This window comes from Amblyomma americanum, chromosome 5 (genome assembly GCF_052857255.1).
Source record: "Amblyomma americanum isolate KBUSLIRL-KWMA chromosome 5, ASM5285725v1, whole genome shotgun sequence".
NCBI classification, from domain to species: Eukaryota; Metazoa; Arthropoda; class Arachnida; order Ixodida; family Ixodidae; genus Amblyomma; species Amblyomma americanum.
This window is the reverse complement of record NC_135501.1, coordinates 47,315,724-47,459,902: the sequence shown is the minus strand read 5'-3', so window position 1 is coordinate 47,459,902 and position 144,179 is coordinate 47,315,724. Positions and strand designations below refer to the sequence as shown.

The following is a 144,179-nucleotide window of genomic DNA, read 5'->3' as shown; positions in this document are numbered from 1 at the left end:
TCCAAAAATGACTCAAATGAGACTACTTTGTGCTTCTGCATTGCCATTTTGCACAACGGAGTTGATTTAGTCATGGAGTGCAGCGCACTTGCGCGCAGGTATGCACATGTGGCAGGGGAGTGAGGCATGATGAGGCGATGGTTCGATCACGTATCTGTCTTGCGTCTGTCAGCTTGACGCTAGTTCGTACTGCCCCTATATGGTGCGGCATGTGAATGCACGGTACATTCATACACACTACTACTCTGGACTATTCAGATGATCAAAATATTGCATTCCTTTAAGTTTTTACGGCTCCTTCTGCCTTTTGAGCCATGCGAATACAAAAAACTGCTTCATTATAACGAATATAATGTCAGATTTTTCACTCTTCATTTCACTACACTGTTAAATCGCTGTATCCATGTTCGTTATATCGTGATTAAACTATAGTGAAAGTGGGAATCGAATAGCGAAGGCTGTCTGAAATTTAGTCAGAATTTTGAATATGAATTTTCATACCTCTAATATTTGTTGCTTCAGTCTTGCTTGCTTGCCTAAAATAACAGTGGCAGGAAAGTTATATGCTGATTATATAATGAATTTGGCAATATATCACTGAATGGATTTTTCATATTGACGAGAAATGGACACCCCATGCTCGCAACATGAGTGGGCTACATTCAATTTTGTATAGTGCTGTTTCATTTCCAGACAACTGTCAAGATTGTCACGACTGATGTGAATGGCAGTGCGAGATAGCCTGTCGTTTCTCATGACATCACCCTTAGTCGTGGCATTGCAGTTCAAAAGAAGTTTCATAAACTATGGATATGGGGGCGATTTGTCGGTCTAAGAAATTCAAAAGTTATGGTATTTAAAAACAACTTATTGGCACATCTGCTGCTAGGAGCAGGAGCATAAGGCTATTACATGTAATGCTGTCATCACAGTGAGCACATTAACTGCTGTCCAGACCCCACATTATTTCTGAATTTTAATGCGACAGTGTTACCGACCTTTTGTCACAGAAAAATCTGCAGTGGCGTTGGCCGGGGGTGAAAATTCCTAATGGAACAGAGAAATAAAAAATTCAGGAACAGCTCAGCAATGTTCAGATACACCAAAATTCTCTCATAGGTGGTGGTGGGAATTAAATCTTGTGAGACAGCACGCTATCCACAGGCCACGAAGCTTTCTCTTTTTCTCTTTCTCTGTTGCCTATTTTGACAGTTTACTACAGGTCACAAACAGATTATGTAGTGCAGTGCGCTCTCAAAATCGGGAGTGGACATGCTTTTCGCTCATATCAGAAATCTCGAACCTTTTCAGAAGGCAGAGCTGCTCTATCAAGCTGAGAAGCTTGATGGGTTCAAGCAGAATAAAGGTAGACCTAATGAATGCGTGATGTGAATGGGACCCAGTAATGCAGTCGTATTCTACTATTTTTCTCTCAAAACACCCGACAACTTGTACTTTGTAGTGCAGCAACTAGTGCGTTCATCTCGGGGGTACGGACCAATTTCAAATGGCACCGAATTTAAAAAAAAAATTATTTCTGTGCTATGCGATCAGTGTTTGGTGTAAACCAAATTGTGATATCTTTAGCCGTACTAAAGCACTCAGAGGGATACGTGCAGTCTTTCTGTAATTAATCATAGATTTTTAACATTTCAGGCTTCAACAGTCGGACAGTGCAGCTCCTGATGGAGATCACAGCTGTCATCAAAGAGCTCAAAGCAGATCGCGCAGCTGCTCTGCAGCATTATCTTGGAGAAGAGCTGGTCCCATTGAGTTCCGTGGGAAATATTGAGGAGCTGGAAGAACTCCTTGAAGACCCTGACAGAAGGGCTGTTCTGGTAAGCCAGGCTTTTCAGTGGGTTGTTGTAAAGAAATGTTTTTCTCATTGCAAGTTTTATGATCTGATTCGTAAACATGGAAATTCTGGAATCAGCATATTATCTGTCCGCACTGTTTTCACTGGTTATTCAAAATTATGTGGCTACTTGGGGCTTGAGTTCACGCGATGAAAAGATGAGCTCGGAATCACCTTGAGTACAGCTTTAAGCCAAAGCTAAAGTGGTTATGGCTTATTTTGTGGTACAGCATGGGTACAGCATTCTGGAAGGCTGCAGTAGAGAAGGTGTAGCTTTTCCTGTGAGCCTTCTGAAGTGGCTGCCATGGCACGGTGCTAGTGTAGACAGCAAAGTCCCTGCCGTGAAGGACTCGACACAGATTGATGCAGTGCCTCCCCCACCCCACTCCCTAGAAAGTGCGAATAATATTTTCTGATTTTTGATATCGCCAGGTTGGCAGTTTTGCAGTATGCTTGCACATAAGTTTCTGGCTGCTCCAAGTAACGAAAATTAAAAGTACGTGCCTAGAAAATTGAACTTTTCCGGGAACCAGCAGGCATGAAAATATGGAGTGCAAGATGACTGCATATGTATTGCTCTCACAGATTGGCATTTTTTGGAAGTTGCAGCATGGTCTCCATCTCTTAGCTGTGCCATTTTTTTACCTTTGTCACTCTTGATCAATGTCTTGCAGTTTGCTTGCATGAAATTTGGTGAAATAATTCTTGGGTTTCTGGTACAAATAAGAAATATTTGGGGAGGGGGTTAATAGGGCATGCTTTGGCGCATCACACTGAAAAGCTGTCGCTCATGGCTTGAGCATGTTTCGATCAGCTTGGCACCAGCACATTCTTCTAAGCAGTGCAGTTAAGACAGGTTTATCTCTGTATTTATGTTGGTTGCACATGCGTTTTTTTTCATCATGTGCATGAAATAGCAATTCTTTGGTAAAAAATGGGTGTAAACAATTTCTGGATGTTAAGCATAGATAAAGGTCTTACTTGCTGTGCTTGTATGCAATAAATATGACCATTTATAAATGCTCATTCATTATTTATTTTTATTCAAAATCTTATGATTTGTGCTGTAATGGTTTTCACATCAAGCGGCTTGCCTTGATCGGAGGCGACACAGTGGACGAGGCTACACACCTCATACTGAAAAATTTCGTAAAGGCGCCAGTCGCCTTGCAGTTTACGCTGGAAGGTGGAAGGCAAAGGCGACCTTTTACGAAGCTTCGCCTATATAGTGTTGCTGTTGGCGAGTTTTTGCATGCCATGTTTGTTTGCTCTTGTTTGCACTTTGCGACGTTTCTGGCAAAAATTTTCAGTATAGCTATTGTAAAGCAGAGATATTGGCAATTAAAAACGGCCTCCATGTTTTACCTCTCAACTCGTACACCAGCCGCCGCAACTACAGACAGAGGGAATACAAAGGGGGAGGTGCTCCAGTCACCTTTGGGGCCGGGCAAGCACCCGTCCTTTTTCTCTGTATTGCTCGCGAACCAATGATAGCACTCTGCATCATGACACCATTCGCGCTAGCCAATGCAATGCGCGCAATCTCGGGCGAACGCCTGGTGACGTGGGTTGCGGCGCAAGAGCGCGAATTTTCGAAAATGTCTTGCAAGTTACCAGCTTGCTCTCGAGGACAAGTGCGTGAGAAGCGGTCAGTGGTATTTCCACTACATAATGCACATATTTGATTTCCACTTTCTCCATCCCCTTATGCTACACTTATGCTTAAATTTAGGCTCTTTAATGTCCACCGTTACTAACATTTAGGCCACCTTCGATTCCAAATGGACACCCTTAAATTAAAGGCCAGGAAAGTAAATTGGCAAAACAAACCTGCAAAATGCAAACAGCAGTTGAGAGAGTCGCGCACAAGAATTTTGACACGAACATTTGTTAGCGAATATTGTCTAACATTTGAGGGCTTGAAAGTTTTTGTAACGTTTCAGTTATTTATTCCTTCCTTTTCTGGTTGAGGTAAGCCTGTCAGATGTCGTGTGAAAAACAAAGGTTCCTCTTAGCGTGATGAAAATAGTGAACCTGATTAGGAGTGAATCATTGGGCGAAGCAGCATTATACCATATTTACTCGAATGTAACGCGACCACGATTGTAACGCGATGGTCAACATTTCGGGTGTGAAAATGGGGAAAAAAACTACGATTGTAACGCAAGGGTTGACTTCGGGCGTGCGACAGAAAAACCGAAAGAACCCGAATGTGACGCGAGGAACTGACATCGCACAGTTCTGAGGGTCAAAGACAACTTTATTGAAATACAAGCCAAACAGGCATTCCTATACATTTTCATCCTCACGGCCGTTGTCGCCGTCACTGTCATCATCACAGCTTGTCTCTTCTTTGTCACTAGCTGCCTCCCACAGCAGGTCGTCATTGCTTCAGTCTAGAGCATTTGAAAATGAGCATTTCCTAAATGCGCGGTAGCCCAAATCATGAGGCAGCCCGTACCAGGCTGCTGAAACCCAGTGGGCAACGGTAGACGCGCTTGGGCATTTCAGCCTACCTGCAGGTGTTGTTGTTGATGAGCTTTCAATCCACTCCCAGTATAATTGTCGCAAGCGATCCTTGAAGGGCTTGTTCATGCAAACGTCCAGAGGCTGCGGAGGTCATGCCACCCTTTATAACAACCAGATGCGTTCGGTCACGCTGTAGGTTTTGTTTGACGCCGGGTGTCAGTTGACCTCGGAAAGAGTCCAGAACCAATATTGCTTCCAGATGCAGCAATGCACCTGGCCTTCGGTCCCACACGCTTTGAATCCAATCTATGACAAGATTAAAGTCCATCCAACCTTTTTTGTGACAGCGCATGATGACGTCTTTCGGGAAAGTTTCCTTCGGGAGCGTCTTCCGGCGAAAAATGATGAATGGATAGAGCTTGCAGCCGTCAGCCAAACATGGCAGCATAACGGTAACCTGATTTTTTCGTTGCCTGTGCTTCTAAGGCGATCTTCATGCTCACCAGACTTGTGTACTGTTCTGGACATAGGCATGCCCAGATACACGGGGGTCTGGTCGGCATTGCCGATATGTCCAAGTGGCATGTTGGTAGAGCGACGAAGATCGGTAACGTAGCGCTGGAACTCTCGAAGTTTTGATTCGAAGTCCCCGGGCAGCTTCTGACAAATAGAAGTCGTGCGTCGAAGGGATAACCCGGCCCTTCGCATAAACTTCTGCACCAGGCCTCGTGATGCCTTAAACTGGATTTGGGTCAAACCCGTGTCCCGCTCAAGCTCCTGTGCTATGCACTGAAGCATTTCAATGCTTACTTCAAGCAGTCGGGAACGTTGCTAGCTAATGAACTTTGCAAGGGGACGCTCCAACTCCAGGAAGCGGCCTTTCTTGGGCCCCCGAAAGCCTTTTCGCAGGCTGTTGCAGTTAAAAAATTCCTCGCGATGTTTCCTCCATCCCCTGATCGTCGATTCGTTGACGTCCAGACGTCTTGCAGCCGCTGAATTTCCCACTTTCTCAGCAAGCAGAATAGCGTTGCGCTTGAAGCCAGCTGTATACTGAGCGCGTGAGCACGCTATTCCGCTTGAAGATAACTCGACCGTTTGATGGGGATAGGCCTAAGTCTCGAAGCACGGAACGCACACCTGTACGCACTGGCACCAAACACGAGAAAGAGCGAACATCCATGCCCTGCTGCTTGTTAGTCACGTGGCCACGTTCTTGCATCAGTTGCAAGGATTAACCGACCGATGGCGGTGGGATCGCTCGCTCCTTTGCTGTCATCTTGACGGCGATTGCGAGCGCTCGGTGCCTCCGAGATGGCTGTCTCCTTTTGCTGTCATGGAGGCCACACAACCTCGCTACAGGTTGCGAGCATTCATCAAGAGGTGGCGCACTCTTATCGCGCCAGTGAGAGCCGTGCCAGCGCCTCCTCTATTTTTACAGAGGAGGCGCTGGCCGTGCGGTGCGGACGCTTGTCTTGGTGATCTTCGGATTACGGGTGGTGACCGGGACCTGACGGGCGGACGACTGCGAGAGGGCGTGACTACGAGAAATCGATGAGTTATTTCCTTTAACATTTTGAGAGCTTAGATTTCGGCTAGTTTAAGATCTCGGCTAGTTAGGTGAAGTGCTCGCGAAAGAGCAGGTCAGTGACCTAACGTCCGGACCTTTTCCGACTAGCAGCTATAGATCTGCAGTGCTCACTTGTGAGCCAGGTAGTTAGTATTCCTTTAGTTAGTAGAAGACAGGTAGTTAGTATCACTTTCTAGGTGATTGGCTTTAGCGGTAGGCAGAATTTTGTTTGAGCACGTGGTTGCAAGTGGTTGTTTTTTTCTTTTCTAGCATTTTGTGGTAGGAATAATAGTGCTGCTAAGATGGTCAAGCAACTTAAGGTAAAATGCAAGGAGTGTGAGACGTTGGTGAATCTGAAAGAAACGCGGTTCGAATCTGCAGGGGAAGCCGAAGGCGCGGATTTTATGTGCAAATGCTGCGTATTAGGTGCACGCCTGGACAGGGCTGACGAAGCAAACACCGGCCTAGCGCTACGTATGGATGCCTTAGAAAAAGAGCTGCAGGTAGAGAGGGCAGAGAAGCCCAAAATCCAAGAGCAGCTTAGTGAATTGTTGAACGCAAAAATGGCTGGCACCGTCAAGTGAAGCAACATTGGCGGATATTCAAGCGCAAGCCACGTGGATGGGGCCAGCGCTGGCATGGACAGCGATAAGGAGTTAGGTCAGGCGGGTTCAGACGGGAACAGCTACTCACACGTGGTAGCTAGGAAGTGTGTTGGAGATGGAGAGAAGGAGAACAAGATAACTTCCAGGAATGAGGTCGCAGCCACAGAAAAGAGCCGGCATAATAAACCGGAACTTAGGATGGAGGAAGGGAGTACCCAAGTACTTATCGGTGGTGACTCAAATATGAGTAGGTGCAAAAGAACTATAATGGAGCGTGTAAAGGGTGTTAAGCGGGTAGCAGTCGGGGCATTCCAAAACAGGAGAATGGACGTAGTGCTGAGAGAAACAAGAAACGAACTTTCTAAGAATGTTGAAGAGCGCAATTTGGCGGTGATTGCGGCGGGACTAAATCATGTCTTGAATGGTGAAGCCGCAAGAGTAGTAGAAAGATTATCGGAGGGAGTTGACGATTCAAGGGCGATAGCACAGCAAGTCCAGATCGTGGTGTGCATAGCGCCGGAAGTGCAAGGAAGGAACGGAGAAATTGCCAAGGACGTTGTGGCTGTTAATTGGGAGATATGGAAGTTAAGCCAGGAGAAAGGCTTTGAAGTGGCAGACATAAACAGGGAAGTGCATAGAGCAGGCTTTGGCGGAGGCTTTACACGAGATGGCATCCACTTTAATAGCAGGCTAGAAGCCGAGATCGGGTGGCGCCTGGCAGGCAGGGCAGTAGCTTTTTTAGGGGGTCCTCTGCGGCTCAAGGCAGAGGGGTAGGTAGAAGCAAAGTAGAAAGTGTAACAATGAAGGCTGACGCCAATAATATGGCCACTAGGAGGTCCAGGAAGAAAACTACAAAAACAAATTTAACACTAGGGTCAGGTACATAAACATGCAAGGCGGTAGAAAGAGAGCGAAGTAGTTAGAGATAGAACAGCAGTTGAAGGACGAAGAAGTAGGTGTATACGCGCTATGCGAGACACATCTCAGGGATCTAGAAGACCCACCATATATTGATGGTTATGCATGGGAAGGGAGCAACAGAACAACAACAGAGAGGAAGGGAGGAGGAGTAGGTATGCTGATACATCAAGGAACAAATTGCCAAAGAATAAAGTCAACTTGCAAAGATCATGTCTGGTTATCGGGCAAAATTGCCGGTAAAAGGACATGGCTAGGAGTAGTTTATTTAGGGACAAATGCAGGCAAGAGAACACGGATCTAGTTAAGTGTCTAAATGGCGATATAAAGCGGTTTTGAGAAGGCGCCAATATTATTCTGTTGGGGGGCATGAATAGCCACATCGAGGACCTGGATGGATAGACATTATAACGGGAGGTTGATGCTAGACTTCTGCGAGCGAAACAACCTAGTTATTGTATACAGAGAAACTAAGTGTGAGGGACAAATCATGAGGGAATCCAGTAACCGGCAAACGACCATTGACTACTGCCTAATCTCGCAGGGGATGTATAGCAAGCTCAAAATAATGTAAATAGACAAAGAGAGGAAATACAGCCTCGGTAGTGATCATAAGCGTATTAGTCTACAGTTTGGAGCCCTGCTGAAAAGAGAAATGAAGGGGAGTCAAACAGAGTGCGGAAAATAAATGACGAACAAATAGCGCAATTAGCGGGGTCCATAGAGGAAGCAATAAAGACAAATCCCATGGAAAAGTGGAATTATAATAAGTTAGAACTCCTCATTAGTACAAAAATAAAACAAGTAAAAGGAGTAAACCACTGGAGAGGAAAGAGGAATCCACGAAGTTGGTGGAATAAGGAAATTAGAGAGGCCATCGAACAACGACGGTTGGCATCACGGGAACACAGAGAAGCAAAGAGGGCGCAGTTATCTGAAGAGGAAATAGTCCGAAAATGGGAATCTTATCGAGAAAAGAAACAGCACGTGCAGGTCCTCGTCGAGGCTAAAATAAAGCAGTCCTCTGATCGCTGGCTGGCTGAAGTTCGCGATGCAACTAAAGGGGGCCAAGGAAATTCTGGAACCATATAAGCTGGCTGGGCAAAGCGAATCACAGAAAGCAGGAACAGATTCACGATACCGAAGGAAAATGTTTAGAAGGAGATGACGCTGTGAACTACATTTCATCAGTTATAGCTGAGTCATTTAAGAAAGACGATAGAGTAATCACCCCAAACGAGGGAGCAACACTGGAACGCACAATAGAAAACAGCGTGGAACTGACGAATCTTAACTGGAAAAAGGCGGAAGCAAATATTCCAACATGTACGTCAGCAGGGATCGAGAAAATTCCAATCAAGCTAATTAATGAACTTGGCCCAAGACGAAGGAAACGCTGATAAAAATATTGGAGGAAGTCATAACGAGTCAGCAAATTCCGCACAGCTGGAAACAGAGTAAAATGAATTTGATTTATAGAGGAAAAGGCAATAAGACGAACATAAAATCCTTCCGACCGATTACGATAACATCAGTTACATACAGGCTGGCGATGCAGGCAGTGAAAATAAAAATGCAGTCATGGGTAGAGAGTAATAGAATTGTCGGAGAACTTCAGGATGTGTTCAGAAGTAGTAGGCGCTTATATGATTGCCTGTTCGTGCTTACCCAGTGCATAGAAATAGCTAAGGCGGAAAACAGACCTCTGTATTTAGCCTTCTTGGACATAAGCGGTGCATACGACAACGCGAACAGGGAATTCCTGTGGAACATATTGTCACGACCTGAGGAGCCGTGCAGGTAGAGTCGGGGGGAACAGAAGGCTAGGCGCTTTAATCAGACAGCCAGGGTCCAAAGCACAGAGCCAGAGCGCCTCGGGAGCCCACCAACACTTCGTCGTCCTCTTCGACTAAGCGTGGAGGCCGCACGGCGCGTTCTGCACGTGGCATTATTCCCCCCCGCGAAAGCAAACACCGTCTCGGTGTGGAATGGGTTATGTACAGGGAGAGAAGAAGGGGAAAAACAAACGAAAAATTGGGGTGAGGTGAATTATACATCCGGCGCTAGTTGAGAGGTGAGGAGAGTAAAGTTCACACGTGGGGTAAGGAGGTAAAGGGGCGACACACAGCGTGCACACAGCGCTCAGTCACGCGAATAGTACGGTTTTAGGCGCACTACATGGACGACTTCAGGCCGTTGACGCTTACGGCCGGCGACCACAGTTCCATCGGGGACAACTTCGTAGTTGAGGCTGTTCAGGCGGCGCAGGACTTTGTACGGGCCAAAATACCGATTGATAAGCTTTTCGCACAACCCTTTGCGGCGCAGGGGTGTCCACACCCATACATTGTCACCCGGCTCGTAGTGCACGTCTCTGTGCCGAAGGTTATAGTGTCGAGCATCGACGGATTGCTGTTCCTTGATGTTCAAGCGGGCCAGCTGATGGGCTTGCTCTGCGTTTTCCGCGAAGTTTCCTGCTTCAGGGGTTACCTCTTCATCGCCGTACGGGAGCATCGCATCCAACATCATGCGGACCTCCCTGCCATAGACGAGACGGAACGGGGTAAACTGGGTGGTTTCCTGCGTCGCTGTATTATTTGCGAAGGTGACGTACGGCAAGATCTCATCCCATGTTTTATGTTCAACGTCAATGTACATCGCGATCATGCCCGCTAATGTTTTGTTGAGCCGTTCCGTTAGACCATTGGTTTGGGGATGGTACGCTGTTGTGGGTCGATGAGCTTTGTGGCTAAGCGTTGAGACGTCACGTAAGAGCCGGGCTTGAAACGCCTTGCCTCGTTCAGTAATGATGATCGATGGGGCGCCGTGTCTAAGCACGATTTAGTGCATAAAGAAGAGGGCAACTTCGGCGGCAGTACCTCGCGCAAGGGGCCTTCGTTTCAGCGTAACGGGTCAAGTAGTCGGTGGCGACTACGATCCACTTGTGGCCGAACGACGAAAAAGGAAATGGCCCCAAAAGGTCCATGCCGACTTTGTCAAATGGTTTTTGTGGCGGCTCGATGCACTGAAGCAGCCCGGGAGGCTTGAGCGTCGGTTTCTTCCACTGCTGACATTGCCGGCATGTCCGGACATAACGCTTGACGCTTGACGTGAGCTGGGGCCAGTAATAGTTCTGCCGGATTCGGGACAAGGTGCGGGTAACATCAAGGTGGCCGGAAGTTGGTTCATCATGGCAGGCCAGGAGAACTTCATCCCGTAAATCAGACGGTATGACGAGCAGGTAAGTTGTCGGACTGGAAGTAGAGTTCTTTTTATAAAGCACCCCGCTCCGGAGACAAAACGATGATATCCCACGAGCTAGGTACCGTGGTATCTCAGGGTGCCCACCTTCGAGATGTTCTATGAGCAGACGCAGCTCGGCGTCGGCACGCTGTCTGGAGACGAGCTCAGACATGCTGACGGCTCCAAGGAAGCTGTCGTCGTCGATGGTGTCTTGTGGAGGAGGTTCGACGGGAGCGCGTGACAGGCTATCAGCGTCGGTGTGGTTCCGGCCGGACTTATAGGTGATGGTGAAATCGAATTCCTGCAGGCGTAATGCCCAACGGGCGAGGCGGCCGCAAGCGTCCTTTAAATTTTTTAGCCAACACAGCGAATGGTGGTCGGTGACGACACAAAACGGTCTGTCATACAGATATGGGCGGAACTTAGCTGCTGCCCAGACTACTGCTAAGCATTCTTTTTCGGTGGTAGAGTAGTTCAATTCAGCGCGCGACAGTGCGCGGCTGGCGTAGGCAATTACTTTGTCGACACCGTCTTGGCGCTGGACGAGAACGGCGCCAAGACCGACGTTGCTCGCATCCGTATGTACCGCCGTGTCGGCATCTTCGTCGAAATGTGCTAGGATTGGCGGCGATTGGAGTCGGCGTCGTAAGTCGTTGAAGGCAGTCTGCTGTTCGCTGCCCCAGGAAAATGATGTATCATCCCGGGTTATGAGCGTCAGAGGGCTGGCAAGCTGGGCGAAGTTTCTAATGAAGCGACGATAATAGGAGTAGAGGCCCAAGAAACGTCGGACTGCTTTTTTGTGAGCGGGGACCGGAAAGGCAGCAACGGCAGCAAGATTTTCTGGGTCAGCTCGGATTCCATTAGCACTAATGATGTGCCCAAGGAACTTCAATTCGGTGAATCCAAAGTGACATTTTTGTGGTTTGAGGGAGAGGTTGGCGGAACGAACGGCTTCGAGGGCAGTTCTGAGACGGTGCAGATGTTCCGTGAACGTTGCGGAAAAAATAATGACATCGTCAAGATAAACAAGACATGTCTGCCACTTCAGACCTGTGAGGACGGTGTCCATCATTCTTTGGAAAGTGGCAGGAGCGCAGCAGAGCCCGAAGGGGAGGACGCGAAATTTGTAGAGCCCGTCCGGTGTGATGAAGGCGGTTTTCTCACGGTCCCTCTCATCGACTTCTATCTGCCAATAACCGCTCCTGAGGTCTACCGAAGAGAAGTACTTGGCTTGGCGAAGACGGTCGAGGGAGTCATCGATACGCGGCAGCGGATACACGTCTTTCTTTGTCACACTGTTAAGTTTCCTATAGTCGACGCAGAATCGCAATGTTCCGTCTTTCTTCTTCACCAGGACGACAGGAGACGACCACGCGCTGCTTGACGGTTGGATGACGCTGTCCGTGAGCATCTCTTTGACCTGTGATTGTATAGCATCTCGCTCCCGAGGGGACACACGATAGGGCTGCTGATGGATGGGTCGAGCTCCTTCAGGCGTGATGATGCGGTGTTTAACTATCGACGTTTGTCGCACCTTAGACGACGACGTGAAACACGCACGAAACTCCCCCAAGAGGTCCTGGAGTTGCCCCTTTTCAGCGGATGAAAGGCCCGGATTTATGTTGACGTCGTCGAGCGCTGCTGCGTCACCTCCAGTGGTGTCCTCCTCGCAAGCAAAACATTCGGCCACTTCCTGGACATGGTCGACGTAAGCGATGGCTGTGCCACGGAATAAATGTCGATGCTCATTGCAAAAGTTGGTAATAAGGACCTCTGGCCAACCGTCATGCAGGCAGCTAAGGCCTCGTGCCACCGCAATTCCCTTAGTGAGTACGAGAGAGACATTAGGCTCGACAACACGGAGTCCCCGATGTGGTTCATCACAGGTAACTCTAGCGAGAATGCTGGCACGTGGAGGCACCGTAACGTTATCCTCGGCGATTCGCAGGGCGGACTGAGAACCCTGTTGCGCCGGCTCTGCTGTGGCCAATTTGGTGGAAAACGTCACCAAGCGATTCGGAAAGGTCTATTATAGCACCGTGCTCACGAAGAAAGTCGATGCCAAGGATGACATCGCGAGAACATTCGCGCAGAACAAGAAAAGTGGCGACGAAGGTGCAGCCGCGAACAGTAACACGGGCCGCACACATACCGAGTGGTGCGACAACATGTCCCCCCGCCGTACGTATGTCGGGGCCTTCCCACGATGTCGTCACTTTTTTCAGGGTCGTCGCAAGCCGTCCGCTAAGGATGGAGTAATCTGCGCCCGTATCAACCAACGCGCTGACCTCCTTAGTGTCGACGAGAACAGGGATGTCCAAGGAGATCCGGCCGTCAGCGCGGCCTGTCGATGTTTGAGGGGAGGGACTCAGTCGGTGCGGCGGCGGGAGCTGGTGGACGACTGGTGTTGCGACGTCGGGGCGATTCGGGTGGAGCGTCGGGGAAAACTGTGCGGCGATGCGGCGTTCTACGTCGGGGCGAGTTGGTCGGTGCGGAGGTGGAAGCTTTGCGTCGGATCGGCGTTCTGCGGCCTCGCCTCCAAAGGTCGCCGGAGCTAGTTTTCCCGATGTGGGATCGAGGAACCACGTTGTTCTGAGGCATAACGGGACGCAGAAGGCGAAGACCGGCGTGGACAAGGCGAGCGCGACTCGCGGCGCGGAGACGGGCGGCGGGGAGGAGGCAGGGAACTACGCTGGCGGTTGACATACTCGGCGATGTCCTGAGGGTGCTCTCCGGGTCGTGGACGGGGACTGTCAAGAGCAAATCCGCGCAGACCCATTTCGCGATACGGGAGGGCGCTGCGATCGTCGAAGAGTACGGACGTGCCTCACATGCGCTCCGCGATTTTTGGGTCCTCTGACCCGGTTAATCCCTACGGATCTCCAAAATTCTTGCTGGAACCGACGCCGAAAGTGAAGCGGACCACGAGGATACCACTTCCAAGCCGGTGGGTCCATTTTTTAGGATTTTATCGGACTTTGAAGTTCCCACGTGGTCGGCCAGGCGTTAAGCATAACGAGGCTTAGCACGAGCTCGGGGCTCCGCGGCCTTCCCGGCCTCGGCCCGCGGTGAAGACGCATCGGAGCGATGTCCCGAACGAAAACTTCGAGTCAGGAACAACCCACAATCACAAGACAACCAGGATTTTTTACGGAACCGCCCGAAAACATGGAAGAAGACTTCCACGACACCATCGACGTGACCCACGTACCGCGAGGCCACGACGGCCTCGTCGCTACAGGGACTCAAGCCCCGGGATGCAGCACCCCATCGACTCTACAACGACCACAAGTTAACGGAATGGACGCAGACAAAGCAGAAGGCTGGGCGGTCGTCCAGTCAAAGAAATCGAAGAGACGCCAAAATGGCGGCGACAAACCGCAAATTTTGGCGGGAAACGGCGCAGGAAGGTCGCCATCTTCCGACGAAGCGGGAAGAAGCGCAGCTGGCGCACCGGAGAAGAAACAATGGGAGGGAGGGCCGAGGCTGCGACTGCCTCCTCTCCCGAAAGACGACATCAAGATAGTCCTCCGGCCGAGGGGACTCGCAGTCAAGGATCTACCGCAATACAAAGTGGTGGAAGCGGTGGTTGCGGCCACCGGAAGAGGATGCAAGGAAGAAGATCTTCTCGTCCGACTTCGCCACGGCTCGAACATCATAATCGTGAGCACAGCTAACGAAGACGCAGCCAAGAAGGTTCTGCACATCAGGCAGATCAACTTTGGAGGCAAAAGCTTTGCAGTGAACACACACGCGGCGGCCCCGGAGGGAACGCTACGGGGAGTTATTCACGGCCCAGCACCGAAAACCACATCCGAGGAACTCAAGGCCCACATACGACTTCGCACCCAGGGCGTCAGAGTCATAACGGCAAGAATGCTTGGAAATTCAAGCACGGCCCTCATCACTTTCGACGGCCCGACTCTTCCGAAGTTTGTCATCTACCACAGCAGCGAATACCGGTGCCACCCGTACAGGCCAACAAGGCAGGTATGCTACACCTGCGGCCAACAGGGGCATCGCATGGACGTCTGCCCAAACCCGAACGCCAAGGTCTGCAGACAATGCGGACTTCAGAACCCAACGACGGACCACCAGTGTACACCCAAGTGCCTAGTGTGTGACGGCGACCACATCACGGGCACGAGGGACTGCAAACAACGACTCAAATCAGCGAGCGAGCTGCGGTGGGGCCCCCTGCAGCAGCAACGCAAGAGCCGGGACCGCAGCCGCAGAAGAAGGCCGCGGTGGTTCCGAGACGAGAGCCAGGAATCCGGGCGCAGCGGCAGCCGCGGACGCAGCCGCAACCGGAGCCGGAGTCGAGGATCCGAGCGGGACGAGTCCTTCCCGCCCCTGGGACAACAGCAACAGAAGCAGAAGCAAGGACAAGAGCAACAGCAGAAAAAGAAGACCGGCGGTGTCAAGGTGAGCTGGGGAGACGGCCCTCCCAAAACGCTCTTTGCTCCGCACTCAAACACAAACACACAATCCACTCGCGAGAAACAGTTAATGGAAGAGAACAAAGCCCTCAGACAGGAACTAGGCCAACTCAGAAAGCAGCTGAGCGAGGTCCTTAAAGAACTCCGCGAAATCAGGACAGGGCAGACACAGCCCAAAACTCAGACCCCACCACCCCCAATGGTGGAAGCAACACAGCCACAAGATGGGAAGCTCGAGGCTCTCATAATGAACATGCAGAAACAGACGCAAGAGCAGATGCAATTTATGCAGCAGAAATTTGCCCTTCTAGAGCAAAACGTTAGAACACACATTAAGAATCAGAACGCGCAGAGAACGACTAACGACGCTAGAGAACGCCTATATAACGAACGCAGGTTCGGCGCAGAAACCCTCAACTCCAACCCTAGTACACCATCATGGCAGAACGCCTCCAACAATTAGAGATATGGCAATGGAACTGCAGGGGGTACAGGCAAAAACAAGGCCTCCTGCAGCAGTACATTTATGCCAAAGGAACCCCACCAGACATAATTATATTACAGGAAGCCAACTGCACACCTTCGCTGAGGGGCTATACGTGTCAGGAAGCTCGCCGTACGGCGACCCTCGTAAGCAAGAAATTGGTAGCCATAGCACACGACGAAATAACGGACACTCGGATCGACCACACGATCACAGAGATTATACCTAAAAAGAAAGCACAATCCAAGAGCACCTTTATTATCAACCTATACAGCCCGCCTAAGCAGAAGGATGGGGACTTTAGCAGGCTTTTTACAGAGGCTAGAAAACTAGCGGGCAACAACACCCTAATAATAGCAGGCGATTTCAACGCCAAGCACCCAAAATGGGGTTACAGCAAAGACGATAAAAAAGGAAGAACAATCAGCGACGCTGCAGAGCAAACGGATTGCGATCTCCTAACTGACGAAACCCAACCAACCAGACAGGGTAACAGCGTCAGCCCAGACACTTGCCCCGACCTGACTTTTGTGAGGGGCGCCAGACAGGTCGAGTGGGAAAACCTACTCGAAAACCTAGGAAGCGACCACTATATACTGAAAACCAGCATCACAGCCGAAGACACAAAACGAAAAATAGGCAAGACCCGTCTCGTCGACTGGGACGCCTTCAGGGCCCACTGTAGACAGATGCAAGGAGGCGACATTGTATCTGTGGGGGAGTGGAGCCAACAGCTCAAGGAGGTCCAGGAACTCTACACCAAAGAAGTGGACCGAACCGAACACGCCCTGGAGGTGGATAAGCGACTCCTCAAGCTATGGGAGGCGAGACGCGGACTCACCGCACGGTGGAAAAGACAAAAGCTGAACAGGAAGCTCAAGACCAAGATAGCTGAAATCACCAAGCAGGCGGAGGAGTACGCGACGCAGCTGGCCAGACAAGGATGGCAGCAGTTTAGCAACGCGCTGAACGGCACCCTGAGCACGGCCAGAACGTGGCAGATCCTCAAGTCCCTCATGGACCCAAGCAAAAACAAGTCGGAGAGCGGCAAAGCAATACGAAGGTTGGTGCACCAATACACCGGTACAGATAAACAACTACTGGAGGAGGTCCGGGTCAAATGCTACGGCAACGACCAGGTCGAGTGTTACAAAGAGGAATATCAAGGCGAAGAGAACCCCGTCATGGACAGGCCCATAACCAGGGAAGAGGTGGTCGATGCGATCAGGTCGGCAACAAGAAACACGGCAGCAGGAGCAGACAGAATCCGCAATTCACTGATCAGAAACTTAAGCGACGGAGCTATTGACCAGCTCACCGCGTACCTCAATAAACTATGGCAGGAAGGAACAGTACCCGCCGAATGGAAACACGCGGTCGTGGTGATGATTCCGAAGCCCGGTAAAAAACTACAAGTGGAAAACCTCAGGCCGATATCCCTCACATCGTGCCTAGGCAAGATGTACGAACGAATAGTAACGAAGAGAATTCAGTCACACCTGGAGAGAAACCAACTCTACCCTGATAGCATGTACGGGTTTCGAGCCCACCTGTCCACGCAAGACGTACTCCTCCAGCTAAAGGAGGAAGTACTTGAAAAAATGCCGAGAAGCGGAGAAAACGTTGTCATGGCCCTCGACATCAAAGGAGCCTTTGACAACGTAAGCCACGCCGCCATCATGGAAGGCATAAACGACACGAACTGCGGAAGGAGAGCACATAACTACATCAGGGCCTTCCTAAGCAACCGAACAGCGACCGTAGGGCTAGCCGAGCTGCGAAGTGACGTCTTCGCCACACCCTGCAAAGGAACACCCCAAGGCTCAGTCATATCGCCGGTGCTCTTCAACATGTCAATGCTAAGACTGGCAAGAAAGCTCAAAGAGATCCCGGGTATCAAACACGCCATGTACGCCGACGACATAACCGTGTGGATCACCCAAGGATCGCTAGGAGCAAAACAAGACCGACTACAGGAAGCCGCCACCTGCGTAGAAGACTACGTGAAGGAGAGGGGCCTGAAATGCTCGACCGAAAAATCGGAGCTCATCAGAATAGGGAGACACCCTACCCAAGCCCCGCTGGACGTCGTCCTCGAGGGACAACCGATCCCGGAGAAAAACATAATCCGCATTCTGGGCATGTGGCTACAGAGTAGCCGCAAATGCAGCCACACCATCACCCTGCTCAGGAAAGCCACGGAACAAGTAGGAAGAATGATCAGCCGAGTATCCCAAAGAAGATACGGAATGAAGGAAGACGACACCCTAAGACTCGTAAACAGCCTAATCGTCAGCAGGGTCACATACTCGCTGCCCTACCACGCAACAACAAAAGCGGAAAGAGAGCAAGCCGACTGTATACTAAGGAAGGCCTACAAGATCGCTCTGCACCTACCCAGGAACACGTCAAATGAAAAATTACTCCAGCTCGGAGTCAGCAACACCTTTGACGAGCTAGCAGAGGCTCAAATGGGTGCGCAATTGACGAGGCTCAGGGGCTCCCCCACAGGAAGGGCGCTCCTAAAAAGGCTAGGTCGGAACGCAAGTGGTCTGGCTGACAGATACACAGAAGTTCCAGACGACCTCAGAAGAACTTTCAACGTGGGACCCTTACCTAAAAATATGGATCCCAACCTACACGAAGAAAGGCGGAGAGCCAGGGCCGAACAGATAAACAGAAGGCTAGGCCAATCCGAAAGCACACTATACACCGACGCTTCTATGTACGCAAGAGCAGAGAAACGCACAGCCGCGGTAGCGGTGGTCAACGGTACAGGGGAAACTATCACCTGCGCTTCAGTAGGGGTGTCAGGGATAGCAGAGGCCGAAGAAATTGCCGTCGCGCTAGCGATAGCCGAAGGCTACAGAAAAGGTCGCTCCCTAAATATCCTAACGGACTCGAAAGAAACATGCAGAAACTATACGAAGGGCAATATCAGCGGCACTGCCCTCAGAATAATCAGCGAGGCGGCAGCCTCAGCTGAAAGAATACCCATACAACATATAATCTGGGTGCCAGCCCACGCAGGCGTAGCAGGAAACGAAAGGGCGGACAGTCTAGCTCGAGGGCTCACTTACCGAGCAGGCTTATCGATCGTCTCGGAGTCACGGCTACTCATATGCGAGGGGGGCTACACAGAGACCCTACAACTATATAGGGGAATCAGAAAGAGATATCCATCACCACACAAAGCACTAAATAGGGAAGAGGCTGTAGGATGGCGTAGGCTACAGACGAACACATTCCCTAACCTACACACATACAACAAGATATCACCAACGCAATTCAGACCAGACTGCCCCTGGTGCGGCAGTACGCCCACACTCTATCACATCACCTGGGAATGCAAGAGAAACATAGCATTCCACAATCAACAAACACCGAGTGCGGAGCAATGGGAGAGCTGTCTCTTCAGCAGCGAGCTTGAGGTCCAGAGGGCCTTGGTAAAGCACGCAACTGAAGCGGCACAACTCAGTGGAGCCCTGGACTGAGGGCCCACTCTTGCTTGAAGACTCAAGTCGCCAGCACCCAAGCAAGACGACCAGGAAGTCTTCATCCCCGCGAACCTCTTGGAAAGAAATAAAAGTTTTCTCTCTCTCTCTCTCTCTCGCGATACGGGCACCGCCGGTAGAGGTGGCCGGCTTCACCACAGTGGTAGCACAGCGGGCGTTGATCTGGAGTGCGCCAGAGATCAGTCTTCCGCGGTGGCTGGCGCCGATCAGCCCAGTAAGGGAGCGGTTGAGCAGCGTGCACCGCGTCCACTGGAGGGGAGTAAGGGGAAGGCCCAGGAAATGGGGCTGGGCGGCGCACGACGTCCGCGTACGTGACTGGCTGAACAGGGGCCGGGTACGGCGCGGGAACGGATGGGGCCGGTTGCGGCGCCGGCACGACCGCAGCGGCTTGTACCCTGAGCGCCTGCTGAACTTCCTCGCGGATGACGCTGGTGACGGAATCGATGCGAGGGGAAAATGTTCCATGAAGGTGCTGCAGCTCCTCGCGGACCACGGAACGAATTACTTCACGAAGGGAGCTCGGGTTCATCCCGGGATCGTGGTCGAACCGGTCCAACGTGGACAGCGACGACACTGGACGCAGTTGCCGGGCGTACTGATTGGCCCTCTGCTGCAGCAATTTCTCCATGTGGGCGGCGTCGGCCAGAAACTCCGCGACGGTGTTGGGCGGGTTCCGTACGAGACCGGAAAAGAGCTGGTCTTTTACGCCACGCATCAGGTGCCGCAGCTTTTTTTCTTCACTCATGGCTGGATCGGCGTGATGGCAAAGACGCGTCACATCCTCTACGTACATTGCAACACTCTCGTCTGGAAGTTGAATTCGAGACGTCAGGGCGCGCTCCGCGCTCTCCCGGCGGTCACTGTTGGCGTACGTAGTCAGGAGCTGACGTCGGAAGTCCGGCTACGTAGACAAGGTAGCCTCACGGTTCTCGAACCACGTGCGGGCAGAGTCTTCGAGGCTGAAATACACGTTACGCAGCTTGGTCGTGTCGTCCCAGCCGTTGAAGGTCTCAACCCGTTCATAGTGTGCCAACCAGTCCTCGGCATCCTCGAACTGGCCTCCGTGAAAGGGCTTAGGTGTTCGTAGGGTCTGAAGGGTCAGATAGGTGGGGCTGGTCGAAAGTCAGTCATCGTCACGGCGGGCAGTGGCGTCGCCATGAGGGGAGTGGAAGTCGAGGGTTCGCCTTCACGAGCGGCACGAGGGTTCGCCGTCACGACCTCGGGGGATTGGCCTCGGATCCTCCGGCTGGCACGATGGACAGGGGTGGTCACAAGAGGTGGGCGCGTCGAGTCTTCCGCAGGAGAAGGGATCATCGGTCGCACCTCCACCAGTGTCACGACCTGAGGAGCCGTGCAGGTAGACGTCGGGGGGAACAGAAGGCTAGGCGCTTTAATCAGACAGCCAGGGTCCAAAGCACAGAGCCAGAGCGCCTCGGGAGCCCACCAACACTTCGTCGTCCTCTTCGACTAAGCGTGGAGGCCGCACGGCGCGTTCGGCACATGGCAATATTAAAAGGCGAAGGTGTCAGTCATGAGGTAATTAATCTTCTACAGGAAATATATCGAGAAAATGAAGTTGAAATAACATGGGAAGAAATTAAGAGTACAACAACTGTCCAGATGCACATAGGATTAAGGCAAGGTTGTCCTCTGTCACCGCTGCTTTTCATGCTTTATATGATAAGTATGGAAAGAAGGCTACAAGGAAGCAATCTAGGTTGTGATCTGTCATACACATTAGGCGGAAAGTTTGTTGAGCAACGTCTACCGGGTTTAATGTATGCGGACGATATTGTACTATTAGCAGATAGCCAGGAAGATTTGCAAATTTTGGTGAATTGCTGTGGAGACGATGGAGACAGTATAGGTTTCAGTTTTAGCGCAACTAAATCAGGTGTGATGGTTTTCAACAGCACAACTGATCAGGAGCTTACAATACAAGGCCATGAAATACCCCGAGTGGCCGAATACAAATATATCGGGGTATGGGTAAACAACGGGCATATGTACACGGAAAAGCACGAAAAGTTTCTCATACCAAAAGGGTGAAGAGATGCCGGGATAATGAAACATAGGGCAGTGGGGGGGGGGGGGGGTACAACAGTTATGAAGTCCTCAGAGGTATTCGGAAAGGAATAATGGTTCCAGGGTTTACTTTCGGGAATGCGGTTCTATGCTTAAGGGCTCAAGTTCAGTCGCGATTAGAAGCAAATCAGAGAACTGTCGGAAGATTAGCACTAGGTGCCCACGGGAAAACCACAAACGAGGCAGTACAGGGGGGTATGGCTGGGCAACGTTCGAAGCACGGCAAGCTCAGAGCAATGTACTATACGATGAACGCCTGAGGAAATTGGATGATAACAGGTATTTAAATACCTGTGCAGAAAGAGCGTTGACACACAGTGGCGGAAACGAACTAGACAGTTGGCTAGTAAGTTTGCCAGAGACGAGGAAGGAGAAAGAAAGAGCATTAAACGACAGGTTAAAAACGTCAAAGGTAAAAATTGGATAGATTCAATGGAAAAGAAGCATAGTGTAAACTATATCGATGCTGGAAAAGGCAGATCAGGAAGGAAACGTTTTATGATAACTGAAGAGGCAGTGCCCCCCTCTTTGAAGCTAGGTCAGGGTGTCTTAGAACGCGCAGCTACAGAAAAACATTTAACGAAGAAGATGACACATGTGCTGTGTGTGGTAAATCTGTAGAAACAATAGAGCATCTCATCCTAAAATGCGATGGTATCCATCCCCATGTCAATGTAGGCACAGTCACTCTTCCTGAGGCCTTAGGGTTTAGAGATAACAATAGTCATGTAAATAAATTTGCGGTGGAAATTAGCAAAAAGCAATTGGAGGATTGGTGGCACAAAAGCAAAGAGGTGACAAGTCTTAAAGTCTGGGAAGACGTTTTTTTTAAAGGAAATGGCGAATTGTATTAACATTTTAGAGCAGAGTAAACAAAAATAAAGGGAAAAAACTGAGCACAGTGGCAACAACCACTGCCCCGTTTCAAAGGGGATGCTCCTACCTTCCATCCATTCATCCAGTGACTCCAGCTGTCGTCGACTCTTGTTGGCTTGACTCTTACTGGCTTCTATTTTTTTTTTCTGCGTTTGCGATTAGGTTGCCGTTTTGTCCTAGTAGTTGTGACCTGTGGTTCGCGTGCTGGTTGACCGGCGAAGTGGAGTGCTCCCCCGATGCCCTCCCCGCGCGCACTGGTGCGTGCGGGGCCCCGACGCGCCGTCTCCCATGGCGGTATCCAGCGTTTTCTCCCCCTGCTGCTGTCCTGACGCAGCCACCGGCGGTACGACCAGGCCCGCATCCCGTGACCTTGGACGCGGCCGCCGGTCCCTTGCGCGCCAGCCCGCTGGCGCCCCAGCTGTAGCCACAGCTCCTGCGCGCCGCCGGAAACGGCGGTTTTCCTCAGCGCACCCCGCCGCGCTGCTACCCTGTAGCAGTTTACTCCGCGGTCCTCATCGGCCGCCACGTGGTGGCCTCCTGCAGCCTACCCCGGCTGAGCTGCAGTCATCGCCCACCTCCGCCCAGCCTTTCGACCGGTCCGGGGTGATGGGCTGCTTGCCTCCTGCAATCCCCCGACGTGCACGCGCCACTCCCAGTGCGTGCCGTTCACCCTCCCCTCCCCAGTTGTGGCTGCTGATGCTGCTGCGGGGACCTGCCTTCCTGGACACCACGGACCACCAGCGCGCGTTGCAAGCGGACATCTCCCTCCCCACATCCCCATCCCCGCTCCAAGCTGTGCCCCCGCGATATGGGTGGCAGAAATCGAGCACATTTCCCCCCCCCCTCCCCCACGTAGCCACAAGAAGAAGTGAAGAAGTGGAGTACGTGATTTCGAATGACCAGTAGGATCAACGCACATGTTTGACACATGAAATGATTTTAATAGTGTGTGTTTGGTACTCTTCATAGCGCTTTTAAACCTAGTATTCGATGGTAACGCGCGGGGTGACATTTCCTTTCTACTTACGGCAAAAAAAAACTCGCGTTACATTCGAGTAAATACGGTAGATTGAGGTAATCTTTGGCAGGCCACAATATTATTGAAAACCCTGTCAGTGTTACACTACCTCCTAGAAACTTTCCGTGCTATGCGATGCTGGCACTCAGCTTGTCACTTGCTTGCCTAATGTCGATGTGAATAGTACCCCTTTCTATATGTAGTTCCACCTTGGAATCCTGCCAATGTACGAATGGGCTGCTAACTACTTATGCATCAGAGAAAATGTCCTAGACTCACTGATTGCCTGTGCACTGCCGAAGGATGGCATTGGTTCTGTGGAAACTGCTATTAGCAAAGTACTTGTAACATTGTCTAGTTCCAAGATGTCGTATGTGTGAATAGTCTTGTGGATGCATGATGAGCAGGCGCTGGAGAATCTAGCATAGCACATTCTTTGAGCCTCATCTTTTATTAGTAATTACTGTAGTATATAATCCTGCATTAAATTGGCATGCAAAAGTTGACCCATTAAGGACATTGTTCTTTTTTTGTTAACAGTAAAAAGTTTGCGGGACTCATTGGTATTGTAAGGGAAGAATTCAAGGAAGACGTTTATTCCAGCCCGCTGGCAGCGAACAGCACCAAGCGATGACCATGGGAATGTACAGTGCATGAAAAGAGGATGAAGTCGAAGCCAGAGAGGCAACGACGACGAAAGCGCATAAAGTGCTCACACTAACTACCCGTGCGGTCAGAAGCGGCCAGCCTGGCCGCGATTAGTCCGATGCAAAGCGCGGAATGAAAGGCTTCAGGCGGGAGACGTGGACAATTTCAGTCCCGCGGTAACGGCGGTCCGGGGGAGGATCAACAGGGGTGACGCGGTAGTCCACAGGTGAAGTTTGGTTGAGCACCAAGTAGAGACCAATGGAACGAGGCTGAAACTTGTCACAAAGACCAAGCGTCCGGAGAGGGGTAGAAAGCAAGACTTCGTCTCCAGGGTTGAATGAGACAACGCGACGACCGGAACGCAGCTCCAGCGAGAAGCGGGGAAAGAGGATACGGGGAATCCAAGGAGCACCTCCACCACGTGTAAGGGAATAATTCAAGGGAGACGTTTATTCCAGCCCGCTGGAAAAGACGTGCTTCCAGCGAACAGCACCAAGCGATGACCATGGGAATGTACAGTGAATGAAAAGAGGATGAAGTCGCAGCCAGAGAGGCGACGACGACTTATATAAGCTCATAAAGTGCTCACAGTATGTTGATTCCTGTCAGATGAAAAAATACACTGAATGCAGAAAATATCGAATTTAAATTTAAAGTTTTTCCACCTCTGCATCTAAATTTGTGATGTTTACAATAAAAAAGATCCCATGGTCACCATCTTCAAGTTGCAGTGTAACATAGCATGTGGAATATGTGCTAAAAACTTGGTTAGTACTGCTTTCAGCTGTGTAATTAGTGAGCAGCAGTGGTACCTGTATTTTTATTTTTGGCTATTTTTAGCTTACAAAGGCTGTTTTCAGTGGGATGAATTTTTGGTGATTAGCATGCATTACTTATTCAAAGAGGCAAACAGTAGTTTTCTCTAGGTAAAGTGATGCCATTATAGGAGACTGGAATTACTTTCTTTCACAGGCTACATATAATATGAATGACATGCGACTCTAGCTCAATATTCTTGTTCGAAATAAAAGGTATGATGCACATCTTATAACAAAAAAGTACATGTTTGCGAGCAGCAAATTTTATTTACTGATTTCTGCTCACTGTTTATCAGCATTTGCTGAAATTTATTGTCGTGTTTACAAAGATGTGCCAATAATTCGGAAACTACAAATAGCTGGTCAAATGTGTTTTATTCGGTTTAATTAACGAAAAAGTGTAGTGCACATTCGAATGGAATAATGCTTTCAAGTTTTAGAGGTAGACTTAATTTTCCGTAATTCGGATTAGAGGATGCTGTAGTTTTTTTCCTTTTCTTTTGCTTTCTCAAAAAACAGTCCATTTTGTGAGTCGCTAGCAACACTGAGCTCTTCAATTTGGTTTGTACAGCTTCCACGCCTTTTCAGATTTGCACAAATTTCGTGCCTAGTTTTCTGGTTAATGCAAATACACTTAATGTGTTTTTGCTGCTGTCTACTCTATGGTATTACAAGGTTTGACACCATAGCTGAGAATTCATGTTTTTCAGATTAATGTTTTGCACAATTTGTAATTAACTGTCTGATTGCAGCTGCTCTGGAGCGGATGGTGCCTGATGCAGATGTGGCCCGCATCAACTCCCATATTGCAAGCTTTTGTGTGGCACCAGGGACAGGAATGGTGACCGGAAGGCCAGGATGAACTTGACGCGGGCACTCCATCCTGACCACTGGTACAGCTTTTGTGAAATAATGCAATAAAACATGCAACAAAACTACTTTTGAATTTGATATATCATACTTCAGCTTTGCACTGCCATGCCAGAGTCTGACTCTGGCCATGTTAATGCAGACAAGCTTAAGACATTGGTGCATCTGCATAAGATGTTGCTGTGAATACATCGGATTTTCTATAATTTTGACCTGTTTATGCATAAGTAATGTATGTGCAACCAGTATTTTGTAGAGCGGAAATGAGTTGCCCACTTGACTCAAACTGGGCTTCGTCAGTGCAGCCCAGTTTGGTTGCCCTTATAAAGAGCGGTCTGGGCCAAATTGAGCAGCCCACTTGTGCCCAGACTGGGCTTCATCTGGCCAACCAAGGAGGGCTGCCCACTTTGGGCCGAACTGGGCTGCCTAAGGGCATGCGAGTGGGCTGCCCATTCGGGCCCAACAAGGGCCCCATTAGGGCATTGAAAATGGGCTGCCCTCTCGGGCCCAACAAGGGCACCTCCAGGGCATTGAAAGTGGGCTGCCCACTCACGCCCAACAAGGGCCCCACCAGGGCATTGAAAGTGGGCTGCCCAACATGGGCCCCACCAGGGCATTGCAATGGGCTGCCTACGTTTGGCCAGACCTGGGTTTTTGGGGCCAAGCGAAATGGGCTGCCCAAGCTGGTTCTCTTCTGGCTCGTTTAGGGTAGCCCAAGTGGGCTGCCGCTCATTTGGGCCCGTCTTGGGCACGAGTTGCAAATCCCACATGGGGCCCATATGGGCTGCCCACTTGGGGCCGACAAGGGGCCCCAATTTGGAACCCACACTGTGCTATTTGGGTACTGGCAATCCAGAATTGAGGGTTAGGATCAAAGGTCATAGGTGCGTGGCAACTTCACTATACCTAAAAATAAAGCGCAACTTTGTACGGGGCCACAGTGACAGCAGCAACGAGATAACAGGCACGAATAAACATAGTAAGCAATCGGCCAAGCAAAGGCATCGCGATGGCAAGTCGCGAGTTGTGATAACGCTATTCGTTACATGGTAATTCAAAAGGCCGAATAGAGGCGAACATCACATCTAACGAAAATGAAAATGGGTGCGCTAGGAACTAAACACTCCTGGAAGGTCTCATTTTCCGCCAAGAACAACAAAAAAGAAGAGCGGTTCCATAGGAACAGTTACGCACTCGCAATGGAGAGTCTCGACTGACGCGCGAAGCGACAGGAAAGGGAAAGTCGTCAGTCAGCGAAAGCAAATTGTGCTCATCTTGTTCCTCCCCTAGAAACTGGAAGGACAAGGACACACATTGAGAAAAATACAGCTACAGTGAAAGAGGCAGAGGCATTAGCTCCCGCGGTAGCTTACGCCGTTTAACGTCCATTTTAAGAAAGTTACCTGCGAACGCAGACGCACTGAGCTTTGCGTTAAAGCAGATCTGCCCTTCACCTCCTCGTGGCTTATATTTTGTCACTTCGCGAACAGATATGAAGTTCACTCTTAGATCGGCGCAAAATTATTGTCCTTATTTCAAGCCTCAGCAGAGTGTTTTCCGGCCCGAGGGATTTCACGGTACCAAATTTCTTTCCGTGTGTTACGTGTGCTTTCCTTCCGTGTGTTACGTGTGCTTGACACTGAGTTTTGATTTTAAGAGTTCTGGTATCCCACATGTGTCTCTTGGTGAAGAGAGAGCGAAACGGCAGAAAAAATTTGCTAGCAGTTTTTAGGACCTTGAAGTCTGGTTTTTTACGGGTGACAGAGGACACTTGTTCGTGTTGGATCTTGCCTGTTGACGGCCGGTTCTCGCCAAGAGGCGGAACGATCAAAGACCGATTCTGAGAAGCAAGACCGTCAGAGGAACCGAGCGACGCTGGTCGAGACACCTGGGCGACACGGCAGTGGACCAGTGATCCTGGCCGGACGAGCGGGAGCTGTTCACGAAAAGGAGCGTGGAGCCACCTGGGAGGCCCCTAGCCTACGAGCGAGCCCCGCATCCGAGTAACGTGGAATCAGCACGTTTTCGTGGCAAATTGTGTGGCGGCGGGGTGCTGTTAAGCCAGAGCATGCATTTCGCTGGCCTCCATGAAAGTAAGCGCCGTGCGCCCGCCATTGCGCAACGCAAGCCCAGACTCTCGGATATGTCGCGGCTTGCAGCGTGATTCATCCAGGCATGCCCGGCGGAATCCTCCCCCTCCTCTCTTGCAAGCGCCGGCTTCATCCGCGACCGACGCTTTGACAGCAGCCCTTTCCCGGCTGCAATCTTCGAACGGCCGAGCTCCTCTTGTCCGTTCATGAAATTTGAACTGTGACCAGTGCCGTGACATGATTAGAGGGTTTGAGCTGCTGGCATCGGAAACGGTCATAGGAGGCTATAAAAGGTCAAGCTGCGCCAGCAGACAAGCAGACGGAGACATCAAGCGAGAGACGCTCTCCCGGTGCACCGCTGTGCCGTTTGTTTGAGCACGTTGGGCTCTTGGCCACTACGCCGTTAATGTTTCGTTAAATGTTTCATTCACTTACCATTGTATTCGTTTCGTCGGGCAGCTCTGCGCAACAGTGGCAGCAGGCTGAGATGCCACAGTCCCAAAAGTAGAGACAGGCAAGGAGCCCCTGTCGTAACAGTGGTGGCAACGGTGGCATGCCCAGTCGTAACATTAAGCTTCCCAATTGGTGATGTTGATGTTACAGAGGGGCATTTAACGCAGTTGGGAGTACATGCTGATTGAGAGCATGTAATGATCGCTTCCGAGGTTAGTCCGAGGTTAGATAACTTCCCCTAAAGGTTAGTCCAGATAGGCCGGGGTACATTCTTATTGAAAGTAAAATCCGGAGGTGGGTCACAGAAGACACTATTACCTTCTCTTGTGGGGGCTAATGGGGTAAGGTGTGCAGCGTCCACGGTATTAATGAGCGTCGTTCTCATGGCTGTATCGTCTTTGTAAGCCCAGGCGGTATGGAAAGCTTAAAATCACCAAGCAACACACAATGATTACGTTGCGCTATGTGGGGCCATTCCGGAGCAGGGGGAGAAAAGTAGTGTGTTTTTGTTTGAGAAGGACTGTACACATTGTGGACGGCGTTCTTTTCTTGTGGGCCTCCAGAAGAACAATCTCAATGAGTTGATGTTCGATGTCGGATTAGTAGAGGGGTGGACTGCAGCGGTTATGAATTTCGAGACCTGGGCGTTACCCAGGTTGCGAGGTGAGGCTGGAGAGGGTAATAATAGCCGAGTATGCGGATGAGCCCTTCGGTAACTTCTTGAAGGAAAATTATATCAGTGGGACTGAGGTGGTGTGTATATATTGGAAACAGTTGCTGCGTTAGAACAAAGAGAACGGCTGTTGCACTGTCATATATTAAGGGGGTGGAGTGGTGATGTCGATGCTTTATCGGCCACCCTTATAGGTATCTAGTAGTGACAGGAAGCTGTCCATATTCTCTGAATCGCTGACTACCGACTTTAGAGAGACTTGGTGTTAGTGGGGCACACTAGCCGGGTCGGTAGATTGTTTTTTTATTTGCGACCCACTCGAGTCTTGGGTAATGAGGTTTGTTTTTGGCGGGTCGTGTTTCAAACCAGGCATTGCCGACATTCCAGTGCGTCGGCGAGGAGAGCTTCCAACAGGATGCGCACAGGTGGGCGTTCATTGTTTGGCTTTGAGAGTGCCGCAGGCGGTGCAGAAAGAGATGCCCATGTTGAAGCAGACGTCGGCGCGGTGGCCCACTCGGTGGCAGAGTTGACATACTTGCTTGTTCGGCAATTCATCTCCGCAGTAGATGACCGACCACAGAGGATTACGGGCGTTGAAGGTGAGGAGGGCCGTTCAGGTGGCGCTCAGCATGCGAGCGCAGAGGACTTGCACGTCGGGAAGGGGTGTCCAGTGGCAATTCAAAAGCTTTCTTTTCGAGGTGATGAGTAAAAGGTCATTAAGGACGCCCTTGGAGATAGCCTCCGGGGTTTCCATGCAGACAGGGACGGCGTAAGTCTCGGAGGCAAGCATTAGTTGGTGAATTTGTTGGACTGATGTAGCCTTCAGGGATGCGCACCCTGAGGGAGCTCATATTTATAATGGTGCAACTGGCTGGAGTAATTGCAGTCAAGATCTAATGGGTGACCAAAATCCTTCAGAGGAGGTCCTTTCTTTCGCCGGAGAATAATTTTGCAGTCCTGCTCGGGTTGTAGGGAAGGCGGCCACGTCAAGGCAGAGGCAGAGGTCCAGGCGGAGGGGTGGTAATTGTTGGCTGCGATCAGTGTTGGATTGAGACTCCCGCCACCGTGGCTGGCTTACCTCGAGCCAGGCATTTTTATTTACTGTGCGTCAGAAAGAGTTCATTCAGAAGATGATTCCTTCACAGGTGTCTCTGTCGGAGGACCCGCGTTCTCCTGTGCCTCGCAAGGTTGCTTTTGTTGCGGCTTCTGAACCGATAGGACATACCCGTTCTGTGGGATTGGCCAGGGTTAGGTGCAGACCCTAACAGGAGAAAAATTCATCCAAACTTATCTTAAGGTGCCTATAAATAAAAATTGATGAATCTTGGAAAACGAATTGCGAATTTTTAGAGAATTATAGGATATAGAAACGAAAATTGAGGAAACAAGGAAGTGAGGGTTGAAATAAATTACTAGAAAGTAATAATCGTAAACAAATATATTTGGAGCGAAAGGTAAAGGGAGAGAAGAGTTAACACGAAAATCTCCTGGCCTCGATAAGAAACCTGTGAACGCACGCAGGCGTAACGGCATGTCCTTTGACGATTGCACCGAAGGACAGGAGGATGGGAAGAGTAAAGGCAGCCCTAATCGAGCGAGGAAACTTTCGAAATGCTTAATTCTTTGCCGAAGGTCTGGAGGATTCAGCTCCCTGTCTTCTCCCTCGTCGGTGGTGGAGAGAACGCAGCTTGTGTGCCACTGGAGCTCTGCGGACCTTCGTCGTCGTCGGTGCCGGGTGCTGCCTCGGGGCTCAAAGCTAGTGGCTCACAGCTGTGGGCGGACCCGCACAGAACCTGGGTACACTCTAAGAAAAAAACCGGCTCAAGGGGGGAGTAACGTCAACTTTAGTCCTCAAAACGGCCCGTTAGTCTGCGAAAGGACCAACTGCGGCGAGCTGCGTGCCGTGTGCAAATTTGGAGGACCATTTGTTTAGTCCTGGCCCGAAAAGGACTAACGGGAGGACAAACTGCTCGCTTACTCCCCCGACCGATGCGCGCTGCATGCATGCAGCATGCATGCATCCATGGATGCACTGGACCGCGAAGCGAAGAAGCACGACTTCGCATACATTTGCATAAAGGCACCATGTGACACAGGCACTTCTGCACACCCATGAAAATTATTGCACGTTAGCAGCTAAAGTTCTGTTTTTGTTAGCAAAAGAGACGGCGTGCTAACACATTGGTTACACAGACTGGCAATCTCAGTTGCCTCAATTTCACGAACCAGACTGAAAGAACACAAAACTAATGCCGATCAGGCATGCAGAAATTCAGGAATTCACATCAGGGATTGCCCATCCGAAACTTGTGCCACAAAATTTAGACGATGCAGAGCGCTTGAAAAGCACAGTGATACGTGAAATTACCAAGGCAGCCGAGATTTCCAGACTGTGTGACCAACGTGTTAGCAGACAGTCCTTTTTGCAAACAAAAAAACAGTTTAGTTAGTTTATGGGGGTTTAACGTCCTAAAACGACTCAGGCTATGAGACGCCGTAGTGAAGGGCTCCGGAAATTTCGACCACCTGGGGTTCTTTAATGTGCACTGACATCGTGCAGTACACGGGCCTCTAGAATTTCGCCTCCATCGAAATTCGACCGCCGAACAAAAAAAGAACTGGAGCTGTTATATGACCAATAATTTTCACAAGTGTGCAGAACTATCTGTGCCACGTGGTGTGCACTGATAAGTTTCTGATATTATGGTGCCTTTATGTAAGCATATATGAAGCCGTGTGTCTTTCAAATAAATGTTGTTGAAGATGGCGCTTGGTATGTCGTCTTCTCGTGCCCCGTCTACATTGTGTGCTGTTGACATCAGGATGTAAGACAAAAAATGGCGTTGTAGCTAAAAAGTTGGTGATCCCTAAGCACATTCTTCTGAGATGGTATTGCGATAGCGTTTCTTTTGGCTAGGTTGTTGTTACTGAGTTGTTGATGCCGAGAGTTGCTGCAAAGTGGTCTTGCCAAGTTGCGGCTATAAAGAATGATGCAAAGTGAGATACTGAATCGTGATATGCATACTGTATTTCAAACATAGCCACCTGTGGGACTTGTGAGCCCCAAGTTGCTCTCCCTGAGCACCCTCTCGGTACAAATAACTAATTTCACTGCGCCCTGTCACAGTGGGCCGTTGCTTCACTAGCTGCTGGGTAGGTTCCTAGATTGCCGGGAGTCCTCACAACACTCCTGGCACAACAGTGTTGCAGTTAATCAATGACCTGGCAGGTAGCTGTCGCCAACACAACCACCCATGAGTCTTGTGCAATCCAGGTTGTGAGCAGTTCCCTCGACTTGCTCAGCACATTCACAGATCACCGGGAGTGCTGATACGAACTCTAGTGCTGTGGTGTGGAGGTTAATCGATGTCATGGCGGGTGGCTACTTCCAACACACCTAGCCGTAGGGCTTGTGCGACCCAGGTTCTTTCCGGTCAGTCTCTCACCTTTTGAACAAAGTTATTAGGTGCGGATTCTGGGCATGGCTTTTCACCAAGGGACATGAAAAATGCTATCGCATTATAAACATATTTCCAGACAGCACAGGCCTGTTAAGATGCTACAGTATAATTATGAGATGGCATGAGTCATAAGCATCAAAATCGTTTATTCTCAGATATAAAAAGTGGTAATTTGAATATGCCAAAGATGCACTACATAAAACTCTGAAGAATACTATTAGCTCAGTTCAATACTGCTGTTTTGAGACAAGGCAGCATTTGTTTACAGCAGAGTCTCCCACTTTGGTACAAGTATACCATTCTCATACAAGTCCAGAAGATAATGTTCAAACTTCTCACTAGGTTCATAGATTTTCTGCTCATTTGTGGTTTTGACGCAGTAGCAGTACCTGTGTCGGTCAAAGTGCTGCACCTCCAGGGTTGTTGCGACGATGTGGAGGACCCCATTTGCCACTAAGAGTGATTCAATCTTATAAAACTCTGGCCACTCCGCTCCTGTCGAAACCAAAACACATCCACACTTGTACCTGCGTCGATCAAGTGTTGCACTTTTGACGTCATGGACGACTGTGGTTGGAAGCACTTCTTTGGCACAGGCAGGGAGCGCATTCCAGTCAACAGGCTTACTTGACGATGTTTTCAGTTCTTCGTACAGTTGAAAGGTGCGGAGTTGGTAGCTCTGTCGCAACTGGTGATTTTTTGCAAGTGTGTATGTAAGGCTCCTGAAGTTTTTGACACAGGCTGCCAACTTCTTGAGGCTTTGATGCTTCGCTTCAAACCTCATGGACCAGAAATGTCTAAGAGGTCCCACCTCGCGCACAAACCTAGCATAATGCACCATGAAGTGAAGCTTAGGGGTAACTGCACCAGGCCCGTACCTGTCAGTGAGCTCGTTCAAAAATGTCTGCACAAGCATTTCCAAGTAGACAAGCCGTGCAGATGTCATTTCCGATGCAAATACAATGTCAACAATTTCCCGGAATTTCAAAAGCAATTCCCAATCCTCATTTTCTTTTGGAACTCTCGCTCCAAAGATCAAGGGAAAAAACCTTATCAAGCACCACTTGGTAGCAGCAGTTCCCATTAAAACAGATTTGCTATTGATGAATGCCGGGTTGATCGGTGGGGGCTTGTTTTTCAGATCATTTGCTCCATACTTGAATGAAGACAGCTCCTCAAGGTCTTGCTTGCACAGTAAGCCACGGGAAAGGAGAGATTTCAAAACATGTCGAAGGATGCTATCTATTCCTCCTTCCAAAATGTCATGCATAATGTCTGGTGGTAATTGCCGGGTAATGTCGAAGTATGGCAACTGCAAAAGGGGCGAGACCTCATTTACGCCATACAAAGTCCTGTTAGCAGGGTTCACTGCGATTGCTTCAAGATGTGACTGGTGGCTGCGTAATATGCGTGGCTGGCACATCATTTCACAGGTTTTTTCTGGCAAATGTTTCACAGATACCATGCAGAATCTGCAGACTCGCCCACGGCTGAAACAACAAGTGAATCCGCCCAAGCGGTTCAGGGAAAGGTTGTCTCCACAGAAGCCGAACACGATGACTGTGGCCCTTGTCTCCTGTCCTTCTAAGCAAATGGTGTGGCCTTCTGCGTACAACTTGTTTAGGTCTTCGAGTAATGGCTGTAGTACATTGCTGAGGCCGTACTTTTTCACATAAACATAGCGAACAAGCAGAACCAAATATATGCTCTCAAGTTTCGATCTATGCTTGACATGAAGGTTCAACAAGCTGCAGTATACAGCGAGTAACTTGTGCTTTCCTCGTTTCGCTCCCAGAGGATTTACAACTTCAATTTCGTCAGTATAAAACAAAAGAAGTATTGTGTGTGTTCTGCTTTCTGGAATCACATCTTGAAGGTGCTCTCTGTACACCGCACCATCAGTATAGTCTTTATACACAGACGGCGTCGTGTTCTCACGCTTTGGTGTTTTCAAGTGGGCTGCAATGTCGGGGATTTCACAAAGTGCACTGAGCAGCTTGGGCAAACGTACATAATGGTACTTTGCTGTGCCGTCCAAAAGCTGTTCCTCAGGAGGAACAAAAGGAAAATTCGCTTCCACATATTGCTCACGCCTGTACTTGTTCTTTAAGTCACTAAAGAGGTCAGACATAAATGAGCAGCTTAGCAATTGTTGTAGTGCTGTTGTGTTTGTTTTTGCTGCACGTTCAACCTCCTTGCCATAGGCCTTCAGCACCAGCTCAAACACCAGCTGCAATTCAGAAAACACTTTCTCAGCCGCTGTGTGTGGCAAGCTGTGCTCTTCAGTGAAAAAGAAAAAGAAGTTGCACAGGGTCGATTTTGCCTGGTCCAAAAAGCTGCTAAATCTGTCTTGTTGGACTGTTGTCTTCTGAGCTGAACAAACATTCGCCGAAGGTCGTTCTTTCTGGCGGTGACCGCTACCATAGTCCGCTGTGTCAGCCCAGTCCATTTCATGTGGGACAGGCTCGTCGTCGTCCAGTTCTGAATTTTCTCTGTTTGCTTTCTCGGTGCATCCGTGTCTCAAAGTGCTGCCGTTTTCTTCAAGCACATCTCGGTGGCGGCGATATAGATGCGATCTGTAGGATGAAAAATTCGAGTACGTGTTCGCGCAGCCTCCTATGCCGCAGAAAACATTTAAGTTTGGCTCTGCACTGTGAACTAATCCAATGTGCGTGACAACTTTCGTCAGCTGGAACGAAAAGAATGGGCACCTCGGGCAGTACTTCGCGTCCATCGTTGTAGTCGCAAGCCAAAAGACCGCAAAGAGACCCCGCAAACGCGGTGTGCCAATTGCCAGAAAGCCGTAGTTCCTGCATATACATCGGAATCACATCGCATTAGGCGCAGTTGCCACCAACGGCCAGGGACACGAATAGACACGAACAGCCTCCTAGCGATAAAGCCGCTATGCATGTTTGTTGTTGTTTTGCCCTTTCATCATAATAATCAAATTCACTAGGTGCTAGAGCACCTAAGTCGCATTTAGTATAACTAAGTATATTTGGTGTAATTTTATTTTGCAATAACCTTAGCAATTGGAGTGTCACGTTGTGCAAACTAAGCTGGCCAAGCCAAGCCAAGTCACCACAGTGCTCAGCCAAATTGAGAAGGGCGCATACTGCCAGTTGCTGCACGTGCTCGAGGAACTCTACTTCGCGTCTCACTCAGCAACGTTCATTAATTTCGCAGTAGTACATATACGTACGTCACCATGACGAGCAAGTGCCTAGTAACGTTCCGGGAAAGGAATTTTGTTTTGCCCTTTGATGGGACGCTTACACGGCGCGGGCTGGTTGAGCGCGTGGGAGACCATGAGCTGTTCCGCGGCATCGACGTTGCCACCCTCATCTTCACGGTGAGTAATTGTGTAAACTTATCTACGTGGTAGCTCCGTGACAAGTCAGTTGCCGTTCTCGGGTTCTTTTGGGGACTGGTGCTTGTAGGCAGGTGCTTATTACATCCACGCGTGTAAATGTGTGTACCTTACTTATGCCTCGCGCTTTTGTCCACAGTGAATTACGTAGTGCGTTGACAGTTTGCGTGTAATGTAAAGTTTAAAGCAATATCTCGGCATGCATGTGCTTCCCTATGCGTCATGCTCTAAAAATCTCCCTTTCCATAAGGATCTCGTGTCACAACAAAGGTCGGCGAATATTAAAAATGCACACCGGAGCGCGCCGCTTAACACTAAGGCAGCTGTATAGAGCATTTTTCACATATTAATGCTTTATTTCAGTCGCGAGGTACAGGCCTGTCTAGAGCGCTGGAGCGGTGTAGTGCGGAGCAAAGTGAAATCTTCACTCAACCGCTGTCAATGCTGCTTCGCACCAGCGCAAGCATTATCTCTACGACCAAATACCAGCGTGAAAATTCCACTTATTTAGTGCGATATGCAGGCATTCCTGTGCTCTAGACAGACGTGCTGACGACTGCACTCGAAATACCCGAGGTAGAGGGAAGTGTTGCTGGTGTTGCAGTATTTTATGGTCGTTGCTCTTCTAAATTGACAGGTCCTGAATTGAGTGCGTAGCCCGTTGATTGAGGTCTCGTAATGCGATGCAGCAAGCATGCCAACATTCTCCGGAAAATAATGTGACACACTCATTTTGAATAGTTTAACTTTACATGGTTAGCTATTTTAGTATCATTCTCGTGTTTCCACAGATGTTCGAAGAAGAATTTAATGTCTTTGTTGACATACCTGAAGACTTTGAAATTCGGGACAGGGCAAAAATCAAAGTCTCCGAGGATTGCCAGGTTCGGTGAGTACATTTTCTTACCAGTATTAACCATTATTTTGTATATTTCAAATAATGCTGGAGGAGCATCATGCAGCAAGGAGGAGTGTCCAATTTATGTCTTCCACTGCAATCAATGGCAATCATAGTAGAAATGTATGGAAATGTTGGCCACAGTCTGTGCTCACTGTGTAGTATGCTCTTCTCTTCTTTTCTTATTTTAACCTGGCACTTTAGGATTGCGGATGTTCTTGACGAGCCCCAGCAAGCGGAGCAATCCCGTGTCACTGCCACATACAGCCTCACATACAGCCTGCCAGCTGTACCAAACGACATCAAATTCAGTATAGAGCGCCACTAAAGTGGACAATACTTCAGAGCACGGAGCAGAGTTGTCCAATGGCTCTATCATGACCTCTGCTTATACACCATGTAAGTTATTTGCAAGACTTTTGGACCATGTAGGGCAATGTGGAGATAACTTGGGCTACAAACTTGCGTGGCCATAAGCCATTTTAACGAGAAAGCATGAAGGAGCTCGTGGCGCAGAAAATCCTGTGTCGGCATTAGTAGACATGAGCAAGAAATTTGAATTTGTTGAAAAGGTGGCTATGTCACACATAGAGCGACGGACTTGAAAAGTGAATGAAATTAGAAAACTGGTAATTAGAAGGTTGCAATGTGCCTGGAACATCATTAGGCCATCCAGACATATAAACTGATCCATCGTATAAAAACCAGCGCTTACAAACACGGACAGAGGACGAGACGAAACGAACTGAAGGCTTTTCAGTTTGTTTCGTCTCGTCCTTTGTCTGTGTTTGTAAGCGCTGGTTTGTATTTGGTGGATCATCGCCAAATCGCCCAATCCTCAGTTCTGCATATGAAGTGGATGAGTTGCCCCGAAAGGAAAATTGCGGTTAGTTGAGAATCGAATCCGTGACCCTTGGGTTGCGAGTCAGACATGCTATTGGTATGTCATGTAGGAATGTTCAAAGGACTTGGTTAAAGAGGGCTGTAAATGTGTGTGGTTTAGTTTTTCACATATTGATTGTGAGAGAGCAAGCAATGTCCTTGCTTATGTGAGCAAGGGGAACTGCTGTCACGTCGTAAACTTAAAGGCAGAGCTTATGTGTCCTCCCACGTCTTGCACCTAAGACACTGACTGCATCTGAAACTAAAATGTCTATGTGAGCCTACAAAAGAACATCCTCACTGTGTACTGCCTTACACGTTTGTCTTAACTGTGCTAGGTACCCTGGCAAACTGTACAATGAGGCTGCGCAAGCTCTGGTGTCCAGGTACCCAAACCTGGCTGACTCATCTGGCACCGGCTATGTAAGTAGGCAGCTGAAGCCCTTCAAACTAATCTTGTAGGGACAGCAGACTTTCTTAAATTAACAGGGCGGCCTAGGTGTTCTGAGTATAATAATAATGTCTTTTCTATTTATCAGTGGTAGCCGTACCATTTTCAATGACTCTGTTTTGGGCGCCACTGATAGTCATTCACACCACAGTGCATGCTGCTGGCATGGCTGGCTGATTCTCTTTCATAAAATACTATCTCACAAAAAAAAATGGGATAAAAAATTGTTCAGATATTTCCTGTGGTACGTCGCTAGTGAGCAGGTCCTCTTTCCCTCTTGCTGCAGTAGCGGGGCAGTCATGAGTAATACTTGTTGGGGGGCTAGTTGGTGCATGTTTCCAGAAGATGGTTGTAGCGCCGAAAAAGACAGCAAGTTTGGCACACAATTTGAAGCATGTGGCAACAAAATATAAGGTTCCTGTGGTTTTTTTTACCCCAAAGAAACTGGCTGGCTTGTGCGTTAAAACTGATCCCAACAAGGTAAACAAGACTGATTGTAAAAAGAAGCATGCAGCTCCGCTTGTTAAATGTGCCGTGGGAGTCGTATATCAGATTCCTCTCACATGCGGAAAGCACATTGGACAACCCGGCCGCTGTAATAACGACCAATTAGTGGAACATAATCGGGATTTACAAAATGCACTGGTTCTCATCTGCCACATCATTATAAAGCCTGCAGAGAAGAAAGGAAGATTAAGTGTGTGGCAAGGCTGAAAGAAGCAAAGGTTTTAAACAAGTAAGGACCAGACAGCCCGTGATCTGTTGCCGGCCTTCTATATTAAAAGAAACTGTAGCGATTGTGTTAGTGCCCCATCTATCTCCATTTAAAAGAATGAAACTGCTTTTTTAGATACACGGGCGTGAGATATGTGTGTGCCTAACCTATCTTTTATCCAGTTTTTTTGTAAAACCCTCGCGCGCATGTGTGGTTCTTGCTACCCATCTTGATTTGTCCTTATATTCATTCGCATTCGCGGTGAATAAATAGTTTGAAGTTGTGCCTGTCCCGTCTTGCTTGCTATGTGTTGTCTTTTTCGGTGCTACAGCCGTCTTCTGGAGGTAGTCATGAAGACTGTCGAATAGGACGGTGTATTAAAGGGTTGTACGAGAGAGCTTGATAATCCTGGCCCAGCTTGTCTGTTTGGCATTTGAATCGAAAGGCCATTGGTTGGCCTAGTTATTAGAGAACTCCAAGTGATCAAAATTAATCCAGAAACTCCACTGTGGTGCCCATCGTAGCTGATGTGTCGTTTCAGGACATTAAAACAACAAAAAAGTTCGCCTCACAGTGAAAAGATAATTGGAAAACAAAGCTTGAATTACTGGAAAGGAACTCTATGTTGCAAATTTGGTAATGTGCGCGCTACCATAAAAAACTAATGTCGGGAGAGATCAGTGTGGGTCCTTTAGTGTTTTTATGCTATCAAAAATGTGCTGCAATAAAATATGGAGCAATATCTATAGCTTCTCATGAGGTATTGTTATGTCCATGGGTGTTTACTGGTAGCTTGTGATCAACACCATCACTGTTAGCATGTATTTAATTGTACTGTGATTGCTTTTGTCAGTGCAAGTAGTAATGCTTGCATTGTGTGGGATCTTTTAAACACAGGACTCTTGGCGAGAAGCTCTCCGCTTCAAGGCAAAATATGAGCGGAGAAAAATCCGTATCCAGCAGAATGATGGGGCAGATTCTCCACCGTCAAAAAAAACGATGAAAGATGGGAAAGTGGCCACGGTTGGCGGAAATGCCCTGCAGCGTGTTTCGAGGCCGTCTGTGGTATGCATTTGGATTTCATGTAGTCCTTGTGCTGAAGACAACCTGGTGTGCAGTGTGAAGTAGGCTCCTTTTGCTTGCAGGCAACTGCACCAGACGGGGAGGATGAAGACAGTATTGCTGGCCACATCGAGGGAATGAAGTCGGCAGTACAAAAAGCTCGGCCAGACATGGCTTACATAATAGATTGTATGCGCCGAACATTTCCGACCCGAAGGAAGTGGATTGGATCCGAGGATCCATCAGTGGAAGTGGCAATAGAGAAATTTCCAGCATTGGCCATGAGCTCAATCGTAAGTTCAGTAACTAGACCATCAGTTAGCGAAGCAAGGAAAAAGAAATTTTCTTTTTCTTTTCCTCTTTTGTCTTTCTTTCTTTTAATCCTTTCCTTTCTTGATTTCAGTTGCGGTGCCTGCACTTTGCATTCCATCTTAGTGGAGGCGAAATACAAAAGTGTAGCAAAATGGTGGTTTGAGCTAGTTGGTACATATTCACAATTTCACCAGCGCTGCGACTAGGAACAAGAACAGAGAAGGAAGACAAGGACAAGAGCTACTAACAACTGAAAGTTTATTTGAAAAAAACACAAATTATATGCACACAACTGACAACCCAAAGCGCCTGCGCTTCCCCCACCAGGCACGCAAAAGAGAGTTAAAAATCTAGATACAAAATTTCACACTCATGTAAGTTTACAGATGGTGTGCTAACGCACGTGTCGATGTTCTTGTGAATGTGATAGGCTTCACACAACTCCCTAGTTAACTGATCTGGATGTCTGAATTTAATCTTAGCCCTGTTAAGCAAAGGAAAGCATGCTTTTTTGTTAGACACACCGGGTTTGTTTAGAAGACAATCTCTGTAATGAAGGGACAGATTTGATGAAGGAGCACCATTCAAAGAGGTTCTATGCTGACGTAAGCGTGTATTTATGCATTTACCGGTTTGCCCAATGTAACTCTTGCCGCATTTAAAAGGTATGTTATAAACCACTCCCTCTGCACATGGCACAAAGGTTGACTCATGATCCACCTGGCATGCATTTTTTCTTTTGCCTCTTGTTTGCTTCTGTTCCCGGGCTCTTTTGTCAACAATAGCACAAACCTTGCCTAGTTTATTAGGGACCGAAAAGAGCACTTTTACCCCATATCTAGTGCCAACCTGTTTAAGCCTATGGGATAACTGATGAATGTAGGGTATTACCGCATACTTCGTTCTGTCATTGCCGGAATTTTCCTGTGCTTCATGTCTACCAAACGACTTCATCTTCTTCAGGATCTTGTTGCTAGCAAGCGCTATCACATCTTTGGGGAAGCCCGCTGACCTTAGCCTTTGAACTTGCTTATCGAAACTGCTGCCTAAAGTATGAATACATGACTTAGTAAGTGCAGATCCTAAACAAGACACTGCTATGCGACATTTAACTATTTTCGAGTGCCCAGACTGATAATTTAGCAAGGGCTTTTCCGACCGCTGTAGGAAGGACCAACAAACATGATTCACCTTTTTCTCCAATCTAATATCCAAGAATTGCAGCTGATTATCTTCCGGTAATTCAAAGGTAAATTTCAGACCAAACCCGCAGTTTTCAAAAGTCTTTAAAATGTCATCCACATGTGCCTTGAAGTCATGGGATTCAACAAAAACAAGGTAATCGTCTACATACCGGAAGATTTGTTTTACACGGTTGTCTAAGTTAACTTTAATGCTCCTATCTGCATAGGAAAGAAATATATTACTAAGTACCGGAGCCACTTTTGAGCCAATGCACACTCCTGTTTTTTGAACATATAGCCTGCCTTCCCAATCAACAAATGTGGATTTGAGATAAAATGACACAAGCTCCAAAAACGAGCCCACAGAAACGCCACACTTTGAAATGAATGCTTCTTCATCATTATCCTCTACTATACATTTCTTAACACACTGGAGGAGCCTATCATGTGGCAATGAATAGAATAAATCCTGCACATCAATACTAAACATATCACACCCACCAGGATTATTTAGTTTCAGATATTGCACAACCGCCTCGGAATTAGATACAAGAAACGGGTCTTCTACTGTCAGTGAACACAATTTACTTTGCAAAAAACTTGAAACGGCATGTTGCCAAGTTCCCCGTTCAGTAACAATGCAGCGGAAGGGGATGTCAGTTTTATGAGTTTTGGCAGCAAAAAACACTTCTAAAAAGTTGCCTTTCGCCTTCTTAATGGATGCTTGGAGGCCAACCAAATTCATATCACCTACCAGCCTTAACGCCTCGCTTTTTTGTTTAAGGGCACTGGAACGCACAGGCTTAAAGTTTTTGGCAACTGAATTCCTAGCCTTCTCACGGAAAAGTTTCTCTGGCAGCGTAACGAAATAACCTTCTTTATCCGAGACAACCACGCGAAGTTTTTCGGACGTCAAGAAATCGGTCAAGTGCGCCAAGTCCCACATTTGGGCCGGCCCTCCGCCACTCTTCTTGAGGGCCTCAACACATTCCACAACGCACCTAGGCTGCTCCTCTTTCCGTGCTTGGCGCGCGATTGACCTTGCAAGAGCCAACTTTTCTTCTTTTCCCAAAGAAGGCTGGACACCGAATTTTGGACCCAACTTTAGAATCTTCTGGAACTTCTCTGGCACCGGCTGATCACCCAGGACCAAGAGCTTTCCTTCGGAGCACGGAGACGCTGTACTGGAGGGAAACCACGGGCGGGCGGTGTACCAAAGGAACTCGGTGTGTTTTTTCGCTTGTTCGCACCACTCATGGAAGTGCCGCACACGATTTTTGTCCTTCCCACACACCACCCAAAGGCAATCCTTGTAGTATCGATGTTGACGCCACCACTCTGAAGATGCAATCCGGCAAATCCTGCGGCTGTGCCCTTTAGATGGGAGGAGGCCACCGCACATAACTTGGACCTCAACTGGGCAAAGAGCACGTCTGGCATGCCACGGAGCTACCCTTGCTTTGAAGGCACAAACTGCAATTAGGGAAGCCAGGGCTGCCTGGTTGTCAAAAGGAGCGGGATTAGGACATAGAAAAGAGCTCGATGTACTAGAAATGAACTGTAGCAAAATGGTGGTTTGAGCTAGTTGGTACATATTCACAATTTCACCAGCGCTGCGACTAGGAACAAGAACAGAGAAGGAAGACAAGGACAAGCGCTACTAACAACTGAAAGTTTATTTGAAAAAAAACACAAATTATATGCACACAACTGACAACCCAAAGCGCCTGCGCTTCCCCCACCAGGCACGCAAAAGAGAGTTAAAAATCTAGATACAAAATTTCACACTCATGTAAGTTTACAGATGGTGTGCTAACGCACGTGTCGATGTTCTTGTGAATGTGATAGGCTTCACACAACTCCCTAGTTAACTGATCTGGATGTCTGAATTTAATCTTAGCCCTGTTAAGCAAAGGAAAGCATGCTTTTTTGTTAGACACACCGGGTTTGTTTAGAAGACAATCTCTGTAATGAAGGGACAGATTTGATGAAGGAGCACCATTCAAAGAGGTTCTATGCTGACGTAAGCGTGTATTTATGCATTTACCGGTTTGCCCAATGTAACTCTTGCCGCATTTAAAAGGTATGTTATAAACCACTCCCTCTGCACATGGCACAAAGGTTGACTCATGATCCACCTGGCATGCATTTTTTCTTTTGCCTCTTGTTTGCTTCTGTTCCCGGGCTCTTTTGTCAACAATAGCACAAACCTTGCCTAGTTTATTAGGGACCGAAAAGAGCACTTTTACCCCATATCTAGTGCCAACCTGTTTAAGCCTATGGGATAACTGATGAATGTAGGGTATTACCGCATACTTCGTTCTGTCATGAAGTCGTTTGGTAGACATGAAGCACAGGAAAATTCCGGCAATGACAGAACGAAGTATGCGGTAATACCCTACATTCATCAGTTATCCCATAGGCTTAAACAGGTTGGCACTAGATATGGGGTAAAAGTGCTCTTTTCGATCCCTAATAAACTAGGCAAGGTTTGTGCTATTGTTGACAAAAGAGCCCGGGAACAGAAGCAAACAAGAGGCAAAAGAAAAAATGCATGCCAGGTGGATCATGAGTCAACCTTTGTGCCATGTGCAGAGGGAGTGGTTTATAACATACCTTTTAAATGCGGCAAGAGTTACATTGGGCAAACCGGTAAATGCATAAATACACGCTTACGTCAGCATAGAACCTCTTTGAATGGTGCTCCTTCATCAAATCTGTCCCTTCATTACAGAGATTGTCTTCTAAACAAACCCGGTGTGTCTAACAAAAAAGCATGCTTTCCTTTGCTTAACAGGGCTAAGATTAAATTCAGACATCCAGATCAGTTAACTAGGGAGTTGTGTGAAGCCTATCACATTCACAAGAACATCGACACGTGCGTTAGCACACCATCTGTAAACTTACATGAGTGTGAAATTTTGTATCTAGATTTTTAACTCTCTTTTGCGTGCCTGGTGGGGGAAGCGCAGGCGCTTTGGGTTGTCAGTTGTGTGCATATAATTTGTGTTTTTTTCAAATAAACTTTCAGTTGTTAGTAGCGCTTGTCCTTGTCTTCCTTCTCTGTTCTTGTTCCTAGTCGCAGCGCTGGTGAAATTGTGAATATGTACCAACTAGCTCAAACCACCATTTTGCTACAGTTCATTTCTAGTACATCGAGCTCTTTTCTATGTCCTAATCCCGCTCCTTTTGACAACCAGGCAGCCCTGGCTTCCCTAATTGCAGTTTGTGCCTTCAAAGCAAGGGTAGCTTCGTGGCATGCCAGACGTGCTCTTTGCCCAGTTGAGGTCCAAGTTATGTGCGGTGGCCTCCTCCCATCTAAAGGGCACAGCCGCAGGATTTGCCGGATTGCATCTTCAGAGTGGTGGCGTCAACATCGATACTACAAGGATTGCCTTTGGGTGGTGTGTGGGAAGGACAAAAATCGTGTGCGGCACTTCCATGAGTGGTGCGAACAAGCGAAAAAACACACCGAGTTCCTTTGGTACACCGCCCGCCCGTGGTTTCCCTCCAGTACAGCGTCTCCGTGCTCCGAAGGAAAGCTCTTGGTCCTGGGTGATCAGCCGGTGCCAGAGAAGTTCCAGAAGATTCTAAAGTTGGGTCCAAAATTCGGTGTCCAGCCTTCTTTGGGAAAAGAAGAAAAGTTGGCTCTTGGAAGGTCAATCGCGCGCCAAGCACGGAAAGAGGAGCAGCCTAGATGCGTTGTGGAATGTGTTGAGGCCCTCAAGAAGAGTGGCGGAGGGCCGGCCAAAAGGTGGGACTTGGCGCACTTGACCGATTTCTTGACGTCCGAAAAACTTCGCGTGGTTGTCTCGGATAAAGAAGGTTATTTCGTTACGCTGCCAGAGAAACTTTTCCGTGAGAAGGCTAGGAATTCAGTTGCCAAAAACTTTAAGCCTGTGCGTTCCAGTGCCCTTAAACAAAAAAGCGAGGCGTTAAGGCTGGTAGGTGATATGAATTTGGTTGGCCTCCAAGCATCCATTAAGAAGGCGAAAGGCAACTTTTTAGAAGTGTTTTTTGCTGCCAAAACTCATAAAACTGACATCCCCTTCCGCTGCATTGTTACTGAACGGGGAACTTGGCAACATGCCGTTTCAAGTTTTTTGCAAAGTAAATTGTGTTCACTGACAGTAGAAGACCCGTTTCTTGTATCTAATTCCGAGGCGGTTGTGCAATATCTGAAACTAAATAATCCTGGTGGGTGTGATATGTTTAGTATTGATGTGCAGGATTTATTCTATTCATTGCCACATGATAGGCTCCTCCAGTGTGTTAAGAAATGTATAGTAGAGGATAATGATGAAGAAGCATTCATTTCAAAGTGTGGCGTTTCTGTGGGCTCGTTTTTGGAGCTTGTGTCATTTTATCTCAAATCCACATTTGTTGATTGGGAAGGCAGGCTATATGTTCAAAAAACAGGAGTGTGCATTGGCTCAAAAGTGGCTCCGGTACTTAGTAATATATTTCTTTCCTATGCAGATAGGAGCATTAAAGTTAACTTAGACAACCGTGTAAAACAAATCTTCCGATATGTAGACGATTACCTTGTTTTTGTTGAATCCCATGACTTCAAGGCACATGTGGATGACATTTTAAAGACTTTTGAAAACTGCGGGTTTGGTCTGAAATTTACCTTTGAATTACCGGAAGATAATCAGCTGCAATTCTTGGATATTAGATTGGAGAAAAAGGTGAATCATGTTTGTTGGTCCTTCCTACAGCGGTCGGAAAAGCCCTTGCTAAATTATCAGTCTGGGCACTCGAAAATAGTTAAATGTGGCATAGCAGTGTCTTGTTTAGGATCTGCACTTACTAAGTCATGTATTCATACTTTAGGCAGCAGTTTCGATAAGCAAGTTCAAAGGCTAAGGTCAGCGGGCTTCCCCAAAGATGTGATAGCGCTTGCTAGCAACAAGATCCTGAAGAAGATGAAGTCGTTTGGTAGACATGAAGCACAGGAAAATTCCGGCAATGACAGAACGAAGTATGCGGTAATACCCTACATTCATCAGTTATCCCATAGGCTTAAACAGGTTGGCACTAGATATGGGGTAAAAGTGCTCTTTTCGGTCCCTAATAAACTAGGCAAGGTTTGTGCTATTGTTGACAAAAGAGCCCGGGAACAGAAGCAAACAAGAGGCAAAAGAAAAAATGCATGCCAGGTGGATCATGAGTCAACCTTTGTGCCATGTGCAGAGGGAGTGGTTTATAACATACCTTTTAAATGCGGCAAGCGTTACATTGGGCAAACCGGTAAATGCATAAATACACGCTTACGTCAGCATAGAACCTCTTTGAATGGTGCTCCTTCATCAAATCTGTCCCTTCATTACAGAGATTGTCTTCTAAACAAACCCGGTGTGTCTAACAAAAAAGCATGCTTTCCTTTGCTTAACAGGGCTAAGATTAAATTCAGACATCCAGATCAGTTAACTAGGGAGTTGTGTGAAGCCTATCACATTCACAAGAACATCGACACGTGCGTTAGCACACCATCTGTAAACTTACATGAGTGTGAAATTTTGTATCTAGATTTTTAACTCTCTTTTGCGTGCCTGGTGGGGGAAGCGCAGGCGCTTTGGGTTGTCAGTTGTGTGCATATAATTTGTGTTTTTTTCAAATAAACTTTCAGTTGTTAGTAGCGCTTGTCCTTGTCTTCCTTCTCTGTTCTTGTTCCTAGTCGCAGCGCTGGTGAAATTGTGAATACAAAAGTGTGGATATGCTGTGTGACGTCAGTGCATGTTTAAGGACCTCAGATGGTCTAAATTGTCTGGAGCCTTTCACTACGGCGTCCCTTATGGCCTGAATCGTCTTGGGACGTTAAACCCGCTAAAGCAATTAGGCGGAAGTGGTCTATATGTGCAGAAAATTCAGCTCAAATTTATTTCTCTTTGCCTCAGTGGAGACCTGATTGAATGGCTCGCACTGTTTGAATTTCAGAATACACCTGGGGTTGGTTCAGTGCAGCATGCCCTGATTCCACATTCTGGTCTTTTTGTTTTTGTTGCTCGACTTCTGCTGTTTAGTCGTTTATTTATTGCACGGTTCTTGGTATGTGCTTCAAGTTGGTACTACCGGTGTTTGCTGGTGACAGCTGTTACATGGTGGACACTGAAGGGAAATATCGAACTAAGCAAGACAGTCAGGATATTCGTCAGGGACCGTACTTATACTTTCGATGCACTGAATAGTACCTGCATTGCAGAGAAAATCCACACAATGAGAGTCCAAAGATCATTCCACATTTAAGCGGAGATGCCACAGGAAAAAAAAAACAATTTTAAATGGTCCACCCAGAGCAGTGAAATTTTGTGTGCTTAATACTGCTTTTCTGCTCTTTTCAGGACACTAATTAGTTTTCTTGTAGTGCGCACTTTTGCTCAGTGTTGCTAACAGGCCTCAAAAAACAATTTGTGTAGGTTTCATCTTACTTGAACCTGGTTATAACTAGAAAAAGCATTCGCGGGTGGTCCAACTCGCTCATCCATGGTAGATGAAGGCGGCAGACACAACCATTTTGTTGCAGCTTCTAATCACATGATCACCATGACGTCACACACGGTGGTGACGCCATCAAAGGCCAAAGGTTCTTTGCGACGGCAACTATTCCCTGTTGAATCGCTCCGTAACCAGCCAACTTGGGCTCTCTCCTTACTGGTGGCAGTGCTCGTCAAAGCCATCTACCGGTTGCGTGCCTTAATTCTCAGCCACTGTGCCACTCTGCGGGTAGTGTTATAAAAGCTCGGAGGGCCTATATAACACTACTAGGAAAGTTGGAGCCAGGGGAATTTCCGAGTTGTACCTGGAGTAGTAGAGCTTTTGCTCTAAAAAGGCCCTTTTGTGCGCATGCTTTCTCATAGAAAATGTTCACTGGGAACTACCAGCGGTAGCTTATTGTATAGCTTACTAACTATAGAATGCAGGGAAATAGCCCTGATGTGGTCATGGAAGTTCCTGGTGTGAAAAAAAATTGTGATGTTATTGTTATGTTTTTTGGAACTCATTACTGTTGAATCGTTTCTATACACTTGCATTGGAGATACTGCAATTCTTAGGCGACATCTGAAGCTACACATTGTAAAGGACACATTTGCCAAGTTTCAGTGCGATACGAAAAGTGCAAGTACCAAAAATTCTGGGCGGACTTCGAAAATTTGCACCCAGGATCTTCTGTAAGTCTCCATTCCATATCACTGTGAAACGTCGCAGATGTGTTCTGTAGAATGTGTATGTGTAACTTGCAAATATCTATTCAGAATTTCAATATCTCTGCTACAAGTTTAGAGAGGCTTCAAACTACACTAAGTAATGATTCTGAAAAACAAAAGGGTAACATCATCACAATTTATTTTTCCCATACTAGAAAAACTTTCATGACCAAATTTGAGCTAGTTTCCGGCATTCTACAATTATTAAGCCGCAAAATTAGCTGTTGCTCTTCGTACCCAGTGAAAATTTTCAATGTGAAATCGTGCACAAAAGGACCTTTGTTTTAATCTTGTTAGTAACACTGAGCTAAAAGTAATCCTTCTACAAGGAAACTAATTATTGTTCTGAAAAAGGTAGAAAAAAACAGTATAAGTGCAGTTTCATTGTTCTAGGTAGATTAGTTAAAAAGATTTATTTTAGTAGCTTCTCTCGTTAAAGTCCCCACAGAAAATGAAGCACAGTGACAATATTTGTATGATGCATTTGTAATGGAGCTCTACAGCCAATGAGAGGTGCCACCTGCCTGCCGGGGGCAGTGGTGCATCTCTTAAAGGAACACTGAGACGAGCCCTATAAATTTTTTTTTTAGCAAAATCTGATAGTTCGGCATTTCATGGCTTTGTTTCCACTTGTCCGGGAGCGAAAGATGCATTTATTTCAAAGAAATTTCGATTCGAAGTTGAAAAAGTTTATCCCGCTGCTCTGATTCAAACTCGAGAACTCTTATTACGTCAAGGAGAACTCTTATGACGTCACATGACGTAGAGACGTGAAACGTGACGTAAACGGAGACTCCGTGATTTCTGGCTGCTAGCAGTGCGGTCTAGCAGCCGCCGAAATGAAAGCTACTGTCGCCGCACGTTGAAGGTATCTATCGGGAGTCGCTACTGTCAATTCGTTTACGTTTGCACTGGCGTCTTGTCAGCGTTGCGATGAATCCCGTTCCCGAACCCAACGACGTAGTTCTCGCAAAAACTCCGGCCTGCATTTCAGCGACCTCAGCCCCTACAGAGTGTGCGATGCTTTTGAGCGAGCACGGTTAGGTTAGGCGCCGGAGGGTCGTTTCCCCCTTCCTCAGTGAGCAACCGTTGCAAACTAAATAATAAATATCGTAACCCCAGTGCGGGGAGTCTCGAGGGGCCAGGACAAGGTCGGCGCGTTGCGCCCATCGGAGGCTGGCCAGGGCTTTGGGGCCAACGGATTGCAATTCCTTGAATGGCGCGATTGCACGGTGCAGCAGGTGGCGTCGAGGTCTCCCGCGGTTGCAGGGGCCAGGTTATTTATTCATTTTTTTTCCACAAAAAATGGATGGGTGCTCAAGGGCTATTGCATTTAAAGTTGGCGGCTTGAAACTAAAGCCAGCGCACGACGCTTCAACGGCTTCCGCTAGATCCAACGGGTCCACTGGATCGGTCTCTCTCGCCCACTTGCATGTACTTTCATATGTGTACTGTGAATGGATTAAATTAGCTGAGAGCTCGAAAAGAACAGCTCCACCCAACTACCGAAGCTATTGAATTACGTCACAACGCGCACCTCGCCGCGGAGTTGAACAAGTCTAGTCTGGTCGGGCCGGCGGCGGCTGGTGCACTCGGCGCGAAATAGAAACATGCTCCAAGTCTCCCCGCCAGTGCGGTAAGAGTGCGCCGAAGCCGCCGAACGCGTCGGCGGTCAAGCGCAGTTGGAGTATAGAGGGTCTCGCTTTGGTCGATGTGACGTCGCCTTGCAGCACGCGCGCGCATTACGCCGGAGCATAAACGCGCCTTAGCAGAGCCTGCGCTTAGCTGCTAACCAATGTATTCGGTGGCGGCATCTATGGGAGCCACTGAACCCCCCACCCACGCACTGAATAAAAAAAAATCCTGTGCCGAAGATGGGAATCGAACCAGGGCATTTGGCGTTTGAGGCGGAGACGCTACCACAATGGCTCAAGGTACTACCATCAATAAAGGCGCATCTAGTGAATGCACTCTTACAATGCAGAAATATCCGCACTTTCGCTACGTATATCCTGGCCTAACAAAGCTAGGCCATCAGCAATTTTTCTGAACTGCCTTGTACCTTGTCTCCCGTCCCTAACAAACGATTTCCATTAAGTAGTTCGATGTTGACTGGCACAGCTAGGAACGTTTCGTCGGGTGTGTGTGCGAAGACACAAGTGCTGCCTTGTACGATCACCGACCATCGTGCCATCATATTTTTTCATCGACCGTGGCGATCATCTGACAAGCGTTCACAGGCTCCTTCGAAGGTTAACTAGCACTTGAAGTGGCACTTGGAGTTCCTCTGCTGTTCGGCGCTTGTAAATCGAGGCGCGTCAAAAACAAAACCACGGGGCACGCAAAGCTCATAGACGCGCGAAGCGCCATAAATCGAAACTCTCCTGGCCGCCTGTGGCGCCACCATGCATCGGTTTTCTTTGCTTCCAACATTCATGTTGTCATTTGTCTGCCTTCCTTGGGTGATAAAAGTCCACTATCGGTTTTAAAACAAAACTTACTTCGATATTGAACCGCGCAACCTGCCTTTGTCAGCCTCAGAGATTCGCGGCTCCATGTACGAACGAAAATTCCTCCAAGGTGGCGTCTCTTGTCCTATGACGTCACCACGCTTGCGCTTGCGAGATTGACCTGTGGCGGCGATACCTGTATTTTGTTGTTGCTATTTTCTACCTTACAAGTGCTTTGTTTTCAGTAAGAGCGGCGTTTTTATAATCAGGAGCTGGTATTCTATCGATACAAGCCAAGTTCAATTTCTCCTCGGTGTCCCTTTATCTGCTGCAGTGCGCAGCCATGAGTGGCTAGAGAACTCAATAAGATCTGTGAGACTAAAGCAGGGAATGGCTGAATATGTATGCTTTGCTTTACGATTGTATGGTAATGCTTTCGCACTCATGCACATAAGTGGTCTCTGCCGAATTCTTTCTTTGCTTGGGAGCTATGTAAGCAGCCTGCAAATTTCTTTTCGTGAACTTCGTAACATGGCAAACTGGGTGTTATACCTGTGCTTCCATGTTTTATTCTGTCCTAAAGCAACCGATGTGCTACAGTTCTTCATTACTGTTATTTTATGCTCGTATTCTCCATTTGTAGGCCCAGCTGGAGTTTGAGCTGATCACAAGCGTGCCAGTGTTGGAACGGCTTGAAGAGGCCCTTCAGCGCACAAAAGAAAAAATTGTGCATGCAGCTAGAAAGAAGCGTCACCTGGAAGGCTTCCTTGAAGACTTCGATGCCCGCATGGATGGCACTTCGGAAGCTGCAGTATATGGTACACATATTATACTGTATATTGTCGGCATATATATAGCTTATCGTATCCACTTGTGTAGGGGCTCTACTCTTGTAGACTGACAGACTGAGGATAGTACATGAAAGTGGAATATTCCCACAGTTTTTTCGGCCACAGTGGAACTCAGTTCATGCATCACCCATTTCTGTGACGGCCACAGATAAATACTTTCCCTATTTTGAGTGCATCGGTAAGGCCCAGGCATGTGTAGCAATGAGCAATGTAAGCTTTCCAGTCGCGCTTTTGTTCCTTGCAAAGTGCATTGGAAAGAATATGTCATTAAGAGTGATATAGCCTAGAGTACTATGAATGTTGCACTATGGTTTGAATGTCCGAGCTAGGAAATGCTACCAAAGTCATTTAAATGCTTACTGCTCATAGAAAACCTGTGCTGAAGTTTGTTGTGTCGACCACTACATTGCAATACGCAGCTTAGCAGTGCTCATAGTGCTTCCTACCTGCCCTTATTGCATGAGCTTCCACTCATTGTGAAGGCCACACTAGGCGAGCATCACTAATTTGGTCTGCAGGGACTGCCTTCTGTGGCTATGCTGAGCAGGAAAGGGAAAGACGGGTCTTTGTTTAGTGAAGGCTGGAGAACTGAGGAGCAAGTGTCATTCTGCAGCAGAATAAAGTCCCGAAGAGAACGGGGACTAGGGGGATCAGCTCTCATAATAAATCCCCCCGCCCTTTTTTTTTATGAGCCACGCAAACAATTCTTAGATATGGCTGAACCAGGCCCTAGCTCTCTCTCGCTCACCTCATCAACTGCGCACTTTAAGCGTGATTCACTCGAGAGAGGATTCTACCCCTATCGAGCGGGGAGGTGTGTACACATCACCAGAACTTGACGTCCTTGGGCGCCAGCCCAGGGGTGCCTGGCCTCTGGGATATGGGTCCTTTTGCTTGGCCAGCACAAAAGCTTCCTCGGTTGGAGGGGGTAAGCGGTCATTTTGTTGTAGTTTTGGGCCATAATATTATTATAAGAGAATTTTGTTTCTACAGGTCTGGGAATATTCACTACAAGCACAGGAGCTGCTTTCTTGTGCTTTGGCACACTCTAATATAGTCAAGCAAGCTATTGACAGCTTGTCTCGAATCTGCTCTTTTGAGGTCACGTAATCACGCATTTAAGTTTTAACAAGCTTGTTGAAACGGTTGTTGTTAGCTGGGTTCCCCTGTGCGGTTATCACTTCATGCTGAGGCAGTTTTCTAAAAAAAAGAAATGGTGCATATTGTGGAAGCAATGCAAAGAGGAAAAAACGATGCAGCTAAACTCGAAATACCATATGCACATAAGGTTGCTCATGAAAAAGAAAATAGCTGACAGACATGGTATACAAGTTGTGTTTGCTGCTGCTCAAAAGCTCGCCCAAATTTTGTTGCACATTTTGTGCTATGGAAGAAAAAAAGGGCCAAAAAGTTTGTGCCATGTTGCAGCAGGGTTGTTTATGAAATTCTGTTGACCTGTGGGAAGGCCCATGTAGGCTAACGAGGCACCTACGTTTGTGGTCGTTAACATGTACAGAAGCAAATTTATTACAGCATTGTGGCCACGGATGCATGTGGTAAAGATTTAGCACCAGAAATTTGTTGGAAGCTTATGCATAAAAAAAAGGAAATGCACTAGCGAAGTATCTGTAGAGCTCTTAAAAGCCAAATTGTGGATCTTGAAATTGTATGCATGAATGCATACTGTTTACAGCTGTTCATTCTGCATGTGTGTTGTTTTTTTATATTTCCTCACCTGAAAAACAAATTGCATAAAGCAGATAAAGTGGGCAATGTGTGATGCCTCTTTGTCTTGCGCTGGCGCTTTACTACTACTTGAAACTATGAACCATCTTGCCTGACAGCAAGCTCCGCTACTACTTTACATTCTGCCTGAACTATTGTTCTTGGCTTATGTCTAGTTAACCCCAAATTGGCAGCTATCACTTCAAGAATGTGTTTGATATACAGGGCTATTGCTTAATTTGTTATGCCTTCTAGTCTGAAATGTAGCAGTGCATTGCTTGGGTAGTTAGTGTGGTGCACCTTTTATTTTAGTTATCTCCAGTGCAGCCATTCTGGGATGACAACGCACTTTCGTTGATGCCTCTTGAAGGCACTAATATAGTCTGCATGCAGTAAAAAGTTGGCTGGAGCAGGACCTTGGGACTGAAGCATATTGTAACAAGCAATAAAGATCAGAATTTATTTTTCATTTAATTTTGGTGCTCTTTTTATGTCTCCATGTTTCATGTCACTGTATTTAAAATTCATTCGCCACTCTTTCAGAGACAACAGTCACGGCAGCAGTATGCCTGTTGCCAAGCATGGTGAAGGAAAGAGTGGAGACTTTCGTCCGCCCATTTGTAAGTTTTTAAAACCGCATGTGTGAGCAGCGATGTTTTTTGGGATGCTGGGGGCATGCAGTTCTTTTTTCTCCTTGAGAATGCATTTGACATTACTTTTGTTTCTTAACAAGTTAAACAAATATACTGTGTCAGACTGAAGAAAACAAATACACAGTATTTGATATAATAACATAGCTTTGGATACTAGCCTTCATATTCTTGTTACATGGACATTTTCAGAGGCTATGTAGTCCAGAGGCTTAGAAATTCTCAGTTGCTATCGAACTCGAATCAGGTGTGCTGCTACAGTAAACTCTATCACCATTGAAGGATTCCATCTCGCACTGAGGCATAGTGGCGTCACTATCGCAGCCAGTCATTGTTCAGGCATCCAAGCAATTGACTTATAAATGACCTGCAGAGCAGCTGACTTGGTTTGAATGCAACATTTTTGCTTAGGTGGCCTATTTAGCTAATTAGCTCTAGTAAGCCACCTTTTAATATGTATTAAGCATTGTGGAGGGACAAGCTTGCAAATGCTTCCTTTACATGCAAGGCTGGAGGTGTCTGAACTTGAGATTTCTCGAATGATTTGCAAAGCACTCTTTTCTAAAACTTGCATGTGCGTTTGTTTTTTTTACAGGATCCTGCAGCTGTGCACTATATACCAACTGTAGTGCACAAAGGAGGCATTCTCACAACGACAGATTTTTCTGTTTGCCTTGAAAAGATTTGCATCAAGGAGACAAGCCTGCTGGCGGCAGTTGCAACCCAGATGGCCTTGTACTGGGCATTTAATATAGTTTTCGATAAAAAAGCACAGCGGTCATTTGACTTGCTGTGCAGGCTCATCAATGTTGACAGTGGCCTACGGCCAACTCCACTTCTGCGTTTGGCACAAACTGTTTTGGGAAAGTGAGTGAGTGAGTGAAAACCCCGCCGAGTATCCTAAGGGCCGTTTTGCTGACTCTGCCCTGTGTATAGTTTTTGCACGTTTCTTTCGAATCTGTTAGTATGTTGAGTGGGCGACCGGTTCTGTAGCCTTCTGCTGCCGCCAGCGCGACGGCAATTTCCTCGGCCTCCGCTGCGCCCGCGACTTTTGCTGCGGCGCTCGTTAGCATTCTTCCTTTGCTGTCTACGACTACCAGTGCGGCTGCGTGTTCTGACCCGCACGGGTAGACGGCAGCGTCCGTGTATACTGTGTTTTCTTCAGAGGCTAGCGTTTTCTCTACGTACTCCGCCCTAGCCTTGCGTCGGTTTGCGTGAAGGTTAGGGCCCATATTTCTCGGTATGGCCTTAACGTTAAAGGTTTCTCTAAGGTGGTCCGGCATCTCCGCGTATCTGTCTGTCAGTCCGCGAGTGTTCCGACCCAGCCTTTTCAGGAGCGCCCGTCCCACAGGAGTGCCTCTTAGTCTGACTTTTTGTGCTCCCAGCAGCGCTTCCGCGAGTTCGTCGAAAGTGTTGCTGATGCCTAATTGTAGCAGTTTCTCGGTTGACGTGTTTCTGGGTAAGTGGAGAGCCGTCTTGTAAGCCTTCCTCAGGATGATGTCGGCTTGTTCTCTTTCCGCCTTGGTGGTTGCGTGGTACGGCAGGGAGTACGTAACTCGGCTGACTATGAGGCTGTTTACTAGCTTGAGGGTGTCTTCCTCTCTCATGCCGTATCTCTTTTGAGAGACGCGGTTGATCATGCGGCCCACCTGCTCTGCCGCTTTGCTTAGCAGGCTAATGGTGTGACTGCATTTGCGGCTGCCTTGTAGCCACATGCCCAAGATTCTTATCATGTTCTTTTCGGGTATGAGTTGACCCTCGAGGGTGACTTCCAGGGTTGCTTGGGTGGGATGTCTGCCGATTCTGAGGAGCTCCGATTTCTCTGTCGACTTGCAGCCTTTCTTGTTTTTCGCCTAGGGATCCCCGGGTGGTCCAGACCGTGATGTCGTCGGCGTACATCGCGTGCTGAATTCCCTCGATCTTCTTTAGTTTGTTTGCTAGTCCAATCATTGCCACGTTGAAGAGGACGGGCGAGATGACCGAGCCTTGAGGTTTGCCTTTACACGGGGTGTGGAAGACGTCTCTTCTTAGCTCGCCTAGCCCTACCGTTGCCGTTCTGTTGCTGAGAAAGTCCCTGACGTAGTCGTGGGTTCTCTTTCCGCAGTTGGCGTTGTTCAGGCCCTCCATGATGGCCACGTGGCTCACGTTGTCAAAGGCACCCTTTATGTCGATGGCCATGACCACGTTTTCGCCCGCTTTCGGCATCGTTTCGAGCACTTCTTCCTTGAGTTGGAGTAGCACGTCTTGCGTGGATAGGTTGGCTCTGAACCCAAACATGCTGTCCGGGTACAGTTGCTCCTTTTCTAGATGATTTTGGATTCTTCTGGTTATTATTTTCTCATAGAGCTTCTCCAGGCACGATGTGAGTGATATCGGCCTGAGGTTCTCTATCTGTAGTTTCTTGCCTGGTTTCGGGATCATCACGACGACGGCGTGTTTCCATTCCGCCGGGACTCTTCCTTCCTGCCATAGCGTGTTTAGATATTTGGCCAGTTGGTGTATTGCCTCGTCGTTGAGGTTGCGAATTAAGGAGTTTCGGATCTTGTCTGCTCCTGCCGCTGTGTTTTTTGTTGCCGACGCGACCGCTTCCATCACTTCTTCTCTCGTGATGGGTCTGTCCATCGTGGGGTTGTCTTCTCCACGGTATTCTTCTTTATAACTTTCGACTTGGTCTTTGCCGTAGCATTTGACCTGGACTTCCTCCAGTAGTTGCTCGTCTGTTCCTTGGTATTGATGGGTTAGCCGCTGTATCGCTTTGCTGCTTTCCGATTTGTTTTTGCTCGGATCCAAGAGGGCCTTGAGGATCTGCCACGTCCTAGCCGTGCTGAGGGTGCCGTTCAGCGAGTTGCTAAACTGTTGCCATCCCTGTCTTGCCAGCTGGTTCGTGTACTCCTCTGCCTGCCTGGTAATGTCCGCAATTTTCTTTTTGAGTTTTCTATTGAGTTCTTGTCTCTTCCACCGCTTGGTGAGTCCGCGTCTTGCCTCCCATAGCCTCAGTAGCCGCTTGTCCACCTCGGGTGTCTGTTCTGTTCTAACTACCTCTTTGGTGTAGAGGTCCTGGATTTGTCTTAGTTGTTGGCTCCAGTTCTCCGCCGATTCGATGGTTCCTCCTTCGAGCTGCTTGCAGTGCGCTCTAAAGGCGTCCCAATCTGTTAGCCGAGCCGTGCCAATCTTCCTCCTGACTTGTTCCGCCGTAAGGCTGATTCTTAGAATGTAGTGATCGCTGCCAAGGTTCTCGAGCAGGTTCTCCCACTCTGCGTTCTTGGCACCCCTGACTAAGCTTAGGTCGGGACACGTGTCTGGACTCGCGCTGTTTCCCTGTCTGGTCGGTTGATTTTCGTCGGTTAGAAGTTCACAGCCCACGCTTTCTGCCGCCGTGCATATGCCGCGCCCTTTTTTGTCCTCTTTGGGGTAGCCCCATTTTGGGCTTTTAGCATTAAAATCGCCCGCAATTACCAGTGCGTTTTGTCCCGCCTTCTTTTTCGCCTCCGCAAAGAGTCTGATAAAGTCCCCTTTGGTCTGGCTGGGCGGGCTGTATAGGTTTACGATAAAGGTGCTGTTGGCTTTCCTTTTCTTTTTGGGTATTATTTCCGTAATTACGTGTTCTATCTGGGTATCTTTAATTTCGTCGTGCACTATGGCTACTACTTTGTTGCTTATGAGCGTTGCCGTACGGCCGTTTTCCTGACGTGTAGCCGCTTAGTGCGGGGGAGTTGTTAGTTTCCTGCAGGATGATTACGTCTGGTGGGGTTGCTTGGGTGTGGATAAATTGCTGGAGGAGCCCTTGCTTGCGTTTGTACCCCCTGCAGTTCCACTGCCAAATTTCTAATTGCTGTTGTTTGTGTTCTGCCATGATTGGTTAAAGTTGGTTGTACTCTGGGTTTCTGTGCCGAACCTTCGTTCGTTAAATAGTCTGTCTCTAGCGTCATTGACTCTTTGGGTGTTTTGATTTCTTACGTAATTCTTAAAGCTTTGCTCCTGTAGGGCAAACTTTTGTTGAGTTTGTTGAATTTCGTTTTTCATTTGGTTCATTTGCTCCATTATTTGAGCCATGAAATTTTCTATTTTGCTGTCGAGGTTTCCCTCATTGTTGCTTTGTTGCGTCTCCATAGGGGGAGGGGTTGGTGTTCTACGTGGTGAGCGCCCTGTTCTCACCTCCTACATGTTTCTCTCTAATGAGCTCATTGAGCTGTCTTCTCAGCTCGTTCGACTCTCTACGGCTCTGCTCGAGCTCGCGCTTGAGGGTGTCTTCCTCTCTCATGCCGTATCTCTTTTGAGAGACGCGGTTGATCATGCGGCCCACCTGCTCTGCCGCTTTGCTTAGCAGGCTAATGGTGACTCCGATTTCTCTGTCGAGCACCGCAGTCCTCTTTCCTTTGTGTAATTTTCCACGCAGGGGGCAGCTTCTTGCAGCCTTTCTTGTTTTTCGCCTAGGGATCCCCGGGTGGTCCAGACCGTGATGTCATCGGCGTACATCGCGTGCTGAATTCCCTCGATCTTCTTTAGTTTGTTTGCTAGTCCAATCATTGCCACGTTGAAGAGGACGGCCGAGATGACCGAGCCTTGAGGTGTGCCTTTACACGGTGTGTGGAAGACGTCACTAATAAAAATTCTCAAGCTGAAATTAAATTGTCCAGTTTCACATTCTTACACATGTTCGTGCAGTGGTGAGAAGCACAGCCAACCTCAGCTAGCATGCCTGCATGGGTCTGGCAAGGATAACATGTCATCCACAGGTGGATGAAAATTTGGTCTCAATGGAAAAATGATTAGTCCCTGGAAAATCATTCAAATGGATCAACAGTTAATCCTGGGGCGGGAACATTTCCCCTCTCAGGGACCATTTCTGAAGATAAACAGATAATCCAGAGGGAGTAACATTTGCTCTCCCAGGGATCATTTCTGAGGATCAGCTGTTAGTCCTTAGAGGGCAACATTTGCTCCCTCAGGGATCATTTCTGAAGATAAACAGATAATCCAGAGGCAGTAACATTTGCTCTCCCAGGGATCATTTCTGAGGATCAGCTGTTAGTCCTTAGAGGGCAACATTTGCTCCCTCAGGGATCATTTCTGAAGATAAACAGATAATCTAGAGGGAGTAACATTTGCTCTCCCAGGGATCATTTCTGAGGATCAGCTGTTAGTCCTTAGAGGGCAACATTTGCTCCCTCAGGGATCATTATCAAGGATCAAGTGTTAGTCTCTTGAGGACCATCTGCAAGGTGCAACCATTAGTCTCCCAGCAGTTAGTCCTGCGGAGACTAACTGTATATCCCCTTGCAGTTGATCCCCAAAAGGACGAATGGTTGTGGCAAATCACTTGGTCCCCCAAAGGACTAACCTCCCTACCCCTTTTAGTCCTTTTTTTCTTAGAGTGTAGGCTTAGCGCGGCGACGTGAACCCTAGGAGTTTCACAAGGCTGGAATTAGGGCTAATTACCGTTATCCAGCGGTAAAACTTGGCCCAGACGTGCTTGAAGTTGTTGCGTAGGCCTCTTATTAAGACTGTTGGGTGCAATCAGACGAAAGTTGTGGAGCCCATGTACAGCGCGTCCGTACACATCAGCCGCCTAGCGGCAGTTAAGAAAATGGCGAAGGGGAAGGACGGAAAACTAAGAAGACGAAGACGGGAGCATGCATGTGTGCCAGAAGAAGAAGAGGACTTGCACGCGAAGGAAGGCTGTTTTTCGCCTGCTCTGCTGCGATTTTTCTTGAGCCCGCTGCCCTTGCCAGATTCTGCAATATGTGAGTCCAGCGGTTTCTGTTTCCTTATCTACGCGAGTCTGACTAAAGAGCCCAACTCCAGCCTGCCTGGCCCACTACTCGGATGTAGAGCCGTCGATCAAGTCGAGAGAGCCAGCTCTGGGGCATCAGCTGTTAGCTTTGAAATCCTCGCATTGCGCGCCGCGATCTGTAGTGCATGTGCCCCAGCTTGAGAGGATTCGCAATAAGATTCTGCGCAGTGTTAGAAGGTTTTTCTACGAAACTGGCCATCCTTCTTTGAAGTGTAAGCTCCCCAGGAGGAGTGCGGGCCTTCCTGGTGTCGGTCCTGGTTGGCATGCGCTCACTTCCTGGCGGTTTCGAGTTTGCTATTTAATGTCCAGCCGCAAAATGTTTGGCCACTATCCGGTTTTACCGCTCCTACCTGTTGCTAACAAATTTGAACCTAAATTATAACATTTCTCTCTTACAGACTTTCGTTGTGTCGTCGACCACTGCTTCAGACTCCCTGCCAAAGAGTTAGGCTTTATCACTCCTTGATTCTAGGAAACTGTATGTTGTTTTTACCTTAGTGTTATCATGAGCCATAAAGCGGAAATTATACTGTGTTTGCCCCTTCCGACTGGCTTAGTATGTTTCTTTATTTTACAGTTTCTTCTATCAGGATGACCGAGGAAAGTAAGTAATTCATTTCTGGTTGCAATACCGCTATATATTTTGTACGCAATAGCAAGCCTTACTCTCACTCTAGTCTGTTGCTTCTCCTTTTTCTGACTATTATAATGCATCCTGAGAGACATCATTAATTCGATGTGCCATATATAGGATTGCCAAGTTATAAGAGTTCCACTCAAATACTTAGCGGGCGAACTTTGCTCGGACGAACATTTGCTATAGTTTATGCACCTGCTAAAAGAGAATATTAATTTTCACTCTGCATGTTAAATAAATTATTCACGTGCGTGTGTTACAATGTAATATATCACTATCGGACACACGAGTTGGTCGCGGTCATCAAGACTTCTTTCTATGCCACCCTTGTGGAAAAAACAGGTGGCAGATGTCAGTGTCTGCGCATAGTTGCAGGTTCAGTCGTAAGAAACGTGTTATAGCTTTGATATGAGACTACAGCTATGTAACGGAAGCGCAGGTATATCCTGGGCACTGCTTGTGGCGTGCTTTCAAGTGACTGCAGGTGACATCCTGGACTCATTTCCTTTGATGACCTTGGTTTTGCACAACAAAGCTTTTGCCTTCACCTTGGCATTCATGAAGCACATTTTCTTCTGAAACAACGATACAGGGTGCAGAAGTGCATTAAACGATGCAGGAGTGGTCGTATATCGGCAATGAAATTCATCATGGCGGCAAAAATTTAGAGCGCACATAAGACTAATTGCACATACGTACGTGCTGCAAATGCAAAAGGATTTGTGTGCCTTCATGGGCTGTTCGTTATGATACTTGTTTACTACCTAGAACTAGTTATTGAGTAGTGCTAATGTCCGAAATGCCTCTCCAGTAAGGGCTCAGTTAGGAAAGTTCCCACGACATAAGCGTACATAAAAAGCTACGCTTAAGCCAGGCCGCTCACGTGTGATTTAGCTGACGTTACTTCTTGTTGGATGGCGTAGCTTCCGGTCTTCCGGTTGGATAACACATTTTTCCGGTTCTACTTGCAATTTGATTGCCGTTACTTCCGATTCCGGGACCATGGCGATCTTATACTGAATTGTCGCGGCGTGGGTTCGAAACCGACGACGGAAGAAGTTTTAAGGCGCAAGCCTTTCTTGGCTCATTAGAGGTGTAGACGGAAGTTTGTGGACGGAAGTTGTCTGCTCGAACTGTGACTCATAAGTTGTATGGTAAATAAAATAAAATATAAAAGTTGACTAAGCAGCAATTATTAGGCAACATATATGCAATGAAATAAATTAAAAATAAAAATAAATTGTTACTAATAAATTAGTAAACAAATAAAATAAAAATTAAACATAATAGCAACAGAAAACAAAAATAAAAACCAACAAAAGCGGAGAACAAAATATAGACAAATCACATAACGCAAGGAAAGCGAAAAATAAAACATTATGGGAGAATGAGAGGACAGGTAAATGCTTTCGAGTTTCCGCTCATAAGCAAACTTCAGTGCAATCCTGCAATTTCTTGGCTCGTGACTGGCGTGGACCGAAGTTGTGTACAGATGTTTGTGCACAGAAGTTATCCGCACGAACTGTCATTTATAAGTTGTATGGTAAATAAAACAAGACTCTATAAGTTGACCAAGCAACAGTTCTTAAGCAACATATATGTAATAAAACAAAAAAAAACAAATGGGAAATAGAAGGGAAAACAAAACGAGAAATTATAAAAAAATAAAAATTTCTTAAAAATCGAAATAGAAACAGACAAAACAATAAAATAATAAATGGAAAGAGGAGCAGAAAACAGGCAAAGGCTTTTGCATTTCCACTCTTAAGCAGACTTAAGTGCAATCCTGTAAATTTTTGTTTTCCTTTCCTGATGATGTAGGCACTTATGATGACGTCATCAGATAACGGAGGGAATTCGGTGCGTTTCTATGGGACGGTCGGTCAACGCCGGGTATTCTGACAGATAAGCTGTGTAATGCTTTCGCTTTAATAACATCAAGGCGTATAGGGGCACGATCATCAGCAGTGACATCGTTTCACTATCATATTTTAGAGGAATGCATCCGTATCAGATAACGGAGAGAATTCGGTACGTTTCTTGGGGACGGTCGGTCAACGCCGGGTATTCTGACCGATAAGCTGTGTAATGCTTTCGCTTTAATAAGGTCAAGGCGTATATGGGCACGATCATCAGCAGTGACATCGTTTCACTATCATATTTTAGAGGAATGAATCCGTTTCACCTTTTAATATTTCGTCTTGAGCACCGGTTTAAAGACAGCGCAGATTGCCGCTCACGGGTCTCCGAGGGATGTCTGATTGTAGTGCGGTACAGTAGATACCTCAATACTGAAGGAAGGTAACACAGACGACATTTCTAGAGAATTATGTGAAGCCATAAGAAGGGAGGTCCTTCACGTAGAGAGGATGACTGCGTCTTACCTAGGGTAAAGCTATATGAGCTAAAATGCGAGCTAGCACTATATTTTCAAAAGTTGAAGCACCATGACGTTGTGCGCGATTGGTGGTTGTAATCCCACCAACTGACAACAATGTGGAGGCATTGCTGTACGTTTGTCATGAGGCTGTGACAGAGGCGTAAAAGGCACTTACTTCAAAATAATGAAGAGACGCGCTGTTGTGAAGCCGCCGGGAGACATTTCTGGGGCACAGACTCTTACCTATATAAGAAAACATTACTAGTCCCATTACGGGCAAAGCCGGCGTAGTGTGTTAGTGTGTTTACTCGCAGATGGCACAGGAAATTCCAGCGTTGGCAAAAAAGTAGGGTGACGTCATCAGGCGGTCGTATGACGCCCAGAGCAAGCCGAGCGCCGCCATTTCATAGAGTCAAACACAAATGCTTGGCCTATATATGCCCCGCACTGGCCGACCTGAATGTGGCGCTTGTTTTGCTGACCACATTCGCACCAAAATTGTGACGCAACCATTTACGTAAAGAGCTCAGGGTGGCGTCATGCTTTCTAGTTCTATATAGTTCACATGGGCTGTGAAGTTTGAGGCTAGCTTGCGACATGGATTCGAACATGTTTACGACATGATGCTTAAGACGCGGTTGAGGTGTCCACCGATATGCGAGAGTTACTGCACCATTTCCTTTCCTCAAAAGCAATTTTCGTATCAAAATACTGATGTAACCGTTCGTCCTACGGCGTCCTCAGTCGTGTCACGCACGCACGTATCTGTGCTTGGTGTCATATATCGCGCCTTAGGAAACACCGCAGACAGTGGAGCGCACTGCCTCCTGCGCGCCATTTCGTCGCTGGATTTCATTCAGCCGGGTGTGTGCTCTCGTACAATCAACAGTGAACCGTGAATGTCTACAGCTTCGACATGGGCACCACCTGAAGTGAAACGGGGTCGTTTGGGCTAATAGGCAAATGTCGAAGCACGACAGCGTTTGTAATGCTTCAATATTTCCGCACGTCAGCTGTCTTAAGGGCCCCTGCCGAATGTTTATTTTTGTGCTTTTTGATAGGTAGAACAAATATATTATGGTGTGGCTACGAATTGTGATGCCATATTGAGCGTCATGTTTTGAGCGGGTCATGGTGGTCACTTATATACGTAGGAAGTTGGTCGTGATAATGTCTATGGAGTTTAATGGGTCATATCATCGCATCGACGATTCGTCAGGGGAGAAATATAGAGGCGCAAGGGACATATGATCTTCCAATATGTTGTGCCATTTGATTCAGAAGGGTACCACGACCTGTGCGGGTGCAGGAGCTGTAAGAGCTGACGCTCTATAACATTGCATAAAATAGAACCACTTGTGCAACAAACTATCAATATAGTAAAAATCCGGTTTAGAACAATGTAAGAATAGCTTTAATCTGTATGCATTATAATATATATTATGCAATTTAAGATGATTTTGACAGGACTAGAACGTCAAATATAGCAGGCCGAAAGCTCTAATTAGGCAATTCAGAAATAAGGGGTGCATTGCACCATCGGCGATAGAAGCGTCGCAACGCGTGACCTGCGATTGTGGCACAAAGTGCCACGTTTTTTAAGAATCACTTGATTTTCCGAGAATTTCATTGACAAATGTGATGTCCAGCCGCTGGCTAATTACCCAGCTATCGGCTCCGGTTCTTGGAGGCACGTCGGACCTTAGCCCCTAATAGCGAAAGCTGCTCGCTACACATCAGGACGATGGGAATGTGACTCACGATGTCAAAACTGCAGAGCCTGAGCAGTGCAACTAAGCATCAAGCAGTTTGTATTTGGTAGAACGCAAAATAATTAGCTTTATGGTGCAATGGGTTCCAAAGTTAATTTCGTGGAAATATTATTACCTTGCTTTTTATCAGTAGCGGCCACAGGATCACGTAATTGTTTTTTTTTCACAGGTGGAAAATCTCCACTTCCTAAGGCATTTTTGATTTACCGTTGCTGCGCCAACTTAAAATTTCAGCAGTGTTTTCTAGGAGGTTAATTCGAATTTACACTTTTTTATATGCAGATGCCGTTGACAAAACAGTAAGTACTCGTGCTCATTTCAGTTACACCCGGTTACACATAGTAAGTGATCGAGTTGGTAAAGGCAAAACCTAGCGAAGAAGGAGCTGTGCACTGGTTTCATGCCTACAGGGATCAAAAAGTATCATGCTACTCGTCCTGCAGCTCTTATGTCCTGGCTAACCGGAAGTTCACCAGAAGTGCCCCTTTTTCGTACTCTCTTGTTCTGCGTCCTTTTTTTGCTCCGTTTCTTGTACTTAGCATGGATAATCACGTTTGAAAAATAAGAACAAATGACAAAGTCCATGTTTACAGGATGCGCCTATAAAATAAGGCAAGTGTCAACGCAGCGCCAAAAGAAAAAAATAGGGTACAAAACGGACAAGACACAGGCCACGTTAATATCTATTGTAGGTGGACACCTTTCATTTCGCTGCTATCAGAAGTGACAAAAATAAAAAGAAAACATTGCAACACTACATGAAGAAGTGGGAGCAGAAAAATAGACCTATAAAAAAGTGGAAGGATCGCAAGTGTAATAATTGCATCACAAAACTTAGCATAACTAACGAGGGCATTGCTAGACCATTACATGTTATCATAAGAAAAACAATTGTCTTTGTGTCAAGGCCGGGAAAATTCGGGAAGATTCTTTTTGTTTCCGTAACTGCCACCACGCGTTCGATGGCGCTGAGCACCTGCAAAATTACCTCAGGAATTTGAAATATTTGGTGGAACACCTCACTTTATTGCCTTCGTTGTCAGAACTAAACAGTGGGAGCTCAGGCAGCATTTCAGGAGTCATATACTCGAATGCCTAAATTTGTTTAAGTAGCAGGCCTGAATAATGTTCCCTTTCCCGCCTGTTCTTGAACAATAGACTTGTTTTTCGCTTTGAAGTGTGCAGTTTTCACATTCCATTGCAAATGCGCAGAAAATCACTCACAAAGGTTTATAAACGATTTGACTCGACATATCCGTCTTTCCGATGCATTGTTTCTACCCCTTTGTCTGTTTCTTAGGGTCTGTATCGATGTGTATTAAGTTTTGCCCTATCTTTATTTTTCTTACATGCCCCAACGTTCCATTGTTATTTATAAATATAGGTGTGTTCCTGCAACAAACCAGTTAGTAGTCAGCTCTGGGCTCATACTGTATCTGCCCGCTCTATTGCTCGTATCGCGATCTGTTAATTCTGATCAACCAGCTTGCCCACCTGGGAGTATTGAGACAAATCTTCGATGACATTACCGCTACTTCTCGATCTTTACGGGTTACGTTCTAGCGACCAACTGTCGGGCTGTCGGCTCCAACAGTGCTTTGAAAATGGGTGGAAAATGTGCCAGCTGGTTGTTAGCAACTCTTCTTAACACCACCGTACTTATTTTCTATACCTGGAAATTTTCCGATGGATCGTCACTAGCTAATTGCGTTCATCCTTTGTTTTTGCACCAAAGGCCATTGGCCCTCCGTCCGAGTCCTCAAACTTCCAATTTGCTCACTCTGTGGGACCTTACCAACTGTCACAAATAGAGGTGCTTTCCAGCAGACAATATATTCCTGGAATCTTCTAACCGTTACTTCCATCCTGGCTTTTCCAGTCTCCGCAGAGGCAGGGAAGTGCTACCATCCCTGACGACATCAGCCCCGACCCGGGCTTAAGCACAGCTGGTGGGACGGAGGACATGCCCCGGCCATTGGATAATTCCGACAGTGGCCACGGGCTGTCCAATGCGGATAATTTATCGGAGTCTGGTGTGTACTCCGACCTGTATGGCACCCCTTACGACATCTTGGTGGAAAGGTAGGTCACTGCGAAAAGTCGACAAACTTCAGGCCTCCACATCTCGTCACGCGCTGATTGCGAACAAGAAAACTGAAGTGCCAACACAAAGATTACCTGGGCCCCTAGTTATGAATACTGATCACAGTGTGTTCGCACTCAGACTACTCCTTCCTTAAAGAGCTAAAGTGGGCGGCTTAACGCATTGCTGTATGAAAGCTGGTTAGCATGGGCTGATTGCCCCCCCCCCCCCCCCCATCTTCCACAGCAGCCACCCACCGCATTGTTAGCGTGGAAACTATACTCAGGGTGCGCAGTCCTCCTCCCGTGTCAGAACCTCCTCCGTCCGCAGTCGGCACCCTCCGCGCTTCTTCCCGTGACAGTCACTTCCCGGCCTCTCAGTGCTCTTTTCTGGATGTAGAAAGCGCGCTTTTCCTCTCTCCACTCTCATCATCATCATCAGCCTGACTAAACCTACCGCGGGGCAAAGGCCTCTCCCATGTCTCTCCACTTAATATTGTAATTTGACGCCTCCGCCCACCGCATGCCCGCAAACTAAACCTCATCATCCCACCTAACATTCTACCGTCCCCTGCTACGCTTGCCTTCTCTTGGAATCCACTCGGTTGCCCTTACGGACCAGCGGTTATCTTGTTTTCGCTTCACATGCCCTGCATAAGCCAATTTTTTCCTCTTGATTTCGACTATGTCATTAACCTGCGTTAGTTCCCTCACCCACTCTGCCCAATTCCGGTCTCTTAACGTTGCACCTATCATTTTTTCTTTCCATGGCTCGCTGCGTTGTCCTTCAATTTAGCTGAACCCTTTTCGTTAGCCTCCACGTTTTGCCTGTGGGAGAGTACCGGCAAGATACAGATGTTTTACGCTTTGCGCTTGAGGGATATTAGTAAACTGCTATTCATGATCTGAGAGAACCTGCCATGTGCGCTCCACCCCATTCTTTTTCTCTAGTTATTCCTCTCTCATGATCCAGATCGGCTTTCACTAACTGCCCTGAGTAGACGTATTCCTTTACCACTTCCAGTGCTTCGCTCCCACTTGTGAACTGCTGTTCCCTTGCTAGACTGTTGAGCATTACTTTGTTTTCCTGAATGTTAATTTTTGAACCCACTGTACTGTTTTGACTTTCTAACTCTTAGATCATGATTGGCAGTTCACCTCCTGAGTGACTCAGCAAGCAATGACATCAGCTAATCGGAGATTATTTAGGTCTTCCTCATCAGCTGTTCGGCTACTTTAACTCCACTCTCCACTCTGCCACCTGCCAACCCAGCCTGTATTCATGGTGGCGCATGTAATACAAGCTCATTGAAAACGCCAACATATTCCAGCTAGGAGAGAAATACAAGCGAGGTTGATGTTCACCTCTGCAGTGACACCATCGCTCCTTAGAAGTGATTTAAACCTATGCTATCGTTTAGCTAAGACCACATTTCGTTGCTCGTGTTTAACATGCCTTGTTTACGTTTTCTTTGCTGACTATAGTACGGGTTAGAAACGTGTTGCTGTTATATTGTTTGTGAAATGTTTCCCATATACCGCGTTTTTTTCCTTAATTTATGCAAATTTTAAAAAAATATATCACGATACGGCCATGCGGTGTGCGCAGGAGCTATGCACGCAATAGTGGACATTACGTGCATATTACGCCTGTGCTCGTAGGTAGGTTATTATGAGTTATTAAACATTTTTAACAAAGTATTTAATTTTTCATTTTATTCTACCTGATTATAAGAGGGCATCGAAGGCCGTCCACCTCTCATGCGAACTTATTTTTTTAATTTACTTGACATTACCTTTCGTGGCATCGAAATTGGAAAATCAGCTCATACCGCATCCAACGCGCGAATTGCGCCGGAAATAGTTGACCCATGCTTGTCCCTTGGGCGACGCGTTAAAATTCCAAAAACGGATCGGCATTCATTCGGCGTCGCGCATTTTCTCTCAGCGCCGCTGGAGTCGAATCGCCATCATTTCGAGGGAGGTAGTGGTGGTGGAGAAAACCTTTTTTAATGCACGAAAGGAGAGTTTGGGATTCTGAATACTCCGCAACATGGTCGGTATCCTTAGTCCTGGACAGCGTAGGATGGGGCCTCGTCTAGCGCCTGCTTTACCAGCGCCCTCAGGGACTCCAGTGTGGAGCATTTGAGGAGGGCACTCTTCCACGCCTCTCGGGTAGGAGTAGGGGAAGGGTGAAGGTGCGGATTCTGAGTACATGCCCGCACCAGGTGGAAGATGTCGCAGATCTCTCCGGGGTCAACGCACCGAACACAGAGCGGCGGCCCCAGTGAAACGCTCCTTTGTTTCGGCTGTGAGTTACGATGTCGACGTAGTGTTAGGCGCTGCAGCGCAGCAGTGCACATTGCATCGACGCAGCTTGCTACGTGAAGCGTAAAACAAGAGTGTTAGCGGTTACTTACGGCGCCGCATTAATGTAACCAGGAGCTCAGAGGCAGCCCGCTGTTGCATGCGTGTTGCATGAGTACGCCGTGTCAGTTGGCCGCGTGTGGATAACATATCTATAGACGCTTCGAGTCAGCTACGCATCTGTTGTAATTTAGATTTTAGACGTGTTGTTGGGGTTCGCCGGCATGCTGTGAGTTTATACCACTTCCGGCGCATCGCGCATTTCTTATTTGCAATGGCTTGTTTTGAGCGCGTAATGCCACACTCGATATGTAAAACCACAATGTCGATTGAGGTGTTCAAGAAAGCTGCTTTCGTCTGCAACGCCTGCAACGTTTATATTGTGCCCTAGAACCAAAATACAAATCGGGAGGAGTAAAAAATAATGATTTTTCTTTAACTGAATGCCTTATACCTCAGACATACGTCGTGTATGCAGTCGGACATAAGTCGGACATGCCCTACATAACGCCTATAGAGAGGGAACTGTCGTTTGTTTAAGGCCTTTTAAAAAACGTCTGTTGATAACAATTGAAGAAATCAAGGTATAATGTAGAATGAATCGCGCTGAGCCGGCTCAGAGAAGCCGTAAAAATATTTTCTTGGGGAATAGAAAAATACCAAAGGCGTGGCTACCGGGCGAAAAGAACTAAGCTACTTTGTTCGGTTTGTACCTGAAAGGTAGTTTGGTTCAGTCAGTACTTTATTAACGCGTTAGCATTATAAGCGTACGCAGCGTTGGCGTAGAGTTAGAGCATCCACCTCGCGTGCACGAGGACCGGGATTCGAACATGCGGGCCGCGCAATTCTCCACCGGGAATAAAAAAAAAAGTCCGCGTGTCGATGGAATTGCATATCTAAGCCCGGGGTGTGACCTGATAGCGGTGAGCAGAACCGACAACGCACTCCCTCATCAGAACAGGATTTTGCAACCCTGGTGCAGCACTTGCCCACAACCTTCCATGAACAAACTAATTAACCCTCGGCGCTCAGTCCCCAGCGGCAGCGGAGCAGCTGACCACTGCGGCGGTCAGACCTGTGACGCAACCGAGGCTGATAAAAATCACTGGCTCCGGACAGGCCGCGATTGGAATCTCAACCTGGCAACGTTTAACGGTAGAACCTTAACCAGTTAGGTTAGCCTAGCAGTGCTGCTCGAGAAACTAGCGGGCAATAAGTGGGATGTCATAGGGCTTAGTGAAGTTAGGAAGACGGGTGATGCGTATACAATATTAAAGCGCGGGCACATGCTATGCTATCCGGCACTAGAGGATAGACGAGAACCAGGTGTGGCATTCCTCATCAATCAGGATACAGCAGGCAACATAGACGAGTTGTAGTGTTAATGAGAGTACGCAGCTATCGTTATTAAGCTCAATAGGAGGTACAAGCTGAAGGTGGTGCAGGGGTACACGCCTGCATCCAACAATGATAACCAGATAGTTCAAAGCTGCTATGAAGACGTATATTCGACAATGAACAAAGTGAGCGTTAATGAGTGAGGCAGTAGCGCACAGCAATGCGTCATCCCGCCAGTAAAGAAAGAGGAAGTAATGAAGGTCTTAGCAGCAATGCAAACAGGAAAAGCAGCTGGTGAGGATCAGGTAACAGCCGATCTTTTCAAGGACGGAGGAGAGGTTGGGCTAGGAGACCTAGGCACCCTGCATACGAAATGCCTTATGACCTAAACCATACCAGGAGCTTGAAAGAACGGAAAAATTATCTTAATTCATTAGAAAGGAGACGCCAAGGACATGAAAACTTACAGGACAATCAGCTCACTGTCCGTTGCCTACAACGTATTTACTAAGCTAATCGCTTATATATTCGGGGCAACCTTACACTTCAATCAACCCAATAATTAGAGAGGCTTTCGTAAAAGTTACTGCGCAATAGATCATATTCACACTATCAATCAGGTGGAAGATAAATGCGCAGAAGAGAGCCAGCTTCTACATATAGCTTTTATTGATTACGAGAAAGGATTCGACTCAATGTAAGCATCAGCAGTGATGCTGGCCTTGAGGAATCACGGTGTAGAAAAGCCTTATATGAAAATACTGGAAGATGTCTATAGCAACTGCAGAGCAACCATTGCCCTCCATAAAGTCAGCAATAAAATTCTAATAAGGAAGCGCGTCAGGCAGGGAGACACGATCTCGCCTATGCTATTCACCGCCTGTTTACAGGAGGTATTACAAGGCCTGAATTGGAAACAGTTGGGGATAAGAGTTAATGGTGAATACCTTAATCATCTCTTATTCGCTGATAACATTGCCTTGCGGGGTCACTCGGGAGATGAATTGCAAAGCATGATCAATTTATTTAGACTACACAATAGCCAAACGGGCGAGTTGGTGGTACATATTGGTGGCAAACAGCGCAACGACGCTGCGACATGAAAATCCAGGCTCATGTACTGTGTTCAGTATTGACGTGGTCGATCTGTTCTATTCCCTCCCTCACAATGAATTGATGAACGCGGTTTCAAAATGTGTAACAATTGACAATGATGAAGAACAGTTTATTAGAGGGTGCGGCATTTCTGTGGCTAGCTTTCTTGAGCTGCTGTCTTTTTATTTAAAGTCAATGTTCGTTGAATGGGGCAGTAAACTGTATACCCAAAAAGCGGGTGTTTGCATTGGATCTAGGGTGGCACCAGTGATTAGCGATATATTTTTGTCCTTTGTTGATCGTGGTATCCAGGAAAATCTGTCGGGAATGGCGTCACGCATCTTTCGTTACGTCGATGACTTCTTGATTTTTGCAGAAAAAACTAACTTTTAAAGGCGCATGACTGATGTACTAAAAGTATTTAAAGAAAATGCTTTAGGTCTAGAGTTTACCACTGAGGTCACGGTCGGTAGTAAGCTACAATTTTTAGATCTGAGTTTGAAGGTTGCGACGGGGCACGTCTGTTGGGAATATCGTCCAAGGATGGGTAAACCGCTGTTAAATTATAAATCGCATCATTCCAAAACAGTTAAAACAGGAATTGTGGTCTCATCTCTTTTGTCCTCATTATCAAAATCTTGTATCCATAGGGCAACCAACAGCTTCACGAAGCTGGATACCCGGATGGTGTTATGTTATTGGGCTGTAACAAGGTAGCCAAAAAGCTTAGGAATCCATCTTTGGTCCCTAGTCCGGGAAAAGAGAAGGAAAGGAAAAAGTTTGCCATTCTCCCATACGTACATCGTATGTCACATAATCTTAAAAATGTGGCAAAAAGGTATGGCGTAGGGGTGGTTTTTTCAGCCCCCAAGAAACTTAAAAGGGTTTGTGCTGTTTTGGAAAGAAAGGCTGAACAACGAAAAGAATCTGAAACAACTTGTGGGGTTAAGCACGAAACAATGTATGTGCCATGCGCAGAAGAGGTTGTGTACAAAATCCCAATGTCATGCGGACAAATATATATCGGGCAGACGGGGCGTTGCATCAATCCACGTTTGAAAAAGCATGCAAATAATCTGGAAGCTAACAAATCTAATCATCTAGTTGACCATGTTCGAGACTGCCAATTTTGTTTTCCTTCATTGCCTTACTGTGATATCCTCTACAAACACCCGTCCCGATTAACACGTGAGATTATGGAAGCATATCACATGAAGAAAAAAACAAGGTTATGTGTCAGTAAGCCATCTATTTCATTATATGACAGTGAGGTTGCATACCTCGATGCCACGTAGAAACTTGGGTTTTGTTTATGTACTAGCTGTTAAGTTGGCCACTTTGTCTATAAAATGTACTGCTTTCCTTAAATAAATTTCAGTTGTGAGTCAGCGCTTGTCCTGTATTCTCTTCCACTCTGTCCGCGTCGTTGCGCTGTTTGCCACCATTATTTACACTGGCAGAGCAGAACAGTTGGTCTAAGAATTATCATGCAGAAAACCAAAGTAATCTTCAACACGCTAGCAAGGGAACAGCAGTTCACAATTGGTAGGGAGGTGCTGGAAGTGGCAAAGGAATATGTCTAGTTACGGCTGGTCGTGACCGCTAATCCGGATATGAGATGGAAATAACTGGAAGAAAAAGATTGAGGTGGAGCGTATGGCAGATTCTTGGAGTTTATTAATGGCAGTTTATCGATCCCTGGAGAGTATACAACAGCTGTATCTTGCCTGTACTCATCTACGGGGCAAGAGCGTGGTGGCTAACAAAAAGGGGTCAGCTCAAGTTAAGCAAACGCAGCGAGCTATGGATAGAAATATCGTAGGTGTAACCGTAAGAGACCAGAAATGGTCAGGGTGGTTGAGGGAACAAACGCACGTTAACGACATCCTAGACGACATCATGGGGAAGAAATGGGCTTGGGCAGGATACGTAATGCGAGGCAAGATTACCGCTGCTCCTTAAGGGTAACGAAGTGGATTCCAAGAGAAGGCAAGCGTAGCAGGGGGTGAGAGAAGGTTAGGTGGGCAGATGAGTTTAGGAAGTCTGCAGGCAAAGGCAGGGCGCAGCTGGCAAAGGACAGTAATAATGGAGAGACAGGGGAGAGGGCTTTGCTCTGCAGTGGGCGTAGTTAGGTTGACGGTGATGATGAATATAAGCGCATATGCCAGACAAAATTGCGACCGTCGTTTGTCAGTATACAGTGGCAAAGCCAGGAAAAAACCTCTTATATAACGAACTTTAGTATGCGTTATATAGTGCGTTAACCTCGTATTTAATCAACCGAAGTACGCCACCTCAGATGCAACGAGCTTATATATCTGGGCCTCACATTTAACAAACTTAGTGCGTTGATTTGCCATATAGCGAACCTGAGCGTACAACCTCGGATATAATGAACGTCTGGATGACAACGCAAATAAGCGATCCACAGAGGATCGGCTAAGAAATTTAGAGCGATAGCTGCCAAGCTCGCGTTGTTGGGTTTCGTGTTGTGATCTTATTAGTAGTAGTGGTACGCTGTGCTCATGAGAATAATCGGTGGGTGCGTTGCCTTAATAACTGATTACCACAGAAACCTCCAGGAGGGTTGTTACCGTGAGAGCTGGAGGTTATGGCGAGAGTGGATTAATCCACAGCCTGAGGATAATTACGGAAGAAGGAGGATTATGGCGAGAGAGTAACATGGAAACCAGCCGAAGGGTACTTACTTTGGAAGCAGGAGAATGGTCACTCGGGAAGGAGGAGGGTATGGTTATAGTATAAGAAGGCGCGGCCGGTGGTCTGTTTCCAGGGGAACCACCAAACGAGTACAGTTACCTTGAAAGGAGAAGGGAATCGCCAATCTGAGGATGGTCTCGCTGGAAAGAGGAGTTTATGGCGAGTACAGCGGTAAGCTTAGCTGGCGGATAATTAACGTGCAACAAATGACGAGAGCCTAAGGCGCGAGTGGATGGCTGTTTCTATGGTGACCACCCTGTGGGTAGTTACCCTTAAAGGACTAGGCTGATCGACGGTTACCGTGGAAGGAGTATGCGACGTCGAGAGCGCTGAAATATGTTACCAGAGAGTGGTTACCACTGGAACCAATCAGACAGTGAATATAATGGAAAGATGAAGAGTATGTGGAGAATGCAGGAATGTATTACGGTATATGCGCCGAATTTATGAAGCGCGCCGACCGAGGAAAAAGTCGTGATCAGCGCCGCGCGCCAAGAACAGCGGTTTTGAGAGTATGCACCGAGAGCCGAAAACTTCACTTCAAAACTCACCGGATATGAGGTCATTTTCACGCTCGCTATCACAATGTATCCCAAGAGGTTGATACATTAACTACTCTCGCTGAATATCGACTTACGCAGGGGTACCTGTCTTGTCAATTTTTTTTCATACATAAAACACCCCCAAATTTACCAGGAAAATGCATTTTCACGAAGACCCACTCATCAATTCTCATACCAGTAACACATTCGTGTCGAAAAAAGCAAGAAAAGTTGAATTGTTTAAAGGCCTATGGCATAAAAATATCACGCTAATTTAGTACGTGGGCATGCGTTTACATTAGTATACAGATTGTGATATTATTTTACTTATTTATTTATTCATATTTATTTATTACCTACTGTTGGCCTCAGTTTATGGCCGTAACAGGATCAGGTTCACATACATATGAAAAAGTACAAAACAAAAAGAAAAAAAGCAGAAAAGGAACTTTTCACATTACTCAAAGGTACATGTAAATCGCACATGGTGACAGTGTTGTTAATAATTTTCAAAACAGTTTGTTGGCTCCAATGCAAATGTTTCAGGGCACATCTGGTTCACGATTTCAGGAGCCAACATATTCCACTCACGAATCACATGTGGGAAAAATAAAAACTTGAATACACCACTATGGTATCTGTATTCGGATGAATGTTTTCATGTTTCGTTCTTGTGACAGGCGTGTTAGCATAAAGCAGATAGCTAGTCTTATGTTTTGTGCCATCATTCAAAAGGAGGAACAGAAACTTAAGCCGCATCAGTGTGGTTCGTGTGTGGATTGTAGAGAGGCTAGCTTTTAGTAGAAGCAGTGTGGAGGATTTATGACGACTGTATTCGTTGAAAATAAATCGGACAGCTTTTCGCTGGACACTTTCTAATCTATCAATATGTTGTTTATTGTAGGGAAGCCAGGTAATAATACTCGATTCTATCACGGAACGAACAAGTGAAAGGTATGCCAAAAGTTTTGTTTCCGATGAAGCAAGTCGAAGGGAACATCTTATCATTTAAAGAGCAGAATGCACCTTTGTGGTAAGGTGTGTCAAGTGCTCGTTCCATCGTAGGTCCGAGGCAATAATAATGTCAAGATACTTGAAATGTTCTGCCTTTGTGAGAGTCTTCATTTCGATTTCATAATTGCAATTTAATGGCTCTTTCTTTCTAGTGACTGTCATGCAGACAGTTTTTTTCCAGGTTAATGACCATCTGCCAGTTGTCAAATTATTTCGATACATACTGCAGTGTGTTGTTTAGGTCTATTTGGTCAGCAGGGCTATTGATTTTGTTGTAGATGACGCAGTCATCCGCAAACATACGTACTGTTGCGTCGATATCCTTGCTCAAACCATAAAAAAGTAGAAAAATTGGTGCAAGCCCTGACCCCTGTGGCACGCCAGATAATACTTCTGCCAAGTAACACTCGCTGTTTTTAAAGTGGACAAACTGGTGACGACCATTTAAATAGGCATTACCGATTAGCTATTGTCCTGTTACCATGAAAGCGAACTAGCTTTTAGTGAAGTTTAGAATGAGATACCCGGACGAAGGCTTTTGGAAAATTGAGGAATATCATATCTGTTTGCCTCCCTTTATCAATTGTCATAGCTAAGTCATGAACCGTTTCTAGTAATTGTTTCTTCGTAGACAAACCTTTCCGGAAGGCATGTTGGCTGGGAATAATTAATTTGTGGTCTGAAACAAACGTTGTAATGTGCTTCAAATATAAATGTTGTAGGGTTTTACAGGCCATACATGTAATAAAAATAGGGTGGTAGTTGGAAACAATGGCTGGGTCTCCTAATTTATGTATCGGAAATACCTTAGCTATATTGAACATTTCTGATAGTTGTGCAGTTTTCATTGATCTCTTATATAAAACCAGCAAGTATTTGGAAATCCATTCAGCGTAACGTTTCAAGAATGCATTCGGTGTATTGTCAGGACCTGCCGATTTGTTCGTACCAATACTGAGAAGTAAGCCAAATGTTCTTTCTTCAGTATTTTTTTTCCTCGAGTGTATTGTTGTTGCCATTAATCTGGTGTTCTAACGCATGGCTGGTGCCATCATCAAGTGCGAACACAGATTTAAAGTAATTATTAAGGAAAGTAGATGTGATTAGTTCTCCGTTCTCTTTCCAGTCTTTGAAGTCATGTACCTCCAGAATTTATGTGGAGCGATCCCCAGGTGGTCGAAATTATTCCGGAACCCTCCACTACGGCATTTCCTTCTTCCTTTCTTCTTTCACTCCCTGCTTTATCCCTTCCCTTACGGCGCGGTTCAGGTGTCCAACGATATATGAGACAGATACTGCGCCATTTCCTTTCCCCCAGCACCAATTAAAAAAAAACTGCATAAAATTATTTAATGGGACGTTCATATATTCCTGCTTGGCCGCTTTCGCAGCTTGTTTGAGTGCCTGTGAATGGCTGCGGATTTTCACAGCGTAACTGCTGAAGTGTAGTCTGTGTTTCAGCTTTCTTAATCGAGCAATTCTGCGCTTAAGATGCACAATTCTTCTTGTTATCCATGGGTTTCTACGATGCACTGGCCTGGTTTTTTTTTTTGGTATATACTTAGATAAGCAACATTACACGACAGTTACAAAAGATGACCATAACTGGTTGACAGACCCTGTGGGAACTTGAGAACTAGAAACAAATTGTGTATGACAGTTCCAAATGTTCAAGAATGCTGGTATCATCCGCTTTGGAGTGGTCAAAAATCCATGCTTTCCGTCTTTGAACAGAACTCGGTGTTCTTAATGGGAGGACACATAGCGTAGCCTTGTGATCTGAAAGGCCATCTACTACCTCGCATGAATAATTTGTAAACTGAACTATGTCACTAAGAAACGTAAGATCAAGAGCACCAGTACTTGTTTTCGTATCGGGCGTTGCGCCGCGAATTACTTGAATGAGATCGGAGTTAAAAGATATCAAGCAGTGCTTTTGCGCTAAGTATGTCTGTGTTATCATCGTGGAAGGTATCCCAATTGATGCAAGGGTGCTGAAAATCTCCTGTAAGAACAACGTTTTTATATAATCTGAACTTCTAGAGCATGGATGTCATTTCAATCCCGCGTAGACACTACGCCAACCTTTTTGTGGGATGAATCACGTTGATTTTGTTTGTCATGTTTGTTTTCCTCTTCTGTTTCAGTCTTTCGGTGTTATTTCATCATGTCAGCGTTGTGCACATGTGTAACAATGAATACTTTATTGTCGTTTTACATTCAGTTTTGCAAGTGCAGTTCTACTTAGAGAAAGGACTGTGAAAAAAAGGACTCTGTACAAAGTGACGAAAATAAACATGACTATTATTGTTATAATCTGCCATCAGACACAAGGTTTCGTCGGTATCGTCAGGTGGCCAGTACCTCGTGCCTAAGAGCAGGAAGCATTGACCCATGGTGATTTAGCTCCAAAGCGCTTCAACGTCGTTGATACCTGGCATGGCCGCTGTGTATATGCTATCTTTGATCAAGATTGCCACTCCACCGCCACATGTACCTCGGTGCTTACGCATCACGGCAAAGACAAGGCGGAAAAATATCATCACCTGATATGCTCGAAGAGAGCCAGGATTCTCTTCTGGTGTTAACGTCAGGGCTATGTTCGATTATAAACGCTTGAAGTTCAGTTGTTTTATTCACAACGCTTCTTACATTTCTGTTGGCTATTGTTAGGAAGTAGGTCAGTTTTTTTTCGTGTTATTGTTTCTCTCCTACACCTAATTTGGTTCCCTTATCATCGTCCCAGGTATATGCACATCGTTAACTTTAATCTTGTTAAAGACCAACGAAACTTTGTCAAGTTTATTGTTTTTTGGGTGACAGCTGTTTTCGGATGTTACGAACTCGTGGTGAGAAGTTTTCGCTTACTGATATTTCTGAGTCCTTCAATTTGTGGCATTTCTGGAAGATTTTTGCTTTGTCTCAAAAATCACATAATTTTAGAATGACAGGTCGGGTTTTGTTGGCCTTTGCTGCGCCTAGGCGATGAATTCTTTCAGCCTCCAAGATTTTTATACCAAGGGTGGTAGCTATATTGCTCTCAATTACTTCAGTCTCAAGGTCATCTGTAGTTTCTTCTTTTGATTCTTATATACCGTACACAATTACGTTGGATCTCCTACCCCTGTTTTATAGGTCGTTAATTTGAGGCAGCAATTTGTTCATGCTGATTTCTAAACAAAAAAATTTTTCTTCGACGCCAGCAATTCTTAGCGTGGATTGCTTCTAATGACTCATTAGTAGCCTTGTATTTGTCTTTGATTACATTAATATAAGTGGCAATCTTGCGCACTTCACTGAACACTTCTTGAAAAGTAGCGGCTGGATTAGATTTCACGTCATCGGCTAACAACAGCACTCACTTTAAGTAGGCGAGATATTCAAAAATGGCAGAACGCATTTGCCGTGGGCATCGCAGCCCCTTCACGAAGATGTCATTGCCCCCCTCCTTTCTGGAGGCATCGCCTCAATGCCACCGCCAAGCGGGAAACAGTATACAGGCAACGGAAGTTCAAAGGTGCGTGTGGCGTCAGCACTGAATGTGAACCCCGGCAGGGGCTAATGGGAGTAATACGGTTTCATGAGGCGACACGTGGACTACTTCAGACCTGGGCGGTTGAGAAGAGCGGACAGTGCCTTGCGCAAGCACTTTATAGTTCACCTCGCTGATTTGACGTAGCACCTCGTAGGGGCCGAAGTAGGGACACAGAAACTGTTCAGAGCGCCCGCGCAACCGTATTGGGCTCCATACCCAGACGTGCTCGCCCGGATTGTAAATCACCTTTCAAAATTTCAATCTGGATTTTCCGCATACATCAGCTACGACGCCAATTACGTCGGGTTATCTGCTGAAAGGGACCCATAGCACTATCGCTTTACAATTGCGCGTAACAGCTAGTTGATTGTCGCGGTGTCTAGGTAGCCCCTCGTTAAGATGAGCAGTTTTAGTGGACGCTTTTTTTTTGCCCCAGAGTCGAACTTATCTCTGAGAACGAAAAAAAAGCATTTTGCTTCCCTTCCGGTGCAATAGAATGCTTTGCGGAAAAAAAGAACAGCAACGGACAAAGCTCTGCAAATGTTCTCCCCGCACTATGATTTGCTACACTCGAAAGGAAGGTTTAGAACAGTGCGCTTGACGAGGCCTAAGGTATCAGCGGCAGTGATTTTTTTCTAGGGGTCGTATTTTTCATCGCTTCGTCACTTTACTTTCATTCCCCCTCCTGCATTGGTTTACGCTGCTGGTAACAAACGACGTAAGGGACGTGATCGCGTTGGTCGTAGCGAAAAAGTGCGAATAATGCCTGTGGCTTCCATAATGCTTATGCCAACGCATGCTCATGCCAACACGTTGGAACAACTAAACTGCACTTTAACGCGGCTGACGAGGCTTTGTGGTGTTACGCATGCCTCAGGGTAGAAAATACGCAATAGTTATGGGATGTGTTCACGTAGGAGAGTCCCTCCGACACGACCGATTCCATGCGTGGCGTTCAGGACATCCAGTGCGGAGTGCTCATCATGAGCAGGCGTGGTTTTCATTGTTTCTTTATATCCCCTCCTTCTGACGACATTAACGCGGGTTAATGTTATTGTTATTAACGCAGGTTATTGTTGATGACATTCTAGTCTCAATCAAGAGAACGAAATGGTCTTGGGCAGGGCATGCACTGCGAAGGCAAGATAACCGGCCGTCCTTTAGGGTAATAGAGTGAATTGCAAGAGAATGCAAACACAGCAGGGGGCGGAAGAAAATTAGGTGGGCGGATGAGATGAAGGCATTTGCGAGGATACAGCAGCCGCTGCTGGTAAGAAACAGGGTTCATTGAATTCACATGGGAGAAGCCTTTGACCTGCAGTGAGCGCAGTCATGCTTCTGGTGATGATGACTGGTGTCTCAGCCAAGAGAAAATAAATATGCGAAAGTTTACAATTTATAGGTCCTGATTTGTTGATACCAGATAAAGGTGTGTCGAAGACACAAAGTTTTCATGAAGCTTCAGTGGTTGATAATATTGCAGGAAAATTTCTTCGCGGTTTTAAAATCTTTCATGCGCCTAATCTGTATACAGCATTCCTCTCCTGTACTTAGAAGCCGCTTTCTGGAAATGCGGTTCTGGCTTCCCATTCTCTTTGTCTCAGGATTAATACAAAGAGCGTATGATGAGGACTATAAATTCTTGAAAAGAGCTGACAGGATACCATACGACTTCTTGACAAATGCGACAAGCTCGACATTTAGCTTCTTGTTGTCGCTAGTAGCTCACAGAGATCTTGTTCATCACAATGGCGCTGTCGCCAAATTCTTTGGTGTTGCGGTCGCCATGCACGGCGGGCTGCTTCCACGGCGTCTTCCCCATTACAAGGTGAGCATGAAGGAACCAGATTCGACATAACGCACGTCTCAACGCTTCGAAAGCAGCAGCACAACTGACCCTATGTGACGCAGAAGCTAGGACGCACATGGTGGTGACACTGTCATTTATTGTAGCGTGCGTGAGAAGCCCTCAGGGCACCCTTCACGCGGTGACGTCACGGCACGCGTCAGCCGGAGCTTTTCCGTTTCGAGTGCCGGGCTTCCCGCTATAGGCGCTGGGGAAGGGAGATTGCAGGAAAAGCGACACGACTACCGCGAAAGTGGTCCATAATGGTGTTGCAATATGAGAAACAAGCTTTAACAGATTTTCCTTTGCCTAGAAGTAGCAATAATGACAATAATACGCCATTTGCCCATGATAGCTTTAACAACATCGCTCACTTAGGCCGCACCCTATTGTATAGCATGTCCACAGAAGCAGGTTTCTGTGGTTCCCTCTGACAGATTCAGCTTGTTAGTAACCTCATTGGACAGGATAATGCAAAACACTTTTATAAGGAAAGGAAAAGGTCAACGCTGCCTCACTCACGACCACGGGATTGGGTGAGGTGGGGGGGAGAGGTGACCAAATGATTAACGGAAAGAGACGCCGCTTTGTAAGGCTGCTATTTTCTTTCTTACACTTGGGTGTCATTTATGGGGCATAGCGCACGGGGTTGATTTCCGTTTCTCACCGACTAAACTGTAAGCGCTGTCTACTGAGTTTTATTGCGCATCCTTGCACCGTGACTATTTAGCCACCACAGCGGGCGCAGCGCTAGGTGACAGCTGCATGAAAGGAGGGCAGTTTAGTTAGCTATAGTTGCATACAACTTAAGTCTGCAGTGATGCTCCGCCCACATTTAGGACCAGCGCACAGGATTCCTCCACGACAAAATGTAGTATGTTGTTAAAACTTCTCACGTAATCTAAACAACAAGCTAATCAGAAGAAAAAAGTCACAAGCTGTAGAATTTTGATGCCTGGCTCGTTAAATAGAGTCAAACATTAAGACCTTATTTACTTTTGTGACTTGCTAGCGGAGTGATACAGTACGCCGCGAATCGTGGCCAAGTGTTAACAACTGCTGTTTATTTTTAGTTGTATCCGACTAGTTCGTTAGAAACGGGCCATGATAGTGGAGTATGATCATTGCGAGTATGAAATAATGACCATTTACTATATGTGTTTACTGTGTGGTCAACGTTACCGCATCGTTTTTCATACACAGAATAAATAAATAATGGACGGTTTCTTTGGAAGAAAAAAATTGTTTCTATGGGTGGAAACTTGAAAAGAGCTCAGAACGACTGTGGAAAATATAAGTTCGCATGACACCGATTTAGGGACGTCACAACATCACGCTATTTTCGTAAGGATCGGCAGTTTTCTTTTGTAGGCGCGTCGTTATCTGATGTCACCGCGAATTGTCTTTTATTACTTAGCGCAGTTTGTTCGTTTTTCGTAAAATATACATTCATGCCCATTTTCATATTGTCATTCATTCCCTCTGCAGCTCAGAAGAGTCTTTCGGTCGAAGGTGCCTACTTTACCTGCTGTGCCTGCTGTGGATTTTGTTCCTGGCCGCCGTGCTCTTCGTCATCGCAGCCACCTTAGCTGCTGGTACGAAGCAGTGTCAGATACTTTTGCGTTGCCTACCCACAAGTAGCGTGGTTTCATTCCCTGATAATAAAGGTATTTCTTTTCGCTCGAACATAGCGCTGTGCTTCGGCTTCATAACGGCCAGCAGAAACAGAAAGAGTTTGCGGAGAAACTTGTCATCTCTCAGAGGGTGCTCAGGATATATTTGATTGTCATGGCATCACATGTCACTTAATTCTTTACACCAGCTAGCAAGCGACCTCCAGAAGAACTTGCACTAAACGTACGCCTGTCGAGAGCACTGAAACGGAAGAGAATGTTTAATGAAACACTGATTAAAACATCGAAATATCGAAGAAAACTGTGCAACTGAATTGTTATTCAAATCAAGCGAAGTGAGGTGTTCATTAGTCCATATCTACAGTATGCCCCCGACGGGAGGTTAAAGAAGGCCTACACCCCGGGTTACGTATCATGACACAGATGAGCAAACGTCAGCGCACATGCACAACAACAGAAAGACGCCTTTCAAGAAAATAAATTTCTAATGCATTCAAGAAAAACTAAAGACAGAAAAAAGTTAATGACATTCTTAAAATAGCTGCAAAATCTCAACTTCGCACCGAAATATTCGAATTCCCTAAACAGAGAAAACACGTGCACAACTAACCACCAGGAGAACAAAATCTTTTTGAAAATGCGTTCGCTACAGTACCAAATATAAAGGCATACGGTAAAAATTCCCAACATACATAAAATCGACACAAGGCTCACAATGCTCATTGCAGCAGAAAAATGCAAAATAGAACGAGCAACTTTAATTTTTCTCTTTGAGGCAATAACGATATATCTTTATTCAGCTAGTTTTGTTAAAGATAGATGCACATTACAAAAAGCTGAATTTTTATTAACTGCATTTTGTGTTCCATATTTGTTCTGGGCCACGGAGCGAATACGAAAACCACTCGTAATTGATGTGCTATGAATATAGTTATTGAGGAAACAAATTAAAACCCCTTCGATCTTATGGAACATTTAACTCACTAAGCTGTATTTGTCACAGCTAAGCAAGCTGCAAAATTTAAAAGCTTTGAAATAAACTTTTCCCCCTGTTTTGCTTGTATATCAAGTGCTCAGTATCTTTTATGGAAGGAAATAACTTTAAAATACAGTAGGTGACAGTGAAGCCGAACAAATACTAATTGTTCTTTATCTTTCTTTGGCAGCAGATATCTTATACTATTAATCACGTATAAAGACACCAAGACATGATAAATTACAAACCAATCAGCTTAATGTGCGTTACCTAAAAGGTATTTACTAGGGTAATTGCTAATAGACTCCCGGCAACCTTAGACTTTAATCAACCAAATAACCAGGCAGGGTTTCATAAAGGTGTGGTTTATGGGGGTTTAACGCCCCAAAGCGACTTAGGCTATGAGGGACGCCGTAGAGAAGGACTCAGGAATTTCCACCGCCTGAGGTTCTTAAACATGCTCTGACATCGCAAAGTACCCAGGCCACCAGAAGTTCGCCTCCATCGAAATTCTACCGCTACAGCCAGGACCGAACCGGCGTATTTCGGGTCAGCAGCCGAGCGCCATAACCAATCAGCCACCGGGGCGGATCATAAAACATATTCTACAATAGAACATATTCGCACTATCAATCAGGTGATACACAAATACGCGGAATATAACCGACGCCTATGTATAGCCTTCATTGATTACGAGAAATCGTTCGACACAGTGGAAACATCAGCAGTCATACATCCATCGCGTGATCAGAATGTAAAACTGTCTAATATATAATTATAATTGGTTTTTTGGGGAAAGGAAATGGCGCAGTATCTGTCTCATATATCGTTGGACACCTGAACCGCGCCGTAAGGGAAGGGATAAGGGAGGGAGTGAAAGAGGAAAGGAAGAAGGAGGTGCCGTAGTGGAGGGCTCCGGAATAATTTCGACCACCTGGGGATCTTTAACGTGCACTGACATCGCACAGCACACGGGCGCCTTAGCGTTTTTCCTCCATAAAAACGCAGCCGCCGCGGTCGGGTTCCAACCCGGGAACTCCGGATCAGTAGTCGAGCGCCCTAACCACTGAGGCACCGCGGCGGGACCAATGTCAAAATGCTGGAATATATATATATATATATATATATATATATATTATATTGTTACAGGCTCTATTTACAAATATTATTTACAAGGCAGGTCGAGAGGAGCCTGGTGCGCCGGCGGCAGGATACTTGACTTTCTCTTCTACTTCCAGCCGCCGCATGTCTTCTTTATTCCTCAGAGCCCATGCGCAGCACGTGACATTTCCCCGTTCGCAGACGAAGCCCTCTGGGCCAGTCAATCAATCGGTGTCCCGAGAGTGGAATGGCTTCAGCCGTGCGACATGCACGACCTGGGTTGTCCTTGAGCGGCGTCCTTGCGTTGATTGGGGAGAGATGACATAGTTGAGGTCATTGAGGCGAGCAACAACGATGAACGGGCCTGTGTAGTGGGTGAGCAGCTTTTCTGATAAGCCACGCTTGCGTAGGGGCGTCCACAACCATACAACGTCACCGGGCAGGTAGGAGACATCCTTGCGCCGGCGGTCATAACGCTGCTTAGAGCGATGCTGTGATGCCAAGGTGCGTATCCGGGCAATCCGACGGGCTTCTTCAGCGCGACATAGAGTGTTGGCAATAGAAGACTCGGTGTCGAGAGAGAAAGGTAAGATGCTGTCGAGGGAGCTTCGAGGCGGACGGGCATAAAGAAGGAAGAATGGGCTGTAACCAGTTATTTCATGCCTCGACGTGTTATAGGCGTATGTAATGAAGGGAAGCACGTCGTCCCAGTTCTTATGGCGGGAATCGACATACATGGCCAGCATGGTCGTGAGTGTCCGATTGGTACGTTCAACCAGTCCATTAGTCTGGGGGTGGTACGGCGTCGAGTGGCGAAAATGGCATGAACTAAGACGCAGAAGCTCTTCCACAACGTCTGCTGTAACCTGGCGACCGCGGTCACTGATAACAACTCGAGGAGGTCCATGCCGGAGGATGACAGCACGAAGAAGGAAGAGCGAGACCTCAGCAGCGGTGGCGCAAGGTAGGGCGGCGGTCTCACAGTAACGGGTGTGGTGATCAACGCACACTATAATCCAGCGGTTACCGTTGGACGAGCGGGGAAACGGGCCGAGCAGATCGAGTCCAACTTGTTCATATGGCGTGCTTGGAGGTGGCAAAGGATGCAGGCGTCCAGGCGGAGAAGTCGTGGGAAGCTTGAACCGCTGACACTGCACGCAGGTGGCCACGTAGCGCTGAACCATGTGACGCATTTTTGGCCAGTAAAAACGTTCTTTGATGCGGTTAAGGGTCCTGGCAAACCCCAAGTGCCCAGCCGTGACGTCATCGTGCATTGCCTGCAGAACAGAGGAGTACAGAGTAGCCGGAACAACGAGGAGAAAGCGCGCACCTCCAGGCGAGTAATTGGTTCTGTCGAGTAAACCGTCGCGAACGCAGAAAGGGCTTGCGGATGTCGGGTCACGGGCTTCAGCAAAAAGCGGTGCCAAGTGCTGATCCTTGCGTTGTTCCATCTGGAAAGTGCCAAGATCTGGAAACTCTTGGGAAACGGCAGGGAGATAGTCATCGAAGTTTTCATCATCGGAAGTAGTAACCGTGAGCGGCAGCCGCGAGAGGCAATCTGCGTCGGCGTGTTGGCGGCCACTTTGTAAGACACTTTGAAGTTAAACTCTTGGAGGCGTACCGCCCAGCGGGCCAACCGACCGCAGGGGTCGCGTAGATTGACCAGCCAGCACAGAGAGTGATGGTCTGTGACGACTGTAAAAGCACGTCCATAAAGGTACGAACGAAACCGTTGTACGCCGAAAACAACGGCGAGACACTCTTGCGCTGTTACAGTGTAATTGCCTTCCGACTTGCTGAGGGTGCGACTTGCATAAGCGACAACGTGTTGATTGCCCTCATGGCGTTGGATAAGCACAGCACCCACGCCGATGCCGCTGGCGTCAGTGTGGAGTTCAGTCGGTGCTGTCGGGCAGAAATGACGCAATATTGGCCGCGAGGTGAGGAGAAACTTGAGCTGCCGAAACGCGGAGTCGCATTCGGGAGTCCAGTGGAAAGGGGTGTCTTTCTGCAGGAGACTTGTAAGCGGGTAGGCTAAATCAGAAAACTTGGGAACGAAACGCCGAAAATATGAGCAAAGTCCTAGGAAACTCCTGAGCTCTTTCACTGATTTGGGTTCTTTGACACTGCTTACAGCTTCAACCTTCTGCGGGTCGGGTCTGAGGCCATCCTTGTCAACGAGATGACCAAGCACAGTAATTTGGCGTTCACCGAAGCGACACTTCTTCGAGTTCAGCACGAGGCCCGCTCTCTCTATGCAGTCTAGGACAATGGCTAAGCGGCTGTTATGTTCGGCGAAGGTCCTACCAAAAATAACAACATCGTCCAGATAACATATGCAAACTTGCCACTTCAGGCCACGTAAAAGCGTATCCATAAATCGTTCAAAAGTGGCAGGAGCGTTGCAAAGGCCGAAAGGCATAACATTAAATTCATACAACCAGTCAGGTGTCACGAATGCTGTCTTCTCTTTGTCTTGCGGGTGCATCGGGATCTGCCAGTACCCGGACCGTAGATCCACCGAGGAAAAGTAGGAGGCTGAGTGGAGGCAGTCAATGGCATCATCAACGCGCGGGAGCGGGTAAACATCCTTCTTTGTGACAGTGTTAAGCCGGCGGTAGTCTACAAAAAATCGCCAAGTGCCATCTTTCTTTTTGACAAGGATCACTGGAGCAGCCCACGGGCTTGAAGATTCCTGAATGATGCCGCGGTGCAACATGTCACGGACTTGTTCATCGATTATCTGACGTTCGGAAGGCGAGACGCGGTATGGCTTCTGGCGAATCGGCTGTGCAGAACCAGTATTGATCATGTGATGGGTACGGGAAGCTGGAATCGGCGGTGGTTGGTCGCGACCAAAGTCAAACACGTCCGCATGCTTCATAAGAACGGCCACTAGTACCTGGCGGTCGCTAGTGGGTAGGGATTTGTTGACCATGGCTAGGAATTGAGAGTCGCTCAGATCGCGGCGTCTAGTTGGACGAGACACGTTGTCAGTGATCGCGGCAACTGGTACAGAAAAACGTTCTTCAAAGCCAGCAAGTTTTAAACCACATGGCAATACTGCAGGTTCGTTGGAATGATTGACAGTCCAAAGAGTGGCATGGCCCTTGGTCACATGGACGACGCTGCGGGGTACTAGCACACTTTTCTTTGCACAGTTAAGGGAACAAGGTTCCACCACAGCATCGAAGGCATCAGAAATCGTGCTCGAGGACACAACGGGAACGAATATGGCAGACATTGCTGGAACGACGGTATCTTCAGAGACAGAAAACACTTGGGCAACCACTGGCGAGTCTTCTATGAGAGCTGACCGAAGGCCAGGACTTAACGATATGCCACCACTGCGGAAGTCGAGAGTAGCGCCGCACTGGTGCAAAAAGTCAATACCGAGGATGATGTCATGCGTAGAACGAGGGAGCACCGGGAATTCAGTTCGGAACATGTGGCCAGCGATCACTACATTCACAAAACAAATACCAATCGGAACCAATGATTCTCCCCCTACACCCCGGAATATAACAGCACGATCCCAAGCGAACATTATTTTACGACCCAGACGGTTCTTGAAAGTTGAACTCATCACTGACACCGTGGCACCAGTGTCCACTAAGGCCATGACGCAAATACCGTCCACTAAAACTTCAAGGCGGTTCCTTAACATAATAATGGGCAGAAGAATTGGCACTATCGATGACCCGGCGACCGCACCCCCATCGGCCGCACACGCTAGTTTCCCGGGGACGGTGGGGAACGACGTTGGGGGGAAGGCGAGCGGCGAGAGCGGTGCGGAGGTGGAGTCAGACTTCGGTCAGAGGCAGGGGAGTCGTTCCGTGGTGGCGCGTAACTGGATGGGCGCTGAGACGATGTGAAGACACGGTCATGAACAGGCGCATTGAAACTCAGGCGAGGGTTCGACCATTGGGGCTGGGAGCGGGAAAACTGGCCCCGGCGACGGCAGAATCTAGAGATGTGACCGATCATACCACAACGGTAACAAAGTGGTGGGTCGGGGGGGCACTCGGGATAACACTCCTCGTAGCCAGTGTCGAAACGACCATCGTACTCCGGCTGCCGCAGGTGGCGTTGCGGATGAGCTGGCGCCCTGGGGCCGGGGCGGGTGATCCGGGGAGCGTCGCTGTAATCAATGCGAGTAGCACTGGTAGGGGCCTGGGCAGACAAACTCCAAGGGGAGGAGCGGTAGGCGGGAGCCGCCTGCAGAGAACAGCTCCCATACGGGACCTCACTGCGGCGCGCAAGATCTTGATGCCGGGAGAGTTCGTCACGCACGATTTGACGAATGACGTCAGGGAGAGTCGCCGCATTCACAGGCTCGTGGAAATCCACGCCGGCGACGGTGGTGACGTTAGGCAGGCGACCGAACTTGGGAGTAATTCGACGCAGTTTTAGAGCTTCAAAGGTGCGGCAGTGCTTGATGATATCCGTGGGCGAGTCTAAATTTTCTTTACTAATAAGAAAGCTGTAGACGTCCTCTGCGATGCCCTTGAGGAGATGACCAACGCGATCTTCGTCGGACATACTGGGATTAACGACTTTGCACAGCTTCAAGACCTCTTCTATGTAAGTCGTGCAGGTCTCTCCAGGCACTTGCGCTCTCTGAAGCAAAGACTGCTCAGCGCATTTTCGTTTGGCAACAGTATCCCCGAAGCAGCTGCGGAGCTCTTCCATGAAGCGGTCCCAACTTGTTATTGATGCCTCATGGTTTTCGAACCAAGTTAGCGCGGTGCCATCGGGAAAGAAGACGACATTGGCCAGCTGAAGAGTGGCATCCCAGCCGTTGTAATTGCTCACCCGCTTGTAATTGGTGAGCCAATCATCCACGTCTTCGCCAGCCTTCCCGGAAAACGTCCGCGGCTCACGGTAGTGCTGCCAAGCGGGCGTTGCGGCGCCGGTCGGACGTGCGTTGGCTTCCTCGGGCATTTGCACGGGCAACGGTGGCAATCCGGCGATTCTTCGGCTGCAGCGGTTGCGAGAGGGGTCCGTGGTGATCGACCCAGCACCTCCACCACACTGTTACAGGTTCTATTTACAAATAATATTTACAAGGCAGGTCGAGAGGAGCCTGGTGCGCCGGCGGCAGGATACTTGACTTTCTCTTCTACTTCCAGCCGCCGCACGTCTTCTTTATTCCTCAGAGCCCATGCGCAGCACGTGACAATATATATATATATATATATATATATATGTATATATATATATGTATATATATATATATATATATATATATATATATATATATATATATATATATATATATATATATATATATATATATATAGCGTCTGCACAGCTACCATAATCCTTCATAAGGTCAGCCAGAAAATTCCAATAAGAAAGGACGTCAGGCAAGGAGACGCGATCTCGCCAATGCTATTCAGCGCCTGTTTACATCAGGTATTACGAAGCCTGAGTTAGGAACAGTCCGGGATAACGGTTATGGAGAATACCTGATAACCTGCGATTCGCTGATGACTTTGCCTTGCTGAGTCAATCAAGAGATTATTTGCAAAGCATGATAAATGAGTGAGTTAGGCATAGAAGAAAGGTGGGCCTAGAAATTAGCATGCAAAAAACCAAATAATGTACAGCAGTCTAGCAAGGGAACAGCAGTTCAGAATTGGTAGCAAGGTGCTGAAAGTGGTAAGACAATACCTCTACTAGGGCAGGAAGTGACCGCTAAACCGGATCTTGAGATGGAAATAACTAGAAGAATAAGAATGAGGTGGAGCGCATATGACAGGTTCTCAGAGTTGATTAATGGCAGCTTATCAACATCCTTGAAGAGGAAAGTATACAACAGCTGTATATTAACGGCATTCACCTGCGGGGCAGAAACGGGGAGGTTAACGAAAAGGGTTCAACTTAAGTTGAGGACAACGCAGGGAGCCATGGAAAGAAAATTGATAGGTGTAACGTTAAAAAACCGGAAGCGGGCAGAGTGGGTGAGGGAACAAAAGCGTGTTAATTACATCCTAGTCGGAAACAAGAGGAAGAAATGGGCTTAAGCTGAACACGTAATGCGAAAGCAAGATACCCGCTAATCCTTAAGTGTAACGGAGTGGATTCCAAGAGATGGCAAGCATAGCAGGGGGCGGAAAAAGGTTAGGTGGGTGGATGATATTAAGAAGTTTGCAGGCATACGGTGGGCGCAAATGGCAAAAAAAAGCTTAATTGGAGAGACATGAGAGACGCCTTTGCCCTGCAGTGGGTGTAGTCCTGCTGATGATGATGATTATTATTATTATTATTATTATTATTATTATTATTATTATTATTATTATTATTATTATTATTATTATTATTATTATTATTATTATTATTATTATTATTATTATTATTCACTTGCTTTGTCAACCTAAACCACTGTTGAGATACGAACAAAGAACTTTCTGACGGGTTAGTTGGTACATCTCTATTAAACAGCGTGCGCTAACAGTACGTACACAGGAAACATGGAGACAGAGGAAAGATGCGCTTCTTTCCTCTGTCTTCAAGTTTCCTGTGTACGTCCTGTAAGCGCACGCTGTTTATTACGAACAAAGAGAACGGCACCTATCCATTTCCTCTATTTTTGTGTTAATTTGCAGTCTTATGTGATAGTATATCTTTAATTTTTGGTGGAAAAACAAATTTCTTCTTGGAGATATTCTATTTGAATAAGAGAGAGCCATATCATTAACTCTTGAAGCCAGGCATTTGATTGCAGTTCAAAAGGTTGAAGGTTAGCACATGTATCATACTGAATGCCATTGACATATAAAGGAAACGAAAAAATTCCCAAAATTGAACCTTTGTGAGCACAAATGTCGTAACACGGTCAGTTTTTACATCATATATCCTTGTGTACTGCCTCTGGGCACATAAGTAACTCTCTAATAATGTACTGGTAAGTGCACTGATTCAGTACATCTCTTTTTCCCTCATTAAGTACATCCCTCGGTACAATGTTGGTTTTCGAAATATTGAATTCAATGTTTAAAGGTCCAGTAGTGCTGTTTCAGTTGATTTCTTGCTTTACGTTGAATTTTCTATCATAGCGACATGTAGTTGTAAATTAGGCCTTTTTCATCAGATGCTTTCATTTTGCATGTTCTGTGAGCGCTAGATAAAGTACGTAATGCGTATAAACGCAAACTCGTTCAAATGTGAACAGCGTGAATCAGCAATCGTACACTGCTCTCTACAGGGGAGAACTAAGCGCTGCACAGGAGTAAGCGAACAGAATGCAAGGAAAAGAACTCAAGGATGCGTTGACTTACGCATTGTAGTAAACTAAGGATTGTGCTTTTAGGCTTTGCTCTTTTTGTTTCATCTTAGCACTCCTACATGTGACATTTATAACAAGACTTGGATCAAGAGAAATAATGTGTACCGCAGCTGTATTCAACCGGTTTGAGGATTAGCGCCGCCGGGCACCGCCAGTGATAAAATGAGTATAAGCGTTCTCCTCGCCTGGTGCTGAGCTCCTCTGAGATGAAATTCTTGAAAAATGGAACTTCGTCCCGGTCCTGTGTAAACGAAAAAACCTCGTCCCAGGCGCCATTTAAATTCTCCATCGTTAGAAAACTTTTCAATGCTATTGAGGACAAGGTTCTAATTCCCATCAATTGAAACTCACAGAAATAAATCTCCATTTATTTACGATCATATGTGTCAAAGTCACCCAAGCGCTCTGCTATTCTTTAAGAAACTAAGAAAGGATGAAAGCATCGTCCTCACCTGAAATACCGAGCTGGCCCTCTCTGCTTCCTGTTTTCTTGAGAAGACTAATAGAACAGCGTAAGGCTTTCCGCGCAGACTTCAGTGCCTGATGCCAGGTATTCTCAACACAGCTACTTTAGTGGCCAAATGCACGCGAAGAGAGCTGTGAAACAACAGAGCACTCACTAGCGTCCAGTTTAGCCATAATGGCTCTAAAGCACGATTTCACACTTTTCAGAGCTTCTCTCTCAGAAACGTACGCAGAAATATGCCTCGAGCAACTATGTCGTTCGCAGGGTAATGCACGCAGCAATAACCAGTCATTTCTTTCAACAGCACTGAAAGGTTTATTACAAAAATGCACTGAGGAAAAGCTGAGTTAGAGAAAGCTTGCCACAGAAAGCTCTTCCTCAACTACCGCGGCCGTATAGTGGTTTCAATCACTCGGTAATATCGCGGTGTCATGACGTCACATCTACATATTCTATAGGGGGTGGCCAGTTGCGGCCGTATGGCCCAAAATCGCGAAAAAAACATTTATCCAGTTTTTTCTCCGACAACATGCCTAGCATTATCGGACAACAATTTTTAAAATTGGGAAATTTTAAGACAGTGTTATGAAACCGTTTTTTTTTACAAATATTTTTTTTACAGTTTTTCCACAAATCGCATCGAACAGTTAAGACTGCCGAAGAAAACCAATGGGGAATGCTTTTTGCGATAGGAAAAAGTTAGAAGAAAAAATACAGGACTCCCGTTGGTGAGCGGGGGATATAAACATTGTTATAGGGAATTCGTCCACCTGTATATGATAAAACTGCGTTCATAAACGGTATGCCTCTCAAAAACGGATTTGTTCAAAATTTTTCGGTATGAGCGTGCCGTATTCCTCATTTTTAGCGCCTGTACTTTCATTTGCATCAAAAGCTACAGATGCAAAATACTCGTTCAGCATCCATTGAAGAAAGAAAAATGTAGTATTCAATTCTGACAGCGCAGCGGCTAACGGTCGAACAGACAAATCTTCCAACGCGTAGTTTTTTGATGAGAAGCGTTCGAAAGTTCCTGTAAGACCGTACCCACAAGGTACCTTCTCGGGCACTGCTTTATTTTTATCTACACAAATGTTTCACCCGGAGATAGTATATCTAATGCTAGACTATTTGCTGATGACTTATCTACCACCAAATTAATAATCCACCTGATATAACCATCATTAAAAAATATCTTGCAGGTGTATGAGAGTGGAGTAGACCTTGGATCACATGTTTATAAGAAGTGCTAAAATATCTCTTCTTTCTTTCTGTCGCAGGCGCGACAACCAGGGTACTACCTACATAATTACCAATATCACTCTTAAGCCTACCTCAGTTCGCTCCAGCGAGTACTTTAACAAAGATACTTTATATATAAAGAATTAGCATGGGTGTAGCTTATTTATCATGCCAATACTTCCGCTAACAAGTTTAGGTTATTATGCCGTAACCTTTCGATAGACCCCCATTCCACAAATCTTCTTGCTTTCCTAACATTTATATGCTCAAAACATGAGTTCGCATTAGCCGCTTATGATCTCTACTGTGCTAACTTAATCACCATGCTCGAACCAGTCAAGAACGCGCTCCCCAATTTACATACTCCTACTATTTCGTTTAAACTAGCGTTGCGGTATTGAAATCTCAGCTCCTTCTCTTTCACTCACCTGTCGTCGCAAAATAGTCTGTCTTTCTTTGTATCATTTTTTGTCATGCTTCCATTCGCGAAGCTCTCTCCAGCGCTCATTGGATATTTCGTAATAGTCACCCAAATGGTGTGTATCTCGATAAAACATGCACAGAAACACATTCTTTGTCTTTTTTCCTCAGAACAGCTAGCGACTGGAATGATCTTTCTTCCGACTTCTCAGAAATCACCCTTTTAAGATGGTCTGTTATCATGATAATACCCTTTCTTTTTAGCACACCCGCCATGTATTATACCTTGTGGACTTTTGAGGGAAAATAAATAAATAGCTATAGGTGAAGAGAAGGCGCCAACAGCCGGAATCGGGTTAAGAACATTAGTGGTGGCTCTTTAGTCTGTCACGATACAATGCTAAATGGGAACGTTCTAAAGATTTTGAAACGTTACAGGAATGCCTTTGATGCCGGCTGAGCCGTTTTCTTTTTATTCATGTGCCACGAAAAATTAGACTGTAGAACCTGCAGAAACGAGACCGAGGTGCGTTTGTACTACCTTTAGGAATAAGTTCTAAGAGGACCTTGGTGTGGGCTAGTTGGTTCATGCTGCTACGACACAGGCTGACAAAGCGCAACGGAACTAGGACGAGTAGAAGAAACACGAAACACAGGAAGCGCCTGTCCTGTGTTTCATGTTTCTTCTACTCGTCCTAGTTCTGTTGCGCTTTGTCAGTCTCTGTCTTTAGGAATAAGCCAGCTTTTTTGTGCCCACAATTTATGGACCGCTTTAACACTGCAAAGCCGTTGTATTCAGCAGTGTAGTGGGACAAAGAAATAACAGTACCACGCATGCACTATCAGCGCTGTGTGGGCGGATAATATCTGAAATTGCTGGACAGATGAACGAAGCGACGTACAATATAGAGAAAGCAAGCATCCCTGTACGTGCGGAGTTCAAGAAAAAAATTACCTTGATATTTCAAGCAACTCTCGGAGACCAGCGTCACTATGTTGAAGTAGATGTGATGACTTTGTGATGGCCTGTTTGTTTTGATTGTAATACTGGAATGAAATTTTTCTTGACTCTGCAGGAAAAAGAGAAGCCGTAAAGGGAGCGAACTTCACCAGAATTACCAGACCTGGTACACCAGATGAGAGCACTACAGAAACGACTGCTTTAGGTACCGCACCCCCTACAATTACTACATCCACAACTACTACCACCACATCTACTACAACAACCACAAAACCCCGGCACATATACCAGGGTCACTGTCCCAGCCTCCCGGCCTTTTCAAAGCGTGTCAGCATGCTGTTTTCCTTTCTCCTGCGCGTGTCTTTATATATGACCGATGATTTCAAAACACATGATTGAGGCGATGCTGGTACAGAGGCAGTACATTAGCTGTTAACACCGAAAGTGCGGAAGGTGAGATTAACTCAATCGCTTTAAGCAAAGCTACACAGAATTATTCAGTTAGCGCGATCTGCCGGTAAGCTTAGCTCTGCAAGTTTATCTGTCTGGCAATCTAAGCCACGCGGAAATGGAATCACTAGTCGCCTCAGAATATGACAGGAAGTTTGGCTCGCAAATACTGGGAGCGTCGTTACGCAAAGGAACAAACGCTTGTTCTAATGCAGCTAAACGCCTTCTTTCAAGCCCTAGTAGACCGACAGGGCCTGTGAAGCCCAAAAAAGAATTTTACACTGAGGAGCCTACTTATCCTTGCACTCTGCGATGTTCTTTCTGCACTCGGCAGACAAAAGAATTTCGAAAAGGCGAACCTATAAAAGAGTACGCAATTAGTATCGCTGAAACTTAGCTGCTTGACATGATATTGACGGGCACACCGTGGTTACCAGCAGAATGCGCGTGATCACCTGCGCCATACCGTCAGTGATGTCCACGGGTCTTGTTGGAAAATATAAAAATACAAAATACAATCTTGTCGCTTTTTATGATTTTTTTAAGTTTCAGTCTTTGAAGATATAATGTGTGTGTCAGTTCTCGTACTTTTGTAGTACGATTGGTTATTGCGTGTTCATTCGTTGCTTCAGGCCTCAAGTTACTCATCTGTACGGTGGGCCCCCACGCCGTACATGCGGAGATGTATGCTCCCGATGGGGTCTGTCACTACATGTACTACACAGACGTCTTCTTAGACAATGAAAACGTCATAGCAACTGAGCTACAAGTCTCCTTCCAGAGGTTCAAAGATGCCTTGAAGACGTACTCGAAGACCAAGGGAGGCTTATCCTTCGACATTAAGTGAGTGCACTTCTATGAAGCACTTGTTTTGGATATTCCAGCCATCCCATTCAGAACAGCTGGCAGCACTCACCGATTGGCAATATTGCTGGTTGGAACGATGTATTTTGACTTTAAAAACCGTTACTGTATTTGCAAATAAAGATAACTTGTGTCTCTGGCGCGCCAAGCTGGACGTGCAGTGAGGTTTTCCAGACGGAGTAGCAAAGTAGCGCGGGAATATGACAGAGAAAATTCAAACTAGTTTTGAGAAAAGGAATGTCGCAGTTTTTGTCTTAAGTATCTCGGTGGACACCCAAACCACGCCGTAAGGAAAGGGAGGAAAGTGAGAGTGAAAGAATAAAGAGAAAGAAGAGTCGTAGTCGAGGGCTCCAAAATAAGTTCGACTACCTGGGGATTTTTAACATGCACCGACATCGCATAGCACACGGGTGCCTTTTGCGTTTCGCCTCTATCGAAACACGGCCGCCACGGTCAAAGGCTCTTTTGTAAAATTTTAAATATGAATTTCGCATACTTTGTGAAACAGCGTAAAGCTCTTTCTTCAATCTCCCAGCTCATTCACCCGCCTTCGTCCAGCCCCGGGCAGTCAGCCCTGTGATCTAAGGCTTACATTTCATTGTAGCAGTTGTGGTATTCTTCATTGAATTACCACTTGAGGGAAATTTTCCATTGAGAGAAATGTCTTCTACTTTTATGGTGATTCGGCGGCTGTGACTTTCCGCTGTAGCGACCGATGTCAGTTTTTCAATTCATACCTCTCGCCATCGTACCCGTACACTTATTTCCGCATAGTCATGTACAGCCTGCCAAAAAGCCTACGCTTGCCTTTTTGTTGCAATTTCTCACACTGGAGCCACTGGTAGGTGCCAAGTGTTTCTTTGCTTTGTTATCTGTCATAGATACGTTGACCTCAACAGCATGAAGCAAAGTAAAACTGCTATCTCGACGCTTGCGTCCAACAACATCGGCAGTTACGGATTTCTTAACATGATAGCACCCATCGACATTTTGCAAGGCTGGGTGGAAAAAGCCAAGGACCTTCTCAAGGTGAGCCTTCTAGTTGAGTGAAATCTACTACGTAAGAAACCCCGAGCTTCGTGGCGTGGACAGATGCACTGCTTCGTGACGCTTCTGGTTGCTGGCTGCGTGCTAGAAGGTCGCTTGTACGGTGCGGGGGTAACTTTTCAAACTCGCCGAACTTGAGCCGGGAACATTTTAGACCGCTGAAACAACATGCGTGTGTCCGTGTTCGATGGTACTACGATATCAGTTATTGTAAAAACTACGACACGGGTAATTTTATTCCGGGCATTTCATGCGGTGTGCGACGCGTCCACTCTCTGCATTCGCGAAAAAAAGTGGGCGACTTTCTCAAAGATAAATAATGCGTAATGTCGCTGAGAAGGTGGGGATGTTCGATACGGGTGCTGATGATGGAGGCCGAGAGATGAAGCGCGCAAGTTTAAATTCATGCAGTTGTCTTAAGAGAACACTAGCGCTATGATCGCTAAGGCACCACTTGGATCCTGGTAAGTATGAGATTCTTATGTCGCTTCACTATTGGCTTGATCCAAATCAGCGTGCTGCGCCTTTTTTTTTTTATAGGAAGCTTTAAAATATTGTACTGCTGTTCGTTTACAGAAGTCCGATGGAATTACCACTATCGGAATCGCGCAAGGCACGTCAAAGCGAAAACAAGGCAGGGACAAGATACTCAGTTACCAATGATTTTATTTAGCGTGTCCCGCTTTTGATATCCTATACCGTGTGGCAGACAATTTCCTCTGAAAACACACAATAACCATGAACTCTGCGCACGGCAATGGTGACATATGAACAAATGTACAAATTTTTTCGTTATCTTTTACAAAACGAAGTTTTTTTATTACCGTGCTGTCTAGTGGGTGCTTCAAAGCAAATGAAGTGGGCTTATTCGTGAAAGCGCTTCCTAAGGAAGGTAGTCCTGCGATGGGACGTTGGAGGCAACTATCGCAAGTCGACTCTTCAGAATCAGTTTGTCAAGAACTTTTGCGAATTTTTAAGCGAGGCTTGTCTGCACTCCTTCTCACGTTGTTCCATATCCCTTCTCTCTTTCTCATTATGCCTAATGGCAGACATCTCGAATATAAAGAAAGTGGGCCACGATGTGGATGGGAGATTTCATTAGTTCTCGTGTTTTGTAGCGACTTTCTGTTAACACCTCGCAGTGGCTGAAAATCAGATAGCATGCTTCTACCCTATCTGCCTTTAATTTCTTCTGTGCAGTCTCTGCAGTGAATGATCAATTCACCAGCCACAAAGGTGCTCACGTTGTTATTGTGTTCCCTTAGACTGTGAGGCGTCTTGCCGCATTTCCCGTGTAGTGCTTGTCATTAGGAAGGGATCCTGCGCGCAGCCTCTAGCACAAGAAGCAAATCTGGTCTGGAGTGCTTCTTGCTGCAGCCCATCTTTTTAGTGTTGGCCGAGTTTGCAATGTTGCATATCACTAAAGCCTTTGGGGTGGAGAAAAAGCAATCACATGCGCACCTTAACACACCCTCCTGAGGTTACGCGATAATGATGCCGCTAGGGCATAATGCGACCTGCAATTTTTCTTCTGTGTGTTTTTCAGTGCTCCCTCCGCGCCATTGACTTAAGCACTCGCTGAACAAGTTATATCAGGGAGATTAGTCCTATTTTTGATACCTTGCTCTCTTTGGGCGCTCTACCTGATTTTCAAAGTTGCCTTGTAAAGCATGGCTGCACAATTTTCGCAATGTGTTGCAAAGACATCAGTTGACAGCGGCACGGTGCATCGTTTCGTATGTGCGAAACAGAATTATGTGAGTGGCTTCTGGCTCCGCAGCTCGTGTCAACAGCACACATGACAACGCGAGAAATGCGGGCAACGACTTAAAAACTTCAAGTGTTTCTTCTCAAGGAATTTTGATGCGTCGCAACGAGCTGTGCAAGGCGCTAGGAAAAATCTCACAAACTTTTGAGACCGACGCAACGGTGATAGCTGCTGCAGAATCCATAAAAACCAAAGAGTCATCAGCAAATCTAAAACCACGCACCACCAGGTCTTCTTCAAAAAGCCTCTCATTTTGCGCGAGCTATATGCAAGTTAAGAACGGAGCTATGCATGAACCAATACAGACGCCTATATATTTTTTTGCAAGTAAATCAAGTTATTGCAAGAAGAAAATATTGGGTTAAGATAATAGGAAACTTTTGACATTTGTGCAGCCATCGTTCTGGAATGCTGCAGTGGGCATAGTCAGGCTCGTGATGATTAGGAAGAATGGGTAAAAGCTCCAGGTTGTCCTGCAGGAATACAGGCAAGCTTTTGCCGTGTTCTATCTTCAGTGACGCTTGCGCGAAGAAGACAATCCTGCTTAAGCGTCCTTGCTGACCAAAAGATTCTCTCCCATGGCTCAGTGCATTTCTCTGCAGAATTGTCAAGCTTTTAAAGGTTCATTTCTCCTCACAGTTTTCGTGCCGGGATCGTTATCTTCCGCAGCACAACAAGCAACGTTTTTCAGGTAACACGTTGGAGCCAGCTTTATCTACCTGCAGTGAATCAAGTGAGTTTTTCATAAGGAATGGTAAAGCGGATTCAAGTGGAAGTTTACAACGGGCGGAGTTTACATTTAGAAACACATCGGTTCATTTGAAAGGGCGCTGGCAGGTCAGCTACTGAGACCACTGCCGCCATTTCCTTGCAGTATTTGTTGAGGACGAAGCATCATGCTTGCGTTTTCTACAGAGGCGAGATTCCCTATGACGTTCCAAACACAATATCTTGCATATACTTATCTTGTAGCTTCTGGAATGTCCAAATGCCGAAAACAATGCCATTATCTCTGGTGGCAGAACTTTCGCTCGAAGGCAGTAGAAAAGTTTGCAAGCGTGGCACACTACGACAGCAGAAAAGGGAGCCAAGCAACAGGGTTTCACATTCAAACACTACAGAGATCGAATGCAAGCAAAAAGAAGAAAGCATGCTATCTGTTTGTATGCCAGTGCGAGGTCTTAACAGGAAGTCGCGACAAAACGGAGAAATAATCTCAGCGCATGAGATCGAAAACACCAATACAAACTCGTAAGCACCTTCTTGGTAGCACTGATCGAGAAGAAGCATAGTTTTATAAAAGATGTAAAACCAAAAATGCGCGACGTCCTCCGATTGTCACCATTGCCACACGCAATGTTCTTTCCAGTCTTTATGTCCTTGTGGTTCGCAATTTATTGCAATAGTATATAAGCCGTAGCAAAAGCACCAATAAAATGGATAGTAAGTCATCACTCTAATTGTCTTCATGTACATGTCTTTGCGCTGTTCCGGTAGTGTCGCACCAACTCGCGCGAGTTTCACTTTGATCACATACACGTCTCAATAAAACAAAACGAAGACATGTTATGCCAGATATCCTCAATTAGAGCCTACAATGCATCGGTGTTCACGCGACTCCACGTGAAGCATCTAGCTTTAGCATGCATTCTTCGTCTTTATGGCGTACCTGTCAACGGGATGATATCGGGAAGGTTATCTATTTATATATATTATAAAAGCTGAAAGAATAAATGCTTATACAGGAGTGGGTCACTAGGCAAACAGTGCAAATGTCAAAGAACAGCAGAAAATACAATGCGTTTCAGTAATTATTCTGAGCAAAAAGAAAAAAAACGAGCAGGCAAACAGCTCAGTGACGTAATTGCAAAGAAGGTAATGTTGTGTGAGAGAGTCATCGGCAAAAACTCAACTGACAAGAAATGCAACAGCGACAAGTGCATACCTGAAAGATTTGATGCTGAACAAAAAAAAGCATACAAATGCAATAGGAATATTATGCAAAGATATGGAGTGCGGATATCAGCCAGTTCTTTTTTGAACCGCGCCCAACACAGGCTGTGGAGGAAGAAGTCTTGAGGCTGAAAACAGCTTAACTTTAAATCTGCTTCTGGCGCCTACTCCTACATTCAAGTTGTGTTTGCACTGAAGGCTTGGAGGTTGAGGTGGCTGCTTAGTGAGTCTTACAAAATTCATACAATTACTGGTTTTGTAAGATATTGCGGTAAAAAATGGCACACGCTCGTTACCGCCTTCAAGTTCAAAGTCGTTGCTCAACACTGCGTTTTTCAAACGGCTATGCATTATGCACTCATCCGCACTCAAAATTCAGTTTGGTGCGCAGGATCTGAACTTCTGATTGTCGCTAGGAGCAGCGACTGACTTTAAATAACACTTTCTTCATCTTTCCAGGAATTCAAAGGCCTTCAAGGCAAGGCCCCAACCAGAAGGACCATCATAGCGATCGGCACGTTTCGGTACAGCAAAGGCGCCACATGGACGAAGTACAAGGATCTATTCAAGACGGCCATCGCAAGAGAGTGAGTTCTCCAACTTTTGCCACATGCGAACCTGAACACAAAGGGGAGCTTTCGCAATGATTGCTACTTACCAAAGGCAGACAGCGCTCTGTGGTTTGGGATGAGTAATTTGGGGGGTATTTCAATGAAATCGGGTTAAGCGTCCTTTTGAGCGAAGGACTGCGGGATAATCGCAGTTTGGAGAAGTCCTTATTTGTCAGCGGGATGTCCCGTCACAAGTAGAGCCGCGCTATTGAAAACGGATTAAACCACTGAATAAATTGTAATTATAAGGTCGCAACATGACTCCAGCGTCACTATGACTTGTAAGAATGAAAATAAATTCTGCGAAAAGAAAATTCCAATCATTTGATGGGAATCAAAGCCGTGATCCTTGAGTCGCAAGCCGGACGCGCTACTCCTATGCCATCAAGGCACATTCCGTCCACTTAGTAACCAAAAAATAAGAATGAGAGTAAAAGTAGGAGAATGGACGAAAATTAAGCAAGCATATTAAGAGAGCACAAAAATAAAATAACTTTTAAATAAGGCGGCCGAGATGGGGTGAGTGATTGAGTACTATGTGATGGCGAAAGAAAAACAGTCTTCGTGTGCGTGAAAAAATATGCAAAGAGAAACCCAAGTCGCTGAACGGACACATTAACCCTATCGCGTCAAACACTTAACGCGGAGCGTACGCGTACCTCCGGTTATTAAAATTAAAGTGTTATATGGCTAATCGGCAAGAAAACCCGTGGTCGGGCGTGAGTTTTCAAGCAGAAATGGTCGCAAAAACCTAAGATGCCTTCACAGTCGTCTAGCATGACTCCAGGACTAGACCATAAGGTAAAGTGGCGTCCTAAAATTTTTTGACGGCATCAGCTAAGAAAGGTACACCAGGCGATCGAGGCGGTAATAGGTGCCTATGCCATCAAAGGAGAGAAGGCGGTCCCGCGCAGTAAGTAGCGCCAGGTGGCTGAAGTCGGACTTCAGAGCCGGCTGCCGGACAGTGAAACCACGGGCGCCGGCGTGAGCCACCGCTTTACCATCTAGCCCCGCGTGTGCAGGGGTTAAAAGAAAGTTGACACATTGGGATGGAGGGTGCCTTAGGAGGAGGAACGCGGAAGGACGGGATGTCCTACTCGCACATAAATTGTGGATGGCTGGTTTAGAATCACTGACAATGGCGGTAATGTCGGGAGTGGTCAGAGCAAGAGCAAGGGCCGTCTCGACCGCCTCCTCTGAAGAGGAGGTGCGTAAGGTGAAATCCGTTTTAGGGAAGCCGCTGACATCAATGGCTGAAAGGGCAAAGGAGAGGCCGGTGCGATATTCAGCTGTGTCGACATAGAGCCCTAACTTGGCATATGAAAGGCTTTTTTAAAGGGCTTCCGCCTGTTCTTGACCTCGTTGTTGACAGTGAACTGGGTGCATGTTCTTGGGTAGAGGTAAGTAGGTAGGTTCTTGGCTATGTGTAGGCTTTGGTGAATATGCTAGGCAATAATGTGTTTGCACTGCGTAGTCGAGATAAAAACGATTGGTAAGGGCTGAAGTATAGGGAATAATCACTGACGCCACAGAGGCCGCTATTTTGGTGTCTGCAAAGCACTCCGAAAGGCTGCAGGCGTGTCTAATAGGGTTATGGCCTCCGGCCCCCGCCTGCACTGTTGAAGCTACGCGCTAGACAACAAAACCGCGCATGTGATGTCACATGAATACCCTCTATATGCCGACCACTGGGGTGGGCGCTGTGCTGAGGAATGCCGCTTCGAAGAATACGTTCGATGCATGCATTAGACGGACACAAAGAGATTATTTATGGACACGATGGAGAAGGACGCCCACGGCGTAGATTTCCGCATGACAGAGGTAAATGAACGGTAGTGAGCACTTCGCCCTGCTAAGGACAAACACCTGGAAAATACGAAGCTCCGACTCACGGAGACCTCCTTGCTTGTTGGATCGCTCCCTATGAGGCGGAGGTTGTGATCGACAGCTGTACAAAGGGCCTCAAAGAAAAAGCTGAGAACCCGAATTTTAGGCACCTTGTAAATGGCGTGATTAGAGTGTCGATAACGGCGGCGTGAGGGTAGAAGCAGGAGTTTAGATTTGTTAGTGGCACAGTGCAGGTTTATAGTGGCAATATGCTCTCCTACCATGTTTTTAGCTATTTGGGGGGTATCTTGGATGTGACCACCAGAGCCTACGGATACCCATAGAGAGATGTCGTCAGCGTAGCGCAAGAAATTGAGGGAGGGGAGGAACGAAGAGAAGTAGGTACGGACAGCACAGCGAGAATAAAGAGGAGTGATGAAAGGACAGAGCCTTACGGAGTACCGAAACTTCTCATGGTGAAGGAGGGGCACTATATAAAACCGAAGATGAGGGTAGCGGTACAAGGTGAAAGGTAGCCGCTAAAGTAGGAATAGGTTTTGAAGCCGCAAGAAATATGATAAGACCAGCATAAGTGGCAGCAGAGGCCTCATTGTTAAATGCGCCATGTAGGTCGAGACCTAGTATGGCTCCTGTATCGATGCTGCCATTGGGGACAAGGTTGTCGAGCTTAAGACAGAACATGACATCTAGGCATAGAAGAGACTGGCAAAAATCAAGCATTTCAAAAGTATACAAGAAATTGTCCGCCATGTCTGGTAAGGCGTTGAGTATGACATGCTGAAACGTCCTGCCAAGGCCGAAGATGAGGCAAATAGGCCGAAAGCTGTGAAAATGAGGTGGTTTGTGAGTCCTGAGGATGGATAAAACGACCCTGCCGTCCTTCAACGATGGTGGCCGGTTGCCAGTGTCTAAGCAGTAGTTGAAATAGTGAGAACTTTGATAGAGGGGATATCGAGATTTCAGGTGATTTTATTGATAATGAGGTCAGTGCTGGGTGCAGATATAGTTTCTAAATTCGCGAGGGCGTATTAAACCTCTGCCTTTGGGCGGTTTCATCAAAAATCTCATTAGTGTCACCGGCGTAGGAAGGGATAGGGGTGTGATTTGTCAGGGGCAGGTGTTGTGTACGGAGGGTAGTGAAGAGAAGATAGAGCCGATCAGTGTACTGGTGAAGAGTTTAGTGATGCGGTCATCCTTTACGCACTGTCTGGAATAATTTTTCTTTAGCTCTGGAAGCGCAACTAACACTGCTGAAAGAGCTCCGCTCGATCGCAAGACATTTTGTGCGGGCCAAAATTTTGTTGCATGTGTTGTCGCTCCAATGTGGGTACAGAAGCACGTTCCTTAACTTTAAGTAAATACACCTACATTTATTCCAACAGTGGTATTCCAGAGCGTAGTTAAAACAGATTGTGCGCGCTGCATCCTTTGCAGCTACGGTGCGGACGTTGTCATCGCGGTCACATCCACCCACATCCAAGAAAACATCACCAATTGCAAAGTGCTCCCGCCGGCTATTGTAACGGCTGACGACGAAAACTTCCCTTCATTCGTGAGTATACGCAAACTTCCCCTTGCTACCGTATGTAGCGCAACTAGCAAAGGTTCCGATATTGAAAGGGTATAATTCGAGAAACTTGTTGGTATTATTGAGAGAGTTCTTCAAGCTGGAAGACAAGCAAGTTCACACATTGATGCGAAACCGTATGTGAAAATATTTCTCCTTTCTGGCAAGAAGAAACTTTGTGTTACTTTGATGGGAAACTTATGCGTTCCTATCACCATTAGAAAACAGTTGGCAGGCATTCATAATATACACGGGGCTCAGTGGTGGCGTCTAGGCCCTCTCATCACATGTATCAGGAAGCGCCACCATCGGAATAAGCAGGAAGCACGCATTAACGTAATGAAACATACCTCATGTGATCGAAATAATTTTTTTTCGGTTTGCTGTTAGTCGATGCAAAGGAGGTAAAGAATCTGAATTTACACATAGAGGCCTCCTGCAGAATTACGAAGCATCTATTTATTGGACCACCGGTGGTAGTGTTTGTTTAGACATGATCCGCTGAGCCCGGGCCTTGACGCCTAAACATAATAGCCCTCTTGAACAGGGATGCTGATAATGTTAGGTCCAAACACTTATTAGCGGAGCCACGCTTGCCTCCCTGTCTTTCGGCAACTCCCCTGGGTACTTCATAAGATCACATGGTGATAAACACCATGCTGGAGAAGAAACAGCAAGCTTAGAGAAAATCTGGCCACTCTTTTTTTGTTTTCCAAACATTTTCGGTTCCCGACCAGCTCATCTCATCAGTCTGCCGTTCTAGGAGCCTGGCGTCATCGCTGACTCTCTCCGGTGGCACGCTTCGCAGCAGCTGCCGCAAATTGACCGTGCTACATTCTACTATTCTCGCCATATTTCCCTTCCTGTTTCTATAATAACCACCCCCGAATGGTGTCTGTGGTAACCATCTTCCAGTTACGCATTCCTGCGCTGTAACTCTACTAGCCTCCTCCTTCCACGGTAACCACCCTACAGTCAAAGTTCCCTATGTCTTCTGTATACTACCCTTCCTCCACGGTGACGATCCCCATCTATTTTCGCCACATTTTCTCCTTCCAAAGTAACCATCTTTCGGACTGTTCCAATGGTAACCGCCCTCCGTTTGCGCCTTCGAACGTTCTCGCCATGCCCTTTTTTCTGTGTGTAATCATCCTCCTCCTACAGAGTAACAATCATCAGGGTGATCACAAAGAGAACGAGGGATGGAAAACTTTATGGTTTTTTCCAAAGTTTCGATAAGATATTTCTTTGTCTGGGGAAGCTTTCATTATTTGGTCGTGAATTTGTAACGCATGCCCCCCAACGGAAGGCGAACGCTATTGGGTGCAGGTTCGAACAAGACAACAGATCAGACAAAACAAAACGAAACCGTATTTATAATTCAAAGGCAAAGAGCCAAAAAGAAACGAAAAAGACCCACTCAGCACGCATAAAACACTACAGATTAAAGGAAAATGTTCACCAGATATTGCGCGTCACAGGTGAAACGGGGATGCCTTGTAGACAGGACGGACGCGAGTGGATGAGCTGTAGGGCGTCACTGGCGTTGCGTCGAAGGAACCGACAGAAGAGAGCCAGGTGGAAGTAGGAGCGGAGAGGACCACGGAGAGGCGCCGGTGGACTCCAGTCAGCAGCCCTAGGAACCTGGCAGCAGTAGAAAACGGGAATCTAGGACCCGTCGACGGCGTCCCGAAACGCCGTAAGCTTAATGCAGGCTATCTAAAAGAGCCTCTCGGCAACACGGACTCTCTGTACATCGACTGCCACCTTCACGTTTGAAAGCAGCGCAGGAGGCTCGCGCCAGTGATGCAAGGGAAATCCACAGAAGCACGAACCCAACGTTCGACGGCTGCCGCCTGCACGCTTGAATAACCCGACCTCAGCTGCGCTGTCTCCTTTCGCACCTCGGTTTCCTGACACTCAGCTCTTCGCTCCTCGGGCTCGGCACGCTCCTCGTCGTCGTCACTTTGTCAGCACCATTCGCACGTGCACACGTGCAACGCAGGGGTGGCACGCGGAGCGCTCCGTTGTCGACGCACCACTGTCAACGCACTGCATTTAAAAAATCTCCCGATGATTTGGGACCTCACATATGCCACGCTTCGGAAAAGCTTCTTCGTAAAAAAAAAAACTGCCATAGGTCCACATAACACTAATCTTCACGTGGTAAGTGGACAAGTTACATGTCACCAATGTCATCCAAGAAACTTCACGCAAAGACGCATGGAGGCATATGGAGACACGCACAGATGGAACATGGGGCTAAAGACTATTTATCAGGCAAAAAGGACAAACAATTCTTACGATTACACATGTCTGAGCCATAAAGGGTAAATTTTACACATGAGCATCTCATAACCGCGTAAACAGTCGTTTTGAATCACCTTCTTCGGTAACAACAAAAGACGGTCTCTTGGGACGCACGCTCTTCATATAGTTTAAGCATATGGATGAGGAGCAGGTTTTTAGTGTGACCCAACTCGATTCAGTAGTCCACGTCGTTATTTTTTTAAGAAACCACAAATAGACCCTTGCACTAAATAAAGAGTTTATTATGGCTACTCGGCAAATGAATAATGGCTCGATCTCGAACCTTTAAATACCCCTGCTTGCTCTTCTTCTCATAATATCTGCTCTGAGATTATTGGGAACCCAAGAAATTTTGGTCCTCCTCTCACAGTTTGCTCGAGACGTTCTCGTAGATTGGAGACATAACCATATGTCATTTTCGTGTCTCCTCCCAGCTCTTCCCTGGTACAGAGCTCTCTGAGGACTGCAAGTGGTCCTCGCACATGTCTTACAAATATCAACTCAACCGGAGAAAACACTACTCGCCTGCGGCATCTGTCTGTATGCAAAGAGAAACGGAGCGATATAATGATTCCATGCATTAGGCTGCTCCTGGCTGAGTTTCCGCAGCATCTGCTTGAGTGCGGCGTTAAATTTCTCCACCATCGCATTGCACATTGGATCGTAAGGAGTCGTCCTGAGATGTTTTACCCCCAAGAGATCATCAAGCTCTCTCATCATTTCGGAAATGAAACAGGAGCCCTGGAAAAAAAGGATCTCTCTCGGATATCCTATCTGTGCAAACATCACCAAACCTTCGACCACGGTTGCTGAATCTAACTTTCGCAAAGCTACGGTGTTTGGTTACCGCGTGGCAAATTTTACAAGCGTGAGAATGTATACTTTCCATCTTACCGATGTGAGCGACAGCAGACCGATAATATCGACAGTGACGCGATCAAATAGTGTGTCGAAAAGACGCTTGTATCCCAATGGCGCTTTCTCTACTTTGCCTTTCCTTTCTTCTTTTACTCCCTCCTTTATCCCTTTCCTTACGGTGCGGTTCAGGTGTCCAACGATATATGAGACAGATACTGCGCCATTTCCTTTCCCCTCAAAACCAATTATTATTATTATTATTCAGGCACCTCCTTTGGCAGATGTCGTACGACCTTACAAACCTCGTAATCTCCTCTTGCACCCCATGCCAGTATAATTCATCCCAAACTCCAAGTGTAGTCTTCTTAATGCACTGATTTACCGCCGACGGTTTATCGTGGTGCAAGCGTTAACACCTGCGATCTGCAAGACTTTGGAAGTACCACCTGTCGAACCTATCTGCCAGAGGAGAAATTATAGAAGCGGTACAGCATATATTTTTTGAAGGAATACGAGTGAAAATTGCCGTGCTTGCCATGGAACACCTTTCCTACTTTCACCTAAGACGCCTTCTACGCGCCATCCTCTATTTGCTCTTTTTCTAGCAATTTCTTGGTGAACCGCATGGGACCGACGCTTAAAGCAGAATTTTCTCTACCTTGTCCGGAAACTTCCTTTCCAGCCAGCCCCACTTCAGCGCCCTGGCCTTCGCCATTTTCACTGGAAACCTCGTCATTTTTTAATGCCAGGACATAATTTAGCAGCGCGCTCCGATTTCTTTCAATTAATATCTCGATTTGACGGCTAACGGGCCTTCAGTATACTTCCAATTATGATATCATACAAAGGTGTCCCCTGGCATTTCACAAGGGCCATGCATGCTAGTGAAATAAGGGGAAGGGTAAAGACATCTGGCTCGGCAACTTCCAGACTACTGCCATAATCAAGGAATACCGTAGATCTCGAGCCGGTGAGACCTGTCAGGAACAAGGACCCCCCACACAACTACCCTATTGCTCCCCGTGTCCCGTAAAACACGTACGGGTAGGCCTCGGAGCTCTCCCGCTGGAATAAGCATGTGTTGTGCGTCTGCAGGCTTTTGCCGGACAAGTACGACCACCACTTTATTCTCAGCTGGTTCAAGCCTGCATGCTGTTGTGGACACCACTTCAGACGCAACACACTGGCTGAACACAACAAGACGACTGCTTCTGTTTTTCGTGCTTTTTTGAGCAGGAACTTACATTATGCCCTCCCTTTCGGCAATAAACGCGATAAAGTTGTTTTGGCTTAGTGCGACAGCCGGCAGCCCTATTTCCAGGTCGATTACAAATGAGACACCTTCCCGACTGTTTACTTGATCGAACATGCTTTTGTCTCAAGTGGTCCAGCTTAAACGCTTCTTTGAACGAAGACAAGCTTCTTTGCCGCTGGGCGTCTAGAAAATAATTTGCTGCCTCTGCCATTTTATCCAGCGCCTTGCACTATGTTTCGCGAAGGAATATCTTCCACACGGCTATGACACTTCCTCATTAACAGTTCGGCCACCTCCAAGTCACGTAAATCGTTGTACGTTCTGGCCGTATCCGACATCTCGACCCATCGATCAAAAAGACTGAGCAAGCGTGCGCTTATTGTTTGCCAGTTTCTTTATCAAGCAGCTAGCATTTACAGAACCTTTCGCGATAACCTTCCGCTGTTAAGCGAAAATGTTGGAGCAGGGCTAGTTTTTCCGTTCGTGATGCATTGGATCTGCTCGAGACAATTGACCGAACACACGGAAAGACTCCCCAGTCAAAGACATACTGAGTGCACTAGCCTATTTTTTTCTTGTGCCTGCTGTGCCCTTCTGCTGTACACTCAAAACGTTTGTGCTATGTACCCAAGTCATTCCTACGATCGTCAAAAGGCGGGAGCAACTTGTGGGCTAACTGCTACTGAGGGCAACGGTGCGGGTTCTCGATTACCTCATCAGCTTCTGTGAGCCTTATTTGGATTTTCAGTCTACGCTGTTCAGCCTCTGCCTGAGTAATCTCAAGCTTCCGTTGTGCCTTGGCGTTCTCGCGTTCAGCTGCACGTACAACGCGTTATTTGTCCCGCTCATCGGCAACTCATGAATGCAGCTCGGCATCTCTCCACCCCACTCGTTCACCCCACTTGAAGAAATTCTTTATTGTTGCCATCGTATCTTTCAATGGACCCACGATAGGAAACAAAAAAAAAAACACGGCCTCGTCCTGCATCGGACGCCAGTTGTTGGGAATTTGTTACGCGTCTCCAACTGCACAAGAGTACGCTATCGCGTGCACAAGACAACAAACATATCAGACTAAACAAAACGAAGTCGTATTTATAATTTATAAAAAAAGAGCCAAGAAGAAATGAAAACACACATAAAAACACACACCGAGCACGTGTACAACTCGACAGGCTAAACGAAAATGTTCTCTAGATAATGAGCGTCCCAGGTGCAGCGGGATGCCTTGTAGACACTGCAGGACGGACATCGGTGGATGAACTGCGACCCGTGGCTGGCGTTGCGTCGAAGGAAGCGGTGGGAGAGAGCCAGGTGTTAGAGGAACGAACAGGAGCACAGAGAGACACTGGTGGACTCCCGTCACGATCCCCAGGATCTTGGCTGCAGCAGGAGAAGCGTAGCCATGACCCGCCAACGGCTTCCGGAAACGCCATAAGCTTAATGCAGGCTATCCAATGGAGCTTCTCGGAGGCACGTACCCTCATTCCATTGGATGCCACCTCCACGCTTGAAAGGAAGACAAGAGGCTTGCGTCGTTGATCCAAGGGAGGTCCACGGCAACACGGACCCAACGTCCGACGGCTGCCACCGCCGCGCTTGAATGACCCGATCTGCACTGCACTGTCTCCCTACACACCTCTGTTTTCTGACACCTCCGCTCTCCGCTCCTCGTGCTCGCGACGCTCTTTGTGACCGTCGCCTTGCCAACGCAATTCGCACGCCCACACGCGCAACGCTGGGCTGGCACACGCAACTCTCCACTCTCGACGCACCGTACTCAAAAAATCTCCCGACAATTTGTTATGCACCTAACACATTGCCAGGGTTTAAACAGTTTCAGCCCTCCAAGGAGGAAGACCTTTTTAGGACGAGGAGGGTGTGGAATGAGAAGGGCGTTAGGATGGGGAGTGTGAACATTGTTCAGGCAAGCTGGCTGGTAAAGTTGATCAACAAGCCGACCTGCTAAACTGTGAAAAGAAAAAGGCCAGCTAAGCATGAAGGAATCCGGTGGTGTGGAGCGTGGAGAGATAGCGAGCGGGGGCTTGAAAGGCAGTGCGTCCGGCTGCGACATGCAGCTTGATGTGACTGGCTGCGTTGACTTAAATAACTAAGCAGAAAAGTTTGCCAACATTGCAAAACGAAAAGCTGGAAAAATAAAAGTGCAGTAAAAAAGAGAAAACATAGGGAGTGCAGGGAAAGCCTGAGAGAGGCTGGAAAGGAAGGCGGAAGTCATGTTCTGAGGAATGGCAGCAATGGAGCAGAGTAGAAGCTAAAAATAAAATTGAACAAAGAAAACAATAAATGACCGTCATTAAATCTGCTATCTAATACTCCACAACCGGAGTAAATTTTCTCGACCTTTCGTTTAGACCAGAAAGCTTACAACCACCCTCTAAAGAACGCTTACAAACCGACAGCGCTACATGGATTTCAGTAGCCATCATCAAAGTCCCTGTAAGCAAGGCATATCTGAAGAATAGGCAGCGCGCCTGAGAATATGTACTGACGACAACTATTTGAAACACATCCACTCACTAAAAATTACCCTAATTCGTAAGAAGCTCCTTAGAAGTAACCTAATATTGTCCTCTAACGAGAAACTACTCTAAACGAATTGATGTGCTTAAAAACGAACAAAAGCAAATAGCGAGCGACCTCCAGCAGTTAAAACAAAATACTCGAACGTCCTTCCGAACGTAAACAATATTCTGCGGAAATACCACCCTATTCAACTGGCAGAGATCGTCTTAAGAAATTAATTGCCGACGCACCAAGGGTAAATACAGACGCTACGCAAAGCTGAAAGACATTGTCGTACACGCTAGGCTCGATATAAAACACCCGTAGACAGTAAGCCCATGCTGTTGAGGCAGAGGTAAGACATGTAAGCATTTACAATGTGACACTGCTGTTAGAAACACTGCAAGCGACTTCAGCTTCGTTATAAAGACTAGCTTAAACTGTGCGTTGTCTAATGTTTTCTATAGATTCAATGTTGCTCTTGTTAGAAAGAATATATTCGACAAGCCGGGTCATCAATGTGCGCCAAAATAAATTGTCATCGAGAACCTACAGAAGGCCGTGGCGGATAATTTTAATGAACGTGGTCACAACTTCGATGAGCTAAATTGTTTATAGTTCAATCAGGCTTCGAATCTGCAACACATACAAAATACAGAGAGGCTTTCCTAATCAATAAATTTAAATCCTAACCACCAGCAGGGATTACATATCCAGAGGAAACTTAGAACCTCTCAGGTACATTGAGACACTGGCGTGATTCTTTAAACATGTCTTGCACTTGATCAAATCATTTACCAGCACTTCATACCTCCGCTTTATCGTTGCTTTCACCCACTCTTCCGTTCCGACCGGTTCTTTGCCAATTCAAAGTCAATTTTTTTCTCTCTCTTTTGCTGAATTTTAACTTCAGTTTTTGCCTTGCTTCTCTGCCATCTTTTCTCGGGAACACTCGGCTGCCACATTGATTTCCGCCCCTTCCTTTTATGCTTTCTATGAACTCATTCTCATGTTCTGCCTTTTTCTTTTATTTTAATTTTTTTCACGGTGTTTATATTTGCAATGCTAATTGCTTATCTGAGGTCAACGCAGCCAGTCATACCAAGCCACGTGTCGCAGCTGAACACACAGCCTTAGAAGCTGATGCTCGCTATCTCTACGCATTCCACACCTCAGGATTCCTTTCTGCTGAGCAGTCTTTTACTTTTCACAGTTTTGCATGTCACAGGGTTGATCGACTTAAGCAGCCATCATGCCTGGACAAGATCCACCTTTTCCCCATCCCAGTACCATTTCCACTTCACACCCTCCTTCCCCTCACCGGGCTTTCTTCCTCGGAGGGATGACCGTATTTATTCCCCGCCAATGATGAACGCTTTGACCAGACGGACACAAGTCCCGTTGTCGAAACCTATGCAAGCACCCTGAGGTTTTCCCTTTATTGTTCAGTTTGTGATTATCAAGCACCATCTGACCAATTTTTCTCTGCCATGAACTTCTCTCAGCAACCATCGGTGCGTTTTCTTACGCTCTCCCCTTAAACCTCTCCTTCCGTGGTAACCATTGTCGATTGTCTGTGGCAAACACCCTCGTTGTGGCTACCGTGGCAAATACCAACTGGTAGCGCTCTCTTACGCTCCCACAATACCCTAATGAAAGCTTAGTAACCAGCCTCCTCCTTTTAGGGTGAGTGCCCTTCAGGTGTTTCCTATGGGGGCCACCCTACCGGTAGTGCCTTCTTACGTTATCTTCATATCGCCCTCCTTCCCAGGTAACCATCATCGTCTCTACAAGGTAGCAAACCTCCTGGTGGCTCCAGTGACAACAATCAAAACTGGTAGCGCTTTTTTAACGCGAAAGCGTTAAGGCCCCCTTTATGCAGATAATCCGGAATCGTCGGTGTTGTGAGCGAAAAATCTCTGGAGAGACTACCTAGGTAGACCACCTAGGTCATGTGACCTTGTGGCGTCAGCCGAGTTCGCCCACCGGACTGTGAGCAAAGCGACGACCATCGCAGGTGCCAGTTAAAGGGAATATGCAATGAATAATATGTGGTTTGTAAATGTTTTCAATCCTTAGAAATGATGCTAAGAAGCATTCACACCAAGTATGAGTCTTCAGAACTGAGCCGGTAATTTATTGTGCATTTTTAAAACCGTGATTTTTAAATTTCGCGGGCCAATTGGTGTGCTCGTGGTGACCGATTTTGAAATTAAAATCGTGAAAAAAGACGTCACTGTACCCATGACGTCACCAGGCCACCACACGCTGTCATTCGCTGGAGCCACGAAAGCCACGACGTCACGGGCACACTTCCAGTAGCCGTGAAAATCGTCTGCTCGTGCCGCCGCGCGACCCTCTCTGGCAAGCGCGAGCTAGGGCATTGCTTTCGCGCATATGGTTTCAATTTTCCTCTGCCGCCTCCTTCTGTCGGGAGTTTCGAAGCCACTCGCGGTGGCTCGCCGAGTCACTACTGTTGTCGCTGGCGTTCAGCCGGTACGGCGTGAACACGTAGGGCTCGATGCCCATCGCGGCCGTAAGAGCGAGCAGTCGCGCCTCGAGGTCCGGGTTCATTACTGCTAATTACAAAAGACGACAAGCAAAGAAACCCGACGCGCGCCGCAATCACGCCACCGACGCTGCTGCTGGGGTGCTAGGAGCGACAACCGGAAGTTGCAAAAGGAACGTCAGCGGATGACGTATTCATAGGCGGGGCCCAGTCCGAGAGCTGTTTTCTTTATTTTTTTCTGGTGCCTCGCGTGGGCGCGTTCAGGGGAGAGAGGAGGAGCGTAATTTTTAATCGTCTATATCTTCGTTGTTATTGATGCTAGCTTAACAATTCTTGCTTGGGGTGACGAGTGATGAAATGCCCATCTCTCGTCTGCTTTACGTAATCTCAATGAATTTATTGCATAGTCCCTTTAATGACTGGTGAGCGAGAGTTAGCAGTCTGGTTTGCATAAGCCCCACCGGTGGCAGCACCAGCAATCGCAGGGCAGTCGCGCCTCATGTAACCACTCGACTACTCTGCCAGAAGTGGTGTGATGACTTCCAGGTATTTATGAATTGAAATTCGAGAATGACCAATGCCGCAATATGGGTTTTAACCTATTAACGCTATCGCGTATTACCTTTAAAGCGGACCTCAAGCGTTCCCTCAACTTTTCATTGCGATCTCCCTCTTCCTTCCGCGGTAACAAGTGTCCTTTCTGGTTAAACAACCACCACGTCGGTCCCGTGGCAAGCACCCACCTTCTTCGGTTCTCGTCATATCCTCCTTTTTTTCAGGGTTGTAATTTTCGGGGTCCCACCGTAAGTGACTTCTTACGCTTTCGCCATGCCGTCCTCGTTCCATTGTAACATCTTTCGGTTCAGGATTCCTCCGCTTCGCCCGTACCATTCACCTGGTGCAGTAACAATCGCCTCCGGGTAGCTACTCTTCGACTGTTTCCCGTGGCAACCACACACCACTTGCGCTTTTTCATTTTTCGTGCTCTTGCTATACCTTTCTGTTTTCACGGTAAGCATTCTCCAAATGATAGATGCCGCCCTCTCCCGATACAGTCTTCTTTACCGGTAACAACGCTACTGTTGATTATAAGGCAACGCAGCCAAACAGCGCACTACAACTACGACGCGAAACCCAGGAACGCGTGCGAGCAGCTTTCGCTATAAATAATCCAATACTTTTTAGAATATAAAGTTTAACCTGTTGTATGCGTTTCCTTACGACTGTATGCTAATGAGTTTTTGTGTCATCTCATTAAAAAGGAAGCAATCTTTAATGAACTTTCGCAATGCAGCTCCAGGGAATCCTTTCGCATTCAAGCCGCGTAAGAAGTCTTCAGTGCCTTCTGCAATTTTTAAAAGCGTTCGCTCCTACTTCTCGCATTCGAATGTTTTTTGTTCGTCCGAGATTTGATAATAGCGGCTGGTTATGTCCTCAAACATGACAACCACCACGTGACAGCGCGAGAGGTTGTCGGGCCGGCACGGCGGCCGGTTTCCCCGCTCTGCTGGCGTTTCGCTATAAGATTTATGAACGATCTGAGTGGGTGCCAAAACTAGCACCACTTAAAGACACCAATTCTGAAAAATTGTGTCCAACGCGTTTGGCGCTGAGGGTTCGGAGTGGCGGAAAATGAATCGGCGCACAAAGGTGTTATTCGAGTTGAAGCCTGGAATCTGCGAGGGATGCGTACCTACAACATTTGGTCCTCGAAACCGTAATGGGGGCAGATCTTCCGAGGGCCGTGGCGGCGAACCAGGGGCCGCAGAGGGATGCGGGTTGGTATAAAACGTATCGACATTTCGTGACGTACACTTTGGTATTCGAATTGCGGACCTGCGAGGAAAATTCGAATATGACAAGTTTTCGCCTCGGATATAACGAAGGTGCACTGCAATAATCGTCGTTAATAATCACGAAAGCCTAGTTGAAAGCATAGGGGAAAACAACTTATCTAACGCTCTTCATTTGAGTTGCATTCGCGAATCATTCTTTAATATTTTAGGTAGTGTATGACATCTGATTATACCCACCTCGATTACACTTTGTTTTTGTATGTGTGATTAATTTAAAAGAATGTATGCTGTGGAAGCCGAGTATATACGTTTAATGAAGTGTTTATTAGAGGTGAGCATACCGTTGCATGTTTTATGTTCTGATCAGAAATATTATGCAAGCGGTCTTCGCTGACTGACAACACCTGTACTGAAAGTCATGAGCGTATTATAAGTAGGCTGCTCATGACGCTGTTTTCTGATCTGCAAACACTTGTGACGGTCTCCAAATTGTGTACAAGTGAGAAAGAGAGTGACTCGTGGATTGTGTCCTGGTCTAATCAGGCGGCAACCAATGGTTTCTATATTGTTTCCAGGTCTTCGCACTTCAAGTAACTCTCACCTTTATGTTTTTACCTTGTCAGTGAGAATTAAAGCTCAAAACTTCAGCTACAAATTCGTGCAGTTATTTATCCTCCGCGCTAGGACAGCTGTAGTTTCGTGTTACAGCTATAACGGCGGCTGCTTACTAAAAAGAGAAACATTAGGATTCAGAGAAGACATAGCTAGAGTATTAAAGGTTCGCCTCCTCGTTTCATGTTTTATCCTTGCAGTCCCAAATTAGGGAGTTTGTGACGGAATCTTATCCTCACAGCAACGCACACATTATCGTCGGCGTGTCGGTGGAGAGCAGCGCTTTGTCATACAAGCACACCGAAAAGATAAGCCACGTCAAAGATATACAGCTGTACAAGAACTGCGACGAGTTTACGTTGACAACCCTTGACGTGGTAAGCAATGGTCGCCTCATCTGGGTTGTAACCATTGAATCATGAAAACATATTTGATATTGATTGAACAGCATATAACCACGTATATAAAATTTACATGAAAGAGCGCTCATATTGCAGTAATTCTTTTGGAAAATAAGAGCCACCTTTGCAAGGAAGTGCATGCCTGTTAACCTAATGTCGCTTGTGAGCTTAAAATGAATGCATGCATACCTTCCCTGCCGCTCTAAGCAGAGCGGCAAACCCTGACAAGAGACGGCCGAGTTCGAAAATCCGAATGGGGGCCATGGCTTACGGAGTTGGCAATGGGGAGAAGTGGGCGGAGTGAGCTTTAAATTTATCGGGCACGTCATCAGGAAGGTTAACATTCCGCAAGATTCAACTAGTCCTATTAAAAACAACCCGATCGAAAACAGTAACAAAACCGTTAGCAATAAAGACAGTGTCAAGGCGTGAGACACAAGCTCGAAGTTCCTTTTCGCTGCTTGTCTGCAGGAAGAACTCTTGAACTTTAAGTCCGCGATGTGAGCAAGAACAATTTATGGAACATTCTCATCTCTGTCTCGATAATATGCTCTTCATTAACTACACAGAACAATTTGCTACAACGTGTGTGGAGGACTCGGCCGCCCGAAGTGAAACGCTAATGGGCATGAAGGTTACACTGAATAAAATCAAATTTTGAATGCTCTCGTAAAGGAAAACCAATGAGTGGTGTGTTACAAGGCGCTATAAGCCGTTACCTCTTCCGAACTCCTCTAGCTCTACCTTCTTAAAACAATACCTTCTCGTCAAAAGGCCATGCAAGCTTCAAAAAAGCCGATTTAGTTTGTTTATTTTTCGTAAGGCGAAACGATAACACTTACTATTCGAGAACATATAAACAATTTTTACAGTGTGTCCCAATGAGTGAGATTTGTAATGTTGAGATACCAATGCCTGTACGATTAATCCTCGAAGTATAGGGGGATGAGATCTCCCTCCACCTTTGTGGTTAGGGCAATGCGGGGAAATTATTGAATAAATAATAAAGAACCAATAAAGAAATGATGGCAGTGGAGTGTAGCGGATCAGTAAGGCTAATTTTAACAACTCCCTCTTGCCTAAGGCTGCCACCAAAATATTGGAGAAATGCTAAGTTGCATCTTACAAACTGTTTGTATTAGAAGCGTTGGTGCACTACGAAGTGGCATGTGTAGCGGCGAAGTTTCTTGGTAGCTCCTGCCTCTTTTTCAGATTGCTACGCTCTTAGAAATGCAAAAGTTCTGGCAGCGGCTTTCGATGTTGTATACGCTTGTCTCTTGCTACACTTCCTTTTCCAGAATCACTGCACTTTAACAAAGTGCACTCTCTCTGCAGGAGTGGATATACTTCTATTACGGAAATTGTAAAAAAAAATTTCACCTGCGCGACGAATCGTGCCGCAGAATTCGGTGTCGCTATACGGTGACACTACTTCTTAACAGCGCTGGAACGAGCGCAGTTCAGTTTGAACATTTATACCCCTCATTTTATTCCGCGAGAGTTTCTTGTCTGCATTCAGCGACATCTTTCTGTTCAACACAAAAATCGCTACCGCGTTAGAGTTCGCACAGCTCATTAAACGATAAAGTCCAGGCAAGAGCTCCACACAACTGAATATCTTCACTTGGAAGAAATTTCATGGTGCACGATATGATGAAGGTTCACCCTTCATGAGCCAGATAACTTAAGTCCTGTTGCTTAATGCTTCACACCGTTTAAGCAATGCAATATGAATAATTTAAATTGTTTCGCGGCCAATCGCGATGGAATATAAATATCTAACAAAAGTGTCTTCCTTGAACCAAAGCGTCGCTCGTTTCTGGGATGCGTTCTTCGTCACAAGTTTGCTGTTTGCAAAATAGATGCACGAAAATGTGACACCTCGGGAGGGCATAAAATATTGTCACTTGGCAATAGGGCTGTAGTTATTTCGTACAAATTCCGAGACATTAATAACAAAGCCCCTTCTCATGCAAACGTGCAGAAGTGTATGCTTTACATGAATGGTACTTACTGAGAACCATCGCACAGGCGTGTCGCTTGTTCCCACTCAAAATAAAGGTACGTTCGGTGGAATGAGCGACCGAGTTAGTTTACCTAAGTTGCGGGCCACAAGTAGCCCTACAGCTCTGCTGCATTACTCAGATAAAAATTAACGTCCTTAATCGCGTACTGGCTAAAAGGGGAGTGGAATGGCAGTTTTACTTTTCGGCGATGAAGACATTTCACGCTTTAGAGAATTCGGGCGCTGTAAGCTTCTGCTAGGCAGCATAGCAACCAGTATACCCTAACTGATAGAGTACCAGATCTAGAGTTTACCATGGCCACGAAATGAAGCAACCGCACGTTTTCGAGAGGTAATCATTTCCCCTATCCCAGCCGGCCGATACTGACCGGTTTCCTATATTGGGTACAAGTCATCGCACGGCCTGGTACTCGGCTTCTCGCTGTTCATAGTTTGCAAAGTAGCCTGCTCGTTCAGATTCAGTTTCCCCTGGGGGTTCTTCTCGTAGGAACCACCACCAGGCTTCACCATCCTGTCCCGCACAAGTGGAGAGAGAAAATTCCATCTCCACTTAGCCCATCACCATTTTGGGAGGTGGTTCTTCCGTGCACACAACTTTACACACATCATCACTAGGGGTACTGACAAAATTGGGCTTCTAATGCGAACGCATTGAATGCATATGCTTATCTATTGTTTCCACATTGAGCGCGAATGTTATTGTTTCTACTACATGGGGGTATTCACGTGATTTCAAGGACAGCATTTTGTTTTATTGCGTTTGGTAAAGTGGTGCAGGGCCGAGCAGGTGATCTTAAGGATATTCGACACGGTCCCGAACATTGCACTGGTTTTTTGCGTTCAACAAAATGACGACCGTGGGGACTTCAGTGAAATATCGCATTTCCCGCATGTGGCGCGGTCTGCGTCATTCCACGCTCTTAATTTTTTCAGGCCTGCGGCGTGGAGAAGACAGACTCGACGTCGGGATATCTCGCCGAGCAAATTGCGGTCGGCTTGCAGAAACTTTCCGACCGGTATTTCGTTCTGTCCGAGACAGATGAAAGCTTGACTGCTAAAGTAAGGACATCCAAACATTAGCGTCATCGGCTGTGTCATCTGTTTGCATCAGCAGCTATTCTGGACCGAAAGGCCCTTTGCAGCAATCCTTTGTTTGCGTTTGCTTGAAAAAAATACAGGAACCGCCACGCAGTTTCTTCCACTCACATAGGCAGCACAGCCTGACACTGGGATCTTTCGTCTTAACATTGCAATGCATAGAAGCAGGAGCTCCTTACAGATTCGCCAATGAATTACTGAAATTTTTAATGTTCTCATGATATTGTAATGTTAAAATGTGCCCCATGGAAATAGATGGAAACGTCTGTTCATTTAAATAATTATGCTAATTTCGTTCTCTCTTTCGCAAAAAGGTTTCTTATTTTTGCCGCTATTTTTCATTTTTTGCCGTCAGTGAAATTCGCTACATCTTGGTACCTTGAAAAAATAGAGTGTCGCCGATCAGTACGATGGCCTCAATTACAAGGAGTACAAATAATGACATTTGCAACAATATTACTTATCGTCTGGCGATCTTCTGTGACAAAGTAGCCAATTAACACTATGGCTTCAGTTTTTCGCCACAGCCTGACTACTCAAACGCTTTCAGTGTTTATTTTGAAATAGAAACACTTCCCACAAATGGTCGCAGAAATCTACCTTGCATTCTCTTAAGCAATTGTGGAAAGTTGGTTGTGCGCGGTGTTTTCTCCAGAAAAAGATTTCTGAAACTAACTTCCCGGGCGGAAATATTTCTGCGTTCTTGAATTCAATTTACCGTCTGCCTTGACACGCGAGCCGTGAATTGCACAAATTGCCAACACCGTAACTGGGTGCAGATCTTGACCACCAAGCGTTATTTTCTTGCTGCAATCGTTATTCGTATTGAATCTGATGTTTTGCGTTAAAGCGGTGCAAGTAGCTTGACTTCCCTGTGTTAAGAGCGGAATCCTGTATGCTATGGCTTAACATCTACCGTCACTATGGGACCTGGGCAGCGCTTAGCAGTGCAGGAGGGAGACAGTTAGACGAGAAAGAACAGCTCTAAATTTTATGCAAAGTGAAGACTGCACACTCCACATCTAAATAAAGATGGAGCTCGGACACGCAAAAGAAAAATTAGAAGGAGCTATATTCTCCAAATAAGAAAATGTAATTGAAAGAGAAAACATGGGAAGTAGAAAACTAAAAACAAAAATCGAATAACCAAAGCCACAGTACCGTCATAAACAAAGTCATAGTCATAGTCAGTCAAAGCGCAGTGCGCGGGCCACAACGGAAAGCAGGAAAGGAGTAGAAATTAGAAAACCATTGTCACAGCACAGTCAAAGTCTGCGCAAAGATTCTAGGGGCGCTGTTGCACTGGTATTTTAATACGAAATGAACCTTCAGACGGTCTTCCTTTGGTGGAACAGACATTTACAATCTTTCATTTCTCACCAGAGGCTCAGGCCTGTCTGTAGCAAAAATATTGTTACCCAGACTAATTTAGATATCAGTTTATTGCCATCAAGGCATGTATGCAGCTTTCCAAGACGCCAGTGCTCGGCAACTTTTCCAACGCATTTGAAGCAAGTTTTTTGTGCACATATGCGCGTTTGCGAAGCGGTAGTAGGATGTAATTCAAAGAAGTAAGAAGAAGGATCAAATTTTCTTTTTTGCTGTCTAGGAAAGGAACACCAGTTTACAATTGCTACCGAAGTGCGGCAAGTGGTAAGCGAATACGTCTACTTGGGGCAGGTAGTGGCTGCAAGTCAGGACCACGAGAGCTTAGTAACCGGAAGAATAAGAACGGGGTGGAATGCCTTTGGCACGTTCTCCCAGATCCTCAATTTCAGTTTACCAGTATTCAATAGAAAAGCATATAACAGCTGTAGCTTTCCGGTACTGACCTAAGGGGCAGGAGATTCGAGGCTAACAAACAAGGGTCCAGCTTAAGTTGGGCACCACGCAGTGAGGCACGAAAAAAATTTATAGCCGCAACGTTAAGGGACAGGAAGAGGGGGTTAGGTATCAAGCACTTGTTAAGGACACCCTAGTCCAAACCAAGAGGAAGAAACTGGCTCGCGCTGCGCATGTGATGCGAATGCAGTAGAATGCGGTGGTCTATAACGATAGCAGACTAAATTCCGGGAAGGGCAGCGTAGCAGGGGGCGGCAGAATGTTAGATGGCCGCATTAGACAAAAGGTTTCGAGGATAGGGTGGCCGCAGCTGGCACAGGTCAGTGTAATTTGAGAGATATGGAAGATGCCTTTGTCCTGTGGTGGGCGTAGTCAGGCAGTGCAAGCTTGGAAGGCTCGTGGACGTGGAACTGTTTTTCTCTTTATGGGTAGGTCTCAAATATGCAGTTTTGTGCATTTAAGGAGCTCTCGCCGAAATGAGAAAAATCCACTTGGACAGAAACCGATAGAAGCGCGGAGATTGCTTATTTCCAGCTGCCCATTCAAAGCTTTTACATGATAATCTTCAAACACTTTATATGTCCTCTGTGGTACCTTTTCGAAGGAAATATGTTTGGGTGAAATTCCAGTTACGCCCCAACTTCACGGAAATTGGTTGTCTGCATTTAGCTCAATTCTAAAGAAACTGCCTGCCAATTTTAAGTTTTCTGTATGCCATTCGAACTAAGAAACGCAATCGCACATTCGCAGGTGGACTTCATCAAGTCGCTGCCTCCCTGGCATCGCTTCGCTTGGCTTGCATACAATGTGCACATGGTCGACGCCCGATTGATGTGCAGTGGGTCTGATACGGATAAGCACAGGATGCTCAGCAATCTCAAAAGACTATACGGAATTGACGCTGCTGTAGAGGCCATTTAGATAGTAAAACGTGGCCCAAAGTATGTAGGGCTTCATTTCAACAGGGTCTGAATTCTTGCGTCAAATTCGCGCCTCAATTACTACTTTCGCATGGGCCAGTCCTGTTTCATTTGTCTTTACACCTAAAGCATCTTTATCTGCTGTAATAATGCTAAATGACCACGAAGTACTGCTAAAGTGTCTATACTGTACCTACCTATTCATTGCGAAGTTCACTGCGAGACAAGTGTTAATAGGACGTTCTTGCGGGCTAATTGGGGATTGTTCGAGGACGGTTAGAAAGTGCGCAAAAAGGTGGTGGTGTGGTGATATGTTTCTATCTCTATCTCCTGTATACATCCTCAAGCGCACTTTCTAACCATCCCCTCAGTGTAGAGATTGATGGAGGTGAGGAGGATGTAGTAGTCCATCATAGGTCAGGGTGCGGTGAAGGGCACTGTGGTAACCTCCTACCCACGTAGCACAAGACATTGGCCCAATGCAAGAATTCTACTGGCAAAACAGCGTGGCCCTAAGTAGGCCCAGACTTGCCAATCTGTATCTGATATGGACACTGCCAGTCGTTACCGCACTGAGTATTCGCCCAGGTTGGCTGTTTCTTCCCCAGTATTGCCTGTACCATCGTAAAATCATAGACCATGATATACTAGTGTCACAGCTCTAAAATTTAATGAAAATCTTCGCAATCCAGAAACGACGTAAATTAGCCTGGCTCCTTCTCTACCACAAGTTCTATCATTTTCCAATTGATAACAGCGTTATATCTGCCGCTCACCGCCATGCATCCCGGACCAGTCATTCCAAGTCCGTATACCCGCCGCATGCGCGCACATAATCGCATCTTCACTCGTTTTCTCCACAACGAGCGAAAGACTGGAATGATCTGCCTGAAGAAGCGGTTCACAACACCAGTGCAACATATATCAAGACCGCCATTGAAATTTTTTTTTTGTGAAGCCGCCCACCTTTGAAATCGTGTGTGAAGCCGCCCACCTCTCATGTAAAACCTCCGTCAAAGGGGCATATGTGGATTAAATAATTAAATAAATAAAAAAACTGCCAATCATGCGCAAAGTAAGCCAGAGTTCCTCCACTCTTTGCCAGAACTGGCTGTGCCACTCAAAAAATGTTGCCAAGGTTGTCTCTATAACGTCTTTAAAAGTTGAATCTATATTGTCTACCATAGGTGGACATTGGGGTGCCTGTTAAATTTCCATGCCAACATTCCATATTGTGATAGCAAAGAAAACCAATTTTATTCATATGAATACCATGTTAGCTTTTAACTTTCGAGATCGTATGAAATTAACCAGCTCTCTAAAAAGTGTGTCCCTTGTATAGGCCTGTGTAATCTACAGAGTTCTATATTAAGCGGTAGATGTCTCTTAACCGACTAAGTGTCAATTTGTCTCTTTTACATGTAAAAGCAAGCCATCTCTGTTTAATTATTCTTTAGACGCTGTACAGCTGTCGCGAGTGAGCGAGTGCAATTATTTGTGGGTTTATTTTTCATCTAAACTAACCTGGAATAAACACGTCGAATACATATCAGCAAGGGCTTGCAAAATGCTGAATTTCATCAAACGTAATTTCACAAAAGCGCCTGCCAAAATTACAGAAATACTTTACCAACGTAAAATCTATTTTGAAGTACGCCTGTACGGTTTAGAATCCCCATACTAAACTTCTTTCCGACATGCTTGAAAGGATACAAAACAATGCAGCTCGATTTGTCTGCAATTATTCTAACTTGACGTGTAGCGTTACATTACGTAGGGATGGGTTGGAATGGGAACTGTTAAGCAGACGCAGAAAAAATTAGCGGTTAGAAATGCTCTACAGAATGTATTTCAGAACAGTTCGAGTAGACAGAAAAGCTTAGTTTTTGCCTCCTCATTTTGTGTCGTAAGAGGTGCGATCATCAACCCAAAATAAGAGAATTTTATTCTCCGACCAATGTTTTTCGTTATACATTCTCTCGACACACTGTCAGCGAATGGAACAGTCTTCCACAGAAAATTGCCGAATGTCGCAGCGAAACAGTGCCAGTCGTTACCACATTTAGTATTCGCCCAGGTTGGCTGTTTCTTTCCCAGTATTGCCTGTACAATAATAAATTCATAGACCATGATATAGTAGTGTCACAGCTCTAAAATGTAATGCAAATCTTCGCAATCCAGAAACTCGACGTAAATTAGCCTGGTGTAGCTGCTTGCGCGGTGCCTTCGTTTAACTTGCTCGTTCATTCCTTTCAATTTTTTTCTCGTTGGTTATTGTGGCGTCATTCTGCTATTTTCTCGTCTCTTCTTTTTCTTTCTTTCCCACACAACGGCTTCTCGCAAACAGAACAACACGTACTTCCGCCCTGTAATATTGCTTTCGGGCGCTGCAGTTATTTATATACATAAATTCATTATTAGGAAACTATACACGGCCGCAACTAACTTCTTAAATATCTGAAAATCTCCCTTGAATTCAGCAATAATTAATACGTGCTGGCGTTGCTCAGCTAAAGTGATTCATGTAATTATACAGAGTATTTCACATAAGACTTTCAGCAATATTTAAAAACGGGATTTTAAATTGGAAGAGTGCTTTTCTCGGATTAGCATTATCAGCGATGTAGCCTATTACCGCGAGGCTTGTCAATTATTTAGAGGCGTGTAGCTCATCATAAGGGAAAGCGATATATCTTTATTTTAGAAACGCGGTCAGCCTTGGCGCTCTGGCCCAACAAATTTGGCTACATCGCGCCAGAATACACATGCTTTTGAGAAGCTTCAAGGCAAAGCAACCTGTCCAGTTCACTTAACTCGTCGAAATGGCAAACGTTTGTTGTAACACAGCGCCGAGGATGACCGCATTTACTAAATTACAAAATAATATATGAATATTACTCACCGTGTGCTAAACGCCCCTCAATAAGTAAGGAGGCTAAGAATAATTGCTAAAATAAACTATTCAATACTTGTGCAACCACCTAGCAGTTCCATATCTCAGCTCTATTCTCATGTACTACTCCGCTGACAATGCTACGCCGAAAACTGCGCTCTTGTAAATCAAAAGTGCTATTTCTAAAAATTGAGTAAAGTCTTATGTTAAACAGCCTGTATATGGCACAACCAGTCTGGCAACAAAAAAAATTATTCCGAGAGGTGCACAGACACATCTCCAGCTAACGCTGTTGCCCTTGTCCAATTTTTGGGTATAATGACCCTTCTACATTTTTGATGGAAGGTTATGCTTTGAAAGAGTTTTTGGAAGCTCTGCACACTCGCGTATATGGAGACCTGCCCAAAGGCTCTTCCTTTTTAGCCTGAAATAAGTTTCAATTTATTAATGTTTTTACTAACACAATTTTTTTTGCTTAATTCTAGAGAATTCACTTCTACGCTGCCCAGCGGGAACCTGTGTAAGGGAAGTCCTGAGTCAAACGTGGTAGCTGCAGGTGCATTGGCTCAACCGACTGTGAGAAGAATCAGCAATGGCCAGAAAAGAAGCATTGGCCTCCTAATATAGCAATATTCATTGCCCACTGCAAAATATTAGGCCAATGTCGTAAGGGAGTTTTTGAAGAGCGTCGATTTGGACTCGATGGTGCATACTACTTGTGATGGCGCTTGTCCAGCGTCGTTCTTCCGTTGTGGCTTCATAAATTTACGCTGCCACTTGCTACTATGGGATTCCTGCGCTGTCGCGCGTCGTGCCCTGATGACACCAGTGTTCTTCAACCATAGCATAGGACGTAATCTCAATGTCCTACTTTAGAATAATTTAAGGACTGTCCCATAAAAACCCGGCATCACGACAAACACAAAGCAATGATAAACAATTTCTGGCGGCTGACACAGGAGACAGTTCACGAATCAAGGTGCAAAATTTCCCATTTGAATAAAGCCAAGCTTTGACAGGTAAGGTTGACGGCGAAGTCGTTGTGGCCGATTGAACACACATCATTTCCACCCGCTTTAATACACGGTTCTCTAGAAAGGGGAGATAAGGTTGCCACTACATCGGTGCTCGAAGGGTAGTTTGTTCAAGCGAAGGGCACCTAGAGAATGCGTTGCGGTGTGCATGGCTTAGTAACGTAACGTGTGTTTGGGACGTGTAATGAAGTTATACTAAATTTAAAAATACAACCAGTTATAAATATGCTGATCAGGCGTTATAATTTTTGTGGAACGAAAAGGAAGTGTTATGGTTCTTCATTGTATGGAAACAAATCCTACGTATATATATGACTATGTAGTGGCGTAGTACAACGAGAAATGTAGCCTAGATGGTGATTGGGTATTGTTAATCTGCAACGTGGTCGGTAATTTTGATTGTAATCTATGACCGTGATCGGTAATGTAATTGTGGATTGGGAATCATTGAGAAATAAAAAGAAAAGAAATGAACACACAGAGAAGGCGCTATCCAGTCTACTCTCACGGCGAAGCTTAAGCGTCGCCCTACTGTTTCGTTCTTATTTGTTTTATGTGCGTTAAACTTCCAGACTAGAGAACTGCATCTCGTCATTAGGAACTAGCTCTTGTGCGCAGGCGTACTTGATCACAATGGCACTGTGCAACCTATCTAGCGTGTTGTGTAGGAAATGATTTATGGTTTATGGGAGTTTAACGTCCCAAAGCGACTTAGGCTACGAGGGACGCCGTAGTGAAGAGATCCGGAAATTTCTACCACCTGGGGTTCTTTAACGTGCACTCATATATTGTGTAAAAAATAAGTAAATGATTCATGGCTGTACTTGAGAATGAATCTGATTACGACTAGTGTGTTGGACGTGTGTTACTCTCATAGTGCCACGGGTGGGAACTTAGCGGGCAGGGTATGTTACTTTTGCCCACGGTAGTACATACATACATTCGTCTACGTAAAAAAAAAAGCGGCGCTTTATCTCGAATGCATGCGTTGCTTGTGCAGCAGCTCATATCTACTTCAGGAGGGTTCCGCAGCAGATTTCGCTTGTCATGATCGGTGGCGACTGAACTTATAGCCGGTTTAGAAGCGTCCCGCATATAGCCACCAACCGGAACTACCCAAATTTTAAGATGACGGGTTAATGCTAACTTCTTCCTCCCATTTTCTAACACGAGCTGCCGCCGCTCCAACGCAAGCATAATCTGGGTTTCTGGCCATAAGGATCTAGGAGGTAATGAGGCCGCTGACACAGCTGCCCAAGCGCTTAAACACCGGGATCTTCATCTTTGCTTGGTCTCCTTGTTCAGAACACCATCAACCGCTCCTACGGCTCGGCAAAATTTTAATCCATTACTGCAACAGCCACCACCTCTACCCTGCCCCTGGCAAGGGGCTGAGTGAGGCGGAGGAGCGAACTCTGCGGCGCCTGGAGACAAGCACTCCTCTCTGCCCTGCCTTAGTGAAACACTTCGTCGCGAACAGGTAACGCGTCCCCGACTCTCCGAAGGGGAACGGTATCGCGTGCAGGCTCGAACAAGAGGACAAGAGAACAAAAAAAAATCAAGGAAAACAAATGGAGCCGTTTATATAATTTCAACGAAAAGCAACCGATAGGAAACGCACACGCCAACAAGAAAAACACACACTCAAAAAGCGTACAACACTACAGACTATAAGGAAAGAGTTCGCGAGGTATTGAAAGTCCCAGGTGAAGCGGGGATGCCTTGCAGACAGGGACGCGGGTCGACATAGTGCGACGCGTCGCTGGCGATGCGTAGAAGGAAGCGGCGGAAGGGAGCCAGGTGATAGTTGGAGCGGAGAGGAACACAGGGAGACTCCGCTGATCTCCCGCCAACAGCCCGAAGAACTTGGCAGCAGCAGGAAAAACGTAGCCAGGTCCCGTCGACGGCGTCACGAAACGCCAGAGGCTGGAATCAGGCTATCCAAGAGTGCCTTTCGGCAACACGGACCCTCAGTCCATCGGCTGCCACCTCCACGCTTGCAAATAACGCAGGAGGCTTACTTCAGTGATCCAAGGGATGTCACAACAGCATGGTCCCAACGTCCGACGGCTGCCACCTCCACGCTTGAGTAACACGACCTCATCTGCGCTGTCTCCCTTCACACCTCGGTTTTCTGACACGTCAGCTCTCCGCTCCTCGGGCTCGGCGCCGTCGCCTCGTGCACACCATTCGCACGCGCACACGCGCAACGCTGAGCTGGCACGGGCAGCGCTACGCTGCCCGACGCACCACTGTCGACGCGCCGCGTTCACAAATCCTCCGGGGATCTTTTGTGCACCTGACACGCTTTGATTCCAACATAGACAGGCGTTACCCGCACTGTGCAAAGATCTGCGATATCTTTCACGTGGTGTGGGCATGTATTCAGAATCCTCACCTTCCCCCTTCCCCTACCCGAGAGGCATGGGAGACTTCCCTCCTCAACTGCCCCAAACTCGAGTCCCAAATGGCTCTGCTAAAGCGGGCGCGTGACGGGGCCTCCTCGTACGGTGTCCCGGACTAAGGATAGGAAACAACCTGTTTCTACTGCAGCACCGCAGATCGCATTGTTCATCGTGAAAGTAAACGAAAGCACTGCTCAATACTAATGCAGCCAAAAATGCTCGATACAAACTCAAGGAAAACTGGTTGCACCTTAGCAAGCTCCAGTCAGCTGCAGATAGAAAAGCGAGTATAAGACATACATAGGTACAATAGCATCTTCTTGTCTGTAACATCTCCAGAACTTAAAACTGTACAGCTTTTCTTGTAAAGGCCTCAAACAGCTTTCGCTACCATCGCTTCGTTTACGTTCGCGCCAGCGATATTAATAATAATAATAATTGGCTTTGGGGGAAGGAAATGGCGCAGTATCTGTCTCATATATCGTTGAACACCTGAACCGCGCCGTAAAGGAAGGGATAAAGGAGGGAGTGAGAAAAGAAAGGAAGAAAGAAGTGCCGTAGTGGAAGGCTCCGGAATAATTTCGACCATCTGGGGATCTTTAACGTACACTGACATCCCACAGCACACAGGTGCCTTAGCGTTTTGCCTCCATAAAAACGCAGCCGCCGCGGTCGGGTTCGAACCCACGGCAGCATTACGATGGACCCGGTTCCGACGACGAAGCTCTCGCAAAGAACTGCAGCCTGCTCTTCACCGACATGAACCCCACACAGCGTGCGATAATTTGAAGACTGAGGCGGCGAGTGTAGCAGGATAGTCTGAGCGCCGGTAGCGAGCCAAGCTACTGGAGCGGTACCTGTCACCGCCGAGCTAGCGTCAAGATTCTTCAGTAAAGACTGGCACGTAAGGATATACGTAATTTCCGTAATAATAATACTTGTAGTGCTGATTATGCAGCCTAGGGACCTGGTACGGTGAAGAAGCAAACACGCCGGGCGGTGGGTTTGCAACGAGGCTCGTGCAACAATAGCTAGCCACAGGTGTTTTCTTCTTTTCAGGTGCATGCTGTGGCATGAACTTCATCCCCAGGGCGCTGAGAGGGGAGCTCCTTTGCCGCTCCGCACTTGTAAATTGGGGCGCGCCTAAAACGAAGCCACGCGGATACGAAACGTGCTTGACGAAACGCGCTTGCCGCGGCGCACCCATACCACTACGAATACCCACAGAAACTCGGCTGGCTGCCTGTTGCGGAGCCAAGTATAGGTTTTGAAGCGGAAAGCTTTACATCGCAGCGGGGCCGCAAGTTTCACCTTGAATGTAGCTAGAGCATAACCATGAGCATAACTAGTGGTTGTCAGGTTCAACCCCAAAGTGGTCCATAAAGTCAAAGTCAAAGTGGAGACAGTTGGAGCAATAGCCGCTGGTGTCGCTGCTGTAGCTGGCGTCATATAAAAGGGGAGTAAGAAGGGGAGGTGTATATAAGCGCGTGTGCGCGCGCTTACTGCCAGGCGCCTGGGCGATGGAGGAAGATGAGCATCCTGCCATAGCCGCGCGCCGAGAAGCCATGGTCGCGAAGTTTATGTCGTTTCGAAGAGAGCAAGATAGCTAAAAAATAAAATGACGTCTACTACTGTGTGTGTTTCAGTATGGCTATCTATAGGAACAGCCAGTCGCTCGACCAAAAGCGTAGTCAGGAAAATGCAGCTTTTCGCTTTCGACCAGGGTTAACCAGAGCTAAACCACCAGCAATTTTTGAAGCGTAAAGCTTCACTGCGCTAGCCAACACCACGCTTCGTGCGAGCCGGCGTATGTCGAAGCACGAGTGACGTCACGCACGGCGCAAGTGGCCACCGCTGACTCTTTCTCTCTCTCTCTCTCTCTCTTGCGCGCGCTCTAGTCACAACTGCGCGTGCGCCACTATTAGCACCGAGCCACAGGTGTTCCGCCGCAGCGCCGAGCCTTTCCTCAAAATCCAACTTTCAATTTTCAGTTTTCTCTTTCTTCTTTCCCTCCCTCCTTTATCTCTTCCTTTACGGCGCGGTTCGGGTGTCACCGAGATATGTGGGACGGTTACTGTGCCATTTACTTTTCTCAAAAACCAAACAACACAAGTGAGCCGAGAGCGTTCATAGAATTTATTGATGTTGACAACTTTGCAAAGGCCGTTCATTTTCACGAAAAGAAAGGCGCACAACCGGCTCCATAGCTTAGTGGAGACCTCAATCTCGTGATCACTTTTTATATCCTGGATTAGCTGAGCTAATCGACATTATTTTTCTTCCAATATTCAGGTTGTCTTCTTCTGCCGCCATCCTCATGTGATAAGAGTGCACTAGCGGTTTCAAAGCGAAACACATGTACACTTCATGCCCATATGTGTGGCCTCCAGGCACTTTTCACAGCCTCAGAGATGTGCAGCTTTCGGTTATTTCGTCATCGCCCTTGCACTCGTGCAATTGACTTGGGGCGACGATACCCGTATTTTAGTACTTGCTTATTTCTACCTTAGCAGGGTCTCGTTTTCAGTAGGAGTGGTCTTTTTGTGGTTAGGAGCTGGTATTCTAATGATATATGCCAACTTCAATTTCTCATCATTCTTCCTTTAGGCTGCCTGATACACGCTACTATATATACACAGCCCTGACGCAGATGCTGCGAACGCCAACGCGGCTCCTCAAAATGCTGAAAGGTCTAGTCTAACAGGAGACGCTAAAATAAGATATTTTACAGAGAGACGCGGTGGCTCAGTGGTTAGGGCGCTCGACTACTGATCCGGAGTTCTCGGGTTCGAACCCTACCGCGGCGGCTGCGTTTTTATGGAGGTAAAACGGTAAGGCGCCCGTGTGCTGTGCGATGTCAGCGCACGTTAAAGATCCCCAGGTGGTCGAAATTATTCCGGAGCCCTCCACTACGGCACCTCTTTATTCCTTTCTTCTTTCACTCCCTCCTTTATCCCTTCCCTTACGGCGCGGTTCAGGTGTCCAACGATGTATGAGACAGATACTGCGCCATTTACTTTACCCAAAAACCAATTATATACAGAGAGACTTCGCGCTGCATCTGAAAGATGGCGCCACAACTATGATACTTCGGAAATTTTGCCGTTCGTAGAGCTCTGGCGGTTACGGCGTGCGTAACGAAGATTATTGTAATGCCAAGAATTAATTGGGAGGATTGGATGCTGCGCATTTATTACTGACTGATTGAGGCGTTGTGTTCATCCGAGCAAACTGTAGTGCCGACAGCCAACGAAATTTAAAACATGTCATGTGTCCTGGATGTCGGATCCCAGAGGAAATTACGCAGAAAATCAAGACAGGCGGGCACTGGCGATTGGAACTGAGAAAAACAACGACGCTTAGGACAAGTTATTCTGCTTAGCCATTGAGAATACAAGCACAAACTAGGTATATATGACTTTCCATTGTTTTCTCGTTTGAATCAGTCATTCCCATACTTTCAGAAAAGAACTCTACCAGAGAAAAACCACACAGCACAGCGATACACTTTCTAAACAAGTATGTAAGCGAGTCTCACACGACTCATGCACTCTTTCGTCATGAGCCATATTGCATACGTCGCGGCATTCCACAACTGGTACAAGAGAGAAGAAGCCAAGATCAACGTCCTCATTCGCAGGGTGTACAAGATAGCACTGGGTCTACCCGAGTCCACGAGCACGCAACGCTTGCTCCAGCTCAGGATTCACAACACGCTTACCGAAATCGCCGATGCGGACCGCACTTCACAGCTAGAAAGATTAGCGGACACGAGGCAGGACGCCATATCATGGAAAGTTTCGGCATTCGTTACCATGCACAACAAGGCCAGAAAGTCGCTGTTCCGGACGCGATCAGACTTACTCTAAGAGTCGATCCGATTCCACGAAACGTCCACAAAAACTCAACCGGGGAAGAAGAGTGGCCAGGGCCACAGCTCGCCTACACAGCCACGGAAACGAAACTGGGACAAGGTTCGTTGACGCCGCGGAATACGCAGAACGCTCGCGATTCGCGGTTGCGGTCGTCGATTCGAGTGGCGAAGCGCGCATAACGGCAAGTGTAGCGTGCGAGCGGGCAGAAGAAGCGGAGGAAGCGGAGGAAGCGGCGGTGGCCCTCGCCCTCACGCATCCGACGTGCACCACAGTTCTCGGCGACTCGCGACAAACGGTCAGAATTTTCGCCAAAGAATGGATCTCACAGACAGCGGCCCGAATCCTGAGCAATCGAAAAGTCCAGTGGGAGGAAGTTTTTCACACCAGAATCCAGTGGTTCCCGGCGCACATGGGAGAAGTATCGAACACATATTGCAACCGAATCGAGACGGGACACTCCAAGGCGCGCGAGCTCGCGAACCGCGCCGGCGACCGTCGTCCCTGGGACAGCACCAAAGACTGTTTGACCACCTACAACGAAATTACCAAGGCCCTCTGCCTGGCCCGCCGAACTTTCCCTCCTCACAACGACAAGTTGGACAGGGCGCACGCGGTGCCCCTCAGACAACTGCAACGCTCACGTACCCCAACCCGGCACAATACCACAGACTCTACCCCGGAACATACCCGACAAATATATGCAAGGTCTGCCACACTGATATAGCAACTTTACCCCACATGCTCTCGGACTGTAGCAAAAACCCTTATGGTGCTAACTCCAGAACCCTCCCGCCGCGGTGAGCCACTGCCTTGCGCAGCCCCAGCCTCGGTGACCAACTATGGGCCGTCCAGCAGGCCCGCGAGGCAACAACGAGGCAACACTTCGACGTCCCTACATAATCTGGGACTGTAGCAAAAACCCTGACGGTGCTAACTTCAGAACCCTCCCACCGCGGAGGGCCGCTGCCTTGCGCAGCCCCAGCCTCGGTGACCAACTATGGGCCGTCCAGCAGGCCCGCGAGGCGACGGCGAGGCAACACCTCGACGTCTCCACGTGGGAGACCTAAGGCCCCGTCGACGAAAGCTCTGCAGGACATTTAAATAAAGTTGTTACCAACCAACCAACAGCGATACACTGAGCTGCATGGCGTGCGGTACTGCGCACATAGTGCAATATCGGCAGGCTTTTCACATTTTCTATCGAAACGACGATATCATTTTTGTAGAGTAACGGTTAAGTTCTTTAGGGGACATGTTCAGGCTGTATACATAGGCAGTTCGGATACGGGCTGCCTTTGAAGCACATTGTTCACGCTCCTCGCACGACGCGCCGACATTATCGACGAGTACTGCGAGCTGCACGTGGACTGCGGTGTCCACTGGCGCGTGGCATTGGTTTCAGAGACTCTTGAATTAAAAATATCGGATCCTTCCTCTGCTCTATGTTTGGGTGTTCTTTGCGTCGAAAGCTTGTCTCCGGCGGCCTCAGAATAAATACTAGGCAGACAAATACCGCGCTACCGACGATGGCAATGCCCACATCCTCACGCCTGTACGCCTTGAGCAGTCGGAGCGAAGAGGCGACAATCCCCACTACGCGACCACAGGCATACGCTGCGGACATGACCGCACATCGAGCGGTCGTCGGGAACAGTTCCGCTGTGAAGACAAAATGCGCAATCATGGTCAGTATGGAGCACTGCTTGGCGATGGACATGAGGACGTACGGGAAGTACCAGGGACGCACGTACACAGCCGCGCTGCACATACTGCGCAGACCTCCGAGCAGAGGCAGCATGAACAAGAGAATCTGCTTCCTGCCAGCGACATTGATGGCGATGTAGAGGGCTGTGTAGCAGGGTATCCCCACTCACAAGTCCGTGACCATTACCGTCTCGGAGTCTTGGTGCTCCAACATGGCCCCCACCATGCGGTAGAAGGCGAGCATGACGACGAAGTTCAGAAAGAAGACGATAGCGGCTCGCTCGCGAAGTTGCCCAGCGCTCACGACAACAGCCGTTGAGACGGCGGTGTGACTGCCCTCCCGACCTTTTAGATGCGACCGCAGTCTGCGCACCGACTGCTGGGCTGCTTCGAGCTTCACGCCGTTTACCTTGGCAGCTCGCTTCACGACTTCCTCCGCTTCGCGGAATCGGGACATCGTGATGAGCCAAAGGGGTGACTCGCTGATGACGCCGAAAGCGGAGAGCAGGAGGAGCGTGAGACTCAAGACGACTGTCTGCAGCCAAAACCAGGGCAAATCAAGGCGGACCATGACGAAGATGAACATATTGGTGCACACAAACGGGATGTTCATGAGGACTATGTACGATGCCTGGTACATGAACGGAGTCACCTCGTAGATGAGGATAGACGTGATTACAAAGGTGGTGCTCGCACCTCCTGAGCTGACGAACCGTGTGGCCACGTAGACTAAGTACGCGTCCACGCAACAGCTTCCCAGTGCGCTGAAGAGCACAGCCATCACAGCTGCGGTGATTATGGGCTGCCGGCCCGACATGTCAGCCACGTACCCAGTATATGGAACGAGTACCAGTGCTCCACACATGTAAACAGCGTCGGCTAAAGCCCGCAGCCACGACCGGTGGCAGACCATGTTCCAGAAGCTGCGGACTGTCTGCATGACCAGTCTTTGATCGTAGTCCCACGCATCGCATGCGAATGTCTCCGTGGGGCAGCTGCCGTTACCGACTGGGGGATGGACTTAGGCTTAGCACTGGCTATAGCCGCCTCTTTCGTCCAGGGGTATGCGCACGTTTTTCCAGGTCTCGACCAACAGATGGGAGAACTGCGGTGGGGGCTTGCACCAGTGGTCCACGGGGCCCGAGATGAGGGCGAATGACTGGCTGTGGCATAGCAGGGCCACCATGGCGGCGATGCCGAAGGAGAGCGTGCGCCGTTGTTAGCTTCCGTGGACGTACGGTCCGCCAGTCTGCACTTCGTCGGTCGATACTACGCCGGTGTCGGGTACCATGGAGAAACTGACGGACGCGGCGGATGACATGCCCGACCTCGGACTGCCGGAGCGTGACATGACGGTGGAGACCAAGGTGCTGGGTTGGCCGAAGAGACTCGCGAAGGCTAAGGTAAGGGCATACGAAGAGCAAGAGGCCGTTCTGAGCCTTAGTATGGCGGACGTGGAAGGGCGTGCTGCCTCGTGCCACGGTTCTTTGTGAGAACGTGAACTCGTGGCTTCCTCGGAGATGGTGATAGTGGCAGTAAAGAAGGTGAAGACAGCAGTTGTGTTTCTAAAGGACGAATGAACTGAACAGAAAAAGAGTGAAGGCATACCAAATAAACCCCCGTAACCAATATGCCAGCCGCCGTTCATTGCCTTATGTTGTAGTGAAATAGTGTTTTTTGACCAGTGGGATGCATGCATCTGTGCTTAAGTGGTTGTGAGCTGTCTTAGCCAAGGTGTATATGACCTTACTTAATTGCTGTCCTTTTACCGAAAGCGCGTAGCTAAGCAAATATGTAGCAAAACTAGAACCTTCAACACCCATATGTGACCTATCAAATGCCCTAGGGAAAAAACGCGCGTTAAATGATTCGTTATGTTTCTACAGGAATAAGACTAGTCTAATTTACTTTGGGTGAGGAACACTGCCATGAGTTACTCCAGGAGTCATAGCGAGAAGAGTCAGAGGATGGAGGGAAAATACGCTCATCTGCACAATCGCAGGAATACTAAGCGATGGCCAGAAACGTAATATGTGCGCTAAAGGTTATCAAGAAATCAGGCAACAAAGTCTTCCAAATGTAGGAGTGCATGAGTTGTGGTCTGTTTCAAAAAGTATCGGAAATATTTTCAACCTATGAAGTTCTGCAACGCAGTAAAAGCGCGCCTGAAATTTGAGTAAGACACCGATAGCCACATGTGCGTGAATATTTAGTACAAGCATTCATAGTAAGTATGATTGCATACGCAACTCCATCCCTGAATCTTAGTCGCAAGAGGAGGAGAAAATAGACAAGTTAATACGAAGTGCATACAAAAGAGCTCTCGGCATCCAACTGAACTCCTCAACGGAGAAACTGCTTACTATGGAAGTCCACAATACCTGTGCGGAGATCATTAGGGCAGTAAGAGAAGCGCAAATTTGGAGGCTTAGCTACTCAACAGCAGGCAGGCAGATTCTAAATGACCCAGGGGAGAGCGAGAGCAAAACCAATATATACTGCAGAGCTAATACCCTTAGACATACGGAAGCATCTGAAAATTGCCAGTATACCTAAAAACATGCACCCGGAGCATGATAAACAAAGGAGAAGACATAGAGCTTGAAGAATAATAATCTTCCCCGGGACCCGCCGGGGGACATAGCCTCCTTTGACACAGCCTGCAGGTCTGATGGCGCCTTGGTCATTGCCGCCATTGATGGTAATGGGGAGAAAGTAACTGTAGCATCCTTTAATACTGGGAATGCGTTAGTGGCAGAGGAGGCAATTGCCCTAGCGACTGTCACTACCAAAGCCAATATCATCTTTTCTGACAATAAGGCAGCTGTTCACAACTTTCCAAAGGAGTGCAGGGCCTGGAGGAGGCTTCAGGTCAACAGATTCTTTCCATACTTTATGCTACACGAAGAAGACACTGGTGAGCGTGAGCTCTGCAGTAGCTGCCACCAAATGACTTCAAATAATCACGTAATTTTGGAGTGTCGGGGTTTTCCTGGGGCTAAATCGCAAAGCGTCCCAGACCTTTATGATGGAAGTAAAGTTCATTCGTGCATTTATTCATTCATGTGCCTGAATATTCTGAGGCTTGTGCATATGGAAATAGGTAACACTATAAACCACGTCAAAAGTTTTAACAAATCTCCGCTTCTTCTATACTTTTGTAATTCTCTCCTTCTCGTCTCGTTCTTGTTCCGCTCTGCAGGAACAATTAACTGATAATGTATTCCGCAGCTCAGAGATAGGGAAGTGCGGAATCATATTGGAATCTTTTTAATTAGCGGCCGCTCCATGGAACACACTAAACACGAATGTACCTAAATGGGAGTATCAAACTGGCACATACCATTTCAATCTCCATGCTCTGGACATTTATTACATCACTGTTCCAATGGGCACGTCGGCTGGCTGCGTGTCAGCATCATGTCAAACCCGCTCGTATTTTACATGCAGATGTTCCTCCTTGTGTCGACACTGACGGCCAGCACACTGCAAGCTTCAGCATGCTCGGTCATCGACGCACCGTCCCCTTACGGAGACTGCGCATACCAGCCACCCTGTCAAGCTTCTGTGTACCCGGTCATCCAAGCGCCCTTCTCCCGCGGAGCCTGCGCACAAGAACCACCGTGCTATGACGATCGCAGGGCACTATCACGGCCAGTCTCATCGACATCAACAACTCCGGCTATAAAAAGAACGCTGCCTACAAGTTCCTTCAGTGGGCACGTCGGCTGGCTGCGTGTCAGCATCATGTCAAACCCGCTCGTATTTTACATGCAGATGTTCCTCCTTGTCTCGGCACTGACGGCCAGCACACTGCAAGCATCAGCATGCTCGGTCATCGACGCACCGTCCCCTTACGGAGACTGCGCATACCAGCCACCCTGTCAAACTTCTGTGTACCCGGTCATCCAAGCGGCCTTCTCCCGCGGAGCCTGCGCACAAGAAGCACCGTGCTATGACGATCGCTGGGCACTATCACGGCCAGCTTCATCGACATCAACAACTCCGGCTATAAAAAGAACGCTGCCTACAAGTTCCTTCAGTGGGCACGTCGGCTGGCTGCGTGTCAGCATCATGTCAAACCCGCTCGTATTTTACATGCAGGTCAGTAACACATTTTCTACTGTTAAAACAAGCGAACGATGTTTCATTCAGCTGACGTGCCCACATAGTGTCGCTATGGTTCTCCTTGATTTAAATGATTTTGTTTTATCTTTGTTGATGCTTTGCGGCGACGTAGAGCCCAACCCCGGGCCCCCGACTGAACAAATGCTAGCTGAACTACTCGAAGGTCAAAAGAACATCCAGATGCGCCTAAATGAAATTGAATCTAAACTAGAATTAGTAGAAGCCTCAGTAACAGCCATCAAGGAAATGAATGTAAAAATATGTAGCCTTGAGAAGACTACGAAATTTAGAAGGCAAACTGACTGATTTAGAAGACCGCTCAAGGCGGAACAACATCCTGGTTTATGGCATTCCCGAGAAAGTCGAAGAAACACTTGATGACCTAATTAAAAGTGTAGTCGAGGACCTATTTGATACCACGCTTGGTGTGCGAGGAACGTACGCTGAACGAATACACAGGGTAGGCCGGATTCAGCCAGATAAATCACGGCCAATTATAATAAAACTGATGGTCCACCGTGAAAAAGTTGATGTACTTAAGAATTGCTCCAAGTTGAAAGGCAAAAAAATCTCAGTTTCGGAGGATTTTTCAGTGCCCACTAGGCAAAAGCTAAAGAAATTATGGGACAGCACAAGCGAAATTAGAGCAAGTGGAGAGAAAGTTAAGCTGCTCTACGACAAAATCAAGATAAATAATGAGCTGTTTCAATGGGACGAGGACAGCAATAGAAGGGTTCCTGTCGGCAAACAAGCAAGCAGGCATAGCCGTCAAAGCTGAACCGAAACTTGCAATAAAAAGCCTCTTAGATGCATCAACCTTAATGCTCGGAGCATCATAAATAAATCCGAAGACCTGGAGAGCATAGTATCAGCGTACAAACCGCACATAATAATTGTAACAGAAACTTGGTTAAACTCTAGCATTCGCGACGACGAGATTGCACCGCCAGGTTACAGTATGTTTCGAAAAGACAGGAATTCCCGAGGGGTGGTGTGGCAATTATATTTCAAGAAGCGCTAAATGTAACACGTCTACCTGACATACCTGCGATTGAATGTGTTATCGCGAAAGTACATCTAAAAGAATTAAACTTCATCGTAGGCGGATTCTGCAGGCCCCCAAATAGCGATAGTACGTTTTTTGATGAACTAAACGAATTTCTATGTTCTACCAAAAGTCTTTCTTCAAACATGTTACTTGGCGGCGACTTCAATATTCCATCTATTTGCTGGGACGGCCCATTTCCCGATCCCCTGTCTGGGGCAGCTGAACCACTTGTTGACCTAATAATTTTGCACGGCTTAACACAACTGGTAAAGCCACCAACCCGCATCCTGAACGACACTTCTTCGATATTAGATCTTTTCCTGGTCAGCAGTAGCCTACTTCAGCGTGATCCAAAAATACTTGTTACTGAGGGCATATCTGACCACAGAATGATATGCTTAATCTTGGAACTCAAATATGTGACAAAAAACAAAAAGGAAGAACGTTTGGTGCCAATCTTTTCATGTGCTAGTGACGTCGACATATTAAATGCCTTAGATAGTTCATTCTCTAACTTTGTCCTTCTTGCTGAATCAACTGAATGCTGCGTGGATGACCTGTGGTGCTTTTTCAAAGAACTTGTTCTGAGGTGCATCAAGCGCTTCATTCCCGTGCGGCTGAAGAGAACGCAACAAATGAATCCCTGGAAAAGAAAAGAAATTGTACGCCTGGGAAGAAAAGCGAAAAAAATTAGAAAGCAGCATCGCAGGTGCCCTTCGGCAACTAATGCAGACAAGCTTTGGGCATTACGTTTGCAGTTGAAAGACAGTATCAGTAAAGCCAAAAAACACTTCTACACTGTTTCTATGAAGAATTTTCTTCTTTCTTCCCCGGCAAAGTTTTGGCGCCACTTCTCTTCAAAACAGGAGCCCTTGCCCAGTTTTTGCATAAATAATGAAACAGTGACCGATAAAGCATTGATAGCAGTGTCATTTAATGAGTTGTTTTGCTCTGTATTTACAAACGACGATGGTATAAGACCAAGTTTCAACCGACCCGCTAATTGTCCTCCTATCGATAATGTCTGCATATCAGAAAAAGGCGCTCTGTCAATATTGCTTAACTTAGATACTAAAAATCCCCGGGAATTGATGGCATACCAAACGCCTTCCTTGTAAGGTATGCCGAGTGGTGTTCAAAATACTTGTGTTTACTATTTAGCAAATCCTTGTCGCGAGCAGAGTTACCAAATGATTGGAAATATGTCAAGATTACACCAATACCCAAAACAGGAGACCGCTCATTAATCACTTCATACAGGCCCATCTCAATACTCTGCACATGCGCTAAGACATTCGAGCATAATATCTTCAAGCATATTATGACGTTTGTTGAAATTAATAACATCATAGATGATAGGCAGCACGGGTTCCGTAAAGGGCTATCGACTACAACGCAGCTAGTCGAAACTGTTCACGACATCGCAGCAGTTCTAGATAGGCAAGGCCAAGTTGATATGATTTTCTCAGATTTCGAAAAGGCATTTGACCGCGTGTGTCACCAAAAGTTGCTTCTAAAATTAAAACCGATATTAAAAAATGAGTCACTGCTACAATGGATAGAGGCATATCTTTCATCAAGGAATCAAAGCGTGTTCATTGATGGAGTGTGTTCAAGGCCGGCACCTGTTCGTTCCGGCATCCCACAGGGATCTGTTCTCGGCCCGTTATTTTTTCTTATCTTTATTAACGACATAGTAACGAATATACCGGTGAAAATCAGGTTGTTTGCAGACAACTGCATTCTTTATAATGAAATTAACAGCCCAAGAGACCAGGCCGTATTAAATTCTTCACTTACCGCTATCGAAACATGGTGCTTGACATGGCAAATGAAGATAAATACAAAGAAAACAGTAGCAATGACAGTCACCAGGAAACGGCAACCATTACCCTTGAAAGACTGCATCAATGGACAGGTTCTCCCTTCTGTACTAAGTTACAAATACTTAGGTGTAATTCTAACATCCGACCTCAGATGGAATGAACACGTAACCTACATCACAAAAAAGTCCATGCAGAAACTGGGATATCTGAGATGTTTGCGACAGTCAACACAAGAAATAAAACTTCTAGCGTATAAAACCTACATTAGACCAATCCTTGAATATTGCTGTATTGTATGGGATCCATGGACCCAGCAAAATATCAATAAGTTGGAGAGCATCCAAAGAAAATCGGTAAGATTTATATTCAGTTCCTATAACTGGCGCACTTCACCAAGCATACTTGTTAAAAAGGCTGGCTTAGACCCACTACGAATCAGACGCTATCGGGAAAGGTTGAAGATCATGTATTTACTGTACCATGACAAACTAGGAGCAGAAAAGAATAAGTACATTGAACAAGTCACTAGACGCCCAACGCGATCGCGTCACTCAAAAAAATTAAGGGAATATTGTAGTAAAACCGATGGTTTCAAAAATTCATATTTCCCACGAACGGTACGAGATTGGAACTTGCTGTCTCCAAACACAGTGGAAAGTCGATCCGCCGAGTCATTCTGCAGCGCGCTAAAGAAAAACATAGGTATATAAATTTTTCATTGGAAACAGATGAAGTGTAACCAGTCTTATTTGTTTGTTGTGATTTTCCCTATCACAGCGATGGTCTGAAATTAGCATTCATGTGCCTACATTTTTTTTACTTTTTTATGCGAAAAGTGTGCTAAATATGTTTTGCAGTGATTTTTATGCTGTGTTATGTTTGTTTCTATCTTATTTCCCACTCCTGCCTAAGGCCTCAAATAAGGCTGGCAGTATCTTCGAAATAAATAAATAAATCGGTTGATTCCTTCATTGTATATTGATCCCCATGCATATACCCTCATACGCTTCGGGCCCTGTCGGGCGACACCAGAAACGAACAGCTGGGGCAGCTTACGCTTAAATACGTCGCAAATGTCAGGTGAGCTGCCGCTCCCCGTCCCGTCCGTCAGTGCAATCTCCTCGATGAGCGCGGGTCCATCCTCCTAAAGAACTCCTCAGCAAACCTGCCGAAGTCTGGTACCGGCAGACCTTGGACGAGCGCCCCGCTAGCCTCAAAATTCATGGCGAGACACCTTTTGCATACCGTGTACCGTGTTTCTGTTACGGTTACTTGTATACCGGGAGCCTACCCATTGCCAGTACGCCCGCGCTGATTGGTCACGATTAGGCAGGGGCGTGGATAGCTACCGGGTATCTGGCGCCATCTGGCGCCCTCAAGGCTATCTGCATATGCGCACTGACGACGCGTGGGCTCGCGGTACTCCGGTAACGCTAATGGTAGCACGGCATGCGGTATGCTAAAGGTATCTATTGTCGCCGTGTACTGTGAAGCAAGCCGGACGCTCGGCAACTCTAAAGCATTTGGATCCTCAATTCGACGGGCGGTGCTCACACTGTGGGGAGGTGTCTGACATCTACCACATGGTGTGGGACTGCCAGCACATCCCATCCGTACTCCCTGTCCGAAACCCCACCCGAGAGGACTAGGAGACGACCCTGTCCGGCTGCTGCACCCTCGAGGCCCAAACGGCCTTAACGCAGTGCGCCCGGGCTGCGGCAACTGCAAATGGGGTGCCTGACTAGGCGTCCCAACTAGTGGTTGTAATGGCGTTACCCGACCCTAACACGTCTCTCTATGATTACATGTTTTCATCGCCACCACCATCCAAAGTCGGCCGGTTCCAGACCCCATGGTACTTCGGCAGATTCCTTGAGGAAGACAACCCGCGCTAATTGAGGAGGTCTCACGTATAGCACCCCTCAAATATCTGATCACCAAACTTTGTC

At 46.8% G+C, this 144,179-nt stretch overlaps 3 protein-coding genes across 3 annotated transcripts; 2 read left to right on the top strand and 1 right to left on the bottom strand.

Annotated features, from left to right (window-relative positions):
- The first annotated feature begins 39,625 nt into the window (after window positions 1–39,625).
- Window positions 39,626–56,200, top strand: LOC144132411 (uncharacterized). Its single transcript, XM_077664810.1, has 4 exons — window positions 39,626–39,761; window positions 51,266–51,440; window positions 53,742–53,818; window positions 54,444–56,200. The coding sequence occupies exons 1-4, from the start codon at window positions 39,639–39,641 to the stop codon at window positions 54,717–54,719; spliced, it is 651 nt and encodes a 216-aa protein (XP_077520936.1). The 5' UTR covers window positions 39,626–39,638; the 3' UTR covers window positions 54,720–56,200.
- A 3,850-nt stretch (window positions 56,201–60,050) lies between these two features.
- On the top strand, window positions 60,051–123,318 carry LOC144133839 (uncharacterized). The gene is made up of 13 exons (XM_077666919.1): window positions 60,051–60,120; window positions 60,220–60,246; window positions 64,714–64,730; window positions 66,311–66,513; window positions 82,457–82,563; window positions 95,175–95,264; window positions 96,142–96,352; window positions 97,255–97,402; window positions 101,601–101,728; window positions 105,035–105,152; window positions 117,231–117,407; window positions 120,391–120,516; window positions 123,148–123,318. Exons 2-13 carry the CDS (start codon window positions 60,234–60,236, stop codon window positions 123,316–123,318), a joined length of 1,509 nt encoding a protein of 502 aa, XP_077523045.1. The 5' UTR covers window positions 60,051–60,120; window positions 60,220–60,233.
- Window positions 123,319–133,553: 10,235 nt separating this feature from the next.
- On the bottom strand, window positions 133,554–136,414 carry LOC144133837 (organic cation transporter protein-like). The gene is made up of 4 exons (XM_077666918.1): window positions 136,323–136,414; window positions 135,399–136,223; window positions 135,046–135,341; window positions 133,554–133,591 (listed from the first exon to the last, which is right to left on the bottom strand). Exons 1-4 carry the CDS (start codon window positions 136,412–136,414, stop codon window positions 133,554–133,556), a joined length of 1,251 nt encoding a protein of 416 aa, XP_077523044.1.
- Between the last annotated feature and the right edge of the window lie 7,765 nt (window positions 136,415–144,179).

Excerpts from the sequence above, each read along its gene's own strand:
- LOC144133837 (XM_077666918.1), bottom strand. The coding sequence starts at position 136,414 with ATGGTGGCCCTGCTATGCCACAGCCAGTCATTCGCCCTCATCTCGGGC. Across the intron at positions 136,224-136,322 it reads CCACCGCAGTTCTCCCATCT|CTGCCCCACGGAGACATTCG; the intron begins GTTGGTCGAGAC and ends CGGTAACGGCAG. Across the intron at positions 135,342-135,398 it reads ACGGTAATGGTCACGGACTT|GAAGCAGATTCTCTTGTTCA; the intron begins GTGAGTGGGGAT and ends TGTCGCTGGCAG.
- LOC144132411 (XM_077664810.1), top strand. The coding sequence starts at position 39,639 with ATGGCTTACATAATAGATTGTATGCGCCGAACATTTCCGACCCGAAGG. Across the intron at positions 39,762-51,265 it reads CATTGGCCATGAGCTCAATC|GCCCAGCTGGAGTTTGAGCT; the intron begins GTAAGTTCAGTA and ends CTCCATTTGTAG. Across the intron at positions 53,819-54,443 it reads AGACTTTCGTCCGCCCATTT|GATCCTGCAGCTGTGCACTA; the intron begins GTAAGTTTTTAA and ends TTTTTTTTACAG.
- LOC144133839 (XM_077666919.1), top strand. Across the intron at positions 95,265-96,141 it reads TACAGAAACGACTGCTTTAG|GCCTCAAGTTACTCATCTGT; the intron begins GTACCGCACCCC and ends TCGTTGCTTCAG. Across the intron at positions 97,403-101,600 it reads AAGCCAAGGACCTTCTCAAG|GAATTCAAAGGCCTTCAAGG; the intron begins GTGAGCCTTCTA and ends TCATCTTTCCAG.